This window comes from Haemaphysalis longicornis, unplaced genomic scaffold, assembly GCF_048455015.1.
Source record: "Haemaphysalis longicornis isolate Haplotype H1 unplaced genomic scaffold, Haemaphysalis longicornis Haplotype H1 scaffold_8, whole genome shotgun sequence".
Taxonomy (NCBI): Eukaryota; Metazoa; Arthropoda; class Arachnida; order Ixodida; family Ixodidae; genus Haemaphysalis; species Haemaphysalis longicornis.
This window is the reverse complement of record NW_027526445.1, coordinates 9,267,151-9,411,329: the sequence shown is the minus strand read 5'-3', so window position 1 is coordinate 9,411,329 and position 144,179 is coordinate 9,267,151.

Below are 144,179 nucleotides of genomic sequence, written 5' to 3'. Positions count from 1 at the left end.
GGGCTGTTCTGCGAGCCCTTTTCTTATGTCCTCCTCTGTGCCTACTCTTTCGCTCAATGAAACAAGAGTCTTGTGGCATTGCCGCTGGGCTGGGCGGCTCGGAGGAGGAGATCGGTCCGGGCCTACTAGCCGTTACTAAGCCAGGAGAGTTTCCCCGGTCGGTGTACTAACCTCACCTTTCCTCGTTTTCCCCTGTGCGGAACATTAAGTAGCTCGTGGTAGCACGTCCCGTGGCAGCCAGAGATGATCAGTCTATAGGCCCCTCGCAGCAAGGTTACAGGGGGGCGCGACCCCCCCCCCCGGCCTCATACGGACTGTACAACATCTAGCCCCCGTGACATTTGGTTACAGGGGTATGTCACTCCCCCGACTTATAGCGATAAATTCGCTGGCCCCGCCAAAGCTTGCAGTTACAAGGGTCGCCAGTTCCCCGGCCCGTAATGGTTTCCCGAATTTAATTGGTATTCCCAATACAACGACTGTACGCTTGCGGCACTTGCTACTTTCGCAACTTGACTCGCCGGCCTCCTCCCACGCTGGATTACAGGGGTGCGTTACTTCCCCCAGCCAAAGAAAGTCATAGTTGATCGATCTCGACACGCTTGCCTGCTTGAATCGCATTGCCAAGTGCCGGGTTGACACCCGACCGCCCGACCTCCGCGTAGGACCTGATTCCAGTTGTACCAGGAACCTCCGCAGTGGCGGCCGTTTTGCACGCTCCCTAGCCAGGGATTGTGCGGCCTCCCCGATTCCTCGATGAGGTCTCGTGGAATTACCGTACTTCCACGCTCTGGCCCGTATGACATTAGGTTACAAGCGTTTGTCACAACCCCCAGCCTGCAGACCAGTTCGCAAGTTCAACAGAACGAGCCCCAAGCTATGGTTACAGGGGTGTGCACGGCCCCGGCTCGGTAGTGGTCTACCCATTGCTTCAGCAATGGTACGCCAACACTACGTGCGAACTGTACCGCTTGAGCGCAGTGATTACGTTGCAACATTGACCCGCTGGCTTCCTCTCACGCTGGATTACAGGGGCGCGTTACCACCCCCAGCCTTTAGCCTCCTCCCACAAGGATTACAGGGGCTCGCTACTTCCCCTAGCCAAGAGAGTCATAGTTGCTCCACAAATACCATCTTTCGGGATAAAAGGGATCCCCCGAGGAACTCCCGGTGGCTCTGCACTCTCGCCCCCAAGACTGAAGGTTACAAGGGCTCATAAAGTTCCCTCGGTCAGCAGACCAGTTCGCAATAAAGGCCCCTTCCATGCTCCGGTTACAGAGGTTCGCTACACCCCCGGCCTCATTGTGTGTACTAGTCACCTCCCTCGGCGAGCAGATGGGTTCGTGTTTATAGGCCGCTTCCTAGCTGCGGTTACAGGGGCTCGCCACTCCCCCGGCCTCATAGTAGCTTTCACATTGCTTTAGCAACCGTGCGCCACTATAACAAAAACTGTACCGCTTGGTGCAGTTGCACTTCGCAACATTGACCCCCCGGCCTCCACCACACTGGAGAACAGGGGCGCGTTACCACCCCGGCCAAAGCGAATCATAGTTGATCCACAGAAATTTGCGACCGCAAATTTTATTCGAATTACCATTCCAAGCACCAACCTCGGTAGCCACCCAGGCTGTCCGGGCCTGCGTCCGCATCACGCAACGGTGTTCTTGGAAGGCACTTGCCCTCAGAGTGCCTGGGAGTTGCTTAAGCTCCCATGGGCGTTGAATACCCAATACAGTGGGCCTGGCACACCACTGACTCCTGCCATTGTGACAGACCAAAGCAGGACAGCCGAAACCGACCGACACAGCCAGTCCGCAGGCAGGGAGGGCCACGTGCAGGCCGGCAGTAAGATTCCCCCCCCCCCACCGGCTGCGAAACAAAGCGAACAAGGAATTTCCTCTTTTTCTCCAGAACTACGCCTGTGGAAGTACTAACCACATACGACCTCGACCGCTCAGCAGGACGCATGACTCGCGGTTTGACTTTGTAGTCTATCACCCAGACTTCCGCACCCGGTTCTAGCGCTGCCGATGAAGTAGCTCTACGGCGACGGTTGAAATACGTACGCTGCCGCTGTCGAGTGGTTGTATCGTGGTTTCTCAACCTGTTCAGGCACGCGTTTTGAGGCAGAAGGCTCTTTGGATGGACAGGTATCGTTGTGCGTTTCCGCCTGCCCATTAAAAGTTCTGACGGGCTTTTTCCCAGTGGCCCCGGAGTGAACCTGTACGCTGGGAGATGAAGATATGGGTTCTTCGCTTCTGTAATCAAACATTTACCGTATTTACCCGATTCTAACGCGCACTTTTTTTCCGGAAAAATAGGCCGAAAAATAGCATGCGCGTTAGAATCGGATACGAAACCGGAACTGCAGAAACAGTGGAATTTCGTCCCACCCATCGCCATCGCCATCTCAAGATGGCGCCAAAGCTTTTAGAAACGATTTTCTTCCTTTATGTTTTTTTGACGCCGGAAGCATAGGCGCCGAGGCTTTTCTGTCGGCGTTCACAGAAATCGTCAAATCGTTCAACTTGCGCGCTTGATAACAGCAATGGCAGCAGCGGCTCTCACGCGTTCAAAACAAGCGGTCGGCTGAAGCATGCGCCTCTGAAGTCGCGGGATGGGCGTATGCGGCGTGGGCCACGAACGATCCCATCGACCATGGTTGAACGTTCGTTCAGAAGTGACATCGCAAACGCACTTGACGGCACCGAGGACGAGAGGTTGTGGTCAGTGGAGAGCGACGAGGAGTGAGATGAGTGAGATTACTTCTGGAAATAAATCGCCCGTTTCTCTTGTATTCGTTTTTCTTGCTCAAGTTCCGTGCGCGTTACAATTGGAGGTGCAAGATTTTTTGGAGTTTTAGACAGGAAAATTGGGTGCGCGTTAAATTCGGGGGCGCGTTAGAATCGGGTAAGTACGGTAACTGTTTGCACCATCCTCTCTACTTCCCCATTTGCTTGGGGGTATCTGGTACTCGACGTCACAGTGCGAAATCCGTAGTTGCGAGAGAAAAACCTGTATTCCTGCGACACGAATTGCGCTCTGTTTTCAGACATAACGACCTCTGGTATGCCATGTCTTGCAAAGAAACTTTTCAGGGGCATGATAACAGTGGCACTTGTTATCAAAGATAGCAACGCTATCTCTGGGTATCTAGAAAAATAATCCACGACCACCAAATACCATTTTCCTTGAATATGGCAGAGATGAGCACCTAGCTTTTGCCAAGGACGTTGTTGAGTGTTTGTCGGGATCATGGTTTATGACCTTTGTTGTCTGTGCTCTGAGCATACGCGGCAATCGGTCACCAAAGCTCTCAAGTGACAACTCAACCCAGGCCAGCGTACCCACTCTCTGGCTCGAGCTCTGCATTTCTCGATTCCCTGGTGACTTTCATGCAAGCGTATCAATATGTCTGCGCGCAATTTCTGTGGAATTACAAGCCGTGCACCTTTCAGTAGCACGCGTTCTACGACAGTCAGCGTGACTATTTCCTGCCATTATGGACGCAAAACCGTCGAAAGCGACGAGAACTTCGGCCACCCTTTGAGGGTGAATCTCATGAGTGTTTGACAGACATCACCAGCTGCTTGTTCTCCTTTCACTTTTTCAAAAAGGTCAGCTTCGACGGCGTTTGACAAAGAGCGAGAAACGTACAGCCGTGAGCTGAAGTAAACGGACCGCGGGAGCGGTGGCCAAAACTAATCGCTGCGCCGTCTGGTTGCGCGGCGCCTGCTGTCGAGACCGCGCACAGCGCAGACGCAGCCAACCAGTTTTGCATGCATGCCACTATCACTTGCCCCTTCGCGACTGATTCTTGCTTCGATAAATCAGCGCCAGGGGAATCACGCCGCGCAGTTAGGGGAACACTGCCGGGTATCGCCCTATATTGAAAACGGTGCGAGTCAACTGATATGCGGCAATGGTTCTACGCTGTCCCACATAGCATGCTGTGGCTGCGGATACGGCTCTTACCCTTTCTGTTCTTCGGTATCACAAAGTCGCAGAGGGAAAGCATTGCAGTCAATACATCCAAAAAAAGGGGCCGATCAACGTGGGTGCTTTCTTTTAGCTCAAGATGGTGTACGGGCTATTTTGCTTGTTTTGATTGTTTGTGTACTTGCTTTTATTTCGGCTTGGCTGATGTGCGTTGGGGGTGCGCAGCACACGTGTGGGAACGTTATTTGCCTTCCGTCGCTTCCAGGAAAGTCTGGATGTCGCGTATTATGCCCGAAACGGGCGGAGGTGAGCTGGCAAAGTGTATAACATTTTTACCAGTGTTTTTGTCACCTGAGTGGCACCGTTTTTGTCCCGTGTTGAGGAGGCGACGATAATTGCTTTTGAGGGTGTTATAAGGAACATGGTAGATAGAAGCTCCCAGTAAAAACACGCTAACTATGAGGTGAGTCGAGGGGTCAGAAGGCTTAAACGGGTTTGAACGCGAAAACGTGTCCACGGGGATAATGTTGTTAAAACTACGGAATCGCGTTTCGATTCCTCGCGGGTCTACGGCTGTAGCCACTACCGCAGAGATATGTTGAAGGAGGGGAGTGAGTGATGGCTCTTTTGTAATGCGTGCGCAGCCCGACTTCTTCAAATACCGGCGCCGGCTATCAACAAAAGGAATCTTCTGCGCGGAGCTTAATTTTAGGCGTGCGTTGCATGGCTGGGAATTCGTACGGAGCTCCCGAGGTTTGATTGTTAAGTGATGCAAGTTTCTCTGTTGAGATCTGTTGTCTTGTTGTTTCTTCGGTAGCCTGTTTTTGATAAACACCTTGGAGTTTCCGTATGAGGGTGCGAGCTAGAGTTCGTTCATATGGCTATCTGTGTACGCAACAATTGACTGTATTTGTGGCCGATCAGCGGCCTAGAATACGGGTAATTGATAGGTCCTGCTCACTCTCTGTTGTGACGTCTCTTTTGGAGGCGGGACTTTTGTAATTAAACTTTGCATGGCGGTGTCAAAGAAATAGGGCTGGCTGGAGGACATGCGATTTACCCTACCTCTGATCTTTTATGTCAGTCGTACTCGGCCGGTAGCGTGCCGACGACTCCTTCTGGGCTTGCAAAAGTGGTGGGGGACCCCACGATGAAAGACGGGGATACATGTCGGAATATCACACAATTAACCCTTGCAGGCAAAGTCGCTCATACACATCTCTCTACGCCCGCTTTTTGAGTGTGGCTTTTCTGCATAATTGAAACGTTGTGCAAAAAGACAGCTTTAAAATTTGTGCTGTAAGGAGTAGTTATTCTAGCATATAATGCGAAAAATCCACTTTTTTTTAGTTGCAGCAGGGTTTGGGGGAAAAAAAGAACTTGGGAGTATCGCGGAGGGACCAACGGAGTCCGAAGTGTCTTCACGGACCTTTTTTTCGCGGCGGACCCCCATCTGAGAACGATGGCCCTGTGCAATGCTTTGTAAAATAATACGTGTAAATAAACTTGTTTTTTATTATGCCGTTGTTTGTTTGCCGCATGCCGTAGACCATAAGCTAGTAATCTCTTTATCTTGAATCGTCGACTGGCCGATCCCTCTTTGGATCAAATACTTCAATATCAACTCGTGTCACAGAAGTGCGCAAGAACTGCCAATACTGTTTTCAAGTGCAAATAAATCTAATTGAAAACTGTAGTTCGTATGCGTTTCGATAGTCGATGGGCATTTAAAGCGGGGTTCAATGGTCCCCAACATCGCAACGGAGTTTTTTTTAACATTAAATGCATGTGTGGGCAACTCGAACTTAAAAAAATTGCGGAGCTGGATTTTCCCGACCAATAGCGAAATGGCACTTACGCCGCATACGGCAAACGACGTATCATAAACCAATCCATTACATGCCTAAACACAGCAGGTATTGTCAAAACCTCATGTAAGCTTAGCACCAATAATTTTTCAACTTCGCTGACATTCTCAGGACGCCTATAATTTCGCATCTATTCTCAATAACGACAAAGATGGTGTTTTTTCTTGTTTTCTTCGGCTGCACAGTGATTTTTTTCCTGCTTCATTATCTGCTTCGATATATGACGCGGTGGGGAAGGGAGTGCAACAAAAAAAAAAACAGCTACAAGCACGAGATAATCATCAGCGCGTCAACTCTGCAAGCGGGACCGCGTTGCCGCCGATTGCGCCAGCACGCCGTTTCCACAGCAGACAGAAAAAGGGCCGCCAGGTCCCCCTGGCGTCAATTTATCGCACCCCGAAGCAATCGCCGTGGCCTCCGCGATCGGCTGCCGTTGCTCCGGCCGTCCCATTCGGCGCGTCCCCCAGCAAAAACCTGTAATTTGGCTAACTCCGACACACGCCGCGAGGCGGCGCCGTTAGCCTAAGGTTGAAGCGAGGCTCATCTGACCGACACTGCCTGCGATTTCAGGTGTTCGTCAGTTTTCGTTGTCGAGTTTTCACTGCAGACAAACCTTGAGTATGCGCTCGATGTGTTTTCACTCGTTCCTGCAAGAAGCACAAAGTTAAGGTACGTACGTTGTTTAAAAGGCACATGTTTGTTTTGCATGCAGCCGGTTTGGTTACGTGTAAGTCGAATGAGGCAGCCCAAACTCTTCGCATTTCGTGCAGTTTGAATGCCAGTGTGCTGCATTCTTTTGTCACTTTTACGGCCTTTTCGCGAGCTTTCACGGCGCTTTACCTTTTTATGCCTTGCAGGCTGTTTCGAAAGTACTTGGCCACATGCGCGCGTGTTGTTTCACGGCGCGTGTGCTTGCGTGTGCGGTCGCGTGCGCACGCGTGCATGTTACGTGTGCGTGGGGGTTCGTGCGCGTGTGTGGCGTGCGGGTGTGTGCGTGCGTATGTGGGTGGGTTCGCGGCGTGTGTTTATGTGTGTGTGTGTGTAGGTTCGCACGTGCGCGCGCGCGCGTGTGTGTGTGCCTGCGCTTCTGGGTGTGTTCGCGGCGCGTGTCAATGTGTGTGTGTGTAGGTTCGCACGTGCGCGCGCGTGTGCGTGCGTATGTGGGTGCGTTCGCGGCGCGTGTCAATGCGTGTTTGTAGGTTCGCAAGTGCGTGTGTGCGGGTGCGTATATGGGTGGGTTCGCGGCGCGTGTTCATGTGTGTGTGTGAAGGTGCGCGCGTGTGCGTGCATGCGTATGTGGATGGGTTGGCGGCGCGTGTTAATGAGTGTGTGCGTGTAGGTTCGCACGTGCGCGTGCGCGTGTGAATGTGTGTGTGCGCGGGCGTGTCCGTGTATGTGAGACAGAGAGAGAGATAGAGAGAAAGAGAGATAAATGAAGTCTCATGTATAAACTTGTATGCAAGTCACTACTCTGCAATGTGCTCCGTGTACAGAATTGCGCAATGCCGAAAAACATGCTGCAAATTGTCCTTTTTTTTTCTTGCTGTAAATAAAGTATAACGTATCCTGAAATGATTTTGTTTGTCCTCTTGCCCAGATGTAGCTTCGGTGCATTAGCCTCCAATGTTTTTGGCAACCGCGGGAAAAAGTGTTCTACTGAGTTCAAGGACGCGGGTTCGATTCGCGGCCGCTTTTCTGCTGGAGGCGAAAGCGAAAGAGCCCGTGTGTTCCAGATTTCGGCGCTCGTTAAAAATCCCCACTTGCTCCCACCCTCACCCAAACCATTCTAACACTTTACCTCATGCCCTCTCCCTCTTCTTTCGCGCAACAATAGATTTGCCCCCTCAAGGTAAAATCCTGCCGACGCCCATAACCAGGTGGTCACAATTAATCCGGAGCCCTCTACTACGGCGCGCCTCATCGCCTATGTAGCGTCGACGCGTTAAACCTCATAATCAATAAAAAATTGACCCAGTTCCAGCCAGGCAACTTCAACGAAAGCATTGCAGGAAGTTTGTCTTACCCAACACTGGATTGGAACAACGCTTTGTAAGACACCTATGCGCCGTGAAAGATTACTCTTCACTTAACAATATTTCTCTTGAATGAATGCAAACAAAATAAGTGATATCGTTGGTACACACAAAAAAAAAATCAATGCACTGCGCTCTTTCTTTGTATCACGCGCTCTTTCACGTACTAAAATAGCAAATACAAGTTTTCCAGAAATAAAACAAGCCGCCTTATCGTTTTAAATATGCGTGACCACAAAAATAAAAATTACTGATGTGCAATGAATCCACTTACGCTTCACAGCGGCCCTAGTCCACGTCAAAAATTAAACGGCTAATAATTAATGGCACCTGTAACTACTTCTATCTACTGCATGGATGAGCGGTTCTAATTTTATATTATACGTCTCACACAGGCTGCGAAGGCCGAGTTTTACTCCTGTGCGCCCGCCCGCGCCACGGAAAGCGACCTTAGGCTACGCGCGCCGCGATGCGGCGGAAAACGGCGAAACAGCCTCTTCGGAATTACGCTCTCTCCGGGCGATTGGGACGGCCGGAGCAACGGCGCGCCGCCGGCAGCCGATCGCGGAGGCCACGCAATCGCGAAGAAGCGAGCTATAGCGACATGTGTACTGTACTAATATGCCGCGTCTGCGCTGTGCGCGGTCTAGACAGCAGGCGCCGCACAACCAGACGGCGCAGCGATTAGTTTTGGCCTCCGCTCCCGTGGTCCGTTTACTTCAGCTCACGGCTGTACTTGCTAACGTCACCAGCAAAGAGTGCATGATCCATTTGTTTACCCCGAATTGGGGCTCTGGACAACATATCTGGAGTACCGTGCCCGGGACATGCACAACCTGATAGCTGAACCGCAAGAACCTCATGCGAAAACGCTGAATACGAGGCGGTAAAACATCTAAAGGAGATTTTCCCAACAAGGATACAAGTGGTTTGTGGTCGGTTGCACACGCAATTTCGAGACCTTTGATGTACCCTTCGAATCTTTCACCCGCCCATGTCATTGCCAATGCTTCCTTTCCAATCTGGGAATACCTGGTTTCGGCAGTCGTCAACGAGCGCGAGGCAAAGTCAACTGGTCATTTTTCTTTGTTTGGTTGAATTTGCATAAGTACTGCCCCCAAACGGAATGATGACGCTTCAGTAGAAATATTCGTAGGGTACTTTGCATTATATTTATCCATGACGCGCGCCCAAATGATAACGTCTTTGACGTATGACAGCGCTTGCTTTTGGGCTGGTCGCCACGCCCATTCAGAACCCTTCAAAAGCAAGTGGCGCAAGGGCGCCGTTTTCGAAGCTAACTCTGGTATGAACCTTGCCAGATGATTAGTCATACCGAGCAGCCATCGAACGTCAGATACGTTAGTTGGCGTCGCCAATTTTTTGATGGCCCGAACCTTTTCAGGGTCCGGCTTTATTCCATTTCGACTTATCACACAACCAAGAAACTTTATCTCGGTTAGTCTAAAACAACAATTTTCTTTGTTTAGCATAACGCCAGCACTCGTGAGGTGGTCGAAAGTTAGACGCAGACGCTCGTCATGTTGGGCCTGGTCAGCATACCTCGGCAAAGTTGGCGCGGCTCACTCAAACTCCCTCACAATTTTTTTTCGTATCACCACTCACTCAAACTCAGACTCAATGCTGAGCAGCACATTTGCGCTCACTCAAACTCAAACTCACATTGAGCGCAAAACTGAAAACTCACTCGGACTCAAAACTCAAAATGTACTCAAAGCTCAAAATGTACTCTAAACTCAAAATGTACTCAAACTCAAATTGTACTCAAATTCAAAATGGACTCAAAACTCAAAATGGACTCAAAACTCAAAATTTACTCAGACCTCAAAATGTACCCAAACTAAAAATGTACTCAAAACTGAAATTTTACTCAAACTCAAAATGTAATCACTACTCAAAATGTACTCAAAACTCAAAATTGACTCACACTGAAAATGGACTCAAATCTCAAAATGTACTCAAAACTCAACATGTTCTCAGAATTCAAAATGTACTCAAACTGAAAATGTACTCAAAACTCAAAATGTACTCAAACTCAAATTGTACTCAAACTCAACATGGACCTAAAACTCAAAGTGTACTCAGAACTCAAAATGAACTCAGAACTCAAAATGGGCTGAGAACTCAAAATGAATTCACAATTCAAATGGCCTCACAACTCTCTCATGCTAGGAATTTACTCGGGCTCAGATGAACTCTGATTTCTAGCATTCAGTGTTTTCAAATTCACGTGAGGTAATAATGTTACGGGTGCAAATTCGGGAGCTCAAACACTTGCATTCGGCACGACATGACACCGTAGCTCCTGTGAGGTCGGAAATTTTTTCGTTGAAGATTTTATACAGCTATACGTGCTGCCCATGATGACTAGCGCTGGTTGCAAGCAATTCTAGGTATATATTGGATGCCAAACTCTTGATGTAGGCTCCGTGTTCGTGTTCATGACAGAGGGGGTCCAGACCTTAAGGTGTGCTTGGTCCCTCGGTCAAAACAAGCAAGATTGGGCTAGGGGACGTGCGCTCACTGCTCCGTCTATTTACGTCGAAGCTGTTTAGGGTGACGGTTCCGTGCATTCTTGCTCTGCATCCTGAAAAGGTGTCAAAGCGAACTCTCCCCGCGAATCTCTGAAGCGCGGACGTTCATGGATATGCTTTTCTTTTTTAATGCGTAGCATTATTTGTCGAGTACCCCACTCCTCTCTCCCCGGCAGGATCGTGTAACGCCTTGCATTTACACAAAAATGTAGATATCACGGAAGTTCAACCAGTAATCCTTATAAAAGCGTAAATGTAGAAAATTAATCAAACTAAATGTTCAAAAACTAAAAAAAGAAAAAGAAGAAAAATATCGAAAATGGCGAACCGTGTAACACGGGAGTCATTGATAGTCTCAGATTGGGTTAAAATTCAGAGAAATGCGGCGCTAAAAAATGTGGGGTATCAAATCGAGGGTGTCAAGGAGGGAAATGACGTGGGACAAACAAAAAAGTGGCTTGTTTTTTGCTGAGGCACTTGTGTTAATTTTTATTTGCATTTGCCAGGTGGGATGAGCTCTCGCAGCTCGGAAAAGCACCACAAGACTGTTCTAAACAATTACCGCCACCGTACCCAGCGGTTAACTTCCAGCACGCACGCGTGTGCGTGTGTGAGTGCGAGTGCGTGTGCGCGTGCGCGTGCGTTTGCGCGTGTGTGTGTGTGCGTTTGTTGCATCAGTCATCTGTTCTTTTATTGTGTTTCACATGTAGTCGTTGGAGAACGGCAGGACCCGAGTTAATTCTTTTCCTTTACATTGTTATCATGTGCTAGTTTTTATATCTTGCTCTGATTTCTTATTGTAAAAAATCAGTTCGAGCGCACACACAAACGGCGCTTGCTTATTTTTCTGAAGAGTTTTCCTTCTGTCGCCATGTCTATTTATGTCTTGGTGGCTGTGCTGCCTCTCTATGTCCTACACTCTAGCAAGGAGAGTATTTCTCACATGTAATTGGACAATTCTGGATTCGAGTGCACGTTGGTAAACTGTGGGAAGGAAATTACGGATTCGAAACACGGCCACAAGGCTTATTCATAAACAAATGTGAAATTCGCCCTTCTGATACGCTCTGATGACCCCTGTTACCTATGGTCGTCCACAGTTTCCGCGACACCATATGTGTCAAAGGATTTGCTTGTTTGTTGGGACACGGGGAAAACGAGGAAGTAATGTTTAAAGGGCAGTTATTAGCAGAGAGTTTTTGAGTCTGGTGATTTAAGTACGAGAGCTTGGCATGGGGTTTGTTTTTACCCCCTGCCATCCTGCCTCGATAATTCACCAATTAGACGCCAAAATTTTTATTACAAGGGTTTTTTATTACTAGGAAGCAATGGAGATCGCTGGACAAACCTTCGCATGTATATAGCACAACTGCCTTACGTGTTGCCAAGGAATTTCGGTTAAACCCGACCCAGCACCTAAAGAAAGATACCATTTGCTATATCCTCATAACTATAACCGGAAAGTAATTTTATATTTCTCCCACGTGATCCCCCTCGACGAGACATTTTTTTTGATACCCCACACACTCTAGCTGGATCATATGGAATTCATACCAGTCAAACTATCCATGACTCTTGTGACTGTAACCAGGACGCATTATTTAAATGTCCGTCGTGATTCCCCGAACTGAAACCTTCAATTTGGCAGCCCACATGCTTTTGCGGCCTCACCTTGTATTTAACCCAATTTATGACTCATAACGACTATCTCACAACTAGAAGCACGAAGCCCTTTTTAATTGTATCACGTGATTCTCCTTGTCAAGACCGTAAATTTCATACCCTACACGCCCAACGGGGTCCTTCGAATTTTAACCCAATATAAGACTCGCCATGAATATCTCATGGTTATAAGCAGGAATCATTTTTCTATTTCTCCTACGTGATTCCGCTAATCAAGACCATCAATTTGATACCCCTCACATCCTAGCGGAATCAATTGGAATGTTAATCCAATCAATGGCTAACCATTACTATCTCATGATATAGACATACCGAAATTTTGTCGCACGTGATTTCCCTCATTAGAATCTTCAATTTGATGCCCCGCACACCCCATGGCGTCATTGTGAATTTTAACCAAATTTAGGAGCCACCTTTACTATGCTATGATAATAATCAGGAAGCACGTGATTACCCTCATCGAGACCTTTATTTTGATACATCAAATGCCCAAGTGTCATGAAGTTGAATTTTAACTGAATTTATTACTAACCATGACTACGTCATGACATAACCATAACTCATTTTTCTCGCGAATTATTCCCCACATCGAGACCTTGAACTTGATTCCCCAGATGCCCTCGCAGCGTCAATTTGAATTTTAACCCAACCTATGACTCATTATGACTGCATGTGGACTAGGAAGCACTTTTTTATTTACCCCTCGTGATTCCGTTAATCGGGACCTTTAATTTGATACTTTACACGCCTTCGCGTCATCAGTTTGACTTTTCACCCAATCTAATGCGGTCATTATTCTGTCTTAGAGGCATTGACCAGTCAATTGAGCTAAATAATTTGAAACAGCAGAAGCAACAGCCCCCGCCCACTTTTCCCCCTTGCGCTCACCACTTCCTTTCTGACCCCTAGTATATCGAGCCGTCAACAGTAGCAGGCGAACAACCAGCAAGCAAGCACCACCGTGTGCTTTCTTACCACCCTTTCCCACCTTTTTAACGGATCCATTGAGAGGAAAAGTTAAGAACACTTTTTTACGACCTCACCGGTCAATTATTACTCACGCGTCCAGCCGCGAAAACTTGGTATACAGTAAGTGCTTAGGGTCATGAAAATTCAACAAGAAACTAAAAAAAAAAGACACCCCCTCCCTCCCAAACGATCATGCGGATCGCGAATGGTGCCGTACCCGCAGGTAACCTGAATTCCGTGCCCCCAGCGATGCATGAAACTTAACAGCCAACCATAGCTGCCTCCTGGGCTATTTATATGTACTCAGACTCAAAATGGACTCAAAACTCATATGTACTCAGAACTCAAAATGTACTCAAAACTCAATATGAACTCAAACTCAAAATGTACTCAAACTTCAAATGTATTCAGAACTTAAAATGAACTCATAACTCAAAATGGACTCAATTTCAAAATGTATTTAAAACTCAAAATGGATCCAACTCAAATTCACTCAGAACTCAACATGGACTCAAAATGTGCTCAGACCTCAAAATGGACTCAAATTCAAAATGTACTCGGAACTCAAAATGTAATCAGAATTCACTGGGTCTCAGGCGTACTCAAACTCAATTGAACTCAAACCCAGTCCGGCTCATTCGGCTCAAACTCACTCAAGTTCAAACGAACCATGCCACACTTGCCTAGCGCTCACTCAAACTCAAACTCACGCCTGAGGTTGAGTCCAAATGAGTCTGAGTGAGTGCACTCATGAGTGTGTTCGCCGACCTCTGCTTGTCAGAGCCATAAATGAGCACATCATCCATCATCTTTACCACACCTTGGATTCCTTCCATAAACTGCATCCTTTTATTTTGAAAAAATTCAGGTGCTGATGTTATACCAAGCGGTAGTCTCTGAAAACAGTAACGCCAAAATGGCGTTATTAAGGCAGTTACAAATGGCTTTCGGGTGACAACTTGATCTCATAAAAACCAGAGTTAGCGTCTAGCTTTGAAAACACAGATGCGCCACTTAACAGACCGAGGCTACCCTCTACCGTTAGCAAGACATAGCGCTCGCGAAGTACACGTTTATTTATTTGCGCCAAGTCAACGCAAATACGTACATCTCCAGACGGTTTGAGTACTGCCTTAATACCCGCGCACCATTCTGTAGGCTCGTCTACTTTGTGGATTAAATCATCCCGCTTCATACGCTCGAGCTCCTGCTTTACTCGGTCCCTCAAGGGCAAGGCAACGCGACGCGCAACCTAAACTGCAAAGGGAATCGCGTTCGGCTTCTGTCGACCATTGTATTCTACTTTCATAGCTCCCAGGGAACTGAAAAGCTCCGGGTAGGAAGCCTCGATGGCTGACGCGCAACTGACCGATTCAGCGTACCTAATAAGCTCAAGAGCTTCAAGCGCTGGGAGACCAAAATGTATGGAGCGTAAGGGTGGGACAACGTACACAGTTTGTCGGACCGTGCGATGTTTATACTGGATATTGGCAACAAACGTTCCGAGAACATGGAGTGGCTCATTCGCGGGTCCTGTTAAGAGTATGTCGCACTTGTATAACCTTGTAGGCAATCCAGGAAACGTTGAGGGTACCACGGAAACTTCTGCACCCGAGTTTAGTTTAGCGAACACCAGAGTGCCGTTTATGACGACCTGGGCATACCGAGAATTAGAGGGCTCCCCGTGCACCGCGCCAACAAGGTACCTTATACTTGAAAAGCCCATCAGGAAGAACCGATGGGGGTATTTTGAAGTCCTGCTCCTTAGCTGCAAATAAATATCCGTTTTAGTCTAAAAAAAGAGAAGTAGCCTGTGCGCCAAAACCTGCCAAGGGAGTGTAATCACAGGAGGTGTTGGGATGCGCTTTCCACCTACGTAATGTTCCTGTTACGTAAGGCGAAACAACTTTCCCTTTTGCTGGGCCGAGAGCGGCCCATTGAAGTCAAATTTTAGCTAAAATGCTGATAACTTTCCAGCTACAGCTCCCGCCCAATCAATGCAAAATGTTTTTAAAACATTTACGTGCAGTACCTGATAGCGGGGTTGTGGTATTTATATGCTAATTGTCAAAATCTCCGTGTCGTCGAAGCTGTATACTCACCCATCACGAAGTGTTCATGTTTTGCTCACCCCCCCCCCCCCCCCCAAAAAAAAAATCGTTCCAATCTGCGTTGTGAAGGTGGTTGCACAGTACAGCTGTAAGCAACACCCACAATGATTACCAATGCAACGTCACCCGAATTTACACATAGACACTCTGGCTGTCGCTACCTTTCTTTCGAGGGGGCGGAGTCCACGTACCCGAGTCAGCGAACGCAGCAATAACGGCACCGAAAAAACAGAGGGGGGCGTTGTCAGCAATTTCTTTCATTTAGCCTGGATTTTCTGCTGACGCGGAAACAAACATGTTCTTTGGTAGTACAGGTATACTGCTGCGCAATTAAAAATTAAAAAAAGACACAAACACTTTGTGTTACCAAAGGGCAAACTTTGTATTGTGAATCCATAACAGATTAGTATTCGATGGTTAGATTACCAGAGACAATATTTTCGGACAAGGAATGACTTCTTTTGCAAGGAGAAGTTGAGACTGAAAATGGAAAGAATCTCGCTGTAAAAGTACAAATTAAAGCGTCTTCATTATGAATGGCCATAAGGTTTACTCAACAGGAAGGCGGGATTCGATTAAGGTCTGCAGCCCCAATCAACTGTTGGCAATGTGGGAAATGAATTAGCAGCTCAATAGGAAAATATACTAGGTATCTGTAGAAAAGCCCCCGTATTGGTCGGAAGGTAGTAGACCACCAATTTTGGATTGACCTTGCGAACAAATTGCGTAATCTTTACTTGAAAGTGCTCTAAGAAAAGGTGCCATAAACTAGGGCTTAACCACTATAATTATTTTGTGGAATATGGTCGCTAACTATGGCGAAATAAAAAACAAGCACTGCACTGTGTCAGAGAAGAATGAGGCCGTTTTAAATATATATATATATAAATATATATATATATATATATATATATATATATATATATATAGAGAGAGAGAGAGAGATAGATATATATGTACCGTAATCCCTCGTTATAACGAAATGAGCGGGATGGAGAAAAGATTTGTTATAAGCGGTATTTTGATCCAAACGGCCTCCCGAGAAAAGGTAAACCAGTTGAGGTTTAATTACGCCACGGCTTCGCGCAATCAAACCATAATGTATTCAGTAAAGCACAACTTTATTCGGGTGCAAGAAAGGCAGTGAGCTTAGGCAGTTTCATGTTCTCGCCGGGCGGGAGCAACCCCCCTCAAAATTTGACCAAGCAGTGACTGACGTCCGAACGCCTCGCAGACCTCAGAGCAAATGAGGAGGAGAAAGCAGTGGCCACTTATATAAGGGGGGGGGGGTATTTGGCTTGCCGGAATGCTACGAGAGATTCGCGCTAGAAAGCGCTGCAAATTCCACAGCTAAAATCTGAGGTTGTGTTTTCTGAGCCCAAAAAAACGGTTACCCGCTATTTGTGGGTACACAGCACAATCATGAACACTGACTGGTTTTGCACTATCGGCTTTGCATAATTACTGGGCAATTTTTCGGCAAGGTTTGGAGCCGTGAAATTCGCAAAACGAGTTTCGGGAGATTCCCGGTCTCGACGACACTTCTAATTCTACGCTTCGAGTGTCGGTGTTCGCGCACCGTCACGTCCACGCCATTGACGAATGTCTAGGAACAAAATTTAATCACCCTAACACGCATTTCGACTGTTTGCCTGAAATCGGATGGCGCAAACCGAGTATGACTGGCTCGAGAAAATTTCCGGGGAAGCAGCAGCTTGTCAACTTGCCATATTGACTGCCTGACTCGCCGCTGGGTCGCCGCCGCTAGGCGACGCCTCCGCTCACCACTTCGCTATAAGCGGTTTCAGCTTTTCTTGCGCTTCCAGTAATGCGGCCTAAAGCGTTTGGGTTGGCACCAGAAGAAATTTCGAATAAAGCGATATTTCGGGTAAAGCGATTTTGTTATAACGAGGGATTACTGTATGTGAAATATATTCGTTAAATCTGTTGCAAGATATTATTATAAGCAATGTTGAATACATTTCCACTTACGACAACGCAGGCATCGATGAAGTGTTTAACCACTAAGGGAGACGAGAACATATAAAATATTGGGGTGTTTTGGAAGCTCACAAAACTGCTTCCTGCTTCCTGACCAGTGAAACAATCTTCTGCTCTTTGTCATTTTTACTTTATTTGCTCCATGCTTTTAACAATTTAAAGCGCCTGAGGCAACTCTAATTGGTGCTGCTGTAGAGAGCTTAGCACAAAACTTTTATAGCGGATGTATAGTGCTTTACTCAGCAACTCTACAACAAAAACATCAGTGGCAATCTGCTCACGGCTACTTTACCGCTCCCTTGCCACGCGACATTTACAGTTCCTAAAAGCCGCTTACCTTACAAATACGAATCTAAGAAAATTTAGTTTTTATTCAGTTTGCTTAGATATATTGTTTATATTATATTTAGGAATGTACGTCAACGCCGAATTATATTGTTTCGTTACTGTTTTCAAAAACGTTTTAAATTGTTTTTTTTATTTCCTTAATTGTTTTTGGCAGGTTTTGTTAATGATTTCTTCACAACTTTGCCATAAGTAAAATTCTTTCATATCTTCTACTCAACTGTTGACCGGAGCCTCTCCGCTTAATATTAACCCTTATTACCCAAATACAAGACCGAAATCAAAAAATTTCCCCGAGGGGAAGAATGTGAAATTGCGAATGCAGGAGTTGAATTTGCGCGGTTCAGTAATGTTCGCGAAAGAGAGATCACACACACACACACACAACTATAAAGAAAGAAAGATGCATTTATTCACAGACCATGCATTTATTCACAGAAAGATGCATTTATTCACAGATGCATTTATTCACATTTGTGTTGTCGTTGTACTTGATTGCTAGAGCGGATCTCAGCTTTGAAATTTCGTGTCAGTACTCCTTTAAGCGGAAGCATTAGCCCCTCTCACGCCCGATTCCTGGCCAATCCCCCACGTGGGTATGTGCCATGTCAGCGGATAGGCAGCGCGCGCCCATCTCCCCCCGTTGCCAAGGAAGACGATGAGATTCCTGGCCAATCCCCCACGTGGGTATGTGCCATGTCAGCGGCCAGGCAGCGCGCGCCCATCTCCCCCCGTTGCCAAGGAAGACGAGGAGCGCGCGCACCCGCAGCTTTTGCTATGTGGACGGACGGCGGTCACCGGAATTCAGGGTCGCTTATAAAGTGCATTCGCACTTAATAGTGAGTTCTACTTGTTGTGATCCTTGATTCAAAGCCTACGGACAAGTCCGAAATCATATAGTGATTTATTCTTGTGGTGATCCTTGATTCAAAGCCTATGGACGCTAGCGTTTTGCGATAGCAAATACTAGATGAACTGTGCAAAACGCCGCCTGCTGTTGCGCGCGCTACCTGGCGGAATTCTAAAAATCAAACGGCAACAGCAACGAAAAGGTCCACTGGATTGGTTTCCCGTTCCGCTTGGAACGCTTGTGGAGTAGGGAAAAGTGGTTCTATAAATGCTGTAGTACGGCGCCTCGATTAATGCGCGTCTCTGCACAGCAGCACCGAGGCACCAGACTTGGACCAGTTGAAATCGTAAATTTAAATTGATTTGAGCAAACCTCTAGCGTGTTATCTTGGAAGGAATGCGACGGGAAATGAGCAGCATAAGAGGTGCCGGGAAAGAAAAGGGACGCATTCACTTGACTAGTTCGCCAGTCGACTATCATCTTTGTCATGTGTCAGGGTACCCCCTGAGAGGGGGACGCATCAAAACCCCCGAAAAAACGAGAAGAACAAAGGAACGAGAATTTTGAAGTGCGCGCCAGGAGCGCACCAATCAGCAAGCGCCAGCGCCGACGCACCAAGGAATCCTGGGAAAACACGGCAGCACTGATCGGCCAATCAGGGGAGGCCACGCAGGGGACAAGTGGCGAGATGGCCATATAAGGAGATAGCAGAGGCGAGAAGCCAATGGGAGTGCGCCACGGGAGAGCCCAGAGGGAATAAAAGCGGGGCGCACTAAGAGAAGGGGGAGGCAAGAAACAGAAGACAACCAGGAGGCGGCCGGAGCACGTGCGCTTCAACGAACGAGCCAGGGGGACGCGGCCAGGCCATCGACCACGCCATCCGAGCCTGGGCGGGAGCGGGCCGACTTCGCATCGGCACCGTCATCCTAGGTGCACCACGAACCTGTGTCTTCGTGGCCCAGCGGCATCGGTCGGGGCACCAGCGGCCAGCGTCCACGCTCCGTCGACGTTCGTCTCGACGGCCCCGAAAGGCGACGTTCGTGCCAAGCCTACCTGAGACCTACAGCGGCAGCGGCTACCAGGGGGTAGCCACCGAGGGAGCACGCCGCCGAAGGGATGACCGAGCGCGTCGAACGCCGGCATCAAGGACCTCCAGCGAGAGCGGCTACCAAGGGGGTAGCCACAGAGGAAAGACGTCCAAGGAGTGACCGCGCGCATCGCACGCCGGCACCTACGAAGCGAGACGACGACGGCTACCACTGAGTCGCGGCCACGCAAGAGTGCGACACGTCAGCGCCGACGACCGTGGTAGGCCAGTCCATTATAGGGACATAGTTGTAGGTGTAGACAGATAACCTTGAAGGTGATAGAATGAGTGTATTTGAGATAATGGTGTAGTACCTTACTGTAGAATCTTTTGGTGTTTTGCTTTGAACTGTATTTGTGATATTTAGTTTGAGGTTTGATTGTTTATCGGGTGTGTAGTTTAAATATTCAGTGCTTTGCCTGAGGGTTTTTCTTTGTGTGTGCATTAAATGTATGTTGTTAAACACGTCAACGGCTTCCCCGGGTTCATTGCTCCGAGCTGGTTAAGACCACCCCACCATCCGTTCACATGACAAATAATTGGCGAGCCTGCCAGGATTGATTTATCCTTACTCAGGGTATTTCCATCGGGCCCAGTCACGTGTCTAACCAGCTTGGAGAATGGATTTGGAAAGGCTGTTGACGCTAGTTCAATCGCGAGGTTTGAACAAAACGCAGTTTTTCGAATTGTTAGATGAAGAGAGCCGCAAAGTGCATGAGAAATTTGATGCAGAGGTAGAAGAACTGCATGAGAAATTTTACGCATGGATAGAAGAACTGCGAAAGAAGGTAGCACTAAAAGAATCGAAGCGGCGGTTCGGGGAAGATAGTTTCTACAAACAAGGAGGAAGCGTTGAACCCGCCGCACGTGAAAGTCAGGGCACGTGCCTAGCGCACGGCGATGATGCTGAAAGCAAAATATTAGAAAAAGAAAAGGAGCTCGCGCGACAGAGCGCCCAGGAGGAAAGACGCAAAGAGAGCGATGAGCGTGCCGCACGTGAGACCGACGGCGCGCTGTACGCCGACCGAGATCAGGCACGTGAGACAGTTAGAACGCAGGTCGCAGATCTTCATGAGGCCGCAAATGAAAAGGAACGCAAAGAAAACAGTTGTTTGTTTGGACAGCCCGCTGAGGAAAAAGAAGCGTTCGAAGCGCGACACAGTGAAATAGCCAGGCGTTGCTCAACCGCAGGCCGAGTCGGTGAAGATGAGGTTGCGGCGAACGCGGGAGGCGAGGACAGCTTGGTGCCGCCTAGTAGCTCTGAGAAATTAGGGGGTGTCCCGGTCGCCCAAAGATTAATTATTGAGACCGATGTGGCTGCCGCTCCGTGCACGGGTAGGAATTGCATCCGGCCAGAAGGCTGGAATCCTGTTCCGTTAGAATTGCCTACGGTTAGGGAGAGTGGCCGCATCCCCGAAAAGGCTAGCGCAAAGTTTTCAGAGAGTGAAGCGGGCAGCTTAGCGTCTGAGATCGTGAATGCGGCCACCAATGCGCAGCCAACTACTGGGATTTCAGACCTGCCAGGACAGCGCCCTCAGACCGAGATCTTTGCTGTCGATGAAGATCCGGACTTAGAGCATTGTGACAGCGATGCAGGACAGGGGCTGGTTCAATGCGAAAAACAGTTGGTAGCTCCGAGTAACGTAGCTGAAACCCAGGAACGGGAGAAAAAGCGTGCACTTTTGTACAGGCATGTGAACCGAATGAGGGAAAAGAGCTCAGCTCTTAGGAAGGTTGGCGGGCATGAGCGAAGGTGTGCAAAAAGAGCTAGGGTGGTTGGGAAGTTAGCCGAGTTAGCGCGAGCTACCAAGTTGATGTGCAGACGGGCTAACACCCCTAATAGAAACGGATGGTTTTGTGATAAGCTCCCAAGCCAAGGTCGTGTGGGCCACGAGCTAGGCATTGAGTTCTCTGGGAGTAGCCGAGGTGCTAACTTCAGAGGAGAGCGCAAGCACAGAAGGCTAAATAAGGCAAATTCAGAGAGCCCGTGCGAGTATCGCAAAATGCAGAGAAAGGGGGCAATAGGCAGGGAAGGGATACACGGCTCGGGTCATAGGTCGGAAAGACAAGTGAAGATTGATGGTGGTTCGAACAAAGACAACAGTGGTGTTAAGGGTGCTGAGTGGTTGAGGCGGAAGAAGGTGAAGATGAAGCCATAGGCCAACGAACCTGATGGAAAGCACGGAATTGACGTGGAAAGGAATATGGCCTATTACGGTGAGGTATAAGTTGGGTGTTGGGGTAGGGCATACATGTTGTAGTATAGTGAAAACTCAAGCATGGTGTAGAGGTATGTAATAGAGATATAAATGAGCGAGGGACGAAGTTTGTATTTGAGAAATAGGTTGTGTATTAAGGTAAAGCACAAATGTTGTAGTATCATGCGGATGAAAAGTCGTTGTAGGGGTATGACGTGTACATGGAAATGAGGTCGGTTAGAAGTGTATATATATAATGAGTGTTTGCTAGCTTGAGATTAATTGGAGTGTTCGATTTTGGTGATGTTAGAGCAAAGTGCATGAGTATTTTGGTGTATGTGCATCAAGTGTAAATATGCAAGAAGTTGCAAAGTGCGGTTGAGGAGACGGAGGAGGAAAAACGTTAGTTTGGGCAGCTTGATAGAGTGTTGTCCAATAAGAGTTCACTGAAGTGTTTGGTTGCAGGGATGTTCTAGAGGAGTTCGTTTGAGTATATTGGTGTTTAAGAAAGTGGGGCATTGGTGATAGAACGGGAACATGGTGTTAACCAAGTGTGCGTGTTCGGTACACGAGAGACAAGGGTGAAACAAGTGGTGAGGTGAAGTATGAAGTTAAAAGTCCGTAGAAAGAAGTGAGCAGTGGTTGTGAACAGTGGACTCATGAGAAGTGAGCAAGAATTGTGGAACAAGAGGACCTAGGTGGACAACATGAAGCAGTTTTTTTAGAAAAAAAACTCTTAAAGCGGGGGGTAATTGTCATGTGTCAGGGTACCCCCTGAGAGGGGGACGCATCAAAACCCCCGAAAAAACGTGAAGCAAAGAACAAAGGAACGAGAATTTTGAAGTGCGCGCCAGGAGCGCACCAATCAGCAAGCGCCAGCGCCGACGCACCAAGGAATCCTGGGAAAAGGTGGCAGCACACTGTTCGGCCAATCAGGGGAGTCCACGCAGGGGACAAGTGGCGAGATGGCCATATAACTAGATAGCAGAGACGAGAAGCCAATGGGAGTGCGCCACGGAAGAGCCCAGAGGGAATAAAAGCGGGGCGCACTAAGAGAAGGGGGAGGCAAGAAACAGAAGACAACCAGGAGGCGGCCGGAGCACGTGCGCTTCAACGAACGAGCCAGGGGGACGCGGCCAGGCCATCGACCACGCCATCCGAGCCTGGGCGGGAGCGGGCCGACTTCGCATCGGCACCGTCATCCTAGGTGCACCACGAACCTGTGTCTTCGTGGCACCAGCGGCCAGCGTCCACGCTCCATCGACGTTCGTCTCGACGGCCCCGAAAGGCGACGTTCGTGCCAAGCCTACCTGAGACCTCCAGCGGCAGCGGCTACCAGGGGGTAGCCACCGAGGGAGCACGCCGCCGAAGGGATGACCGCGCGCATCGAACGCCGGCATCAAGGACCTCCAGCGAGAGCGGATACCAGGGGGTAGCCACAGAGGAAAGACGTGAGGACGCGCGGAGCCCACGCCATCCAAGGAGTGACCGCGCGCATCGCACGCCGGCACCGACGAAGCGAGACGACGACGGCTACCACCGAGTCGCGGCCACGCAAGGGTGCGACACGTCAGCGCCGACGACCGTGGTAGGCCAGTCCGTTATAGGGACATAGTTGTAGGTGTAGACAGATAACCTTGAAGGTGATAGAATGAGTGTATTTGAGATAATGGTGTAGGACCTTACTGTAGAATCTTTTGGTGTTTTGCTTTGAACTGTATTTGTGATATTTAGTTTGAGGTTTGATTGTTTATCGGGTGTGTAGTTTAAATATTGAGTGCTTTGCCTGAGGGTTTTTCTTTGTGTGTGCATTAAATGTATGTTGGTAAACACGTCAACGGCTTCACCAGGTTCATTGCTCCGAGCTGGTTAAGACCACGCCACCGTCCGTTCACCTGACAATCTTGAATCGACATTTGTAACGGAAGGAGAAGATCCGCGGCCAATTTTGTAGACAGAGAATATTTTGGAGCGTAGTTACCAAGGAAAGCTTTTCTGCTACCTGTCATGTTTACTTCCACCCACAGGCTCGCTGCATATGGTTTCAAATTGCTTTGACGTGTTGTTGGCAGCACATTTTTTGAGCCGATTACGACATCACGCATACATTTGAAGAAATGCATGCAACAGTCACGATCAGAGCTAAACACATTGTACTCCCGGTTGGAGTATTCACCAGAATTATATTTGTTATTGAACCACGTCTCCAGTAGAGAACGTCTCTAGTAAAGAACGTCATATTCATCCGTCAAAACGTATTCAAGAAATTTGAGACGTTGTCCCGGTTCCGCGTACATTTTTGTAACATATTCAACAGTTCCTCCTTTAAAAAAAGCCCCTAATTTGTCATTGTCAGCACTTACTATAGGTTATGGCTTACACCAAAATGGCCTAAATGATACACCCAGAGGCCGCACATTTGCCTCCGGATTAAAACACAACTGCTCAGTGACATGCAAAGACACATATGTGGCGTACCTCGACAGACGTTTGTGCACGTCACTTCAGCGTTTCGGAGAATTGTTGCTAGGAAAACTTTCAGCAGCTCGTTCGGGAATTCAAGGGAGAAGGAGGCCCCGCTCTGTCACTTCGGAAACCTTGCAACATTTCTGCTAGCTGCTCCACGCTTTTTTTTTCATTATTGTGTAGTTTCCGCTTGTCAGTATCAGTAGATGAAGGAATGTAGCAGTGTCACCTTTTAACCAAGCATATTTCTCATCTTTCCTGTAACTAATATCCTACCAGGTTTTTGTGCTTTAAAAATTTGTGCTTTAAAAGAGTATGCGGCGCACGATTTTCGGCGTACACCGCGCACCGCATTAGCATTTCCACTATAACTATTTTAAGCTTCGCTATAACATCCTTAGCGTGTAAGAAAACCGGGGACATATAATTAAAATTGCAGTATACGTGTTAACAAAGGCTGCACATGTGCGTAAAACAAAACAGTCAGCAAAACTTAATGCGGTAGCAAGGCGAAACCAACACGAATTTGAATTGTAAATGTAACTAACTATACCAATACTTGGTGCAGAAAATTACCTGCCAATTATTTCTGGCAACTATCCACCTACCTTATTCATAAGACAATAAAACAAGGCACTTTCACAGAATCGACTGTGCTTGTTGAAAGGTGCATGCTATCCCTCATTGATTGATTCACCGATTGGGCTTGGGTAATTCAACTTTGACAGGGAATGTCAAAGGCGAAGATAGATTAAGGCACCCGCTAAAAACTTGGCGCACAGCGTGTGTCATGTTTGCAATAGCTGTAAAAAATTGCGCGTTCTTTTGACATGATAAAGAAAAACCACAAGTGCGCAAAAAGAGCCGTGATGCATTCTGCTGCTCAGCTTCAGCCCAGTTACATATTTTTGCAATATAGACCCAATGCCGGAGGCTAATTTTAAACATATCCGAACAGGTGCATGTTCGGTCTATACAAACGTTTCTAGGGCGCTTGGCAGGTTCCGACATTTTAGAGTGTTCTAGGCACGTTTGCACACACCTTTGTTGTGTGCCTTGACCATAAAAGATTTCATGGGCTCCCCCTGCCGATGGACTGCGTAGATAACCCATAAAATGGACGTTTTTAAAAAAGTACCTGAAGAAAGCGGTTATTTTCCTCGGGGGAACAGATTCCCTTTTAGATTGCTTTAAAGACAAGTCAAATACACAGCACAGTTGTAAGATGTTGATCTTTTTGACGAGCACGGTTGCTATAGGGGGTATGTAAGAAGCGGGGCACTACACATTCGCGCAAAGTCGAAATCAGGAAGAATTGGGATTACATAAGTTTTTTGGTAATAAAATACAGTGGACCTTGGCAGCTTCTCTAATTTACTGTAAAATTAGCTATCGTGGACACAACATTCTCAGAACTAAAGCAGGCAATTGGAGAAGAACTGTTAGCCACAGTAAACCGCTCTAGAAACCATTAGATTGGAAATATCTCGGAGTGCAAACTTTTTTGATGCCGGGTTACTTTTAAGGTCCGGATTTTAATAAGTAGTCAAGATTCGCACAGCTTGCACTAGTGCTGCTCGTGCTGGAGACACTGCGCAGCTGGATGTTTACCTGGATGTTTACCTAGACTCACAGCAGATTGTAGGATACATGGAGCTCAACGAACAAGTCTACCAACGTTCTTCGTACGGCGAGCGACATCCCAAGAATATCATCCCTGTGCTGAGAGGCTGCCAAGACGGCGTCGCCGCAGCCAAAGATAACCACTCTTGCGTCGGCTCTGTCCGAACCACTGAGTACTTCCCTGTCTCGACGAGCCCGTACCAGAATTCACCAGCTCATCATAATCATCATCATAACCAGACTATATACGCCCACTGCAGGGCAAATGCCTGTCCCATTGATATCCAATAACCCCTTTCCTGTGATAACTGCTACCAATTTATCCCCGTAAACTTCTTCATCTCATCTGCCCATCTAACTTTCTGCCACCCGCTGCGGATCCACTCTCTTACCCTTAATGACGAAGGGTTTTCTGGCCTTCGCAATACATGCCCTGCCCCCGTCAATTTCTTCTTCTTAATTTCTACTAATATGACCTTAACACGCATTTGTTTCCTGACCCACTCCCCTCCCTTCTTGAATTCTCGTTCGCCAGATCAACGGGCCACAAATGTCATGTGGGCAAGTCAACGGACTCCAGCTGTACGGCAGCGGCAGTAGAGAAGTGGCTGCAGGGGGCGCAAGCTCAAGCACAAGCTCCTCACGAGGCGGAGCTTAAAGCCTGCGCTTTCTTTTATGTGGGCAAGCCACCCCGCAAAGGTACGGTCGTGCACCTTGCGCCAGGGGAGTGTATCTTTTGCTTATTTTGCTGACGCTATCATTTTAACTCCAGCTTAAACAGCTCTGCTGTTAATATGCAATAAACACACGTCTTACTATACAAGCTAAACAAAGATCACAGGTGAATTAAACGCCTACACATCCAACACAAACATTTTTCTAAATGTGTTAACATGCGTAAATAAAAATTATAACTAGGGGTTGTACGTTCCGTTCTGGTGCTCTGATTTCTGTCAACGCTCTGTGGCTCAGTCATTGGTTAGACTGAAATAAATACGAAAACAGGTATGAAAGCAACAAGATACGAAATCTTTTCGAAAGCAACGAATTGTTCGCGGAATGTACACCCGAGGCATATCTTTCATTATCAAGGTGGAAAACAGCCAGGACTGAAAACTTTACCATCACTTTATAAAAAAAGCTGAGTGAAGACCGAACGTTTACTCACATCAAAACTGCATCCCAATTTTTGCTTAAATTGCGTCAAACCTTCGCTGAAAGCTAATTGAAATGATCGTTACACATGAAGTACCCAAATCAATTACGAAGAACGAACCCAGGTGACGTGTTTTTTACTATACGTAAATGTGTCTGCCAACCATTTCTCTATATCAATGGGTGGTTCACAACATAGAGGTTTACTGTTATAGTCCTTCTCTGTGATGCATCCGCATATTGTCTAGTCTAGAACAATTCCTTTGTGCGACCGTCAAGTAACCGTTTGGTCATAATTAGAGGCAGGTTTGACCCACGCGTCCCCTGTCCAGAGATCATATCTGACCTTTTGGTTGGACCGAACGTTCTATGGGAAAATGCGTTACTTCATTAATAGGACGGCCTTAGTCCCACTACGACCTTTTTCGTTTTAATACAATTCGAGTTTCAAAACCACCTTTTAAAACAGAATACAAGGTCTCTATTTTAAGTGCGTTTTGTCCAGATGAAAGTTGTGAAAGTTCACGTCAGCTTTATACAACTAAAATGGCTATAAAAGAACACAGATCTATCAGCGAATATTAAAAACTGCCTTCTGACCCAAATGCCGTTTTGCCCTACAAACGTATTATTACGTCCGGCAACTGCAGTCCTAAGCCACACCCACAAAACACGTTATTGCAGACTAGTAGCACTTTTCTTTACTTTTATCTTTAGGGTTGAATTGCTAACAAGAAAACCAAACATGAAACATTTTTTGAAAAATTTTTCGACGTATTTGTCCAGGGCGAAGTCTTATGCAATAAAAATTTGCAGATCAAATCCAGCTTTGCGCTTTAAGATGTACGATGCGGTATCGTAACATTTATGCTTCACGTGCACTGACGGTACGCGAAAAGAGAAGGACTAGGAGCAAGGGTGTTTAACTGCCAAGGCCGAGGACAGGCTGGGGCTATCTCTGTCTGGTTTGCTGGGTTAATACGTGAACACGAAAGGTTGCGGCCGCAGGGTGTTGGTCAGTTTGAGCATGAGCGTGGAAATATCAGTGTTTCAAAGTGTGTATTCTGGAATGTCTGAGCCGGGAGGGAAGTTAATGCTTTTTCTCGGAGACAGAGAAGATCTTTGTTGCGGAAGAAATACAGGGAATCTTGGAAATCACGATAAACAGATGTGAGAGAGTCGAAAGGTGCAACTTGAATCTATGGCCATAAATGCAGCAGCTTCTTCACTTTCACTCCAAATAAGCTAGCGCAGGTCTTGAGACAATGCGCTTGTCAAAGCTGCCTTCCATGTTTAAATAGAGGTGGTCTATGAAATGTTCGAGTTGCGCGCCCCTGAGCATGCCCCTAGGTTGCGGATGTTGCATGCCTAGGTTGTGTGCAAGAGAGTGGCTGTTTCCCGGAATCCGGCAGATTTTTAAGTTAATTCATTATGCATTATTATGCGATAGGTGCCGAGGAAGTGGAAGTGGTAAGCGAATATATCTACTTACGCCAAGTGGCGACCCCGGATTCCAGCTGTGAGGCAGAGATAATTAGGGGGATAAGAATCGAGGGGAGTACATTCTGCAGGCATTCTCAGATAATGTACGGCAGCCTACCACTGTACCTGAAGAAGAAAGTGCATGAGAGCTGCATCTTACCGGTACTCACCTACCGGCCAGAAACTTGGAGGCTCGCTAAAAATGTTTACCCCAATTGAGGACGGCTCCGAGAGCACTGGTACGGAAGGTGATAGGTGTAGCATTAAGAGAAAAGAAGAGAGCCGAGTGGGTCAGTGAAAAAGCGAGTGTGAAGGACAAATTAGTGTGTGTGCAGGGCATGTGTGTGCAGGGCATGTAATGCGAAGGCAAGAAAGCCGTTGCACATTACGGGTAAAAGAGTGGATCCCTAGAGAAGGTAAGCATGGCAGTTGGTGGCAGAATGTTATATGGGCAGATGAGATCAGGAAGATTGCGGTGATAAATCGGTCGGAGTTAGTACAGGACCGGGAGAATGGGAGATATGTGGTCTCTCCGCTGCAGTGAGCATAGATAGAGTGATAAATATTATTAATATTATCATATTCTCCAACGCCACATCTTCACCCACAATAAATTGTAAATACTTGTTGTTTCTCCTGCCTGGGCTCTCAAGCGTGTATTTTTTAATAAATAATAAATATACCACAGCGTTTGGAATTCAGCATTGAGACCGTATTTAGCTCAGTGGAAGATCGTGTTCATGGCTTCAGATTACAAGACGATCATAACTGTTTACGGGAAGGGGAGTGCAGTAGTCTTCGTCGCAAGGAGCGCTGTGTGTGTTTTCGCGTACCTCAAGGTAAATACCGCCATCTCTACAAACTTTTATGCCTCATTTCGTAGGGACGTCGTTGACTTCCTTCAGTAGGGATGAGGGTATCTTACAGAATAGTAGACATATTATGTCTACAGAACAAAGTTTATGCTCTTTAGTCTCTAATGATTCTTCCCTACAATTTAATGCTTCCGCTAGTCGGATTTCCAAGACAACGCCCCCAACTTCCCTTTCTTGGCGTCTGTATGTCGGAGGGTCATGCAGTCACAAATAAAACCACAGCACTCAAGAACGACAATTGCTGCCGCTCTTTTCGTACATCCAAGAGTCAGCGTATTATGTGTTCGCAAAATATTTTACTCCACCTTGTAGAACCGAGCGCTCAACGCAAAGCTAGCTCAACTCAAAGGCAGTCCTGCCCAAACTAATTCCACCCACGCCCCTACTACCGCAGACCCGCACCCCCAAGCCACCTGCAGCGCCGACCCAGTGGCCGGAGAATTGCCTGAGCCTACCTGTGCAAGCGCGATGGACATTACCGGCAGCAGAGAGGCCACGTTGCTTAACACGCAAGAAAATCTTAGTAGCGACCATTACATATTAGCCATCACAAGTGTTTTCGGAGGCGTTACGCATAAATTTGGAAAAACGCTTCGACTAGTCGACTGGGACGCGTTTCGAAAAATTCGTGCAGCAGAACGAGCTTTCCACTCTGACTCAAAATTCGACTCGGGAGCGGCAGAGATAGCTGATATTGAGGAATGGGCTGAGCAACTACGTCGAGATGCTGACACAGTTACCAAAAGTATACCCGCAGAGGCACGCCTGTATCAAGCTGACGCACGGCTTCTTCACATGTTGGAGGCCAAGAACAGTCTACGACATCGACTCAGCTAATATAAACTAAATCGCAACCTGCGTTGTCGGCTTGCCCGACTTGACAGGGAAACCAAAGACTATACTCGGCAACTCTTGCGACAAAATTGGCACGCGGCTTGTGATCGCATGGAGAAAGAGATCGGGATGGCTAAGACATGGCGGATCATGCGTTGTCTAATAGACCCTGACAAAAGTAAGTAATCTAAATATTGTCCTCCACAAATTTAACGGAACCAACAAACAGCTTCTCCAGGCCCTTCAGGAACTCTACATTGCCCCTTCGGCTACCTAAACGCTCCCCCCTTACTCGGGCAGTGATAACGCCATCCTCTACAGTACCATCACCTTAAGCAAGGTACGGGATGCCGTTGTGGCCCTCCAGATTGGCTCTGCGTCGGGGCCGGACGGCATAACAAACAAGATACTCCGCAACTGGAACGCGGGCCACATTCCCACTCAATGGAAAACGGCCAACGTAAGCACCATCCCGAAACCCGGAAAAAAGCTCCAAATTGAAAACTTTCTTCGGATATCCCTCACCTCTTGTGTAGGAAAACTCCTGGAGCATGTCATCCTAAACAGGATCATCGTTTACATGGAAAAAAATTCTTTATACCCACACACCATGAATGGCTTCCGCCCCAAAATCTCGACACAGGATGTGATGTCACTGCGACTGTAATAAATGCTTCGACTACTGCACCCCAAACAGTTCAGTTAAACACCTGTAGTAATAATTTTCCCTCGCCTGCCGTCACAAAAGAAAACCTTACCGGGAATGTAATGAACCTTTCAAGTATAACCCTCTCCCAAGATCAGATGAACGTCTTGTCAAAGGGCCTAAACTTTTGCCCGGCTACTGGTGGTTTTGATGCATTTCAACTTTTGAAGGACTTAGATAACTTCGCCAGAAACATGAGGGTACGAGAATACTTCTACGATGACCCCGCGACGGAAGAAGCCCGCAGAACCCTACCCAGCTATAAGCACTGGACCCCTGCCACACAGCGTGATAGTTGCCTCAACATGTACATCAAAGCTGTACAACGCGATGTGCGAAAAGCATACCAAACACAAATTTCTTTCCACCCCAACATGACTACCAACGAAAAAAAAAGCCCTAGAGGAACTCGCAAGCTGTCCCGACATAATTATTAAATCTGCCGACAAGGGAGGCGCAATCGTAATCCTTGACAAAACCGACTGTGTTAACCAGGCCAATAAGCAACTATCAGTATCGACATTCTATAAAGCACTACCAAATGATCCCACTCAAGAATATAAGCAAATTGTTAAAGATAAACTTGCTGAGCTTGTTAAAAATAAAACAATAAATGAAACCTGTGAAGGAAAGTTTGACATCCACCTAAATGCAGCCATACGGCTACAAAGGAAAGCTATACAGCTTTCTCAGAAACTTCGCAGTTGAAGAAAAATTCGTCCTGGTCCAGGATTCGAACCCGGGACCACTGCTTAACCGGAGCAGTCGCTCTACCAACTGAGCTAACCAAGAGGCTAGTCGTTAGTAGCGCGAAAGCGAATTGATCAACAACTCGAAGTGAAGGACAGGTGTTAATCGACCAGATTTTAGGGGAAATCGCCAAGGTGGAGTCGAATAAATGAAATAAATGAAACCACAGCTCGTTGTCTGATCCCCTTAAGCCCAGTATCCGGTAAATTCAATGTTCTCCCAAAGATGCCCCCATTGTTTCTGGCATTGGCACTGCTACCGAAAATCTCTCGCGCTATGTGGATAAACTCATTCGCGACATCCGTCCAGCTTTCCCTCCTTCATTAAGGATACCAATGACTTTCTCCCAGACATCTCAAAAACTGAAATTCCCGATAACTGCCTAGTCACCCTCGATGTTGCGTCACTGTATACTAACATCCCCCATGAAGATGGCATCGCCGCTGTATCCCTTGCGTATGAGCAGTGATCGTGCGACAAACCTATCGATTCTTCTGCTCTCCAAACCTTCCTTAGACTTATTCTGGAACTTAAAAATTTTGAGTTCGACGGAGTTCATTAAATGCAAGTCAGCGGAACGTCAATGGGAACTCGAATCGGACCTAACTACGCCAATATCTTTATGGCTCACCTCGAATCAAACTTTCTTGACAACCAAAATTTAAAGCCAATGTACTATAAAAGGTATATTGATGACATATTCATGATCTGGCAACACGGTTAGGCGGAGCTCCTCACCTTCATTGAGGCATTTAACCTAGCCCATCCTAGTATTTCCCTTGCTCATTCCTCTTGGGAACACATTGTAAACTTTATGGACGTCACCGTTACTACCTTCCATGGTCGGCTTTAAACTAAACTGTATAGAAAACCGACAGACACGCGGCAGTATTTTCACTTCCGAAGTAGCCATGTCAGACACTGCAAGACAGCAATACCTTACAGCCAAGCCCATCGATTTAGGAGAATTTGCTCAAACCAAGCCGACTTTGGCTCAAACTGTCGAGAACTCAAAACCGCCCTCCTGAATAAAAAATACCCGGAAAAAGTTATCGACGACACTATTGTGCACGCCAACCAATTAGACCGTAACGTAATCTGCAAGAAAAAAGCCCCGAAAGGGAACCCGGAAACTAACTTAGTTTTAATCCACTTATCCTCCGCTCCAAGAGTGTCAACCGTGCTAAAAAAACATCACAATATCCTAATCCAAAGCGACCGCTTAAAAAGCATATTCCCCGAACCACCACGCGTTGTCTACCGGCGTAATAAGAATTTAGGTGACTTTCTTACTAACTCTCGTATCAACCGACCGGCAACTGCTGGCTGCATGCCCTGCAATAAACCCCGATATAAAGTATGCCCACACATGACCACTACACAGCGCGCCACCAGCACGGCTTCAGACTACTACGTAAATATAAAAGGTAACTTTAACTGTGACTCCGCTAATGTCGTATAACTTCTAGAGTGCACTGTTTGTAGGCAACAATATTTCGGCCAAACTGAAACGCCCTTCCGAATAGGGTTCAATAATCACCACTCTCATGCAAAAAGCTGCCCTTATTTGCCCCTGTCAAGACATGCGAACAGTCCCGGGCATGCATTTGAACATCTTAAAGCAACGATTTTAGAATCCGCCTTCAAAACGCACCACGACCGCGAGGTTCGGGAATCTTATCTCATTTATAAGTTTGGGTCAGCCACATTTGGGATTAATGAAAGTTACGGAAAACTAACGTGCTTGTTCCTCGATTAAAATTGGCGGCTTCATAATTTTTATAACTGTGTTCATTACTCCTACCCTTGAGTTTCCCATCAGAATCAACAGAAACTCTCCTAATACAGCAGCTTTATTAGCCTAATGCGGCTCAACAATGCCATTTGTCCTGGGGAAGCAGGCCTCGTTCCCACCACCACTTAAGAATATTTACCTCTTTGGGATCTATTCATGTTTGGCCTTTTGTGACCCTACCTATTTCCTGTTCAGTTGCTAGCTTCTGTGAAATGCTCTTCTGTGCCCCTTATCTATTCTCTTCATCCGCGGGCGGCACACCCATCTTCGCTTCCGCCCCAACCAGTCTCCCCAGCCACTGTATACCTTACTATATACTTTTCCCTTTCTTTTGAAACCGCGGTTTATCGCATTGTCGCACGCGGCATTCGTTGGCCCGTCATGGTGCAACCTTGAACGCTTCTTTGTTAACACGAACCCTTTCTCTCCCTCGATCCCACCCCCCCCTTTTTTTCCTTTTGGTTTGTTGTTGTTGTAACATAGGCGTAGCGCGACTGTATGCATACTCTCCATTTCCGGAACATTTTCGGCTCCTTCTAACAGTTTTCTGCAAATCTATATAAGAAATGTCTTCGAAATGTTTGCGACAGCAAAATCATGTAACTTTACTCTGATGAAGGCAAGTTTCATTGCCGCTACGTAAGTAAACCTTCTTTGTTAATGTTCTTGCTGTGTATCCGACTCTTTACTTATACTATATATATATCTATATATATATATATATATAGATATATATATATATATATATATATATATATATAGATATATATATATAACACAGAAATAAGGGTTGGCAGTCGAGAAAACCTCGGAAAGCAAAGGGGAGGATGTGGTAGATCATTGAAACAGATTAAGAATTTGGAAAGAAAGAAAGAAAGTGAAGAAAAAATGCCCGCCAGGTGGGCATTTTTTCTTCATTTTTTCATCCCACCTGGCGGGCATTTTTTCTTCACTTTCTTTCTTTCTTTCCAAATTCTTAATCTGTTTCAATGATCTACCACATCCTCCCCTTTGCTTTCCGAGGTTTTCTCGACTGCCAACCCTTATTTCTGTGTTATTTTCAACGAGCCCCTCATTTCCTATTCTGATTCGCTACAGATATATATATATATATATATATATAGACAGAAAATAAGGGTTGGCAGTCAAGAAAACCTCGGAAAGCAAAGGGGAGGTTGTGGTGGGTCACAGAAAGAGGTGAAGAATTTTTTGAGTTGAAAAGAAAGTGGTGAAAAAATGCCCGCCGGGTGGGATCCGAACCCACGACCCTTATTTTCTGTCTTATTTCACGGAGCCCCTCATTTCCCATTTTCTGATTCGCTATATATATATATATATATACATATATATATATATATATAGGTCTTCCTGAGGAACACCTGCCTCAGGTCGAAACGTTGGAAATAAAGTCTCCGAAGAGCGTACTTCTACTTTGTGCGTATTTCTGCAGCAACTAAAACTCAACTTCACGACTATATATATATATATATATATATATATATATATATATATGTGTGTGTGTGTGTGTGTGTGTGTGTGCGTGTGTGTGTGGGTCTGTATGTGTGCGTGTGTATGTGAAATATATTCGTAAAGCTGTTGAAAGATATTACCACAAGCATTGTTCAATACATTTGTACTTACGACAAGGCAGACATGGATGAAGTGTTTAACAACTAAGGGAGACGAGAACATCACAAAATATTGGGGTGTTTTGGAAGTACACAAAACTGACTCCTGACCAGTGAAACAATCTTCTGCTCTTTGTCATTTTCGCTTTCCTTTCCTCCATGCTTTTAGCAATTTTAAGCGTGTGAGGCAAATCTAGTTCGTGCTGCTGTGGTGGTTGAGCACGAAGCTTTTATAACGACTGTAATTCACCACTTCTTTACTTAGCAACTGCTCAACAAACAAAGTCAGCGGCCATCGGGTGACGGCAATAATACGGCTTCCTTACCACGCGACAGTTACAGTTACCAAAAGCCACTCTACTTGAAAAAAAAAACGAAATTTAGAAAACCCAGTTCTTTTTCCTATGGTGAAGATAAATTGTTTATATTAATTCGGGAATGTATTTTCGAGACAATGTTTTTATTTAGTACTGTTTTGCAAAACATCTAGAATTTTTTTTCTCGAATCTTAAAACATTTTCCACAAGCGTTGCTAATGATGTTTTCACAACTTTATCATAAGTTGAAAGCATACTTCGTCCGTTTAACTGTTGACAGCACACTGTTAGCGATGTTGAGTATAAAATTACATTACTCAAATATAAGGCCGAAATCAATACATTAGTTATATTTGCGGTATTCCTTGATTCAAAGTCTACGGACGCTTGCTCTTTGCGATAGCAAATGAAATACTGCATCAACAGTAGAAAACGCCGCCTGCTGTTTCGCGCCCTACCTGGCGGAATTCTGAAACTCAAACGGCAACAGCAACGAAAAGTTCCACTAGATTGGGTTTGCGTTCCGCTTGGCACGCTCGTGGAGTAGGGAAAAGTGGTTCTATAAACGTTGCCGTACGGTGCCTCGATTCACCCGGGGCTCCGCACGTCAGCACCGAGGCACCCGACTTGGACTAGTTGAAATCGCTATATTTAAATTGACTTGACCAGACCTCTAGCGTGTTATCTTGGAAGGAACGAGATGGGAGAGGAGTAGCATAAGATGTCATCGTGAAGGAACACGGATGCATTCAGTTGCCAGGGGCGCCAACGACTATCGTTTTGAATCGACATTTGCAACGGAAGGAGAAGATCCGGGGCCAATTTTGTCGGACAGACAATATTTTGAGGCGTAGGTAAACTTACCAGGGAAAACTTTTGTGCTACCTGTCATGTTTACTTCAACCCACAGGCTCACTGCATATGGTTTCAGATTGCTTTACCGTATTGTTGGCAGAACTTTTTTTATGCCGGTTAGGACATCACGCCTACATTTGAAGAAATGCATCGAGCAGTCATGGTCAGCGACAAACACATTGTACTCCCGTTTGGAGTATAGAGCAGAATTATAATTCTGATTCAACCTCGCCTCTAGTAGACAAAGAACGTGCTAATAACTCATCAAAATGTATTCAAGAAATAAGAGACGTTGACCCAATTCCGCGTACATATTTGTAACAAATTCAATAGTTCATCCTTCAATAAAAAAACCCTAATTATTCATTGTCGGCACTTACTATAGGTTATGGCCTTCAGCAAAATGACCTAAATGATCCACCCACAGGCCCCACATTTGCCTCCTTATTAAAACACAACTGCTCAGTGACATGGAAAGGCACATATGTGGCGTACGTCAACAGACGTTTGTGCACGTCCCTTTAGTGTTTCGGAGAATTGTAGCGAGGGGAACTTTCAGTGGCTCTTTCGGGAATTCATGGTTGAGGAAGGCCCCGTTCTGTCGCTTCGAAAACCTTGGAACATTTCTGCAAGCTGGTCAATGTTTTTTTTTTTTTTGATGCGTAGTTTCCGTTTCTCAGTATCTGTAGATGAAGGAATGCAGCAGTGTCAGTTTTTAACCAAGCGCATTCCTCTCACCTCTCCTGTAACTTATATCCTACCAGGTTTTTGTGCAATAAACGAGTTTGCGGCGGACGATTTTCGGCGTACACCGCGCACCGCATTGGCATTTCAACTATAGGTATTTCAAGATTCGCTATAACATCCTTAGCGCGAGGGAAAAGAGGTGTCGTATTAATAAAATTGCAGAATGCGTATTAACAACGGCTCCACCCACGTCCATTTCTTATTCTTAATTTTTACTAATATGTCGTGAACACGCATTGGTTCCCTGTCACACTCCCCTCCCTTCTTGTGTTCCTGTTCGCCAGCTCAATGGGCCACAAATGTCATGTGGGCAACTCAACAGACTCCAGCTGTACGGGGGAGCCCTGTAGTGAGAGTAGAGCGGTGGGTGCGGGGGGCGCAAGCTCATGCGCAATCCGGTAAAACGGCGGGCGCTCGTCACGAGGCGCAGGAGAAACTTGATCATTGTTTTATACGGGCAATCCACGTCCCGAAGGTATGGTCGGGTGCCTCGCGCCATGGGAGTGTTTATTTTGAAGCTTTTGCTGACGCTATCATACCCACTCTAGCTTAAACAGCTCTCCTGGTAATATGCATTAAACACACGTCTTGCCATATAATCTAAACAAAGATCACAGGTGAGTTCAAAAACCTACACATCCAACACGAACTTTTTCTACATGTATTAAAATGCTAAATAAGAATCACAACTACGACATGTACGTTTGTTTCTGGGCTCTGATTTCTTTGAACGCTCTGTGACTCTTTCATTTATGTCGTCGGTTAGACTGAACTAGATAAGAAAGCAGGTACAAAAGCAGCTAGACACGAAACATATTCGCAAGCAAGAAATTGTTCGCGGAATCTACTCTACAGGCATATATTTTATTTTCAATGTGGAAAACAGGCAGAAGGGAAATCGTTACCATTACATTAATAATAATCGTCCACATGAAGTACCCAAATCAATTACGAAGAATGAACCCAGGCGACGTGTTTTTTTACAATAAGTAAATGTGTCTACTAACCATTTACCTATATGAATGGGTGGTTCACAAGATAGAGGTTTACTGTTATAGTCCTTCTCTATGATCGATGCGCGTATTGTCTAGTCTAGAACCTTTCATTTCTGCGACCGTGAAGTAACCGTTTTGACAGAATTGGAGGCAGGTTTGACCCACGCATCGCCTGTCTAGAAATCATATCTGACCTTTCCGTTGGACTGAACATTCTATGGGAAAATGCATTCCTTTATAACAGGACGGCCTCAGTCCAACTACAGGTTTTCCCATTCAAGTTAATCCAATCGCTAGCCGATTTATTCCAAGTCCAATCTAATTTCATCCAAACGCCATTTAATTTAATCTAGGTGTCAGTGAATTTGATCGAAGTGCCAACCAATTTAATTGAGCTCTCTGAAGATTGTTCAGGGGTGGTTTGTGCGGTATTGGGCACAGCTTTGCGGAATTTCATGCGCGTGGTGTGATGAACGCGTGGTGTTCCTTGATGCATTACGTGCAAAATATATGCGTGCAGTTTAATGGACATTTACTAACATCCGCAGGTCAGATGAGCGGTCTCGTTTGATCCGTTGGTGGCGTGTTCTGATCGTCTGCGAGATTGTCAGAAGTATCGTCTGCTCGCGTATTGTTACTCCAGCAGGTTGCCAGCGTATTTTTTCGCGAGCATACGGCACTTCTGTTGCCAGCAAGCGATATTTTTGATGATCTCGCAGACGATATTATAATTCTAAAATAATGCTTAACGCTACAGAAAAGCATTTAATTACTGAAAATGAGAATGCAAAGGGCATTTAAGGAATGTGTCTTTATCGAAGGAGCTTAAGGCATTGTTACGTGAAGATCAGACGATACTTCTGACGTGTGTTATCAATGGCGCTCTCGCAGACGAGCCGCTCACAGCAACAGTCTGCGCGCCTTAGTACAAATTGTCACGAAGCCAAGGACGACGCTGTTGTCCCGAAGGAGAAACAAGTGTATTGGAGCGAACTTGTGCTCCCCTAACAACTGATGAGAATACAGAGGCGGCGAAGCAGCCATCAACAAAGTGACTAGCACAGGCGAGTGTCGTCGAATGAATGCCGCGGGGTCGGCTCAGCAGGCTTTTATCTTTCGGTGCAAGTGTTTCTGGAACCGTGGATTCAAATCCAGAACATTGTAGATCACAGAAGATAATTCTGGGCTAGTGGCGTTAGGGCGAAACAGTCTGCTTATCTGAATGTGATAGCCCATGAGGCATAAGAGTAAAGAATGTAAGACGCGCTTCATTTAGAACGCAGATAACACAGCCGGGAGTGGCCCGGCAGTAAAAACAAACAATAAATAATCAAACCAACAGATTTTTCGCGGCATTACCGCACCTTTAGGAGTGCATGGACTCGAGGCTAAAATAAAACACAGTCAGAACGAACAACAAAAAAGTTCGTCATCTTGCATAGTAAGGTTTCAAGCAAAATACGTGGACGACTTCGGGCTGCGTGCGTCGTCGTGATGTTCCGAATTCACCATTCGGGATCGCCTCGTAGGTAAGTTGGCCGACACGTGGTAGAATCTGGTAGGGTCCGAAATACCGTCGCAGAAGCTTCTCACTTAGTCCGCGTCGACGGATGGGAGTCCAAACCCACACACGATCTCCAGGGTGGTACTCGGCTTCTCGGCCTCGGAGGTTGTACCGCCCGGCATCCACCCGCTGGTGGTACATTGTACGAACTCGAGCCAGCTGGCGGGCATCTTCCGCACGCTGAAGGTATCCTTGGACGGCGGCGTTGATGTGGTCGTCTTCTACGTGCGGAAGCATGGCTTCGAGCATCGTAGTCGGCCGTCTTCCGTAGACAAGCTCGAACGGCGTCATCTGCGTAGTTTTCTGATTAGCCGTGTTGTACGCAAGGGTGACGTACGGTAGCACTTGGTCCCAAGTCTTATGTTCAACGTCGACGTACATTGACAGCATATCCGCGACTGTCTTGTTCAGGCGTCCTGTTAGTCCGTTCGTTTGGGGGTGGTACACCGTCGTTCTTCGGTGATCCGCGTTGCTGTAGCGTAATATCCCTTCCATCAGCTCCGCAGTAAAGGCCGTTTCGCGGTCCGTGATTAGGACTTCCGGGGCTCTATGTCGCAGCACAACTTGGCTTACGAAGAAATTTGCGTCTTCTTGTGCAGTCCCCCTCGGAAGTGCGGCGGTCTCTGCGTAGCGCGTCATGTAGTATGTCACTACAACAATCCTCTTGTTCTCGGATCGGGATGTAGGGAACGGGCCCAGAAGGTCAATTCAAATCTGGTGGAAGGGCCTAGATGGGACACTGATCGGCTGCAGAAGTCCGGCTGGTCTCGTTGGTGGCGTTTTTCGTCGCTGGCAGTCATGGCAGCTTCGGACATAGTGGGTGACGTCGGATGCAAGGCGGAGCCAGTAGTACTTCTCCTTCATTTTCCCAATTGTGCGAGCTGTGCCGAGATGTCCGGAAGACGGGTCGTCGTGGCACGCTTCCCAAATTTCGTCACGAAGATCTGCCGGGATGACAAGAAGATAATTCGCTCTCGTTCCGGAGCTGAAATTCTTCTTCATGAGGACGGAGGTTTTTAGGCTGAATGCAGGTAAGTTGCGTTTGAAGGCCCTGGGCCCGGCAAAGGTGCATCCTTGGATGTAGTCGATCATGACGCGTAGATCGGGGTCGGCACGCTGCTGGGGGGCCAGGTGGCTCTCAGCCACGACTCCGAAGAACGCGCTGTCTTCATCGGAGTCTTGTGGGGGTGGGTCGACGGGGGCTCGTGGCAAGCAGTCGGCGTCGGAGTGTTTCCTCCCGGATTAATAGACTACTGTAACGTCGAATTCTTGCAGGCGCAAGCTCCACCTCCCAAGACGGCCAGAGGGGTCCTTCAAATTGGCGAGCCAACGCAGCGCGTGGTGGTCTGTCACACCTTGAATGGTCTTCCATACACGTATGGGCGAAATTTTGAAATGGCCCATATAATCGCGATGTACTGTTTCTCAGAGGATGAGTAGTTTCTTTCTTCATTGGCAGACCACGGCTGGCATAGGCGATTACTTTCTCGCACCCGCTTTGCTTTTGTACGAGGACGGCACCCAAGCCTATATCACTGGCGTCCGTGTGCATTTCCGTTTCGGCATTTTCGTCGAAATGCGCGAGCACAGGCGAGCTTTGCAGGCGTTGTTGCAGCTCGCAGAATTCTGTTTCTTGGGCATTTTCCTGCTGAAAGGGGTGCTATCTTTCTTCCAGCGGGTGAGTGGTTCTGCAATGTGGGCGAAATGTGCGACGAAGCTCCTGTAGTATGCTCATAGTGCGAGCAATCTCCGCACGCCCTCCTTATCTTTCGGTCTTGGGAAGTTCGCTATGGGGGAAGGTTTCTCCGGATCAGGCCGGACGACATGGCTCAAAACCTTCAGTTCCTCGTACGCGAAGCGGCACTTTTCAGGCCTCAGCGTTAACCCCGAAGTACGGATTGCCTCCAGACGAGACTGCAACCTTGCAAGGTGTTCGTCGAAAGTCCGGGAAAATACCACGACATCGCCAAGGTATACGAGGCAGGTGTGCTACTTCAGGCCATCTAGCACCGTGTCCATGACTCGTTGAAACGTTGCTGGCGCCGTCCACAACGCCAACGGCATCACCTTGAACTTGTATAGGCCATCCGGGGTTATAAATGCAGTCTTCTCTCGGTCTCTCTCGTCCACTTTAATTTGCCAGTAGCCGGTCTTCAGATCCATCGATGAGGAGTACTTCGCGTGGCAGAGGTGGTCGAGCCTCTAGGGCTTCATCTATTCGGGGGAGGGCGTTCACGTCCTTTTTGGTGATTTTGTTCAGTCGCCGGTAGTCAACTCAAAACCTTAATGTGCCGTCTTTTTTCTTCACGAGTACGACCGGTGCAGCCCAGAGCCTTTTCGATGGGTGTATAATGTTGTCGGTGATGATGTCGTCGACTTGAGTCCGGATGGCTTCCCGCTCGTGTGAAGAGACGCGGTACGGTGACTGTCGGGTAGCTCGGGCTTCATCTTCGGTTATTATTCGGTGCATCGCCAGAGATGTCTGACGTAGTTTTGAGTTCGACGAAAAACACTCTCTGTAGCGATGCAGCAAAGCAATAATTTCTTCCGTTCTTCTTGCGGTAACGCCGGATTCACGTCGAAGGGATTCGGAAGCTTGAAGGTCTCTTCGGGTGCGCTTCAATGTCGGCAACCGCGATCACGTCATTTGCTTCTTGCGTTTCTTCGAGGAACGCAATTGCTGCGCCCCTGTTTAAATGCTCGTATTCCTCGATGAAATTAGTGACCAAATTTTGGGATTCGCATTGCGTAAAGCGCGCAATGCCTCTTGCAGCGGAGACACCGCGGTCGAGGAGCAACCTTTGGTCACTCTCTACGATAGCGTCGACGTCAGGAACAGCATCTTCATAGTAGACGGTGATCATCAAGCTTGCGCGGGGTGGCAGTGTGACATGATCATCGGGGATCCTTAAAGCAGCACGGTGTTCAGGGTTCGGTTCCGGAGTCATGGAGTGATCGGAGGAAAAAGTTATGGACTTGGTCTATAGAACAATTATTGCACCGTTGTCCGTCAAAAAGTCTATTCCGAGAATTACGTCGCGCGAGCAGTTAGGCAAAATGACGAACGCCGCAGGGTACGTTGTGCCGTTTATGGTGACGCATGATGTGCACGTTCCACTTGGCGTAACGTGGTGGCCTCCTGCTGTGCACATGTGCGGACCGTCTCATCTGGTCATAATTTTCTTCAGCTTAGACGCAAAAGGTCCGCTCATGACTGAGTAGTCGGCTCCCGTGTCTATGAGGGCGACTACTTCAAAGCCGTTGATGGGCAGCTCAACGTCGGACGCTGCCTCCTTCGAGTTGCGGGTGCGTCGTGGCGTCGTATCTCGGCTTCTGCGTGTTGATGGTCGAGCACTGTCCATCGTGGTCCTCGTTCTATTCACATCGGCAGGTTCGGTCATGTCGGGTACATGTCGCGCCGTTTTGCTGTCGTGGTGGTCGGGAGTCACGTTAGGGTTACATTTGGTCGTTGGGGTCGGGTCATGTCGTGTATCATGGTCTTCAGCGAGTCGCTGCGTCGTTGGAGGGTTTTCATTTTTCCGCCGTTGTGCAACTTTACCTGCCGAAGTTGCTGCTTTTAGTTTCCCCCGCGTGGGCTGGGGGACCTTCCACGTGAGAAGTCAGCAGTGCTGCGGCGGTTCGGTGGCTGATAATGGTAGGGCGACGGTGAACGGTTGAAGCGGGCTGGAACTCGGTTGGTGTTGGAGAGGTATTCCTCGATCTCAGCGGGGCGCTGGCCGTATCGGGAGCGTGGGGCGTCTACGGAGTACCCTCGCAAACCAAGCCTCTTGTAGGGACAGCGACGGTAGATTTGGTCGGCCTCTCCGCAGTGGTAGCACAGCGGCGATTATCGGGCGTTCGCCACACGTCGGTCTTCCTTGGCGTCTGGTATTGGTCTACAGGGTGACGGGCGGGCGGCATTGGACGGCGGTATGGCTCGTACTCTTGACGATGAGTTGGAGCAGGGCGGAGTTGACGAAGAACGGCGGAGTAGGTCATCGCTTGGGGCTGACGGGGTGCTTCTGAAGGCGTATAATTCCCCACCGCCTGTTGTACCTCTTCTCGGTTGTCGTTAGTCAGGGAAGCCACTTGAGGTTGCGGCGTCGTTAGAAAAATCTTCCGAAGCTCCACCTTGACCACTGCTCGGATGGTCCCGCGCAATGTATCGGAGCTTACAGTTGCGGCACCGATGGTCTCGGAGAACAGTGCGTTGACAGGGCGGTCGTACTGCCTCGTTCGAATTTGTAGCGTCTTCTCCATTGCGGCTGCCTTACACGCGAATTCAGGCACCGTCTTCGGCGGGTTACGGACTAGACAAGCAAAAAGCTCTTGCTTCACTCCTCGCATTAGAAACCTGAGCTTCTTTTCTTCTGTCATTTCAGGGTCCGCCCGGCAAAAAAGTCGCTTCATCTCCTCAACGAAGATCACGACCCCTTCGTTAGGGTGCTGTGTTCGAGTTTCAAGCAAAAGCACAGCTCGTTCTTTTCTCAGCCCGGTAGTGAAGGTCTTAAGGAACTCCCTTTTGAATTGAGTTCAGTCGGTCAAAGAACTCTCATGGTTCTCAAACCAACTGGAGCAGCATCTTCTAAGTAAAAGAAGTCATGCCGGAAGGTTTCCTCGTCGTCCCACCTGTTGAAGATGCGGACGCGCTCCAGCTTTTCCAACCATTCTTCGGGGTCTTCAGCGGGGGCTCCCGGAACTATGTCGGTTCTCGGGGCTGCTGCAGGACGATTGGCGACGTTCTTTCTTGCACCATAGTGTTGGTTGCAGCGTTCCTTCCCTTGGGCCCTTCTGGCAGGAAGACCGAACTCGGGTAGCAATCCTTGCAGTGGGCGGCTGGCTCTTGTTGGACTGGCTTGGGGGCTTCCAGTTGTCGTAGAGAGCATGAAGGCTTAGTACCCAGCACCTCTACCAGATGTCACGAAGCCAAAGACAACGCAGTTGCTTTGAAGGAGAAACAAGTTTATTGGAGTGAACTTGTGCTCCCCTAACAACCACAAAAAAATACAGAGGCGGCGAAGCAGCGGTCAAAGAAGTGACTAGCACAGGCGAGTGTCGTCGAATGAATGCCGCGGCGTCTGCTCTGCCGGCTTTTGTCTTTCGGCGCAAGTGTTTCTGTAACCGTCGATTCACATCCAGAACATCGTAGATCACAGAAGGTTATTCTGGGCTAGTGACGTAAGGGCGAAACAGTCTGTTTATCTGAATGGGAGAGCCCGTGCGGCATAAGAGTAAAGAATGTAAGACGTGATTCAATTGGAACGCAGATACCACAGTCGGGCATGGCCTGGCAGTAAAAACAAACAATAAATAAACAAACCCATACATGATTCGCGGCAATATACAACAAAAGTGGTCAAGCAGCTGTTGTAAAAATAGTTGATTTAGTCAGAGCATGAAAGCGTTCAGGAAGATTGTCTTAAAAGAAATTGGCTGAAAGCGGCACTTTCATCTTTGCGAAATTCAGCCCATTGAAGTATGCGGCTTCCGACCCGCCCCCCTCCTCAGACCCCAGGAATTACAGGTAAGCCGTCCCAGAGAAGATATCAGCACCTGGACAATATATCTATTCCAGCTCCGCTAAGAAATTAATATTTTTTGTATGCTACAGTAAAAGAGACACATCAATCAAAGGAACGACAATTTGTGAGCAATGTTTAATAAATTTTGAATTTTGAAAATAAATGAATTTTGCTGTCAACTAACGCTGATAATTATGCAAGGCTGCGATGAAGACTGGACGGCTGGAGGTGGCGCAAGGGATCACTTTGATGTCGGTGCAGTGGGTTTATGCTGCTGCCAAGCGCGACGGAGTCATCTGCTTGCGCTGCATGCAGTGGTCGTCCACCGGCCTCAGTTCAATTAACGTACTATGGCTGAACTCCAATGCCCGTAGCATGGCCGAACATCCGGCAGCTTTACTCCGCCTGGAGTCCGACGACCGCATCTCGGCTGTCGTCCGGTTGCCGTACTTCGGCCGCTCACGGGTGGCTTTGAAATGGCCGGTGCCCTACGGCTGGAATCTGGCCGTATTAACGTAAGCCGGTCGACTGGCCGACAGACACTGGCTGTGGGACAGCCATGGGAGTACGGCCGTATACGGCCAAAAGGCCCGCATTTTGACACGGGCCGAACACGGATGATGGAAAAAGGCCGTACAGAAAATCACCGGCCAAAGTACACCGGCTGGAGTTAGGCCGAACACACTTGTGCTGCATGGGGCAGTGGCTGTTGCTGCTGCACTCGTGGCAGAATGCCGTCGGGGTGCTAGGACTAACCACCGGCGTGCTGCTGGTTGTGCCGATTTTCGAACATGATGAGCTCGGTTTGGAGGAATGGTTACTGCTGGGTGGTCAGCACAGGTCATAGGTAGTACTCACTCAGCCAGTCAGCAAGGCGTTCTGCTAGAAAAGGCCAATAATTACGGAGCCCATACGAGGCGCATCTGAATAACCAAGTCTCCTCAATTCATCTTGATTTTTACGCAGTTGACCATATTGCTTCCGCTCACTGACTAGCTAGACTCGACTGCTCCCACCCATTACAGCTAACATCGCTGGTGACGTTTCGCAACTGCTAACTGATCAGTCTGTCTTGATTTTAAAGAACCGGACGAACCGCTTCCGCTCACTGTCTAGCCAGGGTCATTATTAGTAATTACAGTAACTCTGCCTAGTCAGTGAGCGGAAGTGATTCGTCCGGGTGGGTAAAATCAACAGCTCACATCGCCGCCAAATGCGACACTAATTAGACCGTTGCCGGGCGAGCCTGTTCCCTCCGCCGTTGTGTGGGCGCCATTGTGCGGCGTCCACACCCCCACTGCGCATGCCTGGAGAGGCACCGCTTGTGATGATTGTGGCACTATGCCCCTAGTGATTGGCCAACCAAACAATTCATCACGAGATAGCTTGGCGTTAAACCACCGTCATCATCTGTCGGGAACCCTGAGTACCACACCCCCACTGCGCATGCCTCGCCAGGCACCGCCGATGATGATTGTGGCGGAGTGCCTCTAGGGATTGACCAACCAAACAATCCTTCACGAGATAGCTTCGCGTTCAACTACCGTCGTCATCTTCCCGGAGGGGAACCCTGAGTAGGATGCGAGGCATTCCTCCTCTCCTCTCCGACGCTCCTGTCCTCTCAGGGATTTCGCAGCGAATGGCAACACCTGCGGCTCCGCGGTGCGATGATGTGAAGCAGCTTAGGGTTAAGAGGCGCCGTTAGCCGCGGCGTACTCCGCTGGGGGCGGAACTGTAGCTCCGCGTTATAAATGACGCGCGCACCCACTCCCCCCTCCCCTGATTCTCTTCCCGCAACGCCGCGATCGAACTGAAAACTAATTGGAACTTGAGTCGACATCATGGGTGCTTCGCATCCTACTCAGGTTTCCCCTACGGGAAGACGGTGAAATTTTTGGTTGTCATTGCAGGCACTCTCCGCGCTAGTGCTCTGCAGGTGTTATTAGTTCTGTCCCGTCTTGTTGCTGTATTCTTGCGGGGTATGGGGGTCGAAGGCTTCGCATGTGTTATCAAAATGCAAAAGCGCGCTTATTTCTCACCCCATTTCCACGGGCGTGGGGCTGCATGTTTCACCTTTCACTTTTTATGTATCAATGCTAAAAGCTCAGGCTGGTTAGTTCGCGGCTTAAGCTGTTCAGGCGCCACTTGCGCTTTTATTTGCGGCCCGTCACTTCGCGTGTGGCCAGGTCACCATTAGCGCACCCAGGCTAGTGTTTTATAGTAGCTGTACTTCATGCCTGCCTTACAGTTAACGTGGTTAGAGCAGTCGGTCTCAATTTTTACCCAACCGGCCGAACCGCTACGGCTCACCACTGGAGGAAAGGCCTGCGCAGCCAACGCTTCAGTTACTACAAAGTGTAATTTTAATATTGATTAATAACAGATACTTTGGCTAGTCAGTAAAAGAGAGTGGTTTGGCCGGTCGGGCAACATGAGGCTGGTTCGAACAGTGAGATAACAACCTTAGTCCTGAAGAAAGAGCCTCTCAACTTCCCTCAACTCTTTGTTGGCTTTCCTGATCGAATCTTGCAGAGCAGCTGGGCCATTATCTGTTTTTCTATTTTACGTAATTGCAGTGAAAACTGAGTACAAAATAGGGACACTTCGGAATAATTGGCATCCATGGCCCGCTGTTCATCACGGGCTCTGTGGGAGGTAGCAGCTAGGACCAGTGGTGATATGCACTTTTTTTTTTGCGTACATGGGATCAATTGTTCTGTATTCAACCAATTCACCATTCAAAACATTTACCCCTTCCGTGTTTTATTTGTGAAAAGCAGTTTGGAATTTTTGTGTGCTCGAAAAAACTACCTTTCTGCAGAGCTTGATTGTGCCTGTAAGATGCAAAGGTCTCTCGCTAGTTGGCGTTGCTCTATAGGGCTCATGACTATTGTTTAGTGCAGATCCTGTTGCAAGACCTTTGTCATTGCTCTTGATTTTTTTTCTAAACTTTTCAGGAAAAGGAGCTCAAGTCGCAGTGACAGGAAACAGAACATGCAACAGCCAGAGGGAACATTTACTAGACGAAAGTCGTCATCAATGAAACTGATTCCCATTTTGTTCAAAATGTGCCTTTGTGTGGTTAGCACACCCAGTGGCCTTGTGCATTTCAAGCAGTAAAAACATTTGTGTACCATGGCATGCTTATTGGCAAGCATATTTTTGTTTCTGATTACTCCTTGTAATATAACTGCACAAAATGCATTCCAATGTCAGTAAAATTGATTTGCAGCACCTGGCTTTGGTTAATACCTACCTCCTGAATATTAGTATGGTAGGGTAATTTTTTGGATTTTTTTCAAAGCGCAGTAAAGTTCTGCACGGTGGCACCGACATGAATTTTTTGTACTGACTTCAATAAACACCTGTGTTAGTGTCTCTACTGTTCCAGTTTACGTGGAGCTTGTTTTAAAACATATCGCCTCACTGTGTTGGTAAAGGTGTCGTCTAAGGTGTTGGCAGAACAAAATTATGCGACAGTGCCACTACAACAGGGAAGCAGCAAAAGGAGCAAAGGTTCACACGTACGTCGTCTGCTCCGGCCACTTTGGGTTCGACGGCACTCCTGCCCTCCCATACGCCGGCGGCTTTAACGAGTGTGTGTTCGTGTTGTTCAATTTTTAAAAAGTGCTTACCTTTCAGAGAAGTCCCTGGTAGTATTCAACCAAGAAACGTTTTTCAGACATGCACTGAGGCATAGGGGAGCTGAGGCGGCTCATTACAAGGGGTAAAAGAATACGCAAAAGAAAATTGAACACGACCTTGGCAATGAATGGCCAGAATCACCTCTGAAAGCCTAGATCTTGCTGGGGTTTTTTTTACTGCTAATACATATCCAAACAGTATTTTTATAGCTTGGAGCAAACGAGAACAAATTGTGCACAGCGGTCATCGCTCTGTATCGGAACTTGGGAAAACACGGTAGCTTTACTTCCATTAGGTGCTGTTGGATTTTTGTGACAATGGGCAAACAAAGAAAGGGAATTGTCGCAAGGAAATAAATATAATAGAGTGGAGGGCATTAGTGCGTCTAATGGATTGGGAACCCCACAGCCCTGCCTTAGGCACCATCAAAAGTAGCACTACCAAGTTAAGAGTGAGTGTTCACTTTCTGGGCTCTTTGACAGGGGTCACGCTAAAGATCTATCGGCCTCCTATATATATCCGCTGTAAGTCAGTCTGCGCCTTCCACTAAGACGGGTTGGCAACGTTTTGAGGAGGAGGGCCAAGCTGCATGAAACGGCGGAGGCCGGATGGCAAATCAGGAGGGTGGAGGGGGGGAGGGGCTCCTTAGGCAGCGATAAAAAAATTCAGAGAAATGACAATAATGTACGAAACTTTATAGAACTAAAAACAAGCTGTACAAAACGACTTCAAGTGTTAAAATGTTTAACCAACTCCCAAAGAGCTAGATCAAGGATGCTCACCGAAAGACTCAGAAAGTCTCATAGGGGCCGACGAGTTATTCGGGAAAGTAAGTTCCGAAGTCAAATTTAATCACCAATGCAGGGGGGAGAAGAGGAGTTCGGTTGTAGGGGGCCGCATAATTCTACCCCGCAGTTGGCGACCGTGCTCAGAAATATGGATCCATGCTGCTTGGCTGGTTTTGTTTTGGATTTGGCCTACTTCGGACTAGGTTTGCCAAACTGACCACGAAATTACCCCATGGGGGGAAATGATTTGTTCTGATGTGAAAACGAACCAATTCTGAAACGTGCGGTGCTTATTCTCGAGAGGTGTTAGTATATCTGGTAACAGAAATTAGTATCGCTGCATGCAATCACAGAACGTTATCTGACACAGAGACGTCGGTTTCATTTTAGAGACGATTGCGTAGGGTCCGGCGGGCTATTTGTCGTCGGTATGTCTGTGGCCCAAAAGCCATGTTTATAATTTGGCAATGTTAGCGTGTTTGGTGCCACCGCGGAAGTTGCAATTATTTTTCTACCTTCAGAGAAAAAAATAATGTTCCGTTTGCCCTGACAAAATCATAAGAGGAAAACATAATGTCGGGAAAAGATAACATTTCAAAGAGCGGCTCCAGGATAAATAAAAAAATATTTGCATTTGTTGCTTCCCTCGGCAGGACAAAATAGTTTCGGTTTCTGTTGACTTGTATTTTGGACACGCATTATGAATTACTATATTTGTTGCCGGGAGTAAAGAATGGAAGACGAGCCATCTGATACTTGTGCATATCGCATGTACGCGAATTCTGCTGCGCAGCCACAAATAAGCGGTCCTCCGTGTCGAGAGAGGGCAAGACCAGGGGACTGAAAATAGGAACAATTGCGAGGGATCAGTTAGATTAATGCGATTTGGTCTGCGTTAGCAATGCGCTTTGGATTGTCATCCTTTCCTTCCTCGCACCCCACTTCTGAACTGTCCTCTTGATAGCTTTCGCAGAGGCTCCAAACAGGAAGCAGAGCCACCGCCACGTTTCTGGGAAATGCACTTCGTGCTAGCGCAGTAAACCAATGTTGCATGAAGATCACATGTGCTTTTGTACACGCTATGCGACGCTGGTCATGCCTATCTGAATGTGTCGTACACGGCACCAGCCACCCAGTGAGATAAAATGCAAGACCCCCACCCCTCTTCCGAACTGCACACAGAGTACAAAGTACGAAAATTGAAACTACTCCGTCTGTCGCCGAACATGCAAGCGCACTTTAGTAACCGTATGAAATGGCGAACAGATGTATTGTTACCTCAGACTGAACTCGGGGAGTAATCTGAATGCGAGCGGTGAGTGATTCCTTCTACCGATTAGGCGTATGCCCTTTCTTTTTACTTCCTCGTTTTTCTGACTGGACAAATTCAAAAGGAAAGTAGGGTGTTCCAGATTCGCTATCGTTACAAAATAGGAAAAACTGTCCGAACGTGTTGTGAACACAGGCTCCATTGCGAAGTATACTGAAATGCTGACGCGGGTAACCGAATTGTGCAGCGAATTTTACTCCTCGTAAATGCACGCCCAAATAAAACGGCTGCTGCTTTAGTTTTAGTTCGTAATTTTTTATAGCGAGCTACTTTAGTTTTACGTTCTATCTTCCGAATGGAATTCGCGACACCACGAAAAACCTTCATGTTTGTAATGTCACAAAGCGGCTAGCCGATGCAGCTCCAACAAGAACGGTGCACGCACATCTATGTGGCAATATCAGAAAAAAGACCGGCAGAGGAGAGTAAGTTGAGGCTGAGGGAGAATTTTCTACGCGTTATTTCTACCGCACGCAGAACGCCGCAGCTTCAGAACCAGAGGCAAGAAGGACGAGTGGGCGTAAAATACCATAAACAGGTTGCTAAGCTGGCTAAGCTGTCGAAAAAGCGGGCTGATAACAACCGTTAATCGTTTTATTAGGTAACGGCTATCTACTGACTGACATCCTGCATCGTGAGGCATAAATGCGTGCAATATATCTTTACAAACTTTGCTGGCTGAGGTGACATTTGTTTAAAATGTTCTGGGAAGCGGATTGATATGAAGTCGGAATTCGGTTTAGTGTAACGTTATTCAGACCTCCGCTACTTTTATGGTAGACACATAAGCCTCGAATGCAAACTAAGTATTTGCTGCCATTCTTCCTAATCTGTCTGACTTAACAGCCCAATTGCCGTATACTCCTCATCCATTCAAGTATTTCAGAGGTTTATTAAAGTGATTTCCTTTGCAACATTTGCCACTTTCCAATGTGGAGCTTGGCGTAAGAGTGAAATTGTCATTCGTAGCTTACTATGACCAGAGTCCTTCAATGCTTTACTGGTCACGAAACTGCTCCGTAACTCAATGGGAGGGCTTCATATGCTGCGTTTGGCCGCCGCCCGGTGGCGCCACCCTCTCACTGAGGTCACTCCTCGGGCGGCGTTGCGCTGGCTCGAACGGCGGAGCCGCGGCGAGTTGTGTTTGTTTTGTGCGGGAAAAAAAAATGTAACGTGCATCTCGTGCTCTTGTGATGCGACTTAACTAGTGCAACGACGATGCCTAACGTGTTGCATCCCGGGATGTCGTTCCTTGTAGAACGATACCACAGAAAATGTTTCCTTGTTCTGTTGACCGAGCGACGGGGAGCTGCGAGAGAATTGGAGGCGTGTCATTCCAAGGCAAGAAACGGGATATTTCAGCTTGGATTATAAGTGTGTGACAGTGCGTGGGAATGCACTGTGTGTGAGAATGGAAAAAGCAATGTACCCTTTTGAGAGCATCGTGGACCTAGAATTGTACAAGGCTAACTTAAAGCCGGATTTTTGTCATATCAGTCAGGTTCTAGCGGTGCTTCATTACCTGTTTGCAAACTTGTATTACCTTGCGCTCAGGCTCGCGTGTAAAAAAGCTTTGGGACGTCCTTGTGCTTTTACTTTTCATATTTCCGCGAATTATCCCTTAGGGTTCGTCTTGTTTGTTCTGTAACCGAGCGTGGCCGATTCCGGTTTCTTATCTGGCGTTTCAACCGGAATGCCCGTTTGCTCTTTTTGTCCTACGTCCCGTCGGGAAATATTGTTTGATATGAAAAGGGTGCCCCTTGTCGCCAACTTGATTTTTTGTTTCTGTTCTCGATCCTATTTCCATGTATCTGAAATTGATAACGTTCCGAGAGTAATGCATGCATAGCAAACGCCACGCAACTCACTTTATTGACGTTCATATGTGCACGTCACACTGCGGCCTGCTTCTTCGACGTTTGTGTTTCATTCTAGTCTTCTGTAGAACAGGAGCGCGCTATCTCGCTGCGTTCAGAAAAGCTTTGCGTCGTTCTTGGTTACGTGGAAATATTCTGTTTCCTCCGTGTGCTCCACATCGCAGCGCGAAAAAATAAATTTTTGTACGCTAGATTACGCTCTTTAGTCTCCCTTCGTAACATTGAATTTTTGTTGCGTGTGATAAAATCAGTTTTATTGTTGTTTTTTCGCTTCCTGTTTTTGCAAGGATTGGAAAGCGTGGAAGCGGAAAGACACATGGTGTAACATATATCTCTCCGTGTTTTGATCCTTCGCGTTTCTGCGGCGTTTTTAGATGTTCTCAAGTATGTACCCACTCATTGAAACGACATTACTATTGGGCTATCTCTTTTAGTGTTCTGTGCATTCCAGAGCAATCAACGGATTCATTAAGCGTAGTCTGAACGACGCGTACTTGGTTTCTTTCAGTTTTTTTTATTGTATTATCGATAGCCCACAGCAGTCCGCGACTACGCAGCTACCGTATGTGTGGTATTTACAACTTTTGCTTTAAGAAAAGAAGAAATATAGATTTAAAAATCCGAAAACACGACGGCGCACCGCTTGTGCCAGAGCACGCAGAAGCCGTTGCCGTTCGCGGCCGAAGTCTACGGTAATTTGCTACGAAAAATAAAACCCCATTGAAGGCAGGTGATGACTGGACTATTCATCGCTAACTACTACGAAAAAAAAACACACTTAATCAGCGCGCAGACACCAAAAGCAGCGAGCGTTTGCACGCCAAGAGCAGGCCAATACACTGCGAACGCGGCGGCTGGATGACCTTCGTGCGGCGGTGGCGCCTGTAGTGGCGCGCGCGGTCCCTATATGAAACGAGCGCCGAAGTTTCGTGACCAGTAAATTGAAGGACTCTGCTATGACGCTTGAGGTTAAGTCAGGCCAATGCTACTTTTTCTAGTTTCGGTTCTATTATTGCGCGCCTAGAGGCAGTGGCGCTGGGGAAACACTCCTCCTCTCATTTTTCTTTCTTTCCGCTTCTCTCCGGCGCGACTGGGGGTGCGCATGCGCGATAACGGTCACCGCAGTTGCTGCTTGCGCACGGCGAGCAGCGAGGCCGACGCGCGTCTCATGTAGTGGGCGATTTCTCGTATGTGCTCGATGTGCTCCCTCGGACATTACGGCGCTGCAAAAGGGACGCCAAGAACACCAGGGTGAATCGTAACGCGAAGACTCTTTGAGTGCTGTGAGCAAAAGGTGAGAACGTCGTTCGTATGCCGTATGTGAAGCTGAGCTGAAGGATAGGACTTGTGTCGCGCGTGTGCTGTGCTTAAAGACATACAACCTTGTCTGTGTTGTATTGGTCATGGGTGTTTCTCACCGCACGTTGCGTTCGCGCACGTAACGCGAATAAAGTGTTCAAGTGATATTCGAGCTGGGGTCGTTACTGCTCAAGCGGCGTGGCTTCGTGCCGTCGGAGCGAGGCTTGCCCGTTGGAGGCAGCGGGGTGGCGGCGGCGGTTGCCGGGTGGGAATGGGGGGGACACGGGGAGGGGGAAAGGAATCCAACCGGCATGAGAAGGGAGAGCATTAACTCTCCCCCACGCAAGCTGCGCGCCCTCGCATTGTTGCCATGGTAATTATAACGCCTTCAAGGCCAACATGGCGGTGGCGTTGCTGGGGCAACAACAACGCAGTAATGTTTCCCCAGGCTCACCAGGGGAGAATATGCCGCATGAGTCGCAATTAGCCCGGACGCTGGGTTGAAGGCTAAGATTCCGCCTCCTGGTTAAGTTCTTTTAATTCTTCGTCTGCCACCGCAACGTGCCAGCATATACAAATAAACGTAGTGGTCCCTTACTCCGGCTTTTACGTGTTTCGGTGGTGTGCATTTGACGAACTGTTCTTGCCAATGTTCTCATCATTCATGGCTGTACGTCGACCCGTCTGGTAATAAAACCAGTCTGTCATTTTGCCCTGCAAATGTGGAACATGGGCGCAACTTTACGTGCAGCGTCAGAAATGTGTAGCACAATTGTTACCTAGCCCTGCATATAACAATTAAGGTCAAAATGGCCTTGTTATCTGTAAGTTCTAAATTGATTGTTATTCTCGGAGCTGCAATACACTCTCTAATATTGTCAAATTAATGCACTGTAATGAACCAACGTCCGATGCCTACGATGCCATGTTTATTCTCTCCGAACGAGTATCACGCTTCTTCTTCCTTCGTTTCCAGTCGGCGGCCGTCCTCATAGCTTTAGTGGTGGATTGGCCAATAACCGCACTTGCAGGTTCTCCTTTGCTACGCTTTACACCTCTACACTCGGCCACGCTGCGATGGCGAGTACCAACGAGCTCTCTGCATCGGTCCCACTCTTCGACTACAGGGTCGTTCTAAGTATCTTCTCGGTAAGCATATCTTGTGACTCGGTGCGCGTACTTCGCTGCTAGGAATAAGTCTTTCTTCCTGGTTTGCTCCAGGGCCATGTCGATTTCCGGGAAAACTGTGTTCTGCGTGCCCAAGACACGCGGCATGCCGTCCGTGTAGCCAGTTTGTGTTAGGCTGGTATTGTCGGTCTTGCAGAACTGGTCGTGGTTTTCCTTGCTTAGCGACTTCGTCTGTTCTTCGGCGTCCTTGCCTTCCGCACGTTCGTCGTCGTCTGCTCTGGCAACTGTTGCTGTCAGGTGCTCGTTTCGGACAAGTATTTCTTTGTCGTCTTCGAGATTTGTGTCACTGGGTTGGACACTTGGTGCGGCTTGGTATGGTGCCCGATGGCATGCCCTTGCGGTCAACTTCATTAGCTTTAGTTGAAGCGATGGGTTTTTCATTAACACATGATTGCCAGGTGTCCGCGGATGAGTTGCTCGACGTATTCATCTCAGTCAACATCTCGCGTTTCGGTAGCGACAAGAAGCGCTTCGTGCGGTTGTTGGTGTAGCACGTCGCGGTGAATGCAACGTTGTCTTTCGGCACCTTTTCGGGGAAATTTGGAGGCGGTTTCGCGCCTTCTGTGACCTTCGGTGTCGTCTGGTTGGTCACCTCCTCTTCTTTTAGCGACTTCAGTTCTGGACTGGTCTCTTCGTCGTTCCAGCTCTAGAAAACTTCGAGCTCGTTTGCTTCTTGGCCTTCCAGAAGGCACAGCTTAAGGGGCGGAGGTGACTGGCCCTCCATCCACGACAACCTCTCCGAATCTTCGGGGGCCGAAGGTGGCTCACGCAAAAGACCAGCCTGCTGATGCGCGCAGGAAACCATCCGCTGGTTAAAGGCCTGGTACAGAGACTCGGCAAACGTGGCTCCTTCACCAGGCACAATTGGGGTCACCTTGGTGGTTGCCTCCTGCTCCTCCACTATCGTATCATTCAATTCGGGACCAGGGTCACGACACTCCTCCGGGGTCTGCAGCGATGCCTGTAGGTGAGGTTCCTGTGCCTGCCGGGTTGCACTCTGCTGTAGTTCTACGGCGAGGCCGATAAAATCTTGCAGGCTCAAATCTGATGGCTGCAACGTGAGGATTGCAGCTTGGGCAGGGTCAGCAAGACCATCTATGACGTACTGCCTCACTGTAGGAGACAGCCAAGGGAGGCCACAGTCTACGAGCAAGCGGAGCTTGTCATAGATGTAGGCCTTGATGTCCTCTCTGTGGCCTTGGTACCGGCTGCGCATCTTCATGTAGCGGGCTTTGTTTGTGTCTGAGAAGTTACCAAACGCTGCGATCAACGCTCCGCTCGAGCTTGCCCAGGTAAAATGCGTGTTTCCCTCGTACAGATGCCACGCCCGAGCAGCGTCGCGCAGTAGCTCTTCAGCGACTGACCGCTTGATATTCTCAGGCCACGCATGGCATGCGGCAAGGCTGTCAATGAGCTGTACCCAGCGAACAGCGTCGACCTGGAATCCATGAAACGCCGGTACGTCCGCGAGGGCAGGCGATGAAAACTCGCTGCCACGGACAGCGTATTCAGGGGCCGGCACGACGTCGGCAATCCGCCGGCACACCTCTGTCAGGGCCTGGGCAGCCCAACAAGGGTAGCCGCCACGCGCCGCACTGGTCGCCATCGGGAAAGGTCGGTCACTCTCGGTGGAGAATCCAAAGTGCAGAAATCACGCGCGAACGGCGGACGCAGCGGAGAGTCAAGAAGACGTCGGCAGCTTGGGAATGACGCGCCCACGGCTGGCTCGCCTGGGGGGCTGTCATTGCGTTCGGCGCTCGTGCTGGGACCGCGGCACCACCGATGAACTCGGGCAGCAGGGCTGGAAGGCTTACCAGGCCTTGGCCGCTGCTGAGGGACGTCCCTGCGGCTGGATCGCCGCGAGGAAGAGCAGGTCCGGAGGCTGGGTCGCCTCGGTCTTGAAGACTTGTCGGCTGCGCCACTTGTAATGAACCAACGTCCGAGTCTCAAGACGCCATGTTTATTCTGCCCCTGAACGAGCTCCGCGCCGCTTCTTCCTCCTCTTCCAGTCGACCGCTGTCCTCTTTGCTCTGCTGGTGGATTGGCCGCTGACCACGCCTGCAGCTTTTCGTTGGTGAAGCATCACGCCTTTAGACTCGCCTTTATAGCACGTATACCACTGGATGGCCAATTTGGCCAGATCGGTGTGTATGGTAAGCGAAAGGAATGAAACACGAAGATCGTAATTCACTCCATCAACGTTCCCGATTATCTACTGAAATCACAGAATACTTATTGGTTGGGTCATTGCACCAAACGTACCCTCGCGGGTAGTTTTTTATCACCTACGTCATTAATGCTTTAAATAAGACAGCATTATGGATTCTAAAATGCGTGACACGTTTTCATATCGGTGAGATCCCAGAAAGGACTTCGTCCTCTCGTTGCTTGAGACGACCGGCAGCTATCCGTTTTCGAATTAGGTGTCACAAGACGGTACGCCGCTGCTCTTCGCGGCGGCTTAGTAGAAAGGTGAACGCCCCGGAACGAGTACAGGTATTGAATGCCCGAGGTTCGTCCAATATATCAAACATAATCGCCTGTACCGGGGGCAAAATATAGCATAAACAACAATAGAGCAATAGAGCAAAAGTGTATAATAAATATCATCTTCTACGTTGTAAGACGAGGCAGGTTAAAGTAAAAAGAAAAATAGAAATATAAAAAAATTTTAAATGTTTTAAAAAAGCCTATTTTACTCATATTGCGCATCATTAGAATTAACACAACCTTTAGGAGAGCGTGTATTTTTATTATAAAAATTTACAAAATTATTATAAACATAAGCCGTGTGGCAAACGTTTTTATTTGTTACCTAAATGTAATAAAAATATCATACAGACCTAATTAAGTGTACCTTTAACTACAACAACCGCCGACTGCGTGTAAGTGTATAGTTATTGTAATGGTTTTATGAGTGAACGCATACTTGGAAAGTACATTATCCCTTCCAGAAAAGCTGCACTAGTCACATCATTTGGCAGCACCTACGACTTCTTGCTCATACGCGGATAATTGTGTCATAGCATCGAGGAAATCTAATCGAAATCGGCCTACGTGCTCAAGTTTTTTTTACTGATGATAGACTTAAAATATCACCCAATATTTCTACGATGCACTTAGGCTTCCTCGTTTTTAAACTTGGCAGCATATTGCGAATATTGTGCGAGGAAACGTCATCCTCATTGCTCATGGTATTCACTTTCAACATCACTGCAGTGAATATTTATTCCAAAATTTTCCTAATTATAAATGTTTGCATTTGTAAAAAAAAATTTCCTTCTGTCACAGCGTGTAATGGCCGCTTTTTATATCTTCCTCTTCAACCGCCCGTTGCTAATGCATTATTAATTCTCGTAGGTTTTATTTATCGCGTCTATGCTACCGCCATTCTCTCACAATATACGGTCAATTTGTTCGGAAGCGTATTTTTAACGTCTCGTCCTATCTCTTGGAGCCTCCACGTCCGGCTTTCTACTCCTTACTAGTTTGATCCTTTCCTTTTAACCGCAACTTTACTTTGCACATTTACAACTATTAGTCTGTGATCTCGGACTCAGCTGTCATCGCAAAGTCCCGTTCCGGAACACTTTTGCTACTGCAAATGAAGCAGCTTTTGTTTGTATTGTTATTGCTCGGTCCTTTCTAGCTTGAGTCGCACTGCTAGGTTTACGCAACAGAAACTTTCCCACCAAAACGTAATTTCTATAAAATTCTAACCATGGCAGCCTATAATCTACTACGGCTCCACCTTTCAAATTTCGCTCAGGTGCGGTCACCGTGTTTTATGACCTCCTTTTGTATTTTGTCTATGTGCGTTAAGTTTTGCGGGCGGTTCTCTTTTTTATTAGAATTTTTTAGAAAGAAGTTTATTAGAAGTTTTTAGAAAGCTCAAAAGGGATTTATGCACGTGCCCACAAAACGAGGGCCTCGAATTCATCAATTTCGTTCGGCTTTTCATAACAGGTTGTCTGCTAAAACTTTCGCAGCGGCACAACACCCGCTCAGGCAAGATGTGTACTATTAGCATATGTACTGCTACTGAAAAAAGAGAACCAGGAAACGCATTCCCATTACACAAAGTAACATGTGTACATTGCGGGCATGTAAGTATGGATCAACCTTGCACTGATGGTAGCTCGCGCACAAGTCTTGCCACTTGCTTATATTGGAGGGAATAATGAAGTTTTTAGCAGTTGCTATGCGATTCGTGTTTCGGCCATTTCGGCCGGAGTGACTGCCTAGAAGACAAAGCACTGCAGAGTGACAAATCACACCGATTTAGACGCTTGAGAGTCCAATAGTCATGCAAACCGATCCGATATTTGTGGTCTTCCCATAAGACCATAGCACCTCACGCCGACATGGACTCCCAACCACAGTTGCCTCTCTATATACTTACTAAAAGAATCTGCCCGACTTTCAACTTTTATTTCACTGTCCAGCATTCCCCTCGTGGTGAACATCAAGAATGTTTGCTCCGTATGGTTCTCCCGTTTTGAGCCTTCATTCTCTTACCCTAGGTGTTTGCACATTTGGCTGCTTAAATCTTAGCATATCTGTACCAAGAAGTGTTCTGTTCAAGTGCTGGCTTTAATGTCGCCTGCTAATAAAAAAGTTCTGAACTGGTTTTCTCGCTGTTTGCCATGGTTGAATGTTATGCAATAGACTTGCCTATACCCACCACAATTTAAATGGTTCGAGTAGGTGGTTCTTGGCACTGCGGTCAATATCAGCGACCAGTAGACCAACACAACTCACGTAATTCAAGAATGACGATGCTTTAAATGCACAGAGAATACTACTTCAGTACTACAGTAGCTTCCAAGAAGTCCGAGGCAAATGTCGACCATGAAACACCCGACGAACGGCCTTTTGTCAATAACGTCCGTAGGTTTGGTTTGAGTCTCACGACAACAATGCTCAAAGAGCCGGAATTTCGATAGTGGCTGGTGCCAGCCATTTGGTGGTTATTTCGGGAAGAGCGTGATCCCTTTAACCGAAACCCGCAATTGTGCGCGCATGCCTTCCGATCGCTGCGAATTATAACCGCAGGGTAACCAAACTTTTCTCCTGCTGGGTTGTGTGTGGAGCTTTTCTTTCCCCCAAGTATGCTGGGATCTGTTTTAGGCGTATTCCATCGTTTTCCGGCCAGTGGGACTGCGAATGGCCTGAAGAACTCCGAGTACTTGAAGCAAAGAAGCAACCTGCTACTCACGTAGGTTGAACAGGAAACGGATAAGGTTAACGGCGACTGTATAAAACAGAACGGCCTCGGCAAGCAGTGTAAGCACAATACTCAATAAAATGTGCAGAAGTGTTTCTTTTGCTGTTCTCCCTATATGTTTTTGCCGTGATATTTATGTTGCAATTAAGGTTCATTAGCTCAGAACAGAAGTTTGTGGATACTCAAGCAGGCTGACAAGACCATCTTAAAAATTAGCATTAATTTCTAAAATATACATAGGGCAACACGCGATCACCTTGTTTCCAGGGCATTTATTGCAAAGCTTTGCCTCTTCGCGGGCGCAATCTTGCGTGCAGCAGGCGCTAACTTTATTTATTTATCATACAAGAAACGATATCAACCCATACTTTCCTTAAAGAGATTTATTGGGTGATGGCGAATGTCCTATTAAAACTTATCAATAGATATTTCTGAGGGTAGGGTTCGAGGGGCTTACTGTAGAAATGAGAAGACCTGAGTAATTTGAACTCTCCTCACAGATTACTACGCTCGAATGTCCTTTATGGGGGAAATTATCCGCTGCGCGCTGAAATGCGGACTGATTTGAACAACCTAACGCTAACCTTATCAACCCCCGGATAGCATTTATAATGGATAATACGAGGACATGCCATCCAAATATTCACTTCCTTTAACCCCTATGCTCTGCTGGGCTATGGGCCTACTCATCAAAGTCAATCAATCATTCATTGCCTTAAGTAAGGCCTTGGTCACAACGTGTGGCCAGAAAAGAGGATGAATGCGCGATGGTGATATCGTCTAGAAATATAACTCCTTAAAGATATGAGCAGACTACAGTGTGACCAATTACAAAATAGCTTTCATGTGCCGAAGGATATGTACGAAGCTTCTGTTCGTCAAAGCTAGCTCGAACGACGACACTCAGCAATTGTGCAGTTACTAAAAGGAAAATAAACAATAAGAGATACTTTAGACTGAACATACTGGAAAAGGAATGTCCCATTGGAATTTTCAATTAGACTTGTTGCTTTCGCATTTTTCTGTATTCCTTTGTGTGCCCACCATGATACATCTTTCAATCGCCTTCCTTGTTTTACATCTTTAATAATGTCTCCTAGGCAACTGTCGCTTGGGAAATGTTTTTTCCTGTTACCATTAAGTGCCATTTGTGCGAAATAAGGAGGCATACTTTTGCCGGGCTCATTTTGATTCATTCATACGGATCTAGAAATTCTGCGTTATTCTAATCGTTCGTTATTTTCGCCTGCACACAATTATGGCTCATGTATGCAAGAGTTTTTGTGCAGGAGCATGCCAATAATATTGCAACAATTTGGGAATATCACATCTGTGCTACCGTATTTTAATATTTGCGCGTAGGAGACTTTCACATTTACATACATTAGGCCGAAAAAATTGTGAGCGCAGAAATAACAGTAAAATATTTTAAATAACATTATGTGTAGAATAGAATAAAACTTCAAATATACTTAATATGCATAAGTGTTGAGGTTGTAGGTATTTTCAGTTGTCCCTCTATGATGACAATCAAAAACGTCTGATCGCTGCATTTCTTGAAAAACGTTTTTTCCACATGAATGCAAAATAAAACAAAAACACTGGAGACCTTCATCATACAGAACATTTTGTGAGCGCCACAGTTTACACAGGACATTGTAACAAAACAACAGCCTTTTTTGGGCCTTTTTACTTTAATGAATTTCTTACAGACTCTGCAGCACATTCAGTTAAAAAACAGAAAACACGTGTAAGTGGGTGTAGAGTAGCGTGTTGTAGTGTTAATCTGTAATATTTTTTCTAATATTGTGCAACAAATTGCTGTTCTTTTTGTGTGACCCCTCTATTCGGCGGAAAATTAGGAAAATCATGTTATTAGATGAGGTACAAAACAGCGCGGGAAAGGAGACTACGAAAAGGGCACACGCCCAAGGCGCGGAATAACGAGTGAGTTTATTGTCAATGAGCGTGCAATGAATAGGAACAGATAAAATACACGTGATATCGTCCGGTAGGAAAGAAAATAACAATTAAAGGCAATAAAAAACCGGTACAATTCATTCTATAAGGTCTAGTTCCCTGCATCAATAACGTATTCGTAGGAACTAGCGCGCCCTGTATCACAGCCCTATTTATCTCCAGTCACACTAAGAAAGGGAAATTATATCCCCGTGAGAGCAAAACCAACAGGATTGCGTCACCGTAGCCTGGATTGCTCTCACTGGGAAAAAATGCAATTTCTTGGTGATACTGGACTTAAATACAGGTGTCAAACAGAGTATGCTAGTTTCTACGAATGTGTTAGTGTTGCAGATTACTGTACCTTATAGAATGGATTGTACACTTTTTTGTGTTTAGTCGTTCTATTCCTTCCTTAAGAATAATATCACGTGTATCTTATCTGTTCGTATTTATTGCCCGCGCAGTGACAATAAACTCAGTTTTTAGTCAGCGCCCTGTCTGTGTGCCCTTTCTGTAGTCGAGTTTCCTGCGCTGTTTTATAACTTAGTTACGCACCAAGTCACAAGTGTCCCTCCTGCAGTATGTGTTGCAGTCAATAATATTAAGGTTACCCACTTTCCCTTATGCTTGGTGATTTTTACTTCGTTATGTATGTGATTTACTGGTCTTATTTTGCGTGTATAGTCCATTCAAAACTTTTTTAGATCCAAAGCATCTCATGGTCGGGGCTATGTCCCTCCCTTGTCGTTGTTGCGCCGTCCACACCCCCACGGTGCATGCTCGGCTTTCTGAACGCCGGGTCCCTTCTATGGCTGCTGGAGCGACAGTGTTGCCGGTGTCTTCCTGGGCCGGCACGAGACGAGCACGCTTCACGTGCCTTCGACGTTTCGTCGTCGTCGGGCGCGGCGTGTGTCGGCGAGTCTCGGCAGGCCATGATTACAAGCAGCATACAAGCATCCGGGGAACGTGCATCGACCTTATCTTCCGCAACTTAAGGGTTCGTCCACTACAACAGCCCTTCACTTTACATTTCACAGACCATAAGGCGGTCATAATCAAAGCGGAACGCCAACCACAGCACGACGTCACCTACGTTGAACATGATGACGATAATGAATAAATAAAGACAAACTCATACCAAGCGCAACGTCTCCCTGTCTCTCTCTTTAATCCCTCTCCAATATAACATCCCCACTCCCCTCCAATATAATTACAGCATCTTTCCGTAGGGGAACCCTGAGTAGTATGCGAAACAGCATGGGGTCAACGCAATTTCCCATTTCGTAGTACCGGTAAGTGAAAAGGGAGGCAGTTACCATGGATACCAAACGATAAATATAACGGTAGCGACGTTCCGCAACCTCACGGCAACGACTAACTGAAAACTAATGGGCACTTGAATTGACCCCATGCCTGCTTTGCATACTACTCAGGTGTCCCATACGGGAAGGTGGTGCAATTTTTTATTCAATTGCACTGTCAGTTGCTCTCATTCGATTGTAGTAAGCTAAATGGGTGATTGATGTCTGTGTGTGTGACTAACTGGGTTGCCCATCTGCATACAAGGACCTCCGAGTGCTTCTGTGGAAAGGCAAGAGAATATATGGTACCAAAAGCGAAAACACACAAATTTCATATTGAGGTTTGCTGGCATCGCCCTAATACAAAGGGCCGATTTCCGAATCACCTCACGGTACCTCAGAGCCCTCCAGTAATTTTGCTCCGCATTATACCTCCCTTAAACGCACTTTTCGTTTTTCTCGGTAACGCAAAACTTTTGTCTCTGCTATTAACCTACTTATGCAAACACCAAACCTGGGGCAGTTACAAAATAACCTGTTAAAATCCCCTTTTGCAACACTAACAAGTCGGAAGATGGAAGCATGAAGGCTACTACACCTTGTAACAAATGGCACCTACTCCTTAACGCTTGCCTACCACCTTAAGGTGTATCACTTGATGAGGAATAGTATTATTATTATAATGAATATTGCGGCAAGATGGCGCCCAGTAAGGATCGCTGTATTCTATGCTCTTGTGTTTTTTACGTTAAGCAAAAGTTTTTCCGCTGCCTTTCCTGTACGAAACGCGTGCACGCGAAGTGTGTTGTGTGTCCGGACGCTGAACTTCAACTCATGAGTTCTGGCGCTCGGCCGTTCAAGTGCAACATCTGTGAAACGGCTGAGGCGGCGGCTAGGCCTAGCGGAGCCGGCGACGGCATCGGCACATCCGCAAGCGGGGCTCCTTCCCCCTGCTCCCTTCGACGAGACTCGCCACCCGTCGTCGAGAAGGCCCCGGCCCCGCCGTCCCAGCCGGTTGACCTTGACGCCGAAGCTGCCGGTCTTCCTCATCGACGCGCAAGACGGAATTTCTTTCCTCAGCGACCAAGTGGCCCGGCTGCGGGAGGACAACGACCTCATGCGCCGGGAAAACGCGCGCTCTTTCGACCGTCTCCGTCAAGAGAGGGAGGGATACCGCGCCCATTATCCCAAGGTGGTTAGTTCCCTGCTTGCGGAGGTGTGCTCCTTGCGTGCCGAATTGCTTCGCCGCCCCCCTGCCTTGCAGGATGAAGCACGTCGCAGCTCGGAAAGGCCTTCTTTCACGCAAGTTGTCTACAAAGAAGTGTCGCCGGCGGCTACGTCGGCTCCGCTGCAGTCGGTGTCTTCGGCTTTTCCGACACTGCCTCCCACTCCGTCCCCACTTTCTCCGGTGCAATCTGTGTCTGTGCTTGACCGTAACCATCCTACTATTGAGAATAAGCGCCGAAGCCGGGCATGTGTAGGTGCATCGGGCACATGTGAACTCGTCGTCGTTCTGCAGCCGAAGCGCCCCAAAGCTATGTTCGTCTCAAAGCTTTCCCCATCCACCACCTCTGCTAGCCTTAATGCCCATATGTCAACCTTAGGTGTCTCGTCCTTGAGCTGCCGACGACTGAAGACGAAGTTTTACACGTACGCATCCTTTTATATACCGGTCAGCGAAGAGTTTTTCGAGCGCTTGAATGACCCCGCTGTTTGGCCGAAAGAATGCCTCTTTAAGGAGTTTCGAGGCATGTTTTGCAAAGGCATGCTTCACAGCTCTGAGCGCATCACATAAAAGAAGCAATGATGACTAATACTTTGGATGTGTTTTATCAGAATGTGCGCGGTCTTTGTACCAAGGCAACTGACTTCTTTGGTAATGTTCTGGCTTCTTGTTTTCCGTTAATAGCTATCTCTGAAACTTGGTTGTGCCTTGATATCCTGCCCAGTGATTATTTCCCTCAAAATTACCATGTATATCGTAGTGATCCTGCCTTGACGGGAAGCAAACAAAAAGGGGGAGGGGTCCTTCTTGCCATCGACAAATCTCTCAAGAGTGTGCTTTGTAGTGATATTCAGAATCCAGATGAGTCTGTATGGGTTGAAATTCTTATCTCTAAAACTGAAAAACTTCTTGTTGGGGTTTTTTACATTCCCCCAGATGTGGCTCCTGACGCATTCAATTAGTTAGTCTCCTCCATTGAACAGGAGCTTATTACACATTGCGACCGCAAGGTCCTCCTTCTTGGAGACTTTAACGCTCCTGGCGTTCAGTGGAGCCATCTATCCTGTTGCCACCATAACAACCACATTAAACAGAAGGGTAATAGATTACTAGATTTTTCGTCTTTCACTTCCATGGCACAGCATAATCACATAGGAAACTGCAGTGGAAACATTTTGGACCTGTGTTTTTTGAATTTTGATGATGTTAGTGTGTCACACTCTGATTGGGCTTTAGTTAGACCTCACAGATTTCATCCTCCTCTTTCTATTTGCTGTTCCCTTCCCACAATGCTCCACCATTCCGCAAGTTCCTGCAAGACGCAACCTCGCTACGCTTTCGCCCGGGGAGATTACGTTGGGCTGTATGATTACTTTTCTGCTGCCCCTTGGTCGACAGTCATTGACGAAACTGATGTCAATGAACAAGTTGACCGTTTTACTGAGATTGTACTTTTGGGTATGAAGAAATACATCCCGCAATATTTTCCAAAGAAGTTAAAATTCCCACACTGGTTTTCTTCTGAATTGCGGGATGCCCTTAAACTCAAAGAACGTGCGCACAGAAAGGTGAAGCGCTCTGGTGCGAATCACTTCACTCAGGAGTTTCGGCGCCTACGTGCCTTATGCAAAATATTGCACAAGCATGATCATGCTTCGTACCTGGCGTCAGTAGAAGCTAAAGCAACCGATCAACCGGTAGCCTTCTGGAAGTACATTTATTCAAGATCAAGTAAAACTAAAGAATATATTCGTTTACTAGACTCCAACGGCAATGAGGTTGCGGAGCTGGCCGACTGCTTTGCTCGTCAGTTTTCTCCTTTTTTTGGAATGAGCGGTGGCAGTGATTACAGTAGCGCCCCTTGTCACCACGGCGGTAACTCTGGTTGTTTCCAACTTGATGATAACATCGTGCGGACCAGTATCAAGCAGCTAAAGCCCTCGCTTTCTTGTGGACCAGATGGTATTCCTGCCGCCATTCTAAAAACGTATGCAAACATATTCGCTCCTGTGTTCACTTCAATGTTTATTAACTGTCTCCGGTCTGGCACGTTCCCTCGCTCATGGAAAATCTCTCGCGTATTCCCTGTATTCAAGTCAGGCCCAAAAACGGACGCCATAAACTATAGGCCAGTCTCGCTCCTTTGTTCTGCCTCTAAAATATTCGAGTTATCTCTTCATATGGTCTTGTCTTTCTCACTTAAACACGTCCTCATTCCTAATCAACATGGCTTTATGTGTGGTCGTTCAATTTCCACAAACCTCGCGTGCTTCATGGAGCAGGCTGTCCCAGCAATCGTTGGTAGAAGCCAGCTTGATGGGGTATACTGTGACATGAGCAAGGCCTTTGATGTAGTCAACCACTCGTTATTGCTTGCCAAGCTCATTCTATTTGATGTCCACGCTTCTTTGGTGGGTCTTATACGTTGCTATCTCCAGCAGCAATATTGCTATGTAACTGTTAACGGTCAAACTTCATTTAGGTACAGAGCAACCAGTGGAGTACCCCAGGGATCTGTTCTGGGTCCCCTTCTTTTCTCCATTTTCATTAACGATGGGGCTCTTCGATTTACCATCTCGGACTCACCGCGGATAGTCCGCGGGTAGTCCGAGGATTCCCCGAAGCCATAGGGATACATGGGAAAATCGAATGCCGGACTGCCTTTCGGGGAGTCCGCGGTGAGTCCGAGACTGTAAATCGAAGAGCCCCGATGTTGCTTCTGTAATTCAAAATTCGTCTTTTTTGTTGTATGCTGATGATATGAAAATCATTATAGAAGTGCGTAATATTCATGACTGAAATTATCTTCAGGCTGATATTGCGTCATTTCATCGTTGGTGCACCAAAAACGACCTAATTTTGAACCCCTCAAAAACGAAAGTTGTCTCCTATAGTAGAAAAACTCAACAGCTGCAATACACCTGTAAAATTGCAAGCACTGCATTGCCGAGGGTGACTGAAATTCGAGACTTGGGAGTACTATTTGATTCTTCTCTGACTTTCTCTTCCCACGTTACACAAATTACCCGTCGCTCTCTTCGATGTCTGGGTGCTGTTTGCAGGTATTCTAGAGAGTTTAAAGGTCCTCTTCCTTTCTTAAGGTTGTATTCGGCTCTCTGCTTACCTCTTTTCGAATACGGCTCTTTTGTTTGGAATGGAACTTGTAAGTCCAATAGTGACCGTATCGAAACAGTTCAAAATAAGTTCCTCTTTATCTTTAAGCACCGCTTCCGTCATGTGCAAGAAGACGCTAACGGCAGTGTGCCTTTTCTGAAAAGTCTTCCTTCCCTTCGGTGCCGACGAATGCGAGCTGATATCTTTCTTTATAAACTTCTTCTTGGGGATATATTGTGTGACGACTTGGTTACACTTATCAATGTCAACTTGCCCAACAAACTTTTCCGAACATTTCGACCTTTCAGAACAAATACTTTAAGTAGAAGACGGCCGTCCATCTGCCGAATACAATGTGCATATAATGGATATTCTGATCGTCTTGATATATTCCAGAGCTCTTTTTCTTTGCTCTTAAACGACTTGAAAACTGTTGTAGCTTAAGTGCCTTTATGTCATTGCAAATTTATGTGCTGTATTTATTTTAGGCAAATCATGTTCTTGTTTGTTTGTTTTTCACATTTCGTAGTTCTGCGTTGCTTGAATTTCTGTAGGTTTGAGTGCCAGTGCTTGTAATGCTGAACTTCTTTCAAAGTTGAAACTTCCGTACATTTTGTTGTAAAACCTTCGTTTTATGCGTGTAACTTATCTTTGTCATGTTCAGTGAGTATTTCCTGCTTTTCACGTGCCTTGAACATTTCACTGTCCGAGTGTCATGGCTTGCAACGCTATCTCTCCTGTTTCTTTCCTTTTGTTATTTTTTTGCTGTTTTGCTTTCTGAGATTACTGTAACGGTCTTTACTTTATTGTTTCTTTCATGCATACGGTTTTGTGTGGTGTGTTGTCTTGATTTTAGTTTGTTTTTATGTATGTTTTGTATATGGTGTACCAGTACCAAGACCCTAGGGTTGTTCCTGGGCACCGAAAATAAAGGTTGATTGATTGATTGATTGATTGATTGGTTGATTCATTGATTCATTGATTGATTGATTGATTGATTGATTGATTGATTGATTGATTGATTGATTGATTGATTGATTGATTGATTGATTGATTGATTGATTGATTGATTGATTGATTGATTGATTGATTGAGTACTACCTCATTTCGCCCAAAACTGAGGAGAAGTACGAAGGGGAAGTGGTAGTCTTTCAGGATTCCTTTACCTCAAGAGGAGGCATTGGCATGGCTGCAATTGTGACATGTTCACATTGAATTCCCCCAGAAACGTATACAAGGAGGTCTTCACGCGATATCATCAACACAAAGTCCTCGAATAGGATTTTAAGATTGTCAGTTTTGTGTGTGTATAGGGTGAAGATTAGGCATGACATCTTTTATGCGCCCACCGCGCGCAGAGTGTTTCTGTTGGACTACATCGCAGAGATAGATGAGCCTTTCGAGCTACCCCTGTTTGCTGAAAAAAGAAATGTAACCCCTCACACCCCCTGGGACATTAAAAACGTGACAATTCATAGCTCCAAATTCAAATGAAAACACCGAATTGATGCGCGAGGCTCAGTACGAATGAGTGGTTTTGCGAGAACACACTAGACTCCTATATAAAAGCCAATCTTATTCATTTCCGGATTCGCCTTCCTTGTCTTCTTCTGTCTTGTTAATAACACATTACTTCTTGAGGATTTTTCCGGGTACTGTAACGAAAAGTAAATGTTCTCCTTCCTATGAACCTATTCACGATATTGATTGTATAACGCAAGAATCCGCCAAGTGCGTCTTAGCGCCCCCCCAGAGGTTACGTATGCCATTTACTACTCAAAATAATATTATTCCTAATAATTTTAGGTATGATTGTGAAGGGAATACAGAACCATTACATGAAATAAATAGTCCCTGAACAGTCAGTTCAGAAATTCAGGCGAGTCTTCGTGAAAAAAAAAGAAATAATCCCTTGCAGACGACGAAAGAAGCGCCCTGTGTTTTTTCAGTACAAAATCGGCATTACTGTCACGCTGATCATCATTATTATTATCCTCACAGAATAGCTTGAGTCCCCGCACCCCACATACTGTCCAGTTCCGGAGCCTCTGGCTAAGGAATTTTTTTGCCTTGAACCATCCCCAGAAAAAAGACGCCGTGTGCAATGTGTTAGACCCTTTCAGTAATCATTTGTACCGCAAAACTGGCTGTTTAATGCAAGTGATACTTTCTTCAGAAAATTGTAAAAATGTTGTTTCAAATTTTTCTACCTGACGTCCCTAGCGACGGAAGACGACAAAGCAAAAGATCAAGAGACGGTGCATTCGGTAAAGGTGAGCCATGAACACATTTTGCGTCTCGAAATCAAGGGAATATTCGTTTCTAAAAAGCTGGTTGGCGGTGTGTTATACGGTAGAGGCTGTGAGTACAGGACCGCCCAGTTAATTGCAGCTGGAGAAATGTTAACACACTAAATATGAAAAGCCACTCAGTTGAGTGGTTGTGTATTTTTTTTACCCGGATTTGTGTATCTGTACTGCGTTTGTGCTCTGTTTATGGGAATAATGCAGGGTACCAGGGTGGTGTGAGTTCCCCTACGGCATTGTAACCTAAGTTTATTGAAAGGCGTTAGCCGCTTATACAGCGACTTCTCCCCGAAACGGTATTTAACACTGCCTGACTTACTCACTGTTTGTGAGACGAAAGTTTGTGTCTATAAAAATACAAATGCTATCTGAAAATATACAAAGGCTCCCTTCTATTTTTACCCGTCGCGATGCCTCAGTGGCTAAGGCGTTCTGCTGCTGATCGAGAGGACGCGAATTGGATTCCCAGAAGCGGCTGCCCCTTTCTGACGGAGGCGCGAAGCAAAATCGCTCGTGCATACGAGATTTCGGCACACGTTAAAGATCCCCAGGCTCTCGAAATTATTCTGGAGCCCTCTACTACAGCGTGCCTCATCGCCTGCATTGCGTCGTCGGTTCAAACACGGCATTTAATCAATTATTCTATCTCTATTTGGTCAATAGTGGTAAATTTATCCGAAACATTTTTTAGACAACTTTAGACAAATGTGCTATTCCTAAATGGAACTTCAAGGAAATCTAGTATTTGTATTTTAATGCTACTGTGCAATATTCAGAAATCGGTAACGCTCTTAAGACAACCGCAAAATTATTTTTTCCTGAAGCAGAGGTACCTTCGGGCATAACGCTACTTTTACTTTTTAGGCAATGTTGTAGTCAATAATAATATGACAAACTTTCGCGATGTCTCCACAGGAAAGCGACATTATTGAGCCATTTATGAAACCCCCTCTTATCACGTTTTATAGTGAGGAATATTTTTTTGCTTGTTTTTACTGAACATTGCAACTTGTCTCCGCAATACAAATGCTGCAAATATGTCCCGCGTGTGCGTCGAAGACGTTTCCACCACTAAAATACACAAAAGCAACCCGCTGATCGAATGCATGTTTTACGGAGCAACGAATACCCAAAAATACAACAAAGATTGAATTTTTCGTTTTTGCTGCTATTGCAGCAACTTTGTGAAAACAATCTTGAATCAGCTGTAATGGTAACAGTCATCAGCAACTTCTGTATCATACCTGGTTTTTCTATATTTAAGCTCACGTGCAGACATGCAGTGAGGCGAAGCTGCCATTTACCTTGTGAAACATAGCTACAGCGAAACGCTCAATTAATTCTGTGACGTATTTCTCCGCGTTGCAAACACACCAAAAACCATCTTTATCACAACGACAGCACAAATGGCCGGGGTACCTGAGAATTCACCACGCAATGTTCCATTTCATTGTGAATATTATTCAGGAAATACCACACTAGGGCACTATAACGTCAAGCGAGGAATGTGCATCTGAAATTTGAAATATCGCTCCCATTGATTGACCTCAGCGTTAAGAACACAGTGAGCCAATTAATCCCTTAGTTTTTTTATTATACGCAAGATTTTCCCTGCCATGGCAGTGGACCGCCATCTTTCTGCAGTGGGTGAGGCTTATAGGGTGGTTTTTTGGTTCACTGCAGGCAGAGCAGCTGCCGCTTTTCACTCTGGCCGTCGCCCACGATAGGCGTCTTTCGACGTGGGTTCTTGAACACCTATTTTCAATAAAAGTTGGTAAGCACATTTTCATTCGTAGTCTGAGCAGGTCAGAGTACATGAGTGCTCCAGAGAAGTGGTGTAATGTTAGCGGCAACATAAATGTCATGTCGCACATCAGATGCAACAGAATTGTACTTGTTTCAACATGCATGATTCGGCCCAAAACAAAATTGCGTGAGGCTGTATCTTGCCATGCATGCCTTTTCTTATTCGGTAGCTCTTCTTTTGACACAATGCATGTCACAGGGCTGTGCATAATCTGTGTTTTTCGAAACTACTCGTCCTCACCTGACGGCATCGCTTTAGAGAATACTAACAATACAGTTAGGGAACAATCTTCACTTAAGCACCAAGTGACTCTCAGAATTGGGGTTAAAACTGGTTTTCACATGATGCTTATTGTCTTCATAAATTCTATGTTTGACGTGAGTGTCGTCGTAAATAAACGTTCTCGCAGAACCAAAGGAACTTTAATGATACCTGTTTTTGAAGAATATCGGGTCATAGGCTCCTTTAGAAGCCGATATAGAACCGAATGCACGTTCATTGCAAAAGTCTGTTGCTTTCGGGTTACTCCTGTTCAGTTTTTTTAAGTATTCTGAAATCTGTTCGCCTGAAACTAACAGTGGGTGGTCGAAATATAGTAATTAGATCAGGTGCAATTCTCTTTGAGCTAGAAGGGAGCAACGCAACTTTGAAGGTGGTACGGGTGCCGCGCTCCCGACGGAGAGTTACAGAGTTTAGGTACATTGTGTAATTTCTTCTCGCATACTAGTAAAACAATAAAAAAACGAGAAAAACCTAAACATGTCAATTCTACAATTTGTAATGAATTATTCCTTTTTTGTGCAGCTACTTTAACAAGGACTCATACCCTTGAAAATGTGCCTGTGCCAGACGAAAAAGGAACTATACGTTCTGGCCGTCTGCTGCATGGTAAGAAGTGCGTTGTTTGGACATTTCCTCCATAGAAATGTTGCGGTAGCGTTACTATTTAAATGACAGTGGCAGTAGTGGCTATCGCTGTTCAAAACAAACACTTCTACGTCAAAAACACACAAACAGAGGTCTTCTGGTATTGGCGGTAATTAGAAAAACTGAGATTCTACGACATTCGTTATGAAAAACATTTCAGACTCCTTGCTGTTCTCGGGAATGAACACTTCACAGATTGTTTAGACGTAATAGTTGGTGTTGGTAATATTCAGGAGTCCAGAATTAAAATCAGTGCACTTGAGCCGACATTTAAAAATTAGATTGTAAGCGGCCGATGAGGCGGTGCGGCCGAGCCCACGTTTATTTCGGTTGCGTTGGCTCTGCCATGGACAGGACGAGGCGCGTAGAACGAGGGTGCCGTTCCAGAGGTGTGCTGGGTGCCGAGTGTGTTCCGCTGTGCCAGCTGGCCAATCTCTTGATGATGATGGTGGCGCTACAAGATAATTAGGACAACTATTGGCAAGTTGAATATTCAGAACATTTAAAGAAGAACCAGAAGAAAGATAATGCTTTAATGCGCACAGGACTGACATATGAAATATGAAGGTTATTGATGTGTTTTAAGAGGACATTTGATCAACATAAAACCATAAGGAAAGAAAATTCCATGATATAAACTTCATTAGATAAAATAGCAGTTTCCCCTGAAAAAAAAGGTGTATCCCGTTGTAATTTCCCATGCCTTTCATCTCAATTCAGTGTTAGCTTTACGTGACGCGGAATTTTTACCTTTGTGCGACCTTTACGTGTGACGTATGCTGAAAATCTCTATAGTTCTCGCCCTTAACAGAGTGTAACGGCGCACAAATTTAACACCCTAGGTCGTCCAACTACGTCTGCGCCGACTGTCTGTGCCAACGCTTTAGGTCTGTGGTGACTTCTGCGGCAGAGAGACAGCCGCTGCGTGATTTTGGCTCAACTTTTGCTCACGTTTAACACGATGGAAAGTTGGGCGAGTTGGTGTTGATTCATATTGAAAACAGGCGCTGAAAGACGTTGACTGAGAAAAGAAATGCACAGGGCGACGCGCTTATCGCAACGTTCTTTCAAGATGAATCAACACCAACTCGCCCAACTTTCCATCCTCTTTGCTCAAGTTGTTCTCTTGCGATGCGCCATGCCCCTAGTGTTCGCATCACCCGAAATCATTTTCGCGGCATGTGTTAAGAGGGGGTATTGCTTTTTTGGAGGCAGTAGTAAAAGTAACACGGCTAACATGGCAGACAAAACAAAATGTCTGGATATGTGGCTGCCGAGCGCCGAGGTAAAGAAATCAGCTCGTGAGGCAGAAAGGCCGGAATCCGGTCAAATCTCTATTATTAGCGTCCTATCCGCTTAACACTGGTCGTATACACAAAATAATCCTTCTAGTTCACTCCCATCAAGGTCGGAAAATGATCACCAAAGGATGCATGCGGCCGCCACCCGAGATGTACCGGCTTGAGTGAGGAGGGAAGAGAGAGTAAAAATGAGGAACATATTCATCATGTGTCATCAACTAGAGGCAGCCCCTTCATCATATTTTGTCAAAGTTAAAGCACTGAGACCACGCGACTCCGATGCTTGCGTCCTTCACGAAGACGAAAGAGTATAAAGGTTTCACCTAGAAAATGAAGAAAATAACAGCGCGGGTATGTAGAAGCGCCTATACGCCTCGAGCTTCGTGATAGCTGCGCCGCCGCACGCCGCTTCTCCGCGGCGCATACGGGATGTCCGCAGCGCAGCTCATACCGGCCCATGCATCGTTTTGGTTCTCTTTCACTTCTTTCTGCCTTTCCGCGCCCTAAACATTATGTTATTCTGATGTCTGTAAGCAAATAGTACGTGTAGGGCACTTTAAAAAAGAGCGGCATCCTGATTAGAGTTGTTAGAGTGCTGGAACGACGACAAGAGCTAACCGGGGACGCGATACTGCGCGCTTCTTCCCCGCTCTTACGGGCGTCGGCGACGGCAGCGGCATATTCCCACTGTCACCTCCGAATATCTCAGGCGCAAGTGAATTCTATTGACGCCTCGTTTAGACCTGATATGGGCACGGTGAGAGGTAGGTTTCGTTTTCAGGGCGGACAATAAATTCGGCCTTGCTTTGAATGTATACGTCGTCCAAAAATATAATGCGGGGAGTTGATTACCTAATATACCTGGCAATACCTTTTTCATTTTATAAAAATAGAGGCCACGCGAATATTTTAAGTATATTCCAAGTCTATGGGTCGTTAAATATGTGCCCACTCCCGCCTGATAGAACGGACTAAGGCGAGTTAATGAAACCACGGAAAAATAAATGGTCTGCCAAGTCTGGACGCAATGTAATAGCTCGTACGAGAATGAAAAAAAAACAGTGCAGCTTCGCAAATCCTAGGGACGTTCGTCTTACCTCAAGCAAGGTTGAACTGACTAGGCCAACTAGATGCGAAATGTACTGATGCTTTCCAAGAGAGGGGGAGGACAAGGAGGGGCGCTTAACTACCGTTGTGTCCAAATGCGGAGCGAAATCAAGGAAAGACCATTCTAGAACTTCACACACAAGCTGCGCGTTCATCTTTATTTTGTTTTTCGACCTTAACGAACACGGGATCACTCGGCGGACACATTTGTTAAGCACAGTAAGGAAGTTCACAAGCAATAAAAGGTGTCGTTGGATTGAGTGGGGTCCCCTAATTTCACTTTTGTGCTAAATTCGGCAGGCTCCCTGTTTGATATGATGATGTTTCGAAAAAGCGTTTAGTCACGGCCGCGGATACAAGCGGAGGATATATGTACCCGATGACTGTTTATGGAAGCTCACCTCGCGACAAGACGACCCAGCCGTAAATTCTTGGTGCTGACTGCCACATGTATTTTTGCGTTATCAATATTCCTCATTGCGTGGACTGACCGTGATATTTATGCCACATTGGCGGGTTCAGGGTAGTGATCAATATCCGAGATATGAAGCGTAACGGGCGGGCTGTCAGTTATAATTGCTCCGCTAGAATATGAAACCACAAGAAACGTATTTACGTCGCAGTGTAAAGCCGTAGAATGAGCATCTGAACGAACGCTGCTTACGGAGTTACTGTTAGTAAATTTCAAGGCAGTGCAAATACAATCAGATCTATGCATATATGCTATTTCGTGACGCCAGCTTGTGACACACACCTGGCGCTTATGCGGACCGAATCTACCACACTGAGATCGCGTCAGAAGCATTTGCACTCTCGTAAATGCAAAACGTTTGCGAACAGAGTGACTGCTCAGCATAAATATGTACAGGGTGTTTTAGTGAACTTTCCAAAATTCCTGAAAGTAGGCTTTTCAAGAAAAATATGAATTCTCTTAAGAAACAAGCTATCAGGTTCGGCGGACGTCAGCAGTTGTGAGAAACATGCGAATTACATAGTTAATTAACTAAAACTCTCTAATGAACTTTTTAATTAGCGAAGTTTGGCGGGTATTGCCAGTGCCGAGTTTGTAGCCACGGAGACGAGTATAACGGATCAGTTTTTAGAGCAAAGAAAAATGCACTCTGTAGAGCCCTGCAGCCCGCAAAAATCAAATTTTTTTTCCCCATGAAACCGAAACGCAGCGCACATGCTGCGCCAGAAGTCTAGTGCAAACGCAACATCCGCTGATGACGTGTTGCAGTGACTGTGTCGCCCAATTCAAAAAGGCTCTGGTGATTCCCCACGCTAGGGAATCAGCTGATATCAACTCCATCGCATCTTGTATTTTTTCAATGATCAACGCTCACCTTATACCACGGCTAGCGTTATCTTTTGTTTCGTTGGTAGGCGCATGAAAGAGGCTAGCCATTGCCCACAACACGGTCGCCCTTTTCGGGAGTCCTAGTGGGCGTTTGCGACAGTTTTGCTTTTCTTTTTTTATTGTCTCAAGGACACCTGACGCGGCTACCAGACGTGCAACATGTGGAACGTCCCCATCCGTTCCTTTTTTTTTCGTTAGGTTTATTTGCTGTTCGTTTATAATCGCTGCGCGTTAGAAAGCGCATCAGACAAAGGAAAGGTTTGTTGGCTGGACGAGGAGGGCTTTTGCGGCTGTGGCTGCTTGCTGAGGCTTCCTAGCTAGGAAAAATTGCACTTACATTTCGAATTGGCCGCCACATTCAATGAAACACGTCACCAGCAGACGTTGCGTTCGCTCAAGACTTCCAGCGCTCCTTCAGCGCCGAGTTTCGTTTTTGAGCGGAAAAGAACGGCAGGTTTCCTCACGCTACAGGGCTTTAAACACCGACTTTTTCGTTGTTTTAAAAGTGATACGAAATCGCCTTCTCTGGGGCTACAAAATCACCATTGACAGCAACCACCAAACTCCACTAATTAAGAAGTTCATTAGTAGAGTTTAATTACCCGCCTAGCTAATGTGCACACCCTTTATACTACCTGGCGTCCGCCACAGCTAGCAATCTCCTTCTGAAGAGGGTTTCTTTTTTTCTCGAAGAGCCTATTTTTAAGAATTTTTGAAAGTGTTCGCTGAAACACCCTGTATTTGCAGCGCATACAAACGGAAAATATCAGTCGCGACCGTGCCCCAAAAGAAACGGCGAAAGTAGTGCGTGGGCCGGCCACTCCCGCTACTGCTTTGGAAACGGGCCGCCAGGGGGATTTTTGTGGCGCCCCTAGAGGCAGCGCTCGAGGCGTATATTACACGGTAAAGTGTGTTATTATTTTCTATTTGTAAATTTCTTATTTTTTCTCAACTTTTCTAGTGGCCCGTACTCCCCCTCGACCCCCCCCCCCCCCCCCGCCCCCGGCCGCGAAATCCTCCATTAGCCACAGCCTTGGGGACACGCATCCCGCTCAGGGATCAGTTAGTGAAGAAGGAGGATTGCTACCTCTATGCATTTGGCCAGCGCGACAATTACACAAGTTGATAACCTTGTGACACATAATCCCTCGTTTTCAAGTTATTTTAAGAGCACGACGTGTTGCACGGTGGGAACACGTGGTGTTTTTGGCAGCACATGTAAAGCAAGCTTCACGTGGATTAAAAAAAAACTCGCAAAAATGGGACTCAAGCAAAGGCACGCGCGGTGATAGGCAAGCTAGTTACCCGTTACTATGCGCCGACATTTCTTTATTTCGGTACTGTAAGCATACCAAGTCACAAACACTCTTGTCTAGGTAAATTTTGGGGGGCTCACATGCCTTGCATAAGAAAGTGTTGGAGCCCCTCAAGGCGGCAATTACCATGTTACAGACTGGCATCATTTTGGTATGGAGAGTCACGTAGTCTGTCGATTCGCTGCGTTCCAACTGTAGAAAATTGGGCGCTTACACCCACGAACTTGAACAAAGCACACAGTACTCATATTATAATAAAAGTAGTAAAACACTACGAAAACGTGTTCGCAGAGCCAGGAATACCTATACACAGCACCGAAGTGGGCGGTTAGAACGAACAACAAAGTTGCCGCGATAGCATTTGAACCTGGTTCATGTTTAAAGCGCGGACAGACGCTACACAATAATAGGACAAGACGAGCGCTTTCTATCAACCGTTTTATCAATAAAATCGCACACACACATTTATACTCGATCGTTCATTCACAACGCATGTGCAAAGCGCGTGAAGATAACTTTTGTTTTTATGCATTACCTTCCCGCAAGACCCTCGATGGTTGCATCCAAAAATTTACCTTATGTGTTGTAGTGTTATCGGTCGCTAGGCAACACACGTTTCCCCTGGAACGTGACTTAAGGACCCCGCAAGTCTATTACAGGCAGGATTCCCGTAGAAAGCCCAAACCAAGCAATATCTGTTTCGAGCATTACACTGAAAGAAGCAGCCGGTGTAGCGAGGAGAGCCGGGACACCTTCGTGACGAGTACCTTCAAAGGGAAGGCGATCAGGGGTGAAGAGTTGAGGTCGAATTGTACGTGAGCGCGTGGGCGGGAATGTACTCCTGGATTTCTTGGGTGGTATGCGGTTAAGCGGCGTTCGGTGGCAACCCACGAAATATCACCCGGAGCTATTGGCAATTACGAACCATGTGACCTTCTTTCCTGCAATTGAAGCAGAGTGGCAGATGGTAAGTTGTGCGTCTTGCAGTCGCCTTCCGTTCCAGACGCCTTTGTGAATACTGTGTTGCCGGGCACAGGATGCACCGGAACGGCCGTGTCATAGCAAGGAGAAGCTGAGGCGGTCGGCAAACTCGTTGGTAAACTCGACGAGCGCCATGTGAGGCACTGGCAACCATTTACCCAGAATATATGTATGGCGCCCATCAGCAGAAGACCAAATCTTCTTGGTCTTGGTTTGAGCAAGTTGTCCATGACTCGGTAGCCGGATTCGTTTCTTTTTGTCGGCAGCGCCGTTAGCTAGAACGCTCCCTGGCTCTCACTCATTTGTAGCCCTGGTCTCGTCCCCGCTGATTGGATTCTCTTGCGGCAGAGTCTTTTAATCACTTCTTCTACTTTCGCATTACCTTGGTCACCCCTTCCTCTATATGCGCGACACAGAGTCCTAAACGTTTGCTCGCGTGGTGAACGTTGAACCGCCGCTATTGTGTTTCCGCGTTTAGAGTACGTTAGAACCGGCGCCAACCTGCCTTGCAAACTCAGTCCATAGCCCCAGCAGCTGTATGCTCGCCACTTCAGGTGGTAAAGCAAGTGAACTGGCGAAGAGAAAAGAGGGTGATAGATCAGCACATGAGCGCTGGAACGAGTGTTCTCGAAGGTAGAGATCGGTGATGCCGCTGTTCTCATCACTAGGCGCAAGCAGGCGTGCGCTCGATGTTTCTTAAATACTTAATGACAGCCCCTCACGTGGCGTGAGCGCACTTGCAAGCCTCATTACAACGGGCGCTCATAACGAGGTGGACGCTCACGTGGGCTCGGTATTTGCTTGGTATTCTTTCGTGCTTACCGATGATGCAACCAAACGCTTAAGCAGCTGTGTTGTTAAAATTATTTTCCTAGTGCGTGCCGCGTGTGATCATTTTGTATTTAAAATGTCTGCGTTTTTCGTGTAATAAAAAGGGCTGTAAGTGAGCCGCGTTCCGCACCTCCTTCTTTGTACTAAGTCGATTCGCATTGTCTCTAGCCAGATGAATCCTTACAAACTTGCCCAATTCTCTGTCCTCCCCTCTAAATGTCTAGTGTCTGGTAATAGCGACAAATGTTTTCTGGTGTTTTCTCTTACAATAAAGGGGTGAAATGGTTACGTTTATTTGGTAGCGTTATGTCATGCGTCGGTAAAAGTCCAAGCACTTGTTTGTTTTCTTTGTCCTTCGTTATAACGGGTTCTTCTGGGTCCCCCATAGTTGTCGTATCGGGTAAATGAAAAGTCCACTGACTCAGAAACGAATGTCTGCAGGGTTAGACTAAGCATAGAAGGACACACGAATACAACGAATTGGCCTCAAAGAAATTCGTAGGACCAAATCTGAAAAATAAACTGGATGGGTAACTGAAAACTAGCTGTAGTCTTTTAAATTCAGCTATATTATAGAGTTGAGCTACCATCGCGTTTAATATGTAAAGGTCAAGCCAAAGTAAAAATTTCATTCTGGAACATGAAGTGTGAGTAGCCAATGTTTCCAAGGTTGTAGGAAAGACAAAAAAGAGAGGAATCGGAAATGTAAGCAAGAAAAGATTGAATGAGGCACACGTAGTCAATATAACGGAGCACGTTCGACTTAGAAACAACTCTTGGCCCTGACGAAACTGTTGATTCAGGTGAAGAATGCATAGCTTTCTCTCGCAAAAGCAGCCCTTCTCGAATACAAATGTCTCGGAAATTGTTTTCACTGTGCCTTGAAAAGGTTTTCCGAGTAGCCAAATGGGGAAGATATTGATTGCGTATCAATGATGGAGAATTCAGCCATTGATAGTATGCGGAAAAGTTTTCCATAGGTGACCCAGGGACACTTGTAAAGTGCCTCGGGAAATCTATTCGCAAAGTTGACATTCCAACCGATAATACATCCATTACCTATGTAATTTTAAACAAGCCTGAGAAGTAACTAGTGTTGCTAAGAGTTAGTAAGATATCAGTGCACATCGGTACGTATGACTTTCTAGAGGAGACTGCTGCACAGATGCACAGGGAAGGACATTGAGCGGTAAATTCAATTAAATTGGGAAGCATTTGGTAGGTATCCTCCCATTTGTCGCCCTATCCCACGCCTATCGTCAAAGGAGCGGAAATATATAGGGAGCATGCAATACCGTTTATGTCCTAAGAGGTAAAAACGAGGGGTATCAATAAGCGCTGTGAAAAAAAAAGGTTCAGTGGTCTTAACAAGATCTTGAAAAAAGATGCTAGGGATAAAGCTTAGGAAATCCTATTTATTATGTGTCAGGGAAAAATGCTGAGAGACATCCCAGCACCAAGCAGCAAAATAAGAGCTTCGGCTGGGTCACGTTACGGGTAAGGGCGAAAACAATTCGACCATTCGGGAAACTAAATGGATACAACTGGATGTACCACAGAGTAGTCACACAAATTCAATAAGGTGATGAATAATGAAAGCCCCTGGGGAGAGAATGTATGCGGGCTTGACGGCGACTTGATATTCTTTTGGGTGGCCTTCGTGTTGCAGTTGCAACAAGGAACTGGCAACGATGACGATGAGGATGACTGTATTCCAATCTACTTCCTGAACGTGAATGATCTTTAAACAGCGAGGAAGATGTGGTATTATATCATTGTATACGAACGCAAAATATGAAGCCTCAGGCAAATGTGCAAATCTGGTACAACAGACTCAAAATAAATATTCATAAACTGGAGTTTTATTTCGAAGACAACAATATTATAATATTTCACTCGAACCTCCTTAACTTGTTTCACTTGTTTCGAAATGGTTCCTTTCATACAGGAATAGAGCAACTATAAATTATATACGTGATCGTAGAACTAGACCTCCAGAACCACTCTTTGAAGCTAATCAATCTTTCTGGCTATGTGGGAAATGCCCATAAATGTAGGCGCATAAAAAAAGGCGCAATCGCATTTTAATACGGGGGAAATACTATTGTGTTTGAATTATTGATTGTAGTGTTTTACGCGCCAACGCAACGCGCGGGATGAGGCGCGCCGTGGTTGAGATTTAACGTCACCTCTTGTCGATGAAGCAGATCCGCGGTGTTACAACTGATCATCGCAGCGCAGTCACCGATTTAGCGAAGTTGCCTAGCTCCATCCGCCATCGACGCGGCGCAGAGCAGATAGATGAAGTTCCCGCGCTGACGAAAATCTGAAACAACATTTATATGCAGTATGTACAAGGGCAATAAAAGCGTTACATGGCTAGCGCAGAGGCGACAGCACGTCTCGACTCGGTGTCTTCAAAAAAGCGCCGCGCTCGCTGTGCAACGGGCGGGTTTTATACCACCTGGAGTCCGTTGCGGCCCCGAGATGTTTGAATCGCTCCATTCAGGATTCTTTCTGGCCGAAGTCTGAAATCCGACGAATGGAGGCGAAGCAGTTGTGTCTGCCAAACCCGCAACGACGGGAAAGGGAGGGTGACAGAGCGGCACCGTATCCAGGCATGTGGCTGCACGTCTGTCACCGGCCGGGCGCCCGATGTATGATTCAGCCGAGCCGCCACGAAGGGGAAAGGAGAGGGGACTCTGGGGTGATGCAAGTTTGGGCCTGTCGGCCACGGGTGGTTTGGTCGAGGCGCGAATGGGCCCCGCAGTCGGCACATCGCCCTGTGCAGCGAATTTGTACTACGTGCTCGCGCACAACAGCGGTCAGGTTTCTCTAACGGCCAGTAGGACTCCATCAAACTCCACTTACGCTTTAGGACTCCTACACTTTTACGAAACATATATTGGGAAAACGGCACTTTAAGGGTACTTTTTCTGACCTAGTCTTACACTTGGAACGTGTTTTCACGGAATCTGCTTTCTGTGCACATATAGTAAATGTATGCATAAATTGTGCAAAACCTCATGGGTTGGCTGTTGCTTTCCAATGGGGTATATAAAAATTCTTAGCGAGACTTTTTACCTAGAACGAACAGCAGTGTTGGTGCCTAGGGCAAATATTTTGCTGTTTACGTGTACGTTAGAGGCTCTTGTCTTTACGCGAATCTGACAGGGCCAGTTGGGCAGTCCTGAAATGGCTGAAAAATTTCAGGTCCCTGCCCGTTGCGTATTTTGCCGATGAGAGAATTGTATAAAACCTTAGCCTTAAAGCAGTCGGAGTGACCAATATCCTTAGCAGGTCGCGCATCCCAACCCACGCTTCACGCGTCAACAAAAATTCCATGGCAATCATATTGCTCATCTTCAAACTGGCCTTTCACAATCCTAACAAAGAAAACCCCGTAAGCACGCAGAAGAGCAATGGAACAAGTATTGCTTGATCTTTTTACTCTATAACAGAAATCATCAGTTTCTTTTCTAAATAATAATCCTTCTACGAGAAGTAAACACATAATGATAAACCCTTGTGCTCGGAAAAGTTCACTCGCTTATAGTTAGAAGCAATTATGCGAAAATTTATTTCGGTAAGATTATCAAAACTCTTTCCGCCAGCGGTGACATTAGCGTTTTAGACTATTCTAACGGTTATTTGGATGGTGCTTTCTTAATAAGAAAACACGCCCAAATTGTATGGAAGCTTTCCACGTGCTAGTCCTCGATGAACTTTGGTTTCACAATTGCTTAAGGTTTTGTTTGTATATTTAATCCGAAAACTCCCGTTACTTCGCAGATGTACAGCACCTACCGGTTATTCGCGATTGAAATTGAAGTGACAGTCGTGCCTGTACTGGGTGAGTATTTTATGCTCTTCCAAATTATATCTTTCCGCAATTTTGTCGTGAAGCATGCTCCCCCCAAAAGTGTATGTTGCTTATATTGGGGGTTAGTGTATGCTGATGTATGAATGATTATCCTGGCTGCATCGCCTAGCTTGTTTAAAGCTGCAATCATAAAGGCCCTTCAAAACAAAAACGCACTGTTAGTCGATGCTGCGAGATTGGCATGTGAGCAAGTAGCCTTTGGTATACATCCGCGCTTATGTACCCATCTTAATATCTTTATATTTACGTACATGCCCCGATGCCGTTCCGTCTCCAATGTTCTTGATCGTCCTGCGAAGGATTCCTGTTTCGCTCTGTCGGCGATTAAAAACTAGTTTTCACGCCGCCTTTTCTATCCAACAACGCCCGTTGTGTGCACCAAAAGTTTCTTTTCAGTGGCAGAGCTGTTATCGACGCTTGCGCTGTCTCAAGGGATAAATACGAACAAAAGCTTCATTGTTTTTTGGAAGTCTGTGCTGAGGTGTAGCAGGTAGGGAATAACACATGGCACATAAAAGACCGCTATATCTTCTATATATGTTGATTTAAAGACCCACAACGTGAGAAATGCCAAAAAAAGTATCCCGCACCTAACGAACAATTTGAACCCCAGCCCATCGTCAAACAAGCATATTGTCATTATCACGCGCATCTCACTCTCAGGTGACTCCTGCATGGCTTGACGGTGTCCCTTCGAACTTTACTAATACCCGCCAAACTTTATAATGCCGCGAAGTGGCGCCATAGGGTCCATATGCTTCCGAGCGGCTGGCCAGGGCGCGAGTACTTGTAATTAAAGCGATTCAAATTTTTCTTCACAACGAAACACTAGCAATAGGCCGAGCAGCTACGACATGAAATGCCTTTCCCCCTAAGCGAATTCGTTTTTTACACTTATAAATGGGCGCTGAGTGGTCTACTCGACATCACCCTGAGCTGTATTTGAAGAAGCGCAGCGAAACGCAGTTCGTATGCCTGGGGCTAAAATAACGCTAACTGTAAAACACGAGTCCACCAAAGGCTTTACCAGGGACTTGACCAACCGCAAGGTTTCTACTGGTCATTCGCCACCACCCGTAATAAACGTGTCCTAAAATGATTAGTTGTGTTCGTAGGACACCGGCACCCCAGACATGCTGAGCGCACCGAACTCTGCTTGCCACCCACTTCAGCATACCAGGCGTTGTTACAAATCAGAGCAGCAATTTGTGCAGTAAAGCTACAGACTTTGTATAGAGACAACAAAAACTACACGAAAACGTAAGCACTTCTTAGAGTTGATAGGGAAACCATATGTCCAACTAAACATCGGTGAGTCCTCTTTATAGTTTGGCGATGCGCGTTATTGGAGATGATGTCAGGCCATGGGAAGTCACCGCTCCGCATGCTTTCATGGAACTCAGCATTGAAATCCACAGCAGCCCGCGTTGCCTTTAGCAGGATCGACGCACTTCCGGCCTTTGTAATAGAGAATGAGAAGAAACACATTTATTTATCAGTCCGGTTCGTTCACGATGGTGGCCGCCGTTGTGGTCGGCGACCGCGGCCTCCAGAGCGAACAGCTACGCTTGGGCATCTTGGTGACACGTGGTTATTTTCATAAAGGGACTTCCGGGTCTTCTCGGCATGAGGTGCTGAAGGATGAATAATGACTGGCTGGCAGTTTAGTTAAGTGAAGGGTATACAGCTGGATGAATGGGGCGTAATATACAGGGGATGGAAAATATGTTCGTTTGCGAAAGACTCCTTCTGCTTTCTTGAAGGATGGTGGGTTTAGCGTGTACCGGGGAGTAGACACGGCGAGAGAGGTGGTAATAGGTCTTAATTTTATTGTACGTTATCAACCGAGGTCTTGCGCTTATGGCGCCATGGTAGGGTAACAAGGTGTTTCTGAAAAGGATGGTGGGTTGTTGGGCAATACTGTGGCCAAAGAACCCACTGCATTCTCTGAACATGAAGAAAAACCCACCCTGAACCAAGAACCGACTTCATTCTCTGAAGAACCTAATTCATTCTCTGCAAGGACAGCATGCGCGGGAGCCCGGATGATTTGTATGAGCGACGTTGGGGGAGCTGTTTGGAGATGTTCTAGGGCTTTTGGCGAAACAAAGCCACAACAAAATTTTAAATAGCCGTTCGAAAATTGGTGATGACTGTGGAGGGGGTCGACTTCTTTCTCATTAGCTCAAACGCTTCTGCCGCCTCTTTCGCGTGGCTGGGTTGGCCACGTGGATAATCAGAATGTTGCACTGGACATGATTGATAGGCAATTGGACACTATTGAGAGGGCGTCATACTGCCGATATTCTGATGCGTAAATGTAGTGGACGTCAGGTTGGCGGTGGTATTGATAATGCAATGATTGTGTGTGCGCTGCGAATGCCCTTTGTTCTGAAATTTTTGGTGCATCTTTCTCGGTATAAGCTTGATAATTACGTTAAAATTAATGCCTCCAGGGAGTGTGGTTTTGTCTTTTGGAGTACTAGATATGGAGATTCATATCCTCTGATGTATATAAGTGAAGGCGGTATTTTTTGACGTTTTGAGAGTCTGGAGATTTAACTGGCCAGATGAGCCTCTATAAGTCTTCCGCGTTGATATACGCAAAGAAAACTTCGAATTAGGCAGTAGAAGTGCATAGGGGTAATTTTAGCGTTACTTTAAGGGTTTATATCACAATGAGCGGGACTGCGCTTAGCTGTGTTTTAAATGGTTTAATGAACCTTGAGGTCGTCGGGCGCCCAAGCCGTAGTGAGAAATCGAATAGCCCACGTCAGATTCGAATTAATTAGTTAATGGAACGGGCGCCTGTTGCAGCGTGAGGATACACCATTTTGTTTGTAGACGTGATGCTGATGAGGATGAGTGTCAGAGGTGTTTAAACGTTAGTGGTGTTCCAGGTTAGAGATCCATGTTGGCGAGTTTCCAGAATTAAAGTGGAGTACGGTAGAGGTTACAGAATTTCGGGATGGCTGTAACAGAGTTATCTAAATAACTTACTATCCTACTGGTAATCTGGTTTATTCCCGGCGTAGAGGTAGGTATATCGTCAAGGATATCTCCGTTAACATCTGCCTCAAAAATCTCGTTACCTGGAGTTCGGGATTCTGTGGGGTGGCGTAGCTTGGATGTGTATCATAGGTGCCTTTGTGTAACTTTCCATGATTTCGTTGATGAATATTGCATCCGAGCATGAGGTAATTTTGAATGATGGGTTTAGGCCTGTGGTGCTGCTCTGCATTGAAGTGGTTGGGATATATTAGGCGTTTCTGTCAATGCCAGGTACGCTTGCCCGTGGGGGTTCATTGCACCTGATTGCAAATTTAGTCCCATTGATCTTCTGCAAGGTGTGTTGCATGTTTTTCTAGTTACTTTTCCGAATTCGGCGAGTTCGCGCTTGTGTTCAGCATTGTTTATTGCTTCTCCACCATTTACGAGAGCTTATCTCTGCTTCCCATAAATGTCGCAGAGGCGAGTCTGTATTCTCATTAAGGAGTTCAGTGTGTAATGTTTTAGTGACCTATTCAGTGTCTTGTATAAGTTGTGTAGCCCAGCTTTGTAGGTGTACAGGGCTTGTGCACTTGAGTTTTGGAGACCGTCCGAGCCCCTTCGTGCACGCAGCGTCTGTGTAGTACAGTGGCAGACAACCCCCGCCGCGTTGCATTTGTTTCCAGTTTCAAGACAGAGACAACTTGGTGGTAGGTAATTTATTCGCATATTGCGTAATTTAAAAGATAGCATACTCATTAAAATAGCGATTGAAACATTCGCAGAGGCTGAAAAAAACTATATAAGCTACAGCAAGGGGATTTAGCTGGTTTGTTTTGGCGAGCTCTGCTATAGTCAATACTTGCGTCAGTATCGCCAGGTCTGGTGGGCTCATCATTATACTTATTTCATTTTGCTTATGTCCGACAAAGAAACAGCTAGCAAGTAGCATGGAACCCAGAATGTTGTGGCTAAATGGTTTCTGCCAATTCGCGAAAAAGGAACGCTTCTATGTCAGATAATAAAAACATTTATTGTGAAGACTCAGTAACTGCAAAAGCTTCCTACAGCGGGAACTCGCAAGCGGACGCGAGAGACGCAGCCGGCTGAGCTAGAACCACCGGCCCGGCGCCTTAAAAATGAGTCGAATTGTTTTGTTATATCTATGAAACTAAATAATTTCTCACGCAACAATTTAGGCCGCGCGAATAACGAACGGCCGGGCCTATATAGCGTGTAGAAGGTTCGGCAATAGCTTCGAATGAACAAATTAGGCGCAATGCAGGGACGCGAGACAAGCATCAAGTCGCCTCTCCGTTGGCTGCTTAGATGTGTTTTTTTATGTTTACCTAATGAAATGCTGCTGCATAAACCGCCCTCAGACCAAATATATACATATGACTGACCGCGGTGGTTATTTTCTAGTGCACAGGTCAATAACCTATGGACCTCGGGCCGCATGCAGCCCGGGGTGCAGTATGGGCTCGCAGCACATCGTCAAAGCCCCACCGCTCTCCCTGTCACTGACCAACGAAAGGTAGAAGCCCCAGTTTTGTCCTCAAATGCGGTTAGACGAGAGCCAAGAACAGAAAAATGCTTCCAGCTGCATTGTCCCCCATTTTCTACGCTCCGCCAGAGTAGCAATTATTCACAAATAGTATTGGAATTTCGCCTATTTATGCCTATTTGGCTTCAAAACCCACCGGCCCACCAACCCTAGTCGCCTTCATGCACCTCGGCCCTCCACCTCAATACATTGCGTACCCCAGCTCTTGTCTATTACGTGCGAAGTGGGAATATAAGAGGAAAGAGTGTACTTAAATAAACTGAGTGCTAAGAAAGAAATTAGAACGGTACTTAGTCCACCGACAGCTTTGCTCTACAGCCCGTACTTTTATGACGATCACTGTATTTTATGTATGAGCCACAATACAATGAAAAGGCAAACGAGCTCAGCACCACGTATTCGAAAGGCGTCTCAAACCAGGAGTGTATAACAAAAGTAGACGCATAAATGCACAGTTGTTCAAAAGCTTGGCGCAGCGCAGCAGACGAGTTTTCGGAGGCCGCCGGACTCGGGATATTTACGCACGATTATCGGCGATGGCGTATCTATTTTTTTATTGGCGTCTGTTCAAAAGTTTATTTCACGGGTGTATTATTTTAAACATGAAGCTCTTAAACTCCACTTCATACGACCATCGATTGGTGAACCTACGAGTTACAGGGAGCCGTCACCGTCCCAGCACTTTCATCGACGGTGTAATTGTATTAAGCCTTGCAAAGCTTTTTTGAAGACGATAGTCTTTCTTGGGCTACTTAAACCCAGAAATTTCGGTCTGTCTGTATGTCTGTCTGTCTGTCTGTCTGTGACTCGATTCAGCCTCCATGCCAAAGCAAAGTAGATATTGTGCCTTTTTGTGTCTTATATATTGTGTCTTATATACTGACAGGCAAAGGTAAACGTCTAATCCCGGTTTACATGTCCATACATGTCAACTTTGTTGAACAAGAAGAAGTCATTACGCAAATATAACACAGGAAATTAGAACACAAGGACTACACCATACAGTCGCGATTCCGATCCGGCAAGCGAGAGAAGTAAATAAAATTAGCGATCTTTAGCCATTGGTTTGCTATAGAAGATGGGCAGAAAACGTTTGGTTGGATTTTTTTTCTGCGGGAAATGGTAATGAAATCGGGAGAAATGTCCATGAATTTATATGAATCCTGTTGGAAGAAATGGTATGCTGAATACGTATCGCTGTATATTAGGTTCTGTTCTGCTTGGTTTGCCTTATATCCCGGAACTTTTACGGCTTTTCCACCTGCTTGTAGAGCTACAATATTAAGGCGGGTGCCTACATTTTGATTATGCTGTTGTAGAACAGCTTTCGTCTATGAGAAGCCCCTGCAGTTCCATCGCCATATTCTGCTGATTGGAATTTTTGGATTTTCGTAAGTACCTGGGCCGAATCGGGCAATGTCGACATCTGTGATATCTCTAACCGGCGGTTCGTTGTCTCGATGCTGTTAATGATCTGTTGTATATGAATGCGCCTTTCTCTTCTGATTGCGCTTATGATGGACTTCATGGGGTTACGTTGCGTAGGAAGAATTGTGTAACTATGTATATTCGTTGTTTTTTGTTCCACTGCAGTCACCTCAATTTTTTGATACGTTGTTTCAGTATACGGGCAGTAAATCCTTGATCTGCGAGATTCGGCGTTCTACGTGCTTTGCGTTTTCATTGATTATAAGATACTGGCAGTCAGAAGCGTGTTATATTTTCGGGCGAGCTTTCAGCGACATATTTTCCTGTCTAACTGCTGCATTTTCTGTTCTGAGTGAGGCGATTTCAAGCGCAATAGTGCCTAATTATCAAATTAGGTCTGTGATTGCATGACGGTGTTCAAGCTAGACTGACAATTTTGCACCTGAGCGGAGGGAGTCGCGCGGCAGCTGCCTACCTGTTGGTGCGCTGTTTGGTTCAGCGACGTTACTATATGTTAACAATTTGGCTTCCTGTTTTTTTTTTGCCGCCATCTTGTTCGGGTGGTCTCAGCTTGTGATCCGGTTGGGGTAGCGACGACAATTAGTGGAGGCTGCATTCGTGAATGTCTGGTGGCACTCGCTGTATCTAGTCAGTCGTCCCCCCTCCCCCCCAGGCGAAGCATGTGAACGTACATGGATGCTGCTCCATGACGACACTAAACCATGTATTTTGTTGCTAGTTGCGGCGCGGGGCAAATGTGCCGCATGACAAGTGTCCAGCCTGTGGTCCAGCTGTGGTCCAAATGTCCAGCTGGACGGGGCAGCCTGTGCAGCCTGTGCAAATGCCATTACATTGCAGGCATCCGTATTCTCACGCGCAGGTTCACACCGGCATGCTTCTCGGCGGGGAACCTTATCCCTAACGTCCTGGATGTGTTCACTCTGTAAGCGTCGATAATTGTCCGTTGTGCGTGATGATGCTTTGACAAATGTGCTGTTCTGTGTATGATTGGGGATGTTGGAGATCATTTTTATTGACGTTTTCACTAATGCCAATACTTGCGCCGCCATGTCACATGCTCTGCTGTTAATTATGAGGGTCGATATGTCTGCGTACCTCGCTATTCGGGTTTCATCCGTTGGGGATGAGTACGACGAAGTTCGACTCGGATTGAGCGTGCATGTGGTCCTGGCCGCTTGGTGAAACAACGCTTGGTGTTTAATGTGGTCTTTGAGTAGAGTCACAGGCAGCCCGCTAAGGGGTGGACAGCCAGGGTGGTCGGAGAACGATTTTTGTCACCGGTAGGCATACACTCAGGTGGTTCCCGACGTAAGGAGTACTGACCATTCCTCTGTTGCTTCGAGGTGTCATGTGCGCTGATCATCGTGATGTTAGGGATGAACGGAGTGGCTTTAAGATCGCCTGGTCGTCACGAATTGTGTCATGTCAGAGTTCTTCCATTACCTCAGGAGAGATATCGTCTCCAAGCAGGACGGACTCCGTGAAGAAGCCACCGCTGTCGTTGTCGCGCTCAGCCCCGTAGTCGACTCGTGGGGCACATGCGGAATGGGAATCGACGAGGCAAGCCGCCGTGGCAAGCCTAGTTGGGCTTACCCACGTGTGTGGCGTGTCCAAATGCTTGACGGGTCCCAACTGACCCTGCAGGGCACCAAAGTAAAGAAGGTGGTATTTCAAGGTTTTTGAAACCTTGCGCATCCCGTTGAGATTACAGGTGTTCGTAAATAGGCTCAACCGGTAAAGACGAGTGACAAACATGAGCCGATTGCAGAAGTCTATGCATCTCTTGGCGCCTTAGCGGAACTCCCGTTTCGTTATTGGGACCAGGCAGCTCCAAAGGTGGCGTAACCACGCGGCGCTCCCCTTGTTAGTGGAATGAGCTGGGGCATTGTACTACGCAGCCTCCCGTTGTGTTCGGTGTGTTCGCTTTATGCTTTGAATCGTTTTGTAGTTGTGAGCTGAGAGCGCTGTACAACGACGACTAGACATATGTGTTGGGTTCTTATATGCAATAACGGCTACATAAACGTGTTGCACGCTTATAAATTTGGGTATCAGATACAGGGACATGAGCCCTTTTTTCAGTGATCTACGCTTGGCTCCACCCGATTTGATTAGGAATAAAACTACTATTTTGAGTATTTACTTCCTAAATGCCACAACGACTGCGTAAACTTATTTTACGCTTCTAAGTTTCGGAATGGGCTACATTGACATGAGCGCTTTGCTGCGGGCCTGGCCCCACGCGACATGAGTAAGAATAAAACCATAAATATGTGTATTGACTTCCACAATTTCAAATTATATTCACTGGTTTTAATGACTACGGTTTCAAAGCCAGGCTTAACACCATGATAGCTAGATACGTGTGCTCTGAAAACAAAGGCACTCACGTAGGATATTTGATTACTGTGTGGTCCCGGAGACGTTGTGGCTGTTTACTCTTTCATTCTGCAACTGTGAACTTTGCGCCCTTCGGTTTTGGTGAACTCTGACAGCACGGGAGACTGAGAGCCGAAGCGGAACTCCCACGTTTTTAGTGGTTATTTTATCAAGACCCTAAGTTATTCAACCACCCAACAGCCAAAGCTACAAAACATCTCCCGTGACCTTCCAAATATACCACCTGCATGTAATAAAGGCTGGTACCAATAATTGAAACATGTGGCAGTGTTAACATCACCCGGTGTTTTTTAATGCATAAGTATTCCGTACCGACTACCTAAAAATTGCGTAATGCCATGCGAAGAAACCGAAATCGCGCGGCTAGTTGCCTTAAATTGAGGTGCATCAACCCGAGCAATCCAGCACAGAAGCATTCCCGACACGCTGGAAGCAGTTAGGATTTGGAGTAGGGCGCGTGAAAGGGCAGAATTAAACAGCAAAATCATACAGCCCTACGTTTAAAGACGACAATGGTTGAATGAGGAGCTTTCTTCTTGTGAAGTCGAATGGGAAATTGTGAAAGACAGAGAAGCTGCGACCGAAATACCAAACTGCGTGATGGCCAAATTCAATGCTCAAAGTATTCAAAGTTTAAATCCAGAAGGCACCGAAGGAAAATCGCACGAGAAAGCTTTGCTATGACCATCATCATGAGACGGAGGAGTCCATGATTTTTCAAGCGTAGGCGGCAGCTTATGAAACGACCGGAGAATCCAGTTGTGAAACTAAGTATGCAGGTTTTCGGCTCCCTCTGGTCTCTCGGTCTTCAGCAACGGAGGAAGTATTCTTTGATAAACCATTAACCAATTTCACAGCAACCATTCCTACTCTTTGAAAGCAATGTTTTTTTAAGTCAAGCAATAACGTTTACTACAATACGGTATTTATTCCGGAAAATTCCGATGACTTTAGTTAGCGTATTTCCGTGAAATTAAACGCGTTTCTGCCGTAGTTACTGAAGCTACGAAAACGTCGTCCATCACAATTTCTCTTTTTAGGGAAACTCAGAAGGCACCCCACCTTTATCTTTCGCTTGAGCAGGACGCCGTTTCGTCATCAACTAGAAAAGGCAAGCGCAGCAGCATTCCTGGATCGGCTGCACACACTCGCTTTCTAGAAGCATTTAGCTGCAATATATTCCTCGATACGCCGAACTGCATGCAGGCATGAAACATTTTCAAGAAGAAACCGACTTGAACTTCCAGTTTGACATCATCATGGCGCATTGAGCGTAGTCTGCTTTTTGTAATTACTGAGTATGGGTGTAAATCACACACATAGCATGCCTCGTAAAAGTCAACTCCACGCTCAACATTTAACGTTTGAAAAAAGTCCTGGTTATCGATACTTTGCAAGCCGCACCGCTGCAGAACGGCAGAAAGCTATGGACAACTACGCTCCCCTGGCCGCCACAGGCGTTCCACTGTCGAGCTGTTCGCCATGAGCGGCAGTGTTCGCTGAAGCGGTGGGGGTGCCATTCAACGGCCGCCCGATCCCAATAGAAATTTGCGCACACTCGTACAGCTCGTTTCGGGGCTTCGAACTCCGAAGGCAACTTCAACGTCGGCGTTTTCCTCACTGAGCCGCATATTTTATTTCAGATTAAAAGAAATATAGAGTTTCGCGGTTCCCTCTTTTTTCTCTATTTGGAATCCTCCGCGAGCTCCGAAATATGGCGATATTGGTCTAGAAACTGCTTGCTGCAAATGAGCTACCCTTAGCTACTTGCGCAAGCCTTGCTAAAAAAGTTTCACCAGGAATACCGGAAATCACAGAAATTTGTTTACGTTTTTTATGCGCGCTTTTTCGTGCAGCGAATAAACCACTGATTTGTGTTACCAATGCATCTGTCGAAGTCTCTGCTCGAGGTCGCGTGTCTGATCTTAACGGCGCCCCATCAGCGTGATCGCGAGCACGGGGGAGGTGGGGTTAATGACCAGAAATGTTTGGCCCCAATTCTGTTTACGTCTTGTTTTTGCTCCATTTGCGATCGACTGTGGGCGAGCTTTTCTAACTTAGAGATGTGGGCAGCACAGTGCGTTCCCTCTGCAATCGCGCGTCGTGAAGACGCTGCCGGACATCGTTCGAGAACTTCTTGTCTGATATTCCGGCTATATTTTCCGCCATTAGGCCGGAAGCGGGAGCTTCGCTTCCCCTCTAGACACGTACAAACACTTTCGCAACTGTCTGGAGTTGCATGCGCTGTTTGTGCTTATGTTGATCCGGGCGGTAATTGTTTCGTACTTTGCATCTTCTCTAGGTCTTCGCATTTTGTAGGTCAACGCCAAAGTGCAGAAGAGATATTTTTCAATAAACGAGAAATTTTTCTTAGTAAGACCCACTGCTTTCCTTCGAAAATACCCATGCAATACCTGATTGACCATTTCGTCACACGAAAGCTCTGATAAGGTTCCTGGACACACGGCAGTGCGTGAAGCAGGGCATCCATTTGGCTAAGTGGTTTCTTCCAAATCGGAAAAAGACACCCTTCCATGTCATATATTACAAACATTTATTTTTAAGATTGAGCGAATAGAGTACATTTGAGGGAATAGTGTACATCCGTGTACACTTAGGCCGTTCGGAGATTAGTTTATCTATCACGCAAATAAGCGTTGCATGGATACGTTCTTTGTTTGCCAATTGAATATGTGAAGTTTTGAAAAGCGGTTGGACGCACTTTCAGCGAATAGAGGATACACAGGTAGCTTTGGCACTTCTCTCAAATATCCTTAGGAAAGAATGGCAAATCTTTGACAATGTAAATCAGTGGCCCCAAAAAAACACCTTAACACAAGTTGTTTTTGCTGCTCAACCGAGTAAAGATCAATGGTCGTAAGCTAGGCAATTTCTTGGTGTTATAGAGACAACAGCGCTAAAAAAAAGCGATGCGTGGGTTCGTTTAAAATAATCTTGCCGTGAAGCACTGCTCATTTTTAGCGCCTTCTGCAGGCTGCTTTTTTTGCTGCTATAAAAAATCAAAAACAACATATATTTTTGATGCACCCAGCTAGTTCAAAGGCTTCGAATATTATTGCCATTTTGAGACTTCTAATGCTGTTTTTAGGAGCCCTAAGTGGTGTTCAAGTTCAAGGGAACAAACGCAGGAGCAATGCTTTGGTCTCATGCCAAAAACTAAAATATTTGCGGACCTATGCTAGAAACTTCATATGCATCATTCCTTTCAGCGGTGTATATAAGTTTCAATTTGTCCTATAAGTTTCAATTTGTCCTACAATAAAAAATGGCGGTGATTTGTAATCCACATATTCCCTACGTTCATCGAAAGGTCAGCAATGTCATGACTAGAGTACCGATTTTGATCACGCGCCTATTCTAGCGCTTGCGCATATACCGCAACATTTTCAAATACCTTCATATCCCGTTTATATGGCCACCATGGGTCCACAGAAAATTCGTTAAAATTGTGAGTCGTCTGTAATACGAATCAATGTCAAAACCAAAAATACTAAGAAGTGATTGTTACAGAAATGAACATCGTTTATTCATCGAAAAAACAAAACGAGGAGATAGTGGCTTGCACAGATGCCTTCCTTCCTACAGTGGTGTCCCTGAAGCGCGCCACTTCCGATACTTGAAGTGCGCTTTGTGGGTGTCCCTCCTGTTTAAGAAATGCGATAGCCGTTTCAAAGCCACGTCCGGAATAACGTCCCGTAAAACTTGCTCTAACGTCTTCATCGGGCGCTTCTGTCGCGGCAGAGCTTCTTTAGAAGTGCTGTGACTGTTCAGTGAAGCCGCAGGCACGCACTGTGACCTGCTCGTCTCTCCCGGGCTTGCAGGCGTTCGTCTCTTCCTCTATTTCAAAGAAGACTAACCTCCATCCATTTGGGTTCTTTGCAAGAACCTGCCGATGAGCTTCACGAAACACCGCGAGTGGAAGGACGCCTATAAGATTGTCTTCTTCCATAGCAGAACAGTTAACAGTAATACTTGCATGCCGCCAGCAGTTCACAATTGTTTCTGGAGTCTCTGCGTCCCGTGCACGCTTAAGCTCTTGAAGGTACGAACAAAACTCATCAGTTTGCAGGCCCGCTTAAGCATTTGGTGAGTGTGCGCTTCATTGCTTTCCCCGCAAGAAATGTATTGACGTGCAAATCCACTTACGTAGAGTGCTTCAACGGCGCGTATAATCCCTGCATCCAAGAGCTGTATTTTGCCAGTCACGTTGGACGGAAGAAAGATCAGGGTAAAATTCTGAAAGTTCGCACGAACTGAGTTGCATAATGCGCTACCAACCATCAAGCAGCGCCCCTCTCTTTTCAGTTTTCGACAAGCAGTCGGCCCTTGCAAGAAACTTCCAAATATCTTCGCCATCGTTTATGCTTTCTTTTTGCAATTATAGGATAAATATATTTTGCGGCCAAATATATTTCCAGAACACTGTGGTCGCTAAGCTTTCGCCACAAAAATGGCCTACCAGTTGTGAGTACTGTTCACGGTGCACCAAAATTCTATTATGAATCTCTCTTTGCTCCGCGTGCATCCAGCCAAGGTTGAGATACTCTTGACAATAAGGTTGAAATCACGAATTCCTAAAACAAACGAGCACGATGTTTACACGCCAAGCTATGTCAGGAAGGAATATTTGGTTGGCCAATCGCACACCACGAGAAAGTGCTGCTCGCGGAGGCGCTTCCACAGAGACTCTCGGGTGTGCACTTCCTTGGCCTAACGTTTCTGTTTGTGGTATACGTGGAGTATCAGTAGCTGCTGCTGGGCGTTCGGTCGACCATATCACAAAGGAGCAATCGGATACACGCCAGCTTCATAACGCGATGGACCCAAATTAAATTTCGTTCGCGAAAAGCGTTTTTTTTTTCACTTCACCAACGATCATTCATCATCATGCTCCGCGATAGGTGGCTTTGCTGCATGGTGTATTCCCTTTCAACAGCATCAGCACAAACACTAAAGCGTAACTTTGAAATCACAGGTAGGCAGGAAACCGATAACCGCAGTGAAGTATGAGTTAGGAACGTAGTGCGGTTTCGTGTTGAAAGTGCGGCACGCCTATTGGCCCGAACTGTTACCGCCCTGTTAACTTGTCTCGAGCCTAAGAACTTCCTATTTCTTGTGTTTGCCGCGCCGGACAGTCTTGTTTGATAAGGAAAGGGCTGTCTCTGCCCTTGAGTCTTGTTCGGCAATCACAAATTTGCTCAATTTAATTTGCTTGTACAGGAAGAAAGATCGTTCCGAGATAAATGCACACGTCGTCTTTGTAGACTTTTGCCAACATTGATTCCTGGTACGCGCTAGGAATTGTGCGGTTAAGAAGTCATTTATTCTATTTTTAAGCGCCGATCACTTTACGGGCTCGCGTTGTCGTAGTAGCTCACTCGCTAGACCAAAGTAGAACCACACAGCGTTCTGTCGTCGTGAGGTGACCCACGGGCACTCACTAGATCTGGTCACACGTCTGCCCACACAGGCAAAGAATCTGAACGTGCATGCATGCTGCTCCAGTCAGATGACTACCCTACACCGTGTATTTTGTTGTTGGTTGCGAGTAGGGCAAATGTCCTGCGTGTGGAATTGTCCAGCCTGTGCACCAGCTGTGGTACAAATGTCCAGCTGGACCGGGCAGCCTGTGCAGCCTGTGTACATGTCAGTACTGTGCAGGCATCCGTATTGTCGCCCGAAGGTGTACACCTACATGTTGCGTCAAGTATCTTTTCCTTAGCGCACAGCATGTGTTCACTCTGCGAACGTCGATAATTTTGCGTTGTAGGTTTGTGGCATCGCCTTCTCGTAGTAGCTCGTTTGCTAGACCTAAGTAGAGCCACACGGCGTTCTGTCGTCATGGGGTGAACCACGTGCTTAGAAAGCCAAGCGGTTTATATAGTCATAAGCGTTCGAAACTGGCGGAACACTGGAGCTTTTCATAAACCTCCCCGTTTTTTGCGCAAAGAAAACTGTACTTACGGAGATTTGAGGCAAAACATACGTAACTATGCGTCAGCGGCGCGTTCATTTACTTAAGAGCGCTCGTTGGGTTGCTTTTACGAAAGTAAGAGAAAAAAAAAAGTGGCAGTGCAATGCCGTTTGTGCGGGAGGAACCGGAAGCACAAGAAGATGAGAACTCGGGCTGGGGTAGTTTCCGGCAGGGGCGCGCGAGCACTGCGAAGGCGGGAAATTTGAAATTCGTTGTGTGGTAGCAGTGAGGAGAAAACGGCGTTACAGCGAACTTCCGACACCTTTCACATTGATTGGAACGGCTTTAATTTTTGCTTTCTCTATCCGTGTTCATTTTAGCGAGACCTAAATGCAAGAATTTATCCTTTTCGTCCATAAAAGAGCTTCCCATAGCCCGGACCGCAGTTTTCTTTGCTAACGGGGCACAACTGCATGACGAGAGACCGGTGGCCGAAACCTTCTTTCATAATGCGATCTGCCCATATTAACAGAGATCATATTAACGAGACATATATTGATGAGCATAAAGAAGACGTTAACAAGGTGTTTTATGGTGCCTATAAATGCCTCTTCTGGCGTTTGGGCCTAAGTGCCTGTAAATGCTTGTAAATGCTATTTTAATTACTCTTTTCATTGTAGGCGCCAATATGAATATTTTTAGCCTCAACTTTCGCTTTCGCGTGCAGTTTAAAATCATTATTCAAGTTAACCAGGAGCATTGACTGTTAAAAAATCTATATGGTTCCACTTTGCCCTCTAGTTCAAACAACTCCAGAAAAACAAACGCTAGAGCCACAAAAATTGGGCGCTCATTTTCCTTAACAAGAACCACAATTTCGAATAAAAAATCTGCACATGGTGGTAGTTTGTAGTTTCGCTCGTAATTTTCTCAGTGATTGTTAGATTACGGTAGGTGCGCTGTACAAATATATTTTTTTTAAACATGAGTCGTCGCTTCCTCGAATCTATAAACATGCGCAAATACAGCCATATTTTCAACGCAACGGTTGACCAGTGATCCGGCCTTTCATAGCAGATCCCTCCCGAAACATTCGAAACAGGCGAAACATCACATTAGAGCTTCATTTCCTTACGCCTTAAAATTCACACTTTTTGAAACCATTCTTCACGTGTGGAGACGTTTTTTTCCATTGTTGGCACGTCTTGCTTGTTCGATTTGAATATCACTGTATATGAGAAAGTTGCTATAGTTGAACGTGATAGTCCTCGTGTAAGCGCATGAGTTCCTTGATAAATCGTAGACCCTTTTGCGTTTACATTTGTGTGTGCTTCTGTTGCGTCGTAATTAAATTGCGTTAAGCAGACGCCAACTATACTCATGTAGAATTTAGGAAGGGCAATGGAAGTTGCCTCTGCGCCTCATCACCGCTGCCGGTGCTCTCTCGCGCTTCACAAAGCACGCCTTTTTGAACATGACGAGATGTTACCATGTATTTTGAACGTTATGTTTGTTTCAGTTATTTTTCTCTGTAATTTGGTTACAAAAAATATCCAGCGCCCACAAATTAACTACGGGAGGAAAAGTAGCCGATGTCAAGCATTAAGATATATCTCCTTTCAAAACGCGAGCCTGCGCTGGCTTCTAGGGCCGTCGCTCGGCAGAGTGATACACTGCATGGGCAATTATCGTTACTTGTACCTGAGTATAGCGCATTTTAAAATCGGTATTCCCTGATCTCAAGTATTCTTTTTCGTTACTGCTTTATTCTATGGGATGCTCGACAAACCGACAGTGGCCATTGAACATTATGTAAGCAGTGCCCTTGTTGAATTGAACCCATTGGATCGCCATTATTCGAGCAGTTTCATGTGACAACTGAACGGCTATGTTCAGCTGTTGCCGCCTTTGTGCAGTTGTGAACACTAAGAATTTTGTTTTTTTTGTGCTCGATACAGGTTGCGCACGCCTCTATTTTATATGATTTAAATCTCTGTAAAATTTATGGCACCCGTATTTCCGACGTTGGGAGCCTGAAGGGTTGTTTTCCCTGTCAGTGTTCGCCGCCTTAGACACACTTCCTAATGAGTCAAAATCCAATCTCTACTCAATAATTTGGCGGTCACATGACGGACGTAAACGGTACAACGTGTAGTGATTTGTGTACTCTTTTTACAGTCGTTGTACCAGGGTCTTGGATAATTGTTCATTACTGTGCAATGGCGTACTACGCGCTCTCCCTCTTCGTGGCCGTCTTCCTGATGGTAGCAGTACACACGGTATGTATGACGCAGTTCTTGGACTAATAATTATTTCCCTTGTGCACAAGGGTCCCACCAAATGGTTATTTTTTCACAAATGCATCAAAGCTGTCTAAATAAATAACACTCATAAATGCAGAACGGACCCGTAAGCATGCCAAAAAGGTCTTGAAAACATAGCACTCTACTAAGCACACTTCATATTGCCACTGGCTGGTAAATGTCAGCATGTAACGACTGATTACGAAAGCCCGAGGTTGGTGTACACCGACTTAAAAAACCAGTCGTTTTCTTTTAAAATGTTAGGCAATCCTTTAGTATCGCTTTCTGGCATTTTGTGGCGCTAAAAATCTTTTTCGTACATGATGTGGTTTCAGCACCTTTATTATTCGGCGAGTTTTCATTGTAGCAAAATACGCAGGAAAAGCACAAAAACAAACTGTTGAGGTCGGTTAGGTGCTGCGATATTAAATCTGTCTAGAGCCTTTAGCAGCTTGAAATATTACAAACTTTTTACAGCGTATGTTTGTCAAATACCAATAAAACCTTAATATATCCCCATCTTTTCTGAGTGCTTCATTCCTTCTATTCATTCTTTCTTTTATTCAAAGGGCAGAAGAAAAACAGGTTTGGCTTGGGTAACTAAGGCATATGTAAATTTTACTTTCAGGGGACCGTGAAGTGGCTGGAGCACATGGTGTATTATGCAGGCGCAAAGGTTGTCGCCACTATTGTATTAACTGTGGCCCAGTTGTTCGTTGTAAGTATCGTAATTAGGGTTCCCAGTCGATTGCGATTATAGATATTGTCCTGATTTGTTAGCTGCTTTCAAAGCGAATAAAAGATATGCTTACATCCTCACACAAGCATACATGCATACGTACAGGGGGGATTAAAAGAAATACGAACAACAGAGCGCCAGCCTACGACGCATGCTGCACCGCCTGGCTACAAATTCATTAAACTATGCACATGCGTACTTCTTTGAAAGCGTGGCCTACATTTATGGGAAATGCTTGATCAAGAAGCGACCCCGGTTGTTTATTATGAGGCGCCTTTTCGCGCTGCATCGCCACTAAGCGGGATGATGATTGAACGACATCATGTTAACTGCAATCAGCCTTCCGCGCGCTTGGGTCCCGAATGTAGTACGTAACATGATTCTCAGTGGCGACGTAGCACACAAAGGCGCGTCAAAATAAATTACCGGCATCGCTTCTTTATCCAGCATTTCCCCTAACAGCGGGCCACACTCTCAAACGCTCCTAATGAATTTCGCATGCGCGCAGTTTACTGACAGTGCAGCCAGACGGTGCGGCATGCGTCGGAGGCTGTGCGCTCCGTTGTTCGTAATTCTTTTAATCCCCTCCGTACATGCATGCCTGCATGCGTACGTAGTTTTCATACATACATACATACTTACACATACATACATACATACATACATACATACATACATACATACATACATACATACATACATTCATACATACATACATACATACATACATACATACATACATACATACATGCAAACAGCAAGTATAAAGCCCTTGTCTAATGAAGCAAGCTCTTACGAAATTTTACCAAACGAGTCAGCAACAGAAAGCTAGATGCTTGCCAGCCAAGTTAAAAAATTTAAGAATCCGGAAATAATGTTCTATAGATATGCATGCCGGTGGCCTTTTAAAAATAAGTGATGCAATACAAGTTGAAGAGAACGCCTGCCTTGATGTAAAATGACAGCGGTCTTTTCTTTTCATCACGGCCTGGTTTTGCGCACCGCTTGCAACCAACCATGTCGCTTTACCAACTGGCCCAACTGTCCATCCTGTGACAGCGGTCATCTAACTTCTAGAAAAAGTTCTATCCAGAAATTATGTAGGCTAGGTTTCTTTATGCAGGCATCCAGAAACTTCGCAACTCACCTGCTTTCATCACAGAAACGACTCGTACCAAGCACTGTATGGGCCGGTGAGGGCATATGGGATAGAAACGTTGGAGCTGAATAATCCCGTCAACGCAAACTTAGATTGCCTGAATGAACCGTTATATGAACATACTCTAGAATAGGCAGAATCTCAGCTAGTTAATCCGTTATAGACTTTTCTTACAGGTCAGCCTAAAAGCACTGCGCAGAAAACAGCGTTCTTTCTCATCGCATTTGTCGCATCTGTAGCTTCGTTTTTGTTAGCTGACTATTAAACTTAACAAAAAAACTGTCGGTGAAGCACAGACATAGCAAAGCAGCGGTGTGAAGCCTGCCACAACAAGCCTAGACGATAATCTTGTTCAGACTAACCTCTAACAGTTGTACTTAAATGGAACGTTTAGCGCAAAAAAGACGAGGACGGTGGCAAACGTGACAGGCACTAATAACAACTGAGTTTATTTCGAAAAGCCCAAACGTATAAATAGCAGGCATGCACTGAAGAAAAAGAAAGAAAAGGGAAAATTACACACATCACGGTCATCTGGAGTACCAACTCGCCCAACAGCACGTTCTGTTAAAGTACCTCTCTAACAGTTGGGTTGCGCAGCTCATGTAAAGCCTACGAAACGCAACATTAACAGGCTTGATTTAAGGGAATGGTTTGTTAGGAAAGGGAGACGTGGGCTCGGTGTTTCTGTGGCTCTCCTACATTTATTGTTGGTGTGCAAGCTCCGGCCGGAACTGGAGAGCGGCAATGATATACGACCGCCCACGGAGCGCAGCCGTGTTGGATCTCGTGTGTCGCGCGAAACTGCTGACGCCTCCGGGCAAGCACTGCTGATGATGATTGTAGGCAGCTGTTCATGGTGAAGATAGTGGCGCTTCAAGGAGATGAATATGATTGGCCCCTAAAGTTGCATACGGATGCATCAAAAACGCGCAATACATTCTATATGTGTTACAAGGAATAACAAGGAATATATAGAAATTACTAAAGGACAAAACGATAAAAGTGGGCGTGTCTTGGCATGACGTCTTTAGGAACACAGTACCAATGCTGATTTCTATATACATAAATTTCAGAAATAAATGTTGGCAGTCGAGAAAACCTTGAGAAGCAAAGGGGAGGATGTGGTAGGTAATTGAAACAGATAAAGGATCTCGGAAGATAGAAAGTGGAGAAAACATGCGCCTTAGGATCCGAACTCACGACCTCCAGAATACCGTTCTGGTGCGATAGTCACTAAGCTACGGGCAGGGCTACTTTCCCCTCCACTTTCTGGGGTATTCACATCAATGCAATGTTTTTCGTTTTGTTGGGGGTGGTAGCCAGCGCCACTCCGACTACTCGGGCGGAAGGGGACCTTCTTTTAAATGCGGAGCATTTCTTAGGCTTGCCTTGTCCTGCGTCGTTGATAGCGGCGCCATCCACACGCTCACTGCGCATGCGCAACTCTGCTCCTTACACCCACAGCTCCGCGATACTACACTATGAAAAAAAAAGAAATAGTTAGCGGCACCCGGTTTCGATCTCACGACTCTCTGGCCGCAACGGGAGGTACGCAGTGCTCTTCCCACTACGCTACAAATTCGGGATAGGAGAAAGTGCTAAGAACGCGCCTTAAGTCCGTGAATCATTCAAACTACGTCAAGGATCTACTGATACAACGAAGGCACGCGAAGCTGAACGTCAACGGAAACAACGAACTGTAAACTTTGGAGGGGTATGCTGAATTTCCCGTGGCAAAGCTGTGGCGGGAAGCGCCACGCACCTTGCAGCTCAACCAGCCCCGTCCGCAGCGCCTCTGACGCTGATTGTGGCAGGATGCCCCTAGGGATTGGCCAACCAAAGAATCCATCACGAGATAGGTTCGCGTTCAACCACCGTCGTCATCTTCCCGCAGGGGAACCGCCGAAGAAGAAGAACGAGAAGACAAAGCTGCGAAGAGGAGGGCGCGTACATTGCTCTGAGCCGGTGCACCAATGTCAACAACCTTTACCTCACCAAATCTGACGGAGACTACCGATTCTACCACAGAGACAACATCGACAAGAACATGATGGACGAGTTTCGGCGCCTCGGGAACCACCGCCTACTCACCGTAACACAACAGCACTTGCGTGCCTTTGCCAACGGTTTGGACCCGGACGCGGAATTCACTCTGGCGCTAGTAAAAACTAGATCACGCAACATAACGGCAACACAATGAAACCACACGGAACCTCCACGATGCTTCGCATCCTCATCAGTGTTCCCCACGGGAAGATGGTGTAATTTTGTTTAACCTCCGGACCGTGACTCGAGTGTCTACGATATGTCAAGGGTGGTCGACGAGCGTTGAACCCTCTTAAGCTTCCTATGGCACCAAGACTGCCGGAACAGAGCCCCTCGCTATGCATGTAGCGAATCAGATTAGGAAATGATGGGCTCGTTTAATTAAGACAGAAATAAGAGTGGGCAGTCAAGAAAACCTCGGAAAGCAAAGGGGAGGATGTGGTAGGCAATTGAAATAGATAAAGAATTTGGAAAGAAAGAAATTGGAGAAAAAGGGCCCCCCAGGTGGTATCTGAAGCCACGAGCTCAAGAATACCAGTCTGGTGCTAAAACCACTACGCTACCGGCGGGGCGAAATCTCCCTCCACTTTTTGGGGATTTATGTTAACCGTTTTCGTTTCCTGTGCTTGGGGGTGGCAGCCAGCGCCACTCGGACTACTCGGGGTGAAGGGGACCTTCATTTAACCCTCGGGCCGTGACTCGAGTGTCTACGACATGTCAGGAATGGTCGACCAGTGTTGAACCCTCTTAAGCATCCTATGGCACACGACTGCCAGGTCGACTACTTTCCAAATTCTTTATCTATTTCAATGACCTACCACATCATCCCCTTTGCATATATATATATATATATATATATATATATATATATATATATATATATATATATATATATATATATATAGTAAGGAAATGAGGGGCTCGTTGAGGAAATACAGAAAGATAGGTCAGCAGTCTACAATGCCAAAGGAGGCATAGGGGTGTGGTTAGGCTCTTTTCTTTTTTTTTGCTACGGTTTATGAAGTAAACATTTTTTTAAACATACAGAAGAAAGAAAGAAAGAAAAACACGCGTCCAGAGTGGGGACCGAACCCACGCCTTTCGATGACATGTCGAATGCCTTACCAATTCGGCTATCTGGGCGACTGTGTTCTCCTTCACTTTCTGGGCTATTTATATTTACTAGAAGTGTATCTGACACTTGAGGGTGGTAGCCAGCGCCACTCTGAATACACGGGGAGAAGGGGACCTTCTTTTCAACCCCCGGGGCGTGACTCCAACGTCTACAGCCTGTCATGAGTGGGTAACTGGCGGAAAGCCCTCTTATGCTACCTAGGCATCAAGGCTGCCTGAACCTAGACCCTCGCTAGGCTTTCGCTGAATAATATAGTAAGGAAATGAGGGGCTCGTTGAGGAAATACAGAAGGATAGGTCAGCAGTCTACAATGCCAAAGGAGGCATAGGGGTGTGGTTAGGCTCTTTTTTTTTTTTGCTACGGTTTATGAAGTAAACATTTTTTTTAACATACAGAAGAAAGAAAGAAAGAAAAACACGCGCCCAGAGTGGGAACCGAACCCACGCCTTTCGATGCCTAGGTAGCATAAGAGGGCTTCCCGCCAGTTACCCGCTCATGACAGGCTGTAGACGTTGGAGTCACGCCCCGGGGGTTGAAAAGAAGGTCCCCTTCTCCCCGTGTAGTCCGAGTGGCGCTGACTACCACGCTCAAGTGTCAGATACAATTCTAGTAAATATAAATAGCCCACAAAGTGAAGGAGAATACAGTCGCCCAGATAGCCGAATTGGTAAGGCATTCGACATGTAATCGGAAGGCTTCGGTCCCCACTCTGGGCGCGTGTTTTTCTTTCTTTCTTTCTTCTGTATGTTTAAAAAAATGTTTACTTCATAAACCGTAGCAAAAAAAAGAAAAGAGCCTAACCACACCCCTCTGCCTCCTTTGGCATTGTAGACTGCTGACCTATCTATCTGTATATATATATATATATATATATATATATATATATATATATATATATATATGTATATATATATATATATATATATATTATAGGAAGGGTGGTGCATTTGTATGCCCCTTGTGCCCACACACCTGACAAGGCTAGAAAGCCAGCTTCATGTGTTTAATACCGTTTCTGCTCCCTGCAGTTTGTTTTCGACCATTTACAGCGGCGAAGAGTTTTTTCCTAATGCCATTGGACAAAGCTCACGCTTCAGCTGCACCGGTGTTAAAACGTCCAATGTTTCATTCCTCGAGGCAAACGCCACTTGTGCCAAGCGCACAGATCAGGCTATATATTGTCGCCCTGTCCAGGCGCTCTGCCCTTAGCTTCACCGACTCATCCCTCTGGCGCGATCCGCCAAGAGTAACGAGGATTACCACATACCACAACAGTTGGTTTTCGGGTACAGCGGGCGGGATAAGCCTAGGTAATCTGAATTTAGATCCCATCAGTTGAAACTCAGTCTAGGGTCAAGGTACAACGAATAAACCGAAGTAGCCCCCGTAAACGTCATTGGACAATGAATGTTTTGCTTGCAAAACAGAGTTACGGGCACAGGTAGTGAAAAACCTAGTACCAATGTTTCAGCACGAAGACTTGCCTTTTTGAAAGCAACCACGGTCATACCTCTCACGCACTATAACAAAATCTGGTTGATCCCTCTTCCATAGGAACCGGTACAAAGGGAAAGTTAAATGCGCCTTCAAAGGAGCTGTTCAAGGTTTATTGCGCATGGATGTGAAATTGCACATCGCTATGTATATTTCGTTTGTATGACACCGTTATAGTCATCAACGTTGCACACAGGTTTTCTCGCGGTGGAGTATAGCGTAAATCCGAGTCAAACCATAGTAGATCACAAATCGTTCGGGGAACACACGGTCTACTGTAGCCAAAACGCTACATTCTGAAGTCGGCGTCGATAGTACTCCGTGGTCGTTGCCTTAGGCTTCACCGCAGGCTACGCTGCGCGTCCCCCTTACGAGTACGCGCTACCATCGAGGCGCCAACTATCGACCTTCATTAGCGTCATGATCCACTACTTCGCTTCACGTCCCCTACGGGAGCACCATCTGAAGAGAAGGAGACAAGGCGCGTTTGTCGTCTATTTACGCGGCTGTCCATAACTCAGTCGGGAGCGAGTTTCCTACCTCCCGTTACGCGAAATTGCTTGTGGTTCAAATGCCGGCGCAGCTACGTCAATAAACGTTTTTCTTGCTATGTCATTTCAGTCGCGGATATGACGTCAATCATACGTTGGTGGACCCCGGCATAAAACACTTCCGTGTTAAAAAAAACAGTGGTTGATTTCTTTGTAACGGGAATCGGTGAAACACGAAAGGGAAATGTGCAGCGACATTTGCAACTGAGCATGATTTGCGGGAAGCCCGCTGTCTTGTGGGTGTGCTTGGCGAGCGACGTTCTGCTGCCGGGTCGCTTCTGCGAAGGTTTACTGGCGTCATTTCTTGTGATGGATTTGATGTCAGTGACATCTCATTGTATACCGGCATAAAACACTTTTAGGTAAAAATATAAAACCTAGAAACGAACAACCCTAGGTAAATTGTACTCTTTAGTACTAAAGGTTGCTTCCCCGCAAGAAGACTCTGTGTGCAGGGTTCACCCTTTACACCATGCTTTCTAAGTTGTACTGGCGTCACTTCCATGGCGGAGATGAAGTGCATGAAATCGTTGTGTAACCGGAAATAAAGCACTTTCGTGTTAAAAAAGGTTTTCTGAAACGATTGGTAGCGGGACATATTCGATGTGGGCGAGAAAAAAAAGATATGCGACAGGAGGACCCGCTTGAGACCAGTGAAAAAGACAAAGACGAGGTGAGCATGCTGAGACGTGACAACCCGGGTGAGGGACAGCAGGTCTAAGAGGTTCTTTTAAGATCAGAGGGAAGAGTGGTTTTATAAAACATAGCTTGAAGTGATACTCGAAAAATTCAAGGTGGCTTCAAAAAAGGCAGAAAAATCAGATCGTAAGCGGGGAGTACTGCGCAATCGAGAATGGTTGGGACGGGCCACCACGCGACCGAAAGTAATTCAGCTTATCTTCCGATAGCAGAAGGTATGCTGTATGGTTAAAGGTTGCTCCAAACGTTAGAGCTTAATAGCACTTCATGGCTGCATAGGTGATTCATGACGTACGAAGGTATAAGATTGCGCAAAAGACGAGGACGAAGAGAAGAAAGGACAATGCGAGGGCAACTTCCAGTTTTATTTTTGATGAAATAACAGCGCAGATATACACCTCGCAACGATGGTACCCTCTTTACTCTCAGCAGCCGCACCACCCCATTCAGTTTAACAAGAATCACATGTTAAATACAACAAACAAAACAATTCGATGAAGTGGAGTAACCAAACAGTAGGCATAACATACCAGACACTACTTAGACTGTATACATGTCTTCCACAATCAAGACGTGTCGCGCACAAACTCAATATGAACGAATAAAATCACAGCCAAATGGTTTGTAATTTTAACATAGAAGCTAAAGTCTTGTACCGAAGCATTCTGGAATCAACTACAGCTTTTCCGATTGACATGGAAAGCCTTTACTAGTTATTCACTGCACGAAGGAATTTTAAAGCACTTCGAGACATTATTGAAGAAGGTGGCGAAGTTAACTTTTAAAACACGCTGGAATCAATCACCAACAGCTTATCGACCCTCTTCAGTTTTACCAACCGTGTACTACTTTTATCAATCAGAATAAGTTTTATTTTTAGAAATCAAAGGATTGCATAAGGTTTTCAATTGCTCCTGTTCTTTCTCATGTCGGCGGCGGGTCATTTCCTAAACAGCTCAAAAAGCAGCCTAAAGATTTCGGGGTTTTCAAGCTTCTAAGGTACGTCGATGTTTATCTCGTGCTTATGACAACTGCTGACACATACCTTCCAAGACGGCGTAGTGGAATTGTCCACGACTATATTTCAGCCTTTGATATACTTAATTTTACCCATGAAATTCCGCAATACAACTGTCTACAATTTTTAGATTAATATCTCAGCAATGCAAGTAATCAAATCTTCTGGTAATATGAACGAAGACGAAATGAAGGGCAGTTTGCGATTCGACAGTGTACATTCAAGGTTGGTCAGAAGGGTCTTTGTTTTAAATTAATGTCACTCTGCCTTACTAAGTAATTACCAGCATGAACAGTCTGAAAGCTTCGATGCTAAAGTGTCACGCCTTCAGCAAGCAGGTTACCCTTTATTCTCCATCATTAGCGCCTGCGAATGACATCTTGAATATACCAAGCTTGCACCTCACAAAATAACAGCAGACGGATAGAAGTACCAACCCGCATGTCATGCCTTACATCCACAGGTTCTCGCGCAACATTAAAAAGAAGCCAGCTGGTACAATGTTAGAATGGTTTTTTCAGCACCATGTAAGTTAAGAAGACTGTGCCGATTAATGTCTAAAGGAAATAATGTCTGAAGAGAAATTGTTGCAGTCTACAAAATAAGAAACTATGGTGAAGATTGGGTCAGCAAGCTCTCGGTAAGCTTCCTACACACGTGGTTAACCTTCTTACAGGGTCAAGTTTAAAAGAATTTCGATAGTTTTAGGCTTCTCGAGGCTTTTGTTTATTGTTGGCAATACACCCTCTGTGTTGTTCACCACTATTATTCTCCCATCCCGGCCCTGTTAATATTCTTTTTTTAGCGTTTTTATGCCTTTTCACCCTTGTGTAGTATCGAAATGTGATTCATTCCAGCTTGTCTTAGGTTTCGGTGAAGCAAGCTGTGTTGTTCGTGTCTTCGATTCTTCCGCCCGTGTTATCATGTTATCATTTTATTCTTAGTGGTATTTTGCCCTTTTTGCTCTGAGTTTATTTCTTCATCTTTGATTTCAAGTGCGACACGTGTTGATTGCAGAATAAATGTCCACATTCTACGCAGTATCATTTATCTTGTGCATACTGTTTGCTTGCCTCAGTTTATTGATTTTTTTAATTTATATTTTTTGACAAGTAATTCTTGTTCCCCCGATTTGGGTGGTGCGGATGCTGATAGGAAAGAGGGTGACGCCGGTGGGAGGCATATAAGTGTTTTATTATTTTCTGAACAATGAAGTCGAAAGTTGCGGTCTCCTTGTCCTTTCTTGTCTTCATCGTCGTGTTTAGCGGAAACTTATTCCTTCGTGCGTTTTAAAGCTAACTTTGCAGAATTGAATGCTATATGGCTTGCAGTGGAAAGTGAAAGGCAGCAATTAAACATCAATTCAGTTCATTTTGACAAAAGTACACCTATATCATCACCTACTACCCTGTACAAAAAGCAGAGCTTAGTGGTATGGGATCCTCCAAATATACCTAAGAATATCTCAGAGCGGAAACTACCGGAAAGAATTGCTCCAGTGGGTAGGAGCATGTTCACAAACTTCAGGCAGGAAAATTTCGCTGTTATCAAAGTATCCCTGAAGAAGAAAGAAGTAATTTGAACTACAATACGGGTATCACCAATTTAGGCGTGGAGTTGTATGGAGAAAAGTCATAGCTTTTCACAGAATTTTGAAAACCTTAGTGCTCATTAAGCACGGTAGATCTCGTGCCCCCATCGTGCCACACCTCTTATTGAGCGGTAATATGCAAAAGCGGCCATAGACGATACGAGAAACAATTTTGAGCAAAATGTTTAAATTATGTCAAAATAAAACACCCTTCAAGTGAACTTCGAGCTACCGATGCGTGCAAGCTCCCCACTTCACAAGGCAAAGCCTTTTGGCTAAGGGCCCTCGAACAAAAAATATCAGTCTACCTGCCTGGTATAGGTAGAATAGTTTATGCCCTAAGCATTAGTATAGGTTTTAATTTTAATGTTGATAAAAGAAATATTTCAAGAGGTCAAAAACCCGCTAGGGGAATATCCATGGAAGCAGGGCAGTGCTCAATACAACACCCCGATAAGTGTTGGTACAGCACTATACAACGTGCGTGGGTACATCAATGAATAGCGCGTGGAATGCCACTAAATGCCTGCCGCAGTGTGCGACGTGTAGCCTATTGACGAACTGCAGTGCGAAGGGCTAGCGATCATGTGGCGGCCCTTGATTACGTTAAAAATGCGTCATCTGTTGATGGCCGTGCAAGCCGCTGGTGTCAGATGTGTCGTAGATGTGTAGACAGTTGCCGTGCGTGTGCACCCACCTTGCCCACTTAGTAGTTCTGTTAGACGTTATCTGGCTGGCTCACGCGCGGTGAGCGGCTGAACTTAGGTTTGCAACCAAGCAGTGGAGGCTAGTGCAAGCATACTCCCTTTACTGTCTCTGCTGTGTGTCTGTGTGTCCCTGAGACAGGCTCGCATTCCCTATTTCGCCACATGCTTCGACTGAACAACGGGTGCAGCCCCCCTCTGACAGCCACCACAGCGGGCGTCGTGTCGGAGGACGCATTTTACACCCTTCGTTAGAGCACGCTCTCTAACTCATGCAAAGTGCCCACTAGCTGTACGAGAAACGGCAGTTTGCATCAGATGCAGTTTATAGTTAGGCGATCACTTGTAGTGTTAACGTTGCCACGAACGTGGCCAGTACATCTGCATCGTGGGGGCAAAGCTGGAGCTGGGTGTCTGCTGACGGTGCCTCTGTGTTGCCCTTCAATGTACAGCAAATTTATTTTTGCCTTCTTGCTCTCCATAACATACCTCCGCTATTCTAAGATAGCACAAGAACCCAAACTCAACAGAACTGCAAGTATAGAAACGCCTCACTGTGGTTCTGCAAAGGGACAAGTTTGATTCCTCGTGCACGTTGCGCCAGACACCGTAAAGTGCTACATTCCACAAACACCAGCAAAGCTTTGATTCTGGAGTCACAGAAAACAATGTTTACGCTCGCTGTGATAACATTACTTATTCTTTTCTTATGTGCTTAAATCAATTGCAGAACCTTGTCCCCGAAAAAATTGAGGGTAGTGGGCTTCTCCTCCATCTATCCCTAGATCATGCGTTCGTAGTTTTCCCCTTATATTACGCTGCGGCAATCAAAACGCTCCCTCGAAAGGCTCTACAGCTCACAAGTATTTGAATCAATATTATTGAATATTCACTACGAGTGCGTAAACCGTGCGAGCTACCGCCAAACCAGTTGTAAGGAAGTGTGTTTCATTGGACGATTTGGTGAAGCAAGGTCCATACTTCAGCTGATAACAAGAAAACGTATGGCGTGGACGAGAATCGTCAGCGCACTCGGTTGTACATCTGGATGCAATGCTTCAAGGAGTATTGGTTGGATGCAAATATTATTATAAGCTCTTTGAAACTTGCCCATCGAAAATAGCTGGTTGAGCTTTGCCATGGCTACCTCTGGATTTGCAGTGCGGAATAAATTGACTGATCCTTGCGTGTTTAGTATACGCAAAAATGGTTACCTGGGTTCACTTTAATGCCCGTTGCTGCTAACGGCATCGGTTTCCTGGGGAAAACATCTCGGGGGGAATAAGACTTTTTTCGTGCTGAGTGTACTAAAAAATTATGTTTTATTCTCTTTTAGCTTCAGACGCCCCCTAAGAGGAGAGAAAAAGTAAGCACATTAAGTTATTTTTAATACCTGCAGTAGAACTACTACGAATAGGTTCTACAGCACCGATTCAATTTTATTGATTTATAGATACTTAGTTGTTCCCAAATACACAATGAATATTTCAAATAAATTGTACGAGCGCTTGAATCCACAGTGGTAGATTGATCTTTTTTGATACACCAGAAATTTAAACACTATAAGGACGTCCGTCACCGGCACCGTTCACGAATGAGCAACCGGAGTGTAGGCAGCACTGTCCACCCGCCTTGAGAGGGTAAGCTCCGAAACACGGGAGCATCATCATTGCAGTCAAGTGGCAACAATTTAGGGGAGCCGCATCGCGAACGCTAAGAACGAAGAAGCTGCTTCTAGCTTTTGCTCTCGGTACACGACGGAGCGGATTTCGTGTTGCTGACTTCATGAGCTGACTTCGTGGTCTTCCTATTCTTCGGTCTAGAAATACGTTCTCCTTACAACAGAAGATCCACCTTGGATGTGACTGGCTTGCAGAGCACATCCGCCATTGGCGCGGCCAAATTCAATAAGGGCAGAGTGACGGCATTCTTATTCTCGGCTCGAACACGATGCGGCTGGATACCTAACGTACACAATCTTTACTCTTCTGCAACGTCAGATTTGTCACTTTCATCTAGTTAATACAACATATACAGGCAAACGCCGTTACAACGACCCCATATATGACGATCTATCGCTTATAAGGGCCATATTTCTCTGTGCTTACGACTTACCCAAGCTACCCCTTGAAACTGCTCCGAGATGTACCGAACGCTTTTCCAAGCAGCCTACTTTTACAACGAACACTTCCGACGCGGTAGCAGTAAAGTACAGTGCATACAAAGTGAAAACACAAAACAAAACTGTACGTAAAGCATGAAAGACATGCGTGCTGGTGCGATCACCGCTTCAATTTAATCGCGACAAAGATATCTAAGATCGGCGATCACCGAATGCAGATTTCGGAAGCTGTGAACGAGGCCACTCACTTTCCTGACATTTCTTGAATGAGAGTACGGCAGTAAGAGAAAAAAACGAATGTGGGAGCATGAAGCCTGACTGAAGCATGACGCGAACGCGGGTTTACGCGAACGCGTCACCAACCCTGCAAAAAGCGTCGGTGGTTACTTACCGGCCATCTGGAAACCGCGGTTCGCCCACACTTCGTTTGCGCAGTTGCTGTAACGAATCGCCATGACATTCAAACTTTCGAACTTCGCTCTTCTACAGCCGAAGCGACGCATTTCGCAATATGCTCAGGCAGGGGCGGCTGAGCGCTATAGACGGCGTTAGAACTAGTGGAAGTTCCGAATACGTCCGAAAGAAATATTTCGCGGCAGTTTCAACGCAAACACGATTTAGTTCGTTCGTAAGCAAGCCGCGGTGTCCCTTTGAGCGAAAAAGCTTAACTGGTCCCCGAAGGGGTTGTTCGACGCGTTCGGTAAATTGCGCGCGTTTTGAATGGCCAGTCTATATTCAATGAACTACTGATATAGCGATAACTTTTCGTGGCACTTCCGAGCTTGTTATAAGCGGGTTCGACTGTATATGTAGGCGCAGAACGAGAGTGTTTCCTTCAAGGCATCAGAACCTTTTGCCCAAGGTAATACTGGCGTCTATTGTCTAGTACTCAGCTGTTTGCTGAAAATCAAAGGCTACAGACTGCACCAAGAAATCGCTTTACCTTACATAAGCTGTCAAACTGCGTACAAGATATACAATATTTAAGGTAGGTCAATCTAGTATCCGAGGCCGTTGGAATGGCCAATTATTGGTCGTATCGCTGGGCGCCTCTACTCCAGCACCGCCTTCGGAGTTAGCCCCCTCGTGGGTGGCAGGAGGGGAGATGTCCTGGCATCAGTCAAAGAAGACGGCGGGGCATTTGTTTTCTTCGGGCTTTGTCGTCTCAAAGGGTTGCGAGGCGGAGCTGAAATATTACATTTTTGTTGTGCCTAGCCCTTAGTGAAAGGGCCTCGGCCGCCGACTGCTAACTTAGTAGGACTGCTTGTGGTTCACCTATTGGATTGGACCAAATTGAAATAAAATCCGGCGGAACTTTTGTTTCACCCATCCACGTCCCATCTCCCGTATACGATGTATAAAATATTGCGCTCTAACCCTTCTGTTGTGAAGTTCTTTTGAAACTTGGGATTACTTTTGGCTTACAAGCTACCCGCGAACGTGCTTGATACCAGAGGCAAGCAAGAGCAGGAAACCGAGGATTGCTCCTACAGTGTTACCTTGTTTTCATTTCCTAGTGTTTGCCTGTCCTTACGTATGGAATTGTCAAGCAGAGAGTCCCTTCTGATAGGTAATCTTAAGCACATTCTGCGTATTACATGAGGCTACTGATCAAGCAGACGGGGTTGACTGCCTCTTGAACGTACGCTTTTATTTGCAGATAACCACTATGTGCATAATGAATGTATTGTACTTATTAAACGAAACGTTTGAGCATATACCCGGTGAAAAGAAGACCTCCGTTTGTGCAGTAGGAGGTAGAACGGTGCAGCACTGCTTTGCATTTGATAGTGCGTTTCCAACCATATAACCACACAAATTAAGCTTTAAATGTAGCACAAAAACAGATTATTATCACTATGATACCGTCAATCGAGAAAGCGCAATCCCAGGCGCATACCTGCTACTGAAACCACAATATGAGCGCAAATGCTCCTTTCACAGGATGGGATGACAGTGCCCATTCAACGTGAAGGTGATGGCAGGCTAGCCGGGGCTGCCGTTTTCAGCGATGGTTGACGTTCACGCTGTTTTCACGAGCGAAGTTAGCATACAGAAAATGATCAGTTAGCAATGCATACAAATTGAAATGCTATAAAATCGTGCACTACCTCCAACTTCTGGGTTCAAGCCGAGGCAGCCTGTGGCAAAACATTTTATTTTCTAAGCTATGTGCACTAGCCGTGCGCTCTTTTTCGAACGTGCGCATGACCACAGGTCCACCATTCAAAAGCCGACTTGAGTCTTCTGCCTGCACCAACAAGGAAAATGTACACCATAACACAAATAACTGCGCACGGGCACAAGGTTAAGCCGTACTTACTAACTCTAAACCGTCATGGCAACTGCAGTAGTTCTGTACACGACACTCTACGACGGGGGCGAGTGTGGCAAGTTGTCTTGATATATCTGTAACCAAAGTTACTGATAGCATGTATAGGCCAATCAGAATTTGTTTTGAATTTCAAATATTATTCTGAATAATATTTATTGGTGCTTTTATACCCGTTTATATTTTACTTCTCACTTTCAGCGCGACCTTCTGGCCAAGCTTCTCACTACGAAGGTAAGGTAAAATTTGAGACTACATAAACAGCGATCATCATAGCGCACATGAAACTATAAACATAGTTCTCACTGCAACCTAATACAGAACACAATATTATTTTATTGGAAGATTGAGAGCTTGGGGAAGCAGCTTGTTCTTATTTTCTTTATTTCTCCTTACAAAGCGCGTAGTGGTGCTACATACCACCCATACCTCAAGCACCATTTCTAGGTTAGCGTTTTTCCCTAATTAGCCGGGTGGTAAAGAATCTATCGATGGTTACCGTAGTATTATATGATGCTCTTGCGACGGAGACATATGTACGCATTTGCTTTTTTGAGTTTTTCCTCTCTCCACTCACAAAAGCAATAAGCGTAACTTTAACAGCGTTACCTTGTGTAAAAGACGCATTCCTGCACAAAAAACAGTGCTTGTCTTTACTTGCTTGTCCGTATTAAGCTCTAAAACTTGCCAGGTGAGTACAAGGAAAGAGTTGTCAGGTAAATAACCCGAAATCAACCGCCCTTTTTTTATATTCGCTGGGCAGCATGTCTTTGCGACCTGCCATACAATTGAATGGAAGAATACGAAATCCTCAGTTTGGTTTTAAATGAACATGTGATATTATTGAACACGTAAACAAGGTAAGAGTAAAAGAAGGGAGTCAATGTGTAGGCTCTATAGTATTATCTCCAACAGTCTTATTGTAGAGAGAAAAAGTGCCCACTGGTTGTTAACCATTTTGATAAGTAACGACTATACTATGGTGTTTCTGTATTTAAAGAAGTTTGAAAAACTACATAACAATATTGGACACGGTGTTCAAAGTCGGGCTCCGCCATGCATCTGACACATTCGTATGAGCTGGTTTTACTCCTGTGCATTTCATCTAATACTGGTATAATGAGAATCATCGTGCTTATACAGCTATCCCGAACGAAAGTAAAAGTGTCTGCAGGACAGAGCATCGTTCAAAAGTATTTGAAAATGATGATATCTCTTATATATGTTTTGGGCAATGTATCTCTCTCTCTCTATACCGTCTTCACTGCGAGTGAGAGCACAAGGTTAGAAGCATGGTATTGGGTTTTAACGAAGGTATATACCTCGTGCAGCGGACCCCATTCCACCTTGGGATTCTTAACCTGTTCATTGTATTATGCCACTAAAAAGTTGAAAAAAGGCTCGCATCAAGTGAACTGATTTCTGGCATGCCTTACAACCTCAGAACGGTTACAATTTATGCCCGTTTTGACGGATGCCTCGATTTCTACTGCAGTGCCTTATGCTCCAGATCTCCGCTGCCCTTTTCCAACACAAGGACACTGAAAAAAAAACACCAGTCTCTTCGAGGCTCAGAGGTGTCGCATTTTTCCTGTTTTCCAGTTGAAATACAAAGATGAAAGCGCCGCTTGTAGCCATTTTTTTAGGACAATCTTCCGAACACTTTCATGCTCTGACTGAATCAACTATTTTTACAACAGTTGCTTGACCAGTTTTTTTTTGTATTTAAAACTGGTGCGAATGCCTTTACGGAGCGTTTTGGTACCCACAAAACACTGAAGAGCATTCAATATAATTTCTTTTCCAAAAAAAGTATGTCCAGTCTTTGCCCATTTTTCTTGCAAAGATATATTCTACTCGATCAACTTTTTTGGTGATCTTTCACAGGTCTGATCATAGGAGAGATCGAAAAAGTACTTTCATTTTCGATCTATTTTTTATGTTGTTTTCATGAGTTACGTGCACAGCAATAATAGTCCAGAATAACGTAATTATAGTGTAATGTCGTACTACGTTAAAAAAATCTAGACGTGTTGCGAACGACGCCTTGCTTGATGTGGCTGCAGTTGTATCTCTCTGTGTTCACGCAAGAAAAGGCGTAAGGCTAGAGTTTCATAATTTGTTTCAAACCAATAACACAGCAATGGTAGTATTCATAGATCAAATGTTGCATACTGCAACGAACAGAACAATAAATATTTCATTGGTGAAGTTTGAATCCGCAAAGCTCTCAACCAGTCGCAGTCGAACTTGCGGTTCCTCAAGTTTATTTATTGATTGATTGATTTGATACTTGTTTGCATTTGCATGAATTCCAGCAGCAAAGCACATAACACTAAGCAAGAAACATGAGACCAAAGAAAAAAATATTTATACAAAGCGCGGTGAAAATCGTCGTCATAAACAGTGAATACAATACTACGTGGAAGATAATTACACTCTCGTCTTGTTCTAAGATAAAATGAATAGCGCCAGGCCTCAGCTTTAAAGGAAAGTAATAATTTGCTTTAAAGGGGCACTGACTCAAAATTTTGAAGGCGAGATAACTTCGGAGATAGATTGGTGGGAACACATATACATCATCTGCAAAATATCAGCGGCGAATACAGCCTAGAACATATTTAAAATCAATTTTAAAGTGTGCGAAATGTACCCGAGCAGCCAGCAGAGGACCACGTGCAATCGACATCCCGAGGTTATTGTGTAAATAAACAACATCCAACCACGTCACGAGTTTGTGTTTGCCGCTTCCGCACTGCCGGCGTTTTTCGCCGGCCCGCCCGGCTCGCCGCTCCAATCGGAGGGCCAGAGGGCAGAGCTTCTGCTCTCGAGAACGAACGACCCGATCGTTGGCGGCGGAGGCGCCGTGATTTCGTCAGCCAATCGGGCAGATGGACGCGACCAAAGTTCTACAGCGATTCCAGGCACTCTGTTTCTATTACTGTTTATTACCATTGGATGCGCAAACGCGCCGGAGGCACGAAAAGCCCACTGAGCTAGCCGCACGGTCGCTGTGCAGGCGGTGGCCACGGCCGCGAAGTCGCCCAGGCCGGCGCAGGTAGCTCGAGTGAAAGCTTGTTACCGCTGCACGAAATTGTCCCCAAGTCCCGACCATGGTGGCTTACATGAGAAAGGAGTTAATGATGCGATGGCGGGTTGCATTGAAAATTGTCATCTGCACTGCTTACGAGACCGGCACTGGAATATCCGCCGCAGTGCTAAGCCGAACTCATCTGTAGGCGGATCTGTAGGCAGACCGGCCGGCTGCTCCCAGCGCGCGTCCTGCCACCCACCGTCTCGAGCGTCACAAGTCGTTCTTTAGCCGCGGTAGCATTTGCTCTCGCAGCGCCTGCGTCACATCCACGGTCGCTTTTTAATTAAGCGCCTCACGAGATCAGTACGTGGGGGCATTCGCAGAAACTGCCGTCGAAGCGGATTCGACAGTGCTACGGCGGGTCTGCTCTGTGATATCCCTCCGACGGTGACTTGGTCAGCTTTGTCCACACAAAATCCACAAAATCCATTGTTTCGCGGCACTCGCTGAAACCGAAACTGCGACTGGACGCATTGATAATGCCTCTAATTAAACAACCGTGGCACGCTGAAGCAAATGAGGTTTCTACAGGGTATAAGTAGGTCACTAGCTACTTATCCCAACAAAAAAAAAACAAGCTGCAAAATTTTTGTGTCAGTGCCCCTTTAAGCTAGCGGTCCCCCTTTGGAGTATGTAGAATGACGCTTGGATTTACTTCTCCCCTTCTATTCCATGTTTTAGAATGATCGATATTACGAAAAATTTCAACCTGAGGTTTCGTCGGTGATCTTTGCCGTCTTACCATTTAAGTTTACTTTTACTTTCCCTTATGCTAAATTGACTGTGCTAATTACCTTTTACGAATCGCAATGCCCTATACTGAATGTTTTGGAGCGTATCAAACAGACCTTTGGTGCAGGGATTCCAGGAAACACATGCGTACTACAACATTCAGCACACATAAGTGAAATACGGTTGCTCTTTTGGGGTAGATGGAGCTTCGCTGAAATTTTATCTCAGAAAGCCAAAAACAGGTGCAGCAGTAACTTTTGTGCTGTGAACGTGCCTATTTAACCTCTAACCACTCGTTAAATTAACTCCTAGTTATTTATATTCCCCGTTCGTTTTTAAAGCAGTGTAATTTACGGTATACTTAATGATTGGAATGAAGGTTTTCTTGTAAACTTGACGTTAACAAACTTTTTACTTTCATCGACATTTCTGAATCAGCACATGATGATGTTATTAAATTTGAATCATGCTGCAGGTATTTGGATTCACGTTCATTCGTTATAGACCAGTAAACTACAGAGTCATTCGCCAAAATTTTGAACAAAGATTTGAGCCCAATAGCAATAACATTTATATATAACAGAAACAAAGGAGGACCTGCAACCTAGCGTTGGGGAATTCCTTAGGTCACGTGAACATAGCCGGACGAACAACCATGGCGAGCGACCGACTGCTGTCTGAGAAATCGGTTATTGCGTGGATATTCGGCTATCCATGCAATAATCGATTAATTCATTTTATAGCCCGCAATGTACTAACAAGAAAGGGATATGAAACGCCGACAAATGCTTTTTTTGGTACAAAAAATACTGTGAACTACTTTAAGCTTATCTATTGGTAAAGCCAAATCGTGCATGAACTCAACTAGCTGCGTTAGCAAGAAAAACCTGACGAAATCCGTGTTTACTAGGCTGCTGGCGATAATGCTTAAGCAAATGAGTAATATTCCCGGCCGTTCTAAAGCAGTGTAATTTACGGTATACGTATTCAATTGGTATGAAGGATTCCTGGTAAAGGTGACGTTAACGCACTTTTTAACATTCAACGACTTTTTTGAATCAGCACACGAGGATGTTATTAAATTAGCTAAGCTCAGCTTCAAACACCGCAACTAAATTACCACCCACGCTTCGTCATTAGCACAGCTTTGTTGTTATGGGAAATTTAAAATAACACTTCTTTCTAAATAGGCAGTCATAAAATCCCACGAAGCAGGGCAAGAAGTGTAGCCTACCAATGCACGAGCTTAGCCTCTTCAACGTTTATCACCAACAAAATAGTGCATTATTGTTTTTCGTAGTATTATTGTCAGAAGAATCGCCGCAAACTTCCGCTATTGCACGCCCTTGCCTTTCTTTGGTGGGCATTCTTTGACATGGCGCCGGTTGCGCTCCTGTGTGGTGGCCGCTTCCTCGACGCCCTTTAAGGCCACTTATTTAAGTGAACCACTGCCATCTCAGGTCATACATCTCTGCCGGGTCGATATCTCCAATGGTCTTTATTTCTTGAGGGAGCGAATAGCCTCGAGCTGATGCGCCGACGAAGACGGCGGGCGAGGCGTGGTAGCGGCTATAACTAGCGAGGCTAAGCTCACCCGTCGGTGTGGCACAGTCTTCTTGGGGCAATAAATGGTATTCCGATGGCCTAAAAGGTTCCCTGGTAATGTCCAGTGAGTCCTTGCCCCTTGCCCGTTCACCTAGAACACTCCTTACTGTTTGACAAACGTAGTGCGTTCATTTAAAACGTAGAAACACTGAGCGCATGAAAAACGCATCTGCGTCATTCGGCTCCCTAACGGCTCGTTCTTCACCCAGGCAAAAACCGGTCCGACAGCGGCGAGTCTCCTTCCAAACACGTCTGTGCATAAATTCTCTGTGCCGAGACCTGTGCCATTTTTCGGCTGTGCGCCGCCTACCGAAAGAATTACGTATAACCTAACACCTTACGTAGGCGGGTCTCTTCTTGAACACCGGTTGCCAAAAATTATGCGGCCGTTCGCTTGCCGTAATTCGGCTGAGGACCGCTCACCGAATGAAAAGCACACATTCTGGGGCCGTACGTGAGCCGGTCTCCTTTATAACATGGATTGCCCGAAGAAAACGAACACTCTGCCGCCGTACGCGCGTTTCTCCTTTGAAAGACCGAATGCGCGGCAGCCGCGCTCCGGCCGGTGTCCTTTCGAACACCAACTGCCACAAGAATACGGATATTCTGTGACCGGTTGCTTGCCGTGCTTCGGCCGAACATCTCTTCCGGAAGGAAAAACGGATGCCCTAAAACCGTACTTCGGCCGTTCTCTTTCTCCACATCGGCCACCAAGAGTGAACGGAATATCTTGCATGCGGGTAGCTGCCGTTGTGCGTCTGGGCACGGGCGGCCGGAAAAATACCGAAGCGCTGGTTGCCGAATGTTGGCCGTTAATCGTATGATCAGTGGCTGCCAGAACCTGGATGCTGGCCCGACATGCCAGAAAGCAGCCTTAGGCGGGCCGGTCTTGGGACACCCTTTCTGTGCCGCCTGGGCGGGTACCCAGCAGACAAAGACCGGTTAATTTGAGCCGTGAATCTTTTTTTGTGCGGAATGTACACATGGCTTCAAAAACAAACTTTTTAGGCAAGACTGGACTATGCCCCGTTTCACCAGTTTTGTGTAGTTAAGAAAATAAGAAAGTGGCGGTTTTGACGCACCGGGGCTCGTACACCCATCACACACGTTCTTGAGTAAAATAAATATCATATAAAAAAACTTGAAAGGACCGTCCAGAAGAACGTCATGCGTCAATTCCAAGGGCGTAAGACAGTCGTTGAAAATCGCGAAAACACGGTATACCTCTTCGACAAATTTATGTTTTACAATTTAAAACGGCGAGGTAGCGTCAACCGACCTAGAAACTCGTCTTACATTCGACCAAGATAAATGCTCACTTAGGACACAGTCGTGACAGGGTAAAAACAAGTCATTAAAATAGGCGCGATGCGTGACCCGAAGCAGATACAGTTTTTTACTGAACGTGCCCCATTCTCATGAGATGAACGTTGAAGTAAGGTAAAAGTTTAAAAGCTCAAAAACGGCAGCGTCCGTCATACTAGCTGAGTTCTGGAAGCCCACAACAGGGTGGTTGTCAATTGCGCTTCGAACGCAGTTTAAAAGCTCTTTCAGAGGGAGTGTATAAAACAGGTCCTTAATATCGCTGTTTCGGGCCACCTACCTGCGCACTGCAAATATTGTGCCTTCGTGCCGCTGTTCGGGGAGTGCTCAGTGATTGCTAGAGGAAAGGACAGGCATACGCGAGAGGTTCTCGAGTCACTCGAAATTGAACGTTTTGATAAAAACTGTGTCAGCAGGCCATTTGTTGCACTCTCAGAAAAAGAAAACCAGTAACTGGAGCAACGAGCGTAGAAGGCGGGGCGCGATACAAGTGTTGGTGTCATATTTTTTGAGCCTTGGTAATGCATGTGTCTTGCTTTATATGTCTTCCATTGGCGAATTAAAAAGTTAGTTGTAGTTCAGCACTTACACTGTCATCTCTTCCTTGTGTGTCGTCATCGTTGTGCGCTGTTAACGCCTTTATTGCTCAGCGCGTGCATCCGAGTTGTACCAGTTTTGCACATTTTGTACGCACGCAGATCTTTGGCCTGATTCGGGGCCGGCTATTTTGGCCTGATTCGGGGCCGGCTCAAAAAATATCGCCTTTATATGTTGGCATGATTCACAAATGCTCGTTAACCATGAAAAGGACACGTTGAACGGAAGTTATTTCTTCTGCAGGTATGCTTTCGGTAAATTAAGATAGATCGATTGATGAAGTAACAAAGAAAAAAAAGATGTAAGTTTCACACGTCAAAGATGTAATAAACAGGAACAGTTAGTAAACAAAAGTGCAGATCCCCATGATAACACTCGCTGCGCACATCTGGATAAGCCCAGAGAATAGTTCTGTTTTTCGGCGAGGCAAAACATATTCCACCATCCATTTTCGCGTGAACATATGCAGGTGCGTATCATTACGGTCAAGGGAGAGTGGGTGGCATCGCCTCCCCTAAAAATCGATCATAACTACTTATTAGTACTTTTACGCTAACAGAGCGCGTCACCCCACCCCTCTCTTTTACTCCACATTACGATCACCTTTCCGGTCACATTCCCGATTACAAGTTAAGCCTGAGCCCGCCTTTAACCCCTGTATGATTAGGATGGGAGCCGCTGCGGTGGCTCAGTGACATAGGCGTTCTGCTACTGAGCACAACGACGAGGATTCGGTTACCGGCAGCAGCAGCCGCACTTCTGGTGGAAGCCAAAACGCCCGTATATTAGAGATTTCGGCACAGGTGAAAGATGGACCGGTTATCATAATTATTCTGCATCCCTCCATTACGGTGCGCCTCATCGCAGGTGCAGCGTCGGCGCGTTAGCCAGATTATAAATTAGCGACCAGGAGGGGTACCAAAATTTTACGTACGCATGTTCTACGCCTAACGGGGTCGATAGGCATTTTTTTCTGAACTTGAGAATACTTTTCCACTGCTTTAATAAAACACAAATCAACATCATCAATTCTTATTCATTCGCAGCTTGTGTTTATCATTTCTATTCCCTGAAATATGGGCTAAAGCGCCGCATGTGTGGTGCCCTACCGAACTAAGTAAGCTAAGTAATGGTTTGAGTGATGCTGCGGCCCCGTCATTGAAGAATACAAAGAGCGTCAGCCGTATCACAATTTAATTTTTCTGCAATATATCCGTAAATCACCCTTTTATGCTTTGAGTACTACAAGTAAATAACGCACTGAAATATCACAAGTAACGCTTCTTCACACATACAGCCTGTATTATCGCTTGGTATACTTCCTTGTCGTATATATGCATATAAATCAGGGGATGGCTTCTGTTACGTATGGGCATAAATGCGGACTTTTGGGCCAGTTAATACATCATACTATACGTGTAAAACAAGAAATTTAGACGTGAGACGAAGAGTTAGGTTGTATGTACCTCTCATCTGTTTTTCTCCCTTCAAGCAAATTTTGCGCTTCACACGTCTGGATGTTTTACGCGTGTCTATGGTTAGTTTCAATTAGTTTGGTTAAAACATAATTTTGCTTCTCTCAAAAACCCTGTGGTTCAAATAAGGACTCAATATTCTTTGTTGACAGTGACAAACCCAAGATGGCCCATGGGTAGCAACTCTGACACTGGCACAACAAGGGCTACAGTCAATATTTTGATCACAGTCAATCACTTACGTGTTTTTGTTCACTCTTTAAAAATGCCGCATGTGGGCCATTAAAATTTCTGTTTGGGGGCACTTGGTGCTTGCTATCTGGCAATAGAGAGTTTGTTGATTTTCTGAAGACCGTAGGTCATACGTTAGTATTCGGACATCATTAACCATAAACCGAATTATGAGGAATATAAACGTCAACAACTTGAGGGAACTTGGATGCTTATTGTGTTACCAGAAGGGGCTTATAGACTTTGTAACGACCACAGTCAATAAGTTCGGAGTCCCTGTGCACACTCTAAAAACGCAATACGTAGTCTTTATCCACTTTACGACGTAAATGCAGTTTTATGCTTCTCGTGTTTCCTTAAAAAAAGGTTTATAGACTTTCTAAATTTCTAGAACTTAAGTCAATAATCCGGATGTTCTCGTTCAATCTATAGAAACACAATACGGAGTACATTGAAAGTCAATGTCTGGAAGGCAATTAGATGCTTGTTGTGGTTTCGCAAAAAAGAGTTTATTGTATATCTTGCGACCACAATCGATAAGCGTTGAGTGTTAACTGACTTTGTGTAACTCTACAAAAACACACAAAGAAGTCCACTAAATTTCACACTCCATTCTCAGGAGGGCTGACTTCGAATATCTGCATAAGCGATAATTAGCGACTTAGCTGAAACTTGTAGGGTACTGCCGACACCCGCGAGCATGGTAAAATATCACTCATACAACTTTTTTCTTTGTCTAAAGGAGAAAATCACATGCTGATGCAGGGAGTTGATACTAGCTGTATGATGCCAACTGAGCTGAGGCACTGGAGTTTTGTAAATGTCTGTTTGCTAAATTATTTTTGGTGCCAGCCATTCTAAAGCAGTAGTTGGCGAAATGCACCCTGAAGGAATCGAAGATAATTTATTTCTTTACCTGGACAGGTGTAATTACTAAAAACAAATATAGAGCTGGTACAGCAAACATGTAATGGCTTAAAAAGTAATATCAGTAGAAGGTATACTGAGCTTTATTTAAACAAAACTGTTGGCTGTTACATGTGCAGCTTTACCTGCTCATAGCAGTCCGTTCAACAGTGATTAATCTGTAGTTATATAGCTTAATGTAAAGTTCTTTCGCGTTGCTAATATTGGGGGTGAAAACTTGCTTTGCGCACAGTTTCAAGTCTTGCACGTTTTGCGGCTACGTTCCTGAGCTATGGAAACTATCGCATAGAAATGCATGGGGAGTAAAATGTGATGGCGAATTACACATAAACTATTCAGAATCCTGAAAAGTTCTTCTAGTGTTTCTATCTTCCCGTTGAAGTCCTGCTTTGTGCTAAATATCACTTTCCTGAAGTAATTTTTCGAGGGTCCGGCGAGGTTAGAATTTTGAGCGGGAAAGCTGCGTATGTGCTGATTTTTTTCTATAAAAGATTGTTGTCTTTTTATTGACAGCACCTCTCAGAAGTATAAATATAAAATAACGAATCCCAAATGTAACCTAAGCAAGGGGAAGTCGCTGGCTGCTGCGGCATCGTCCGGTGCAACAATGAAGCAGGTTGCAGAGACGACGTTTCACGGCTGTGGCGTACGTGAGGGGCACAGAAAACGGCGCATGATGAAAGGAGGAGATGAAAGTCCCTCAGCTGCCTCACCCCTTATAACGTGCTTGATTACTGGGTCCAGAGTAGATGCAGCTCCGGGCAACACCGAAGACAGGAGACTTGGCGGGCAACTTCTTACCGAATAAAAGATTTTATTCGTCCGGACAGCGCCGGCTCATCTCTGTAGGTAGCAATCGAATTCGACAGAGCATCGGCCTGACCGCAAGGTGGTCTGGTGAGCGCCGGCTGCCTTCGCAACTCGTCTATGCTCTGGCACAAATTCACTACGTCAGAAATCGTCTGCGGGTACTTGGCTTGAAGCATTTGGAACGCACCATCGTCCACTCCTTTTAGTATGTGCTTGACCTTGTCGGCTTCCGTCATCAAAGGGTCGAGTCCTTCTTGAATTCAACGAGTTGCTTGTATCTGTATCTGAAATAACGCCCAGTGTAAACGAAACCAAAGACGTTGATGCTGCTGTTTTATAAGCCGTGGTCTAGTAGAGTTCCGACCTACTGCATAGCATCAGTAATATGCTGAAAGCTCCTGCTCATGGATCCATACTTGCGTCCAAAACGACGGCGCTCTAGGCTCACGGAAAGAAGCGCACTGGACCTTAAGCGCACTGGAAAGAAGCGCACTGGACCTCAATTTAAATGAGACTTTTGTGGGAAACATGGAGTCATGGTGCTTTCTCGATAAATCGCCGCCCGCCACGGGGGCGACAAGGGGGCTCCCTCTCTTCTGCGGCGGCCCTCCCCTCTCCGCCGCGGCGCAGGTGTGTTGCGGCGGTGGTGCGGCGTACCTCCTAATGTGACCGTTTGGTCGGGGGGCCTCCTAGGGCCGGTATGGGGGCGGGGGACAAATGTGGGGCCTCTTTGTCTACGAGCCTTCGGCCACGACAGACGTGAATACCGGAAGTCCGGCCTTCCCTTGCTTTGTCTGCCCCATTGCGCCTTTCTCCTGGTCTTCGCCGGACGGCTGGGTCAGTCAGGACGAGCGAGGAGTCGACCACGTTATTGGAGCGCAAATAAAAGCGAGTTTGGTCGTTTAGTTGTGTCTTGGGTGTTCCTTGATGTTCTCTTCCACTACGCCAGTCGGCGGTCCGTGGTGGAGTTCAGTGAAGCTAGCCTTGCGGCAGTCTCCAGTGCGAGATGATCGGCGTAGGAACTCGTGATCCCCACATTTTGGCGCCCGAACGTAGGACTCGTCTTCAGTCGAATTCAAGGTTCCCTAGCTCCGAGAAGGAAGATGTCACAGGAGTATGAGTTCGTGGATTTTATGCTATTGGCCGACATTTGTGGTCATGGCCGGGAGTTCCCACGGTTCTCTGCATCAACAGCGTCCTCCGCAGGCACAGAAGCGGCTCGGGTCACTCTTATCCATGGCCCCTATACAACCGCAGCCGCGGCTTGCGCGGCAACAGGCATCCCGGAAGGCTTTGGATTTCACAAGCGCACCACGTCAGGTGACGCCGTGCTTTCAAACCCCATTCGCAAGGCCACGCAGATGCTGAAGACCGAAACAGTGCGCCTCTCGTGCCAGTCAGCCCGCAGACGCTCGTAAGCGAAGGAATATCTGCAGGCGGAACTTCCATCGCGAACGCTCTCGCAAGCGCTATGCAGCAGGCGCTGCAGACGGAACGCTAACCCGAGCAGAGGATGCAGCTACCGGTGCCGACGTACAGCGGTTACGGCGATCAGTCGAGCACTAGTGCTTTCCTGTTGGCTCGGAGCCATTACGAGCAGGCGGGAGGCATCAGCGAGAGCGAGGTGCTGCGCAGAGTCTTGTCCGCAGCTCTAGTCAACCAGGCCGCCCGGTGGCATCGGATGATAGGCCATACGGCGTACACGATTGAAGACTTTCGAAAGATGTTCAAAGAATGATTCCTGCCCATCGACTATCTACCAACAATGTGTAGGAAGTGGAAAATGCGCACCCAAGCCCCGGATGAATAGCTGTTCAGGTGCGTCCGTGCGATGCAGTTGCTTTACGACTACGCCGACCCACATGCCCCGAACTCGGAGCGGGTCGATCGAGTCATCAGGCAATGCCACCCCACCTTTGCCTTGCACTTGGGGAACAGCAGATGTAGGAATCTCAACAAGCTGGCGGGCGAAGCTCGAAGTGGTCAAGCAGCAGTCGCGGCCGCACGCTCGTATCGGCCACCTCCGTTTCCGGTGGAAACACTGGAACCAAGCTGTGCTTGGCACGCCGTTACGGGCACCAGACGGGCCGAACACCGCTCTACGTTAATACCCAGCTTGCCATCAACTCTGGAACTTAGAGATAGAGATCTGAAGCTGTTTCATATGAGTAGCGCTGCGCGGAGGCGATACGACCGGAGTTCCTGCAAGCTCCGCAAGCTGAGCTTAGAACAAACCGGTCAGACGATCGTTCGGCGTACGCGAGCCCAGTGGGTTGTCCCTACACGGGTTCGTCGCTACACCAGTTGCCTATACCGCTCACAACTCGCTCACGGAAAACTGTATGTGGCCATTCGGTCGTGGAGCGCCCGAGCAGCCTCGAACATCGCGTCCGCAGCACGGAGCCCCGTCCACGGCTACAAATGTCGCCAGGTCGGTCATATTGCGCGATCCTGCGCAGTCAAGCAGGGAAACGGGCCCCAAGCCGATGGTGTGTGCACCGGCGGTAGATCGAAGCGCCCGAGACTCAAGCATCGCCACCTCTCCTGCCTTGTAGAGTCAGAGTAACGACAAATGTGCCGGCGCCCTTTCTCGACCTTGCAGTTGTGTGTGTGTGTGCGGGGGGGGGGGGGGGGTTTAAGGCAATGCTAGACACCGAGACGAGCCCTTCGCTCATAGGGGACGAGGTCGTTTCTCATCTCGAGCGCTAAGCCGTTCGGTTGCGCGTGCGGAACTTTCCGCCCCAGCTGGCGTGTAGCGATGCAACGTCAGGCGGTGACGTACGCATAGTCGTGCGCTGGAGTCTGCGTGTGCGGCGACTCGGTTTCCTTCACTTGCCCGAACTCACGCTCCCAGTCATATGGGGAGAGACTTCATGTACAAGTCTTGGCTTGTCGTCGACATCGGCAACGCAGGCTGTCGGGAGAACCCGTTTTCGCTGCTGAAACCAGTATCCCAGGTGTAGTTGGCAGCGAGGCCGCTGCGCGCGCAGATGGGGAAAAAAGGGAGGGGAAGTTATGTTCCTTACAAAAATAAAAACCACCTAAAGAAAAACGAGAACCTTGCAGGTAGGCTATAGCACTCAGTGCCGGTCAGCAAAATAAAAGAACAGGAAGCCGAAGCTCCAAGACCATTGGATGAAAAGCCAATGGGTTTCAAAAAAGGAAAGAAAGGAACAGGAAATTGAGGCTTTTGCTTTGCTCGGCATGAGAACAACGCAATGGCGAACCCGCAGGGAGTTGGCTCATGAATGGAAGGACAGCAAGCGCCTCAGATAACACACACCGCACCCAACCCCCCACGCCCTATTGTTCTCCCATACCACCCCGACGCCAACCATACATGACTGAAAACAAAGACGCACAGTGCGCAGTGCACAGCCCTCTCGACTTCCCTCGAAAAAAAATAAATAATAATAAAAACAATGAAGTCCCAAAAAATTCCCAATATACAACCGCCAACCAACCCAAAACATTACAGTCCGCGCAACACAATGTCCAGCACTAAGAACCGAACAACGTCCCCCATGTCGCCCACAAGCACGCCACACAGCATGATCCCCCCTGCCAACACGAAACACAAGTCCGCCTCAACAATCCACAAGGCGCGGAGCTCAGAGTCTGCAGTTTAAAGTACATGCGGAAATCTGATCAGCTGAGAGTTCATACATAGAGCAGAAAATTATCATCAGCGGTCCTACATGTGGTCGCTTCCCGGACCAGTCGCAACAAAGCAGTGTCCCAGGCCGAAGCCAGGCACAGCCTGGATAAGCCCCGCCAACCAAAGGTCGGCGAACTCACTCATGAGTCCGCTAACTCAATCTCATTTGGGCTAAAACTCACGCGTGAGATTGAGTTTGAGTGAGCGCGAGGCTAGTGTGGCATGTTCAGTTTGAGCTTAAGTCAGTTTGAGCCGAGTGAGACCGACTGAGTTTGAGTCCGATTGAGTTTGAGTACGCCTAAGACCTAGTGAATTGTGACTCCATTTTGGGTTCTGAGTACATTTTGAGTTTGATTCCATTTTGAGTTCTGAGTACATTTAGAGTTTGGGTCCATTTTGAGTTGTGAGAACATTTTGAGTTTGAGTCCATTTTGAGTTTGAGTACATTTTGAATTTGAGTCCATTTTGAGTTCTGAGTACATTTTGAGTTGGAGTCCAATCCATTTTGAGTTGTGAGAACATTTTAAGTTTGAGTCCATTTTGAGTTTGAGTACATTTTGAATTTGAGTCCATTTTGAGTTCTGAGTACATTTTGAGTTGGAGTCCATTTAGAGTTCTGAGTACATTTTGAGTTTGAGTCCATTTTGAGTTCTGATTACATTTTGAGTTTGAGTCCATTTTGAGTTTTGAGTCCGAGTTGGTTCTGATTTTTCCGCTCAATGTGAGTTTAAGTTTTAGTGAGCGCAGATGTGCTGCTCAGCATTGAGTCGGAGTTTGAGTGAGTGGTGATTCGAAAAAAAAATTGTTATCCAGTTTGAGTGAACCGCGCCAACTTTGCCGAGGTATGCCGGCAACACAGCTGGAGCTGCACCACACGAGCGGCGGAGAAAGCGCCTCACTCTCTTGCACGCAGTTCACCGTCCCGGGATCTCCACATCAAAGGATCTCTGCGTATAAATAAACAATCAAATCCCAGTCCAAACAGCCTACAGAAAGGGGGTTCAAGGCGCCCAACGATGTCAATTTCTAAAGCTATTTAGTACGTGTTGCAACTACAACCAAGGGAACCCAACACAAGCACATGAGAGCAACTCCGAAAAATAATTTATCTTCTCATTTCAAAGGGAAGTACAAGACGTTGGGCAATCCCTCCACATTTGAGAAAGCTGCCCTGAAAAACAAATAAGGACAAATCTGTAATACAAATGCGAATCCGTCAGCATGATGGACGTGGGGGCACATATAAAAGCGATATAAAGGCAGGTAGAAATGTTTCCGAGTGATCTGATACAGTGCCCCTAAACGCCATCTAGTCTAGAATCAAGCCGTTGAACGGAGTAAGGGGGCAATACTGGACAATGTATCCGTGACCACACTACCTCATGCGAGGAAAAGACAAATGCCGAGTAATCTCTACCCGTAACCAAACTAACACACAACCGTTAAGAGGTGGCATGTGCAACTGAAACATGCCATTAAGGGGAGCATGGCTACAGCAAAACAAAGCTACATATGGGGAGAGACCTAATGCCCAAGTCTGGGTTAGTCGTCGACATCGGCAACGGAGACTATCGGGAGAACTCGTTTTCGCAGCTCAAACCATTCGCCGAGCCACCACTCGCACCCAGGCCGCTGTATGGTCAGGCGGCCGAACTGTCCCACGCCCCGAGGGAAGCAGTCACTTCCGCCACAGCCGGTAGCCCGCGTGCAGCAAACTCCGAGCACGGTCGCTGTGCCCGCCGTGGCTGATTTTTTCTTTGCCGCACGCTCTCCACCCAGACGTCGGGACGAGGATTCCCGCGCGCTCCTAGCAGGGGCTAGCGAGCTGACAGTAGCGCAGCGTGACAGCGTCTTGCCGATGTTAGGCGACTTCGGCGAGATATTCACGGAGCAAGCAGATTGAACTATTTTGGTGCAGCACTGCATAGACAACGGCGATGATGCGCCATAGAAATGCAATCCCGGGTTCATCAGCCGCGCCAAACTGCAGGCAACGGATGAGGCGCTGGAGGAACGGCGGAAAGCAGGCATTATCCGCCACTCGACGAGTCCCTGGGGGTTCCCAGTTGTGCTCGTTCCCAATAAAGACGGTAGCTGGCGTTTATGCGTGGACCACCGGCGTCTGAATGCGGTCACAAAAAAGGATGCGTACCCTTTCCCCAGCGTCTGCGAGGTCCACGGGAATCTTGATGCCGCAAAGTCTTCTCTATTTTGGATACCAGCAAGGGGTACCTACATGTCGAGATGCGTCCCGGCGATGAATGCAAGACAGCGTTCACTTGCCATCGGGGGCTGTACACTGCGGTACGTAGGCCCTTCGGTTTTTGTCTGAGTCCCAGCACGTTCCAACGCTTGATCCACCGGGCGCTTGGTGAGGCAAAGTGGCACACCACCCTCGCCTATACGGATGATATCGTCGTCTACTCCCGCACCTCCGAAGAGCACGTCTGCCTCCTGAAAGACGTCCTGGGAAAACTCAGTGCTACTGGCATCACCACCAATCCTGCCAAGGCGCAAATATGCAGCGCTCAGGTGAGCCTACTCGGCTATCCGACCTAACGCGGACAGGCGTCCCGCAATCCGAGAAACTTCGGGTTGATACTCGCGTTTTCCACGCTGAAGCATGTCGCCGGTGTCGGGCGCTTCCTAGGGATGAACGGCTACTACCGCCAGTGTATCCCCGCTTGCGTGCGCTGGGAAGCACCCTTTATAAGGCTGTTGAGGAAATCCGCCCCTTTGGAGTGGTGAGAGGAGCAGGAAAGCTGCCTACTCCTGTTGGCGCAAGCTGTTGCAGACAATGCAATCGCTGAAACTGCCGAATCTGAACAGGCTGTTCCAGACCGATGCGGGTGACATCAGGGTAGGGACAGTTCTCCTCCAGGCGTACGGAAGCAACTGCCACCCGTGGCTTTTGTGAGCCGTGCGCTGACACCAGCAGAACGAAACTACGCGGTCACCGAGAAGCAATGTCTGGCCAATATCTACACACTTCGCAAGTTTGATATGTAAGTAGGGGGAATCAAATTCACGATCGAAAACGATCACATAGCCCTGACATGGCTTTCCTAACTCCGCGAGCCATGAGGGAGGCTAGCGCGATGGGCCCTGACATTGCAACGCTTCGAGTACGACGCACGCTATCGCAAAGGTGCCACAAACGTGGTTGCCGATGCGCTCTCACGGGTGCCAGTAAACGACACCAACCGGCTGGCGTAGCGGAGGAGGATGCTGAGGGCCAGCAAACTCTCTGGCCATGTGAGGAACGCGATGCGCAGGATTTCCCGTGCATCGATAGCTCAGCGCACGTGCATCTCGTCGGTGGAACACTTCCTGTCGAGGTTGCGTTCAGTCGGGAAGAGCTACTCGAGGCTCAGCACGCGGACCTGTTTTGGTGTGAGGTGATCGGCAGTCTTAGTGAAGAGATACACCCTGAGGCGAATCGAACACCATGAAATGGTCGTCTCCTTGAAGCTGCAGGTGCTGCGGCTGGTGCGAGCGCTAATGCAGCTGGTATTGCTTGAAGTGAGCTGTAGAGTTACCGCTTGACGCCGACGGAGCTCTGCTGAAATAGGTGGCTGGCTAAAAGGACTCAGACGAGTGTTGTGAGGCCATGATCCCCTGCAAGCTCAGGTGTGCTGTTTTACAGCACTACAACGACGCAGACGGCCAAGGTAGCGCGCCAAAGACATGGCAGAAGCTTTGTGTGTACGCTACTTAGCCCGGCATGAAGGCACAAGTACGTAGTTACGTACGTACAGGCCACGTCTTCCAAGAGTGCAATCCACGACGCGTTAAGGCACCGGGATTGCTACAGCCTATCGTAAGCACAAAGCCATGGGAGATCCTGGCGTGTGATCTGATGGGCCCGCTGCTGCGTAGCAAGACATTGTACAAGTTTGTAATCGGGGTGACATGTCACTGCAGTGGATCGCTTAACTCTATTTGTTGCGCAAAGCAACAGCACAGTGGGTCCTGCAAAAGCTGTCCGGGGTCTTCTGTTGCTACTGAATCTCGGAGCGGCTAATTACTGACAACACCATGTATTTCTTATGAAGCTTGCTTCGTGAAGCATGTGCGGCCATGAATGTAAGGCAGCAAGCAACATCGTGCTATCATCTCCAGTCTACCGAGATGGAGCGCCACAATCGTGACCAGAAGCCACTGCTCGGACCATATGCCAGACGTCACCAAGACTGCGACGAGCATGTGAGCTCAATCGTCTTCGTTCTGCGCACAATCGTGAATCGGTGTACTGGCTTCACACCAGCATTCCTGATGTTTGGCAGGGCGCTGAACACGCCGACAGACACGGTCCTGGCCAGGCGGTCGAGAGGAGCCCACGCGAAAGCATCAAACGCAGATTACGGACTGCGCTTGCGTGAGCGGTTGGCAGACGCCACCAATGAGGCGAACCGCAGTCGCCGTAAGGGCAGGGCTGACCAGTAGGTAACCTATGACCGAGTTTATCGAGAGGTGGCGTACCAGCTGGGCAATAGTGTCTTCAAATTCAACCACGTGTTACTAATGGTCTTTTTGTTCGTAGTGTACTACGGACAAAAAGACTGTTACTAGAGCAACCAACGTCTTGGTGAGCGTTATCCTCTAGATCTGTCTAGTGCGTGAATGATTAGAGGCGCACTGTACCGTGTGCGCCGGCTTCTTGTGAGACCTCACAAGAAACCTTATGGTTCCTTGGGGAACCAAGGTAGGCTTAATGGTAACTTTGGTGGCGCAAGGGCACCCAATCGCGATGGCATAGGCCGCATGTTGTACGACTCGTACACATTTTGAGCATGCAATCTAGGGCATCCTCGACTTACCAGTCTTGGAAGCAGTCCGCGGTTACCCCGATGACTGTGCTCGTGCCAACAATCTTACAGGATGGTGCGCGTTTTGTCCTCGTACTTTTTTGTTTTGTAGTGTGTACAGTTTAGGGCAAGGATTATTTGGCAATACATGGCGTTCACAGCCGGTCTCGTACCCAGGAAGGTCGGACCATTCGTGGTCACCGAGAGGATATCTCGTCTAAACTGCAAATTGTAACACCCGAGTTCGGGTCGAATCAGCGGCCCCATTCACGTGGGCGAGCTGAAGCAGTGCTTTCAGAAGGAAGGCACTGCGGACGCTCCCACCTCGGGCGCACGAGAACGCGTGCTCGAGGGAGGCGCGGAGGGAAGTCTCCCGACACATCGCTACAACACCCGGAACCGGCGAGTCTCCTGAGAGCCAGTGTGGCCAGTCGCTACCTTGGGGGAATGAGAGCCAAGCTGTTTACGCCGAAACAGCACCGTGTCACCCATGCAGCGAGCGACGGGCGTGGCGGGGAGGGGTGGCTCCCGTGGTCAGCTGATCGCGCACCGCCCCCATGTTGGCAAAAGTTGCTGTGTTGGACAGTTTGGACCTCGAGGGGTGGGCGAGGCCGCGCAACAAACGGTGAGATCTTCGTTGGCTGGAGTCTCTCGAGGTCGAGAGCTTCGGTCTAAGAGGGGAGACGTGTGGGAAACCCGGAGTCCCGGCGGTTTCCCCATTCGTCGCCGCCCTCCACCGGGGATAGAAGGGGGGTTCTCTCACTTCTCCGCCGGCAGCTCCCTGTCCACGCCGCGGCGCAGGCGTGTTGTTTTGGTGGCGCGGCGCACGTTCTTCCGTGACCGCTTTGTCAGGGGCCCCCGAGGGCCGGTCTTTGGGCGCGAGACGATGAAAATGCCTCTTTGCATTCGAGTGGTCAGCAATGACAGACTTGAGTACCCGACGTCCGGCTTTCCTTCCACTGTCTGCCCCATTGCGCCTTTCTCCTGATCTTCGCCGGACGGCTGGGTCAGGACGAACAAGGAGCGGAACACGTTATTGGAGCGCCAATAAACGCGAGTTTGGCCGTTTTGATGTCTCCTGTGTGGTCCTCAGAGGTCGGCGAACTCACTCATGAGTCCACTCACTCAGACTCATTTGGACTTAAACTCACGCGTGAGTTTGAGTTTGAGTGAGCGTGAGGCTAGTGTGGCATGGTGAGTTTGAGCTTGTGTGAGTTTGAGCCGAGTGATCCCGACTGAGTTTGAGTCCGATTGAGTTTGAGTACGCCTGAGATCTAGTGATTTCTGAGTCCATTTTGAGTTCTGAGTACATTTTGAGTTTGAGTCCATTTTGAGGTCTGAGTACATTTTGAGTTTGAGTCCATTTTGAGTTCTGAGTACATTTTGAGTTTGAGTCCATTTTGAGTTCTGAGTGCATTTTGAGCTTGAGTCCATTTTGAGTTTGAGTCCTGTTTGAGTTCTGAGTACAATTTGAGTTTGAGTCCATTTTGAGTTCTGAGTAAATTTTGAGTTTGATTCCATTTTGAGGTCTGAGTACATGTTGAGTTCTGAGTCCATTTTGAGTTCTGAGTACGTTTTGTGTTTGAGTACATTTTGAGTTTGATTACATATTGAGTTTTGAGTACATTATGAGTTCTGAGCACATAGGAGTTTTGAGTCCATTTTGAGTTTGAGTACACATGAGTAGCCTAGCAGGCAGCTATGGTTGGCTGTTAAGTTTTATGCGTCACTGTGGGCTCGGAATTCAGGTTACCTGCGGGTACAGCACCAATCGCGATCTGCATGATCGGTTGGGATGGATGGGGTGTCTCATTTTTTTTAGTTTCTTGTTGAATATTTATGGCCCTAAGCACTTGCTGTATACCTAATTTTCGCGCCTGGGCACGTGAGTGATAACTGACTGGTGAGGTCATAAAAAAGGGTTGTCTTAACTTTTCGTCCTCACGGATCCACTAAGAGCGTGGGAAAGGGTGGTGGGAAAGCACACGGTGGCGCTGGCGTGCTGGTTGTACTCCTGCTACTGTTAACGGCTCGATATACTAGGGGTCACAAAGGAAGAGGTGAGAGGAGGGGGGAAATGGGGGCGGGGGCTGTCCTTTCTGCTGTTTCAAATGAATTAGCTGAATTGACTGGGCAGCACCCCTTAAGACAGAATAATGACCACATTAGATTGGGTGAAAAGTGAAACTGATGAGGCTAAGGCGTGTAAGGTATCAAATGAAAGGTCCGGATTAACGGAATCAAGCGGGGTAAATAAAAATTCTTCCTGATTGTAGTCATCAGGCAGTCATAATGAGTTATAGATTGGGTTAAAATTCAAAATGACGCTGCGAGGGCATGTGGGGAATCAAATTCAAGGTCTCGATATGGGGAATCATTCGGCACGAAAATGAGTTATGGATATATTATGACGTAGTCATGGTAAGTCATAGATTCGGTTAAAATTCAAGTTCATGAGGCTACGGCGTTTGGCGTATCAAATTTAAGGTCTCGATGAGGGTAAACACGTGCTTCCTGATTATTGTCATGACATAGTCAAAATGGGTCATAAATTAGGTTAAAATTCACAATGATGCCACTGGGTGTCCGGGGCATCAAATTGAAGGTTCCAATAAGGGAAATCACGTGGGACAAAAATGTCGTAGGGCTATATCATGAGATAGTCATGGTTAGTCATTGATTGGTTTAATTCCAAATTGATTCCGCTAGGATGTGATGGGTATCAAATTAATGGTCTTGATGAGCAGAATCACGTGGGAGAAATACAAAAATGCTTCCTGGTTGTAACCATTAGATTGTCATGGCGAGTCTTATATTGGGGTAAAATTCGAAGTGACCCCGCTAGGGCGTGTAGGGTATCAAATTTACGGTCTTGACGAGGGGAATAACGTGGTACAAATAAAAAAAGGCTTCGTAGTTCGAATCATGAGATAGTCATTATGAGTCATATATTGGGTTAAATTCAAGGTGAGGCCGCTGAAGCATGTGGAGCATCAAATTGAAGGTTCCAGTGAGGAGAATCACGTCGGACACCTAAATAATGCGTCCTGGTTACAGTCATGAGAGTCATGGTTATTTTGACTGGTATGAATTCCATATGACCCTGCTGGGTGTGTGGGGTATCAAATTAAAGGTCTCGTCGAGGCGGATCACGTGGGACAAATATAATTATGAGGATATAGCAAAATGTATATAGCAAAAGGTACACACTCACACTCACACTCACACGCTCCCTCACTCACTCACACTCACTCACTCACTCGCACTCACACTCTCACTCACACTCACACTCACACTCACTCTCACACTCTCACACACTCACACTCACACACTCGCACTCAACTCACACTCACACTCTCACTCTCACTCTCACTCAACTCACACTCACACTCTCACTCACACTCACAATCAACTCACACTCAGCTCACACTCACACTCTCACTCTCTCACTCAAACTCTCACTCTCAGTCACACTCACACTCACACTCACTCTCACTCTCCCTCACTCTCTCACTTACACTCACACTCTCACTCTCTCACTCAAACTCTCACTCTCAGTCACACTCACACTCACACTCACTCTCACTCTCACTCTCACTCACACTCACACTCACACTCAACTCACGCTCGCACTCTCACTCTCACTCTCAGTCACACACACACATTCTCACTCACACTCACACTCTCACTTACACACTCACTCTCACTCTCACTCACACTCTCACTCTCACTCTCAGTCACACTCACACTCACTCTCACTCTCACTAACAATCTCACTCACGCTATCACTCTCACTCTTACTCTCACTCACACTCACACTCTCACTCTCACTCACAGGTACACTCTCACTCACACTCTCACTCTCACTCACACTGACACTCACTCACACTCAACTCACACTCTCACTTTCACTCACTCTCACTCTCATTATCTCACTCTCACTCACACTCTCACACTCCCTCTCACTCACACTCTCACTCCCACTCTCGCTCACGCTCTCACTCTCACACTCACACTCTCACTCACAGGCACACTCAATCTCTCACTCTCACTCGCACTCACACTCACACTCACACTCTCACTCTCACTCTCACTCACACTCTCACTCACACTCTCACTCTCACTCTCACTCACACTCTCACTCACACTGACACTCACACTCTCACTCTCACTCACACTCTCACTCACACTCACACTCTCACTCACACTCACACTCACACTCTCACTCACACTCACACTCACACTCACACTCTCACTCGCACTCTCACTCTCACTCTCACTCTCACTCTCACTCACACTCTCACTCTCACTCTCACTCTCACTCACACTCACACTCAACTCACACTCACACTCACTCTCACTCACCCTCACTCTCACTATCTCACTATCTCACTCTCACTCACACTCTCACTCACTTACACTCACACTCTTAGTCTCACTCTCTCAGTCACACACTCACACTCTCATTCTCACTCACACTCACACTCAACTCACGCTCGCACTCGCGCTCTCACTCACTCTCACTCTCACTCTCAGTCACACACTCACACTCATTCTCACTCACACTCACACTCTCACTTACACTCTCACTCTCACTCACACTCTCACTCTCACTCTCAGTCACACTCACACTCACTCTCAATCTCCCTCTCACTCTCACTCTCACTCTCACTCACGCTCTCACTCTCACTCTTACTCTCTATCACACTCACACTCTCACTCTCACTCACAGGCGCACTCACAATCACACTCTCACTCTCACTAACACTCTCACTCACACTCACACTCAACTCACACTCAACTCACACTCTCACTCTCACTCACTCTCACTCTCACTCTCACTATCTCACTCTCACTCTCACACTCTCACTCACTCTCCCTCTCCCTCACACTAACACTCTCACTCCCACTCGCTCACCCTCTCACTCTCACACTCACACTCTCACTCTTACACTTACTCTCACTCACACTCTCACTCTCACTCACAGGCACACTAATTCTCTCACTCTCACTCGCACTCACACTCACACTCTCACTCCACTCACACTCTCACTCACACTCACTCTCACACTCTCATTCACACTCACACTCACGCTCACAATCACACTCAACTCACACTCACACTCACTCTCACTCACCCTCGCTCTCACTGTCTCACTCTCATTCACACTCTCACTCACTCACACTCTTACTCTCCTCTCTCAGTCACACACTCACACTCTCTTTCTCACTCACACTCACACTCTCACTCTCACTCACACTCTCACTCTCACTCTTACTCACACATCAGTCACGCTCACACTCACACTCTCACTCTCACTCACACTCTCACTTTCACTCACATTTTCACTCACACTCTCACTCTCACACTCACACTCTCACAATCTCACAATCTCACACTCACACTCACTCTCACTCCCACTCTCACGCTCTCCCTCTCACACTCTCACTCTCACTGTCTCAATCTCTGTGAGGCCATATGAGTTCTGAATTCATTTTGAGTTCTTAGCCCATTTTGAGTTCTGAGTTCATTTTGAGTTTTGAGTACATTTTGAGTTTTGAGTCTATTTTGAGTTTGAGTATATTTTGAGTTTTGAGTACATTTTGAGTTTTGAGTACATTTTGAGTTTGAGTACAATTTGAGTTTTGAGTACATTTTGAGTTTTGAGTTCACTTTGAGTTTGAGTACATTTTGAGTTTTGGGTCCTATTTGAGTTTGAGTACATTTTGAGTTTTGAGTTCATTTTGAGTTTGAGTACATTTTGAGTTTCGAGTGCACTTTGAGTTTTACTACATTTTGAGTATGAGTCCTTTTTGAGTTTTGAGTCCATTTTGAGTTTGAGTACATTTTGAGTTTTGAGTTCATTTTGAGTTTGAGTACATTTTGAGTTTTGAGTACATTTTGAGTTTTGAGTCCGAGTGAGTTCTGAGTTTTGTGCTCAATGTGAATTTGAGTTTGAGTGAGCGCAGATGTGCTGCTCAGCATTGAGTCTGAGTTTGAGTGAGTGGTGATTCGAAAAAAAATTGTGAGTAAGTTTGAGTGAGCCGCGCCAACTTTGCCGAGGTATGGTGGTCCTAGCTTGTCTCTGCCACTACGTCGTACGGCGGTCCGTGGCGCAGTTCTGTAGAGATAGCCTTGCTTCCGTCTTGAGTGCGAGAGAGGTCGCCGTAAGAACGCTGGTCCCAACACTTGATCAACGAAATGAGAAGGCACCACCAAAGCCAGATGTCGTAAAGGAAGAGCAACCCCAACCCCAAGGTGAATCGATTATTTCAAGTGAGAGAAAAGGACATAGAGAGGAGACCGGGACTTTCGCTGACGGCTTCAAAGACAACGCAGGGCATTTTGGTAATTGTTCATCAACCCTTAGAACGGTCACGCACGCTTGCATTCCGAGCCGCAACAACGCCCTGCTCCCCTTTGAATTAGCAGTCAGCTGAAGCGGCTCTTCAGTTACGCCTGACAACTGTGCATCAGTCGATGAGACCTGAAGACTCCGGAATACTGCGAACATAACACCCGCAGAGAAAATAAACCCTGAAGGAGCGAGCGAAATCCACGTCGGCTGCATCAGCACCAAAAGAAAACACCCTGGACAGTAGGTTGCTCAGGGAGGTGTCATAAACGAATTCCAAGCGGCTAAAGAGCTTGTATGCTCCTCTTCATGTAGGTACGCGGCCTTGATATTTCCTACAGACTGAAAGCTGAACTTCCCAAAAATAGGAAGTGTACGTCGAGATGATGAAGAACCCGGCGTAAACCCGGTAAAAACGGCGCCGACCTGTATAAAGTATTCACGACTAGAAAAGTGTGCCCATGCTTTGGAGATGTGCAACTGCGAGAGGAGTGCGCATGGCACAAGATCGGCGACCAGGACAATACAAGGGAGCGACTACAACTACGCGGAAGACCACAAAATGGACAGTTCCCGAACGGGGTCATGGTAAAATTATGGACTCCTCAACGACCGTGCAACTCTACTTCGGTATGAGGAATCCAGTTGAAGAAAGCACACCCCAAAAATGCTGCCGTCGGTATGACGACAATATGGCAAAGAAGATTACAAGGTGTGTTGTGAAATCGAAGAACCCTGGGGAACATTGTCTTAACGCGACATTTGACGGTACAAAAGATGCAGACATTCAAGGTTCCAAGCGGCGGGTTAGATACAAGTGCAAGACGACAAAGAACGAATCTCTGAGGTCAGCGCGCAAGAGAAACTATGCAGGAAATTATGCATGCGTTCCTCGCATGTCGTGATCATCATGAAAACACATGCGCCGAAAGTAGCAAGAAAAGCGAAGTCCAGAAGAAAAAAGACCGCCAAAAACTAGAAAGCAAAGGAGAAAATTTGGAGACCAGTTGGACACGAACGGCAGTCCCACAAGACACCAGCACGGCTCATACGAACTGTTGTCGGGCGAGAAGATGTTGAATGTTTGAGAAACGATGAAGTTGAAACAGCAGCAGAGTTCCACTAACACGGAGAAGAAGACGATGACTAGGTGAGGCGACATTATGGCAGAGTAACGCGCACTTCCTTGTACATAATGTAAATATATTTGCTTTCTGATGGACGACTGCCTTCTTTCTTGCCTCCCTTGACGTTCCTCAACCACGGTATTTAAAGTGACCTCGCATTTTACAAATGATAAATATTGTGGCAATATTTGCTAACTTTGCTGAGAAGGCTTCAGCTATTCTTTACAGAACAATGAAATATAGAAACGAAGTTTTGCCTGTCCGCTTGGGACAAGTAATGTTTATTAAAAATTGCAAAAGAAAAACTCAAACAAACCTAGGAAACTAGTAAGCATTTGCTTGGTGCATCAATTAAGGAATTTATTTAAAGGCAGGCGTCGTCCAGTTGAGCCTGCATAAGATATCTTTGGTAGCGCGCTTAACTGTGCGCATATGGGAAAAAGATATTGAACACCCCAACCACCGATGTCAGGTCAAAGCGAGTAGTGTGTAACGTCTTGGGAAAACTGCTGGCTCGTCGAAACAAAAACAAACGGCTTTTGTTCGAGAAATTCAAACTGAAACCAAACAAAGCTTCGCAACTCTAATTACACAAGAAAAAACACTGAGAACTTTTTAAAATATAAATTCATAGCCCTGTGTTAGTCATACACCTGCTTCGAAATTATGCTAGCAGCGTTCCTAGCTAAGGCCTAGAATGTGATTGAAGCCGACTCAAAGTACTCCAGGTTTTATAACAAACGAAATACACTTCTGCGCTAGTAATGAACACGTTTTGTGTCTCTAATATATTATTTCGCCACCTAACGTTAAGACTTTGTATTAAACCTTGCATGGTCTACTCACACTGATTGTTACGTGGAAATTGACAGGTGTCCAAAAATGATAAGTTTTGAAAGCATGAGAAACTAAAATTTGTGCTCGCTAATGCTCTATCCCGCAGGCTCCTGAACTTCTCCCACGCATTTCTGAAATCATTCGTCAAGGAATCGATCAAGCTCGAGCCGGGCAAAAAACCAATAAAACAAGTAAAATGCGGAGCTCATTACCTCAGCTGGTAAGTAGTAATACTCTCAGTGGAAGTGTCCTACGCACAAAGTTGTTCCTTTAATAAGGTGTCACCCGCAGAATTCAGCAAACCACCCCGTACTTTTGAAGCTGAGCTGACGTGGCTAGTGTTTTATGTCTGCGTAGAAAAAGGCCCGTTTCTTTAATACACGATTCGTCGGAAAGCGTTAAACTTTGGAAACCATGGAATGTTTGGGCTCTGTTAGCATGCAGTCCCCATCAAAATCCACTCTGCATAAATCGTATGTGGGACACGGAGTTTATGTGTCTCATGACATTCATATGCACGCTGAGTAGTAAGTATCTTTAAGGCACAATATAAATCAAGTAATATAAACAAAGAAGCTCATGATTCGTGTGACTAGGTTAATCAATTTGAACAGAATACGGTTTGACAAACAATGT